At 39.3% G+C, this 144,179-nt stretch overlaps 3 protein-coding genes and 1 long non-coding RNA gene across 15 annotated transcripts in view; 2 read left to right on the top strand and 2 right to left on the bottom strand.

Moving 5' to 3' along the window:
- Positions 1-51,596, bottom strand: part of AGTPBP1 (ATP/GTP binding carboxypeptidase 1) — a 69,961-nt gene extending 18,365 nt beyond the window's left edge. Inside the window, exons 1-27 of one of the 7 annotated variants that reach the window (XR_009968826.1) lie at positions 51,363-51,596; positions 40,640-40,774; positions 39,550-39,617; positions 33,874-34,004; positions 33,277-33,344; positions 32,813-32,876; positions 32,302-32,448; positions 31,903-32,034; positions 29,957-30,050; positions 28,413-28,450; positions 26,797-27,005; positions 26,174-26,351; positions 23,842-23,936; positions 22,735-22,851; positions 21,424-22,133; positions 17,920-18,003; positions 17,550-17,636; positions 17,313-17,461; positions 15,712-15,799; positions 14,949-15,093; positions 12,469-12,622; positions 11,579-11,759; positions 10,064-10,193; positions 9,589-9,720; positions 7,825-8,001; positions 4,059-4,201; positions 2,491-2,619 (exon numbers count right to left, since the gene is read on the bottom strand). Coding sequence is in view for 6 of the 7 variants with exons in the window: in XM_062640182.1 (XP_062496166.1) it covers positions 2,459-2,619; positions 7,825-8,001; positions 9,589-9,720; positions 10,064-10,193; positions 11,579-11,759; positions 12,469-12,622; positions 14,949-15,093; positions 15,712-15,799; positions 17,313-17,461; positions 17,550-17,636; positions 17,920-18,003; positions 21,424-22,133; positions 22,735-22,851; positions 23,842-23,936; positions 26,174-26,351; positions 26,797-27,005; positions 28,413-28,450; positions 29,957-30,050; positions 31,903-32,034; positions 32,302-32,448; positions 32,813-32,876; positions 33,277-33,344; positions 33,874-34,004; positions 39,550-39,578 (3,500 nt within the window). In the remaining variant the exon portion in view is untranslated. Of the gene's footprint in view, positions 1-2,458; positions 2,620-4,058; positions 4,202-7,824; positions 8,002-9,588; positions 9,721-10,063; positions 10,194-11,578; positions 11,760-12,468; positions 12,623-14,948; positions 15,094-15,711; positions 15,800-17,312; positions 17,462-17,549; positions 17,637-17,919; positions 18,004-21,423; positions 22,134-22,734; positions 22,852-23,841; positions 23,937-26,173; positions 26,352-26,796; positions 27,006-28,412; positions 28,451-29,956; positions 30,051-31,902; positions 32,035-32,301; positions 32,449-32,812; positions 32,877-33,276; positions 33,345-33,873; positions 34,005-37,253; positions 37,295-39,549; positions 39,636-40,639; positions 40,775-51,091; positions 51,150-51,362 lie in introns of those variants that run through there. The other 6 variants (XM_062640201.1, XM_062640182.1, XM_062640191.1 and 3 more) reach the window with 6 other exon arrangements.
- Positions 51,597-60,449: 8,853 nt separating this feature from the next.
- NAA35 (N-alpha-acetyltransferase 35, NatC auxiliary subunit) lies at positions 60,450-86,528 on the top strand. 5 transcript variants are annotated; one of them, XM_062640304.1, is made up of 23 exons: positions 60,450-60,564; positions 61,697-61,830; positions 62,619-62,652; positions 65,034-65,148; positions 66,261-66,335; positions 67,579-67,746; positions 68,558-68,624; positions 69,292-69,335; positions 69,909-69,959; positions 70,761-70,844; positions 72,657-72,771; positions 73,284-73,462; positions 74,356-74,415; positions 75,559-75,665; positions 75,898-75,964; positions 77,207-77,305; positions 78,582-78,760; positions 80,417-80,553; positions 81,894-81,961; positions 82,211-82,351; positions 83,993-84,115; positions 85,184-85,264; positions 85,895-86,528. In XM_062640304.1, the coding sequence occupies exons 2-23, from the start codon at positions 61,707-61,709 to the stop codon at positions 85,952-85,954; spliced, it is 2,178 nt and encodes a 725-aa protein (XP_062496288.1). In that variant the 5' UTR covers positions 60,450-60,564; positions 61,697-61,706; the 3' UTR covers positions 85,955-86,528. The 5 variants fall into 5 exon arrangements, with proteins under 5 accessions (XP_062496288.1, XP_062496281.1, XP_062496275.1 ...); XM_062640291.1 differs by having other exon boundaries at positions 60,472-60,745; XM_062640313.1 differs by lacking the exon at positions 60,450-60,564 and adding an exon at positions 60,785-60,988.
- Positions 86,529-87,766: 1,238 nt separating this feature from the next.
- On the bottom strand, positions 87,767-123,329 carry GOLM1 (golgi membrane protein 1). Of its 2 annotated transcripts, none has more exons than XM_062640342.1 (10): positions 123,046-123,329; positions 115,669-115,848; positions 114,343-114,522; positions 106,293-106,347; positions 105,143-105,245; positions 98,731-98,869; positions 93,708-93,837; positions 92,243-92,524; positions 90,105-90,218; positions 87,767-89,770 (listed from the first exon to the last, which is right to left on the bottom strand). In XM_062640342.1, the coding sequence occupies exons 2-10, from the start codon at positions 115,795-115,797 to the stop codon at positions 89,706-89,708; spliced, it is 1,197 nt and encodes a 398-aa protein (XP_062496326.1). In that variant the 5' UTR covers positions 115,798-115,848; positions 123,046-123,329; the 3' UTR covers positions 87,767-89,705. The 2 variants fall into 2 exon arrangements, with proteins under 2 accessions (XP_062496326.1, XP_062496318.1); XM_062640334.1 differs by having other exon boundaries at positions 115,669-115,841; positions 123,046-123,328.
- Positions 123,330-128,036: 4,707 nt separating this feature from the next.
- Positions 128,037-132,151, top strand: LOC134174839 (uncharacterized). Its single transcript, XR_009968808.1, has 3 exons — positions 128,037-129,105; positions 129,680-129,818; positions 131,450-132,151. It is a non-coding gene; the product is annotated as an uncharacterized LOC134174839 (long non-coding RNA).
- Positions 132,152-144,179: the final 12,028 nt, after the last annotated feature.

The following is a 144,179-nucleotide window of genomic DNA, read 5'->3' as shown; positions in this document are numbered from 1 at the left end:
TTTGGGTCCAGAAGCTGTCATCAATATCATCAATCCAGGGACATTCTGGATTGTTTATGCTTTGCTGTGACCGTCTTCCAGCAGATGCTGTGGTAGTTGAAGTCCGCCAAGCGGACAAGGGCTTGCAAACAAGAGGCTGCTTCTAGCTGTCCACAGAAGGCCTGACCCATTTTTCATATTTCTGTACTATTCTTCATATCCTGTAGAGACTCGCAACTTCCCCAGATGACTATTTCTGAACTTCATTTTTTCTTGCCATATAGAATTTTTACCTGAAGTCTAGACTGACTTTTCCATGTAATTTAAGGCCATTAATCCTGGTCCTGCTTGCCCTAGAGAGAACGGACTCTTTGCATCTGTTTTTCTGTATTTGAAGGCAGCTATCATAGCTATCATGTTTTCCCCTCCTTCTCCATTGCGTAGTTTTCCTTTTTTTCTTTTTCTTTTTGATAACGGTCTTATGAGAAAAACTGTAACCAAAATGATTGACTTTATTTGCCATAGTAGGACTTCCTCTATCATAAAGATGGAATTTCATCTGGTGATTTCTCTCAAGAGCTTTAAAGCATAAAATATTGCCCCTTGCTCTTCACCTTTATGTCAAGGAATATATCTACCTGAGGTGCATTGTACAACTTTTTAAAACATCTATACACTTCCTTAGCAGTTACATTCTTCACTTCTCAAATTTTGGCCTCTTCTGTCAACACTTACATCTCATCCCAAAGAACAACTGAAATGTCTGACAGACAGTAAGCCTCTCATATATATAAGAATCCTAACCAATTACCTTCAGACAATACATATTCAGAATCCCTGACAACATATATAAAGCAATACATAAGAAATTGATCTTTTTTCCTCCTTGAGCTGATCCCTGTCCATGAGACAAAACTCCCTGTATCTATGTTTTCCTGTTTCAGGAGTTTAGGGCAAGACAGCTGCCTTCCACAGTTACCTGATGATCTTAACCCCTGGCATAACTGGGTGGAATCAGATTTTCTGTGCTAATCTCTCACTCTGTAGTGCTTCCCATTAAACTAGTATGCTACAGAAATGGAAAATTAGTAGACCAGTTTCTAAAGCAAAGCATGTAATTACATTAATTTATTCTAGTTGACAACCAATGCAAGGAATAAAAGAATTAAAGACCATTAGCAACAACTAAAAACATTGGTGTTATCAGCACTGTTCACAGGCTGAGAGTCAAAACCTCAGCAATGCACCAGCCACAAAGGATTAAGAATGACTACTGCAGCTGAACCCAGGACAACAGCTTAACCCCCCTCAGTTCCCCCCTGCCTTTCTTTTTTTTAAACTCACTACAGAGAGAGTAGAATGTAGAAGAGAAGGGAGTGCAGGAGGCCTGGTCAGTATTAAACCCCACTCCCTGCAAAGGGGCAAAGGGGGCAGGAGACCTGCATGGAGGAGCAGAAAGTTCCTAGTAAATCTTAAACTCAAGAAAGAAATGTATGGGATGTGGAAAAGGCACAGATTGAGTGGGAGCACTACAGGAACATCATCAGGGTGTGCAGGGATGTGACAAAGAAGGCCAAGGCCCACTTGGAATTGAGCCTGGCAAAGGACATCCAGGACAACAAGGAGGGCTTCTACAAGTGTATCAGCCGCATAAGGAAGATTAGGGAAAATGTGGAGTCGCTGCTGTATCAGATGGGTGTCTTGGTAACAGAGGACATAGAGAAGGTAGAATGACTGAATGCCTTCTTTGCCTCAGTCTTTACTGCCGTGGATGGCTCTCAGGAATTCCAGAGTGCAGAGGTAAGAGAAGAAGGCTGGAGAAAGGAACACCTCCCACGGGTTGTAGAGGGCTGTGTTAAAGATCAGCTAGACAGACTCAAACACCCATAAGTTCATGAGCCATGATGTGATGCATCCACAGGTGCTAAGGGAGCTGGCAGGTGTTAATCTGCCACTCTCTATTATCTTTGAAAAGTCATGGAGAGCAGGAGAGGTGCCCTGTGACTGGAGGAATGCCAGCGTTACTCTCATCTTCAAAAAGGGCAAGAAGGACTACCCAGAAAACTACCTGCCAGTCAGCCTTGCCACCATCCCTGGAAAGGTGACAGAACAGGTCATTCTGGAAGTCATCACCAAGCATGTAGAAGAGAAGATCTGACAGTAAAATCTGGACATTACAAGCATGCTAATCCTGTACTAGTGAGTAAATGATACTGGGGGATCCAGCCATCACTGAGTAGTAGATATCTATACATCACAACTGCTCTTTATACACTTTTAACCACTTAAGACACTCTTTTATTGTTACTCCTATTATTATCACCATTTAGATTAGACTTCACTTTTCATTGCTACCTGTAAATACCAAGCATGAACACAAGCTCTAGTCTTTCTTAGTTCTCCACATTCCAATCAAGGGTAATTTTCCCTTGGGGGGAAAAAAAAAGAAGGAGTAGTAAGTATAATAAATGTGTGTTACCTTGTCACTTTACAGCTTGACTCCATCAGCTCATTTTCAATATCCAACAGACTAGAAGGCAGACTGTATTCCAAAGGTGAGGACATTCTTTTTAAACGCAGTAAGCCAACACAGAACTTTGCTCCCATCTCCTCCAGTTCTCTTGTCCCTATCTGCAATCCCTAATTTAAAAATAAGATTTAAAAATACAAAATAGGTATATACAGAGGGACCCACACATACTGCAGAATTACTATGGAAAACACACAGTTATTTTATTTAATACACTTGTTCTAGAGACAAAACAAATAAGAATTGTAGAGTAAACACTTTCAAAAGTATCAGAGAAAACTCAGACAATAACTGCAGGATTCCTCTAAGGCTGAGCAGACATTTCTGGACACATCCACATTTCTTTGGAGCTTTCTAGTGTACACATTAATATTAACAGGATTTTACCCAGTGACACTGGAAGAGAGACTGAGATCATATGCAAGTTTAAAAGTATAAATTGTAAAAATCTGAGACACATCTTATAAAAAGGAATTTCAAATACAAGATTGCTCAACAGAGGCTCCACCAGAATGAAGATGAGTAAATTCATACTGTAGCTGTAATCAAATTCATTGCTAAGTTGGACACAAATAAGACTATTTAAGGCAACAAAGTTACTCCTTGACACAAACATCCCTTGCCTCCTGTAATGTAGAGGCTACATGCGTTAATTCTGAAAGTGTTCTTTCACACATTTAGTAATTAAAAACAACAAACATGAACTATCAAGAGCCATAGCTATTTTCTAACCTGAATATTACACCAAGGCATTTTCCTCTGCAAAGAGTGTTTAGGAAATAGAACTTATATGATATTCTCCAAGTTTCCATATGTGATAAACCCTTCCTTCAGATAAATCTGTATTTCTAATTTAGCCAGCAGTGCAGTATGGAGAGACAGATTCTCTAACCTCAACTACCATTATGAAGAGAGAATGATATACTAGATTGACCCTCAACAGTTACAGAATTGGCTAGTACTGACTGCATATACACTAAAATTCAACGCCACAACTGAACCCAAACTTCCTCTTTACAACTTCTGTATCTCAGGAGAATTTGAAAGGAATTTAGTTTGGATATTCTAAGCCTCTTAATGTAAAGGATAGCTAAAAAGGAGCTTTAACAAAACAAGCAGGAAAGCAGGAGAACCAGTAATTGGTAGTAAGCTAAGTCATCAAAGCAGGAAAATATGTAAAGCAAAAAGAATGGAGTAGGATTTTTTTTACTATAAGCTAAAAAATGGGCACACAAGCTGCCACACTAACACTGTATTTTAAAATGCAAGATTTAAAAGGAAGTGTTATGTTCTTCCAGAAATGGTACAGTTCGTACATTCTTTGTGCAGTTCTGTTTTGCACAGTAAGTGGAAAGTTTGACTTTATTGCTCTTGTGAGTTTTTTCCTTAGTAGTCTTCATAAACAAAGTGTTTTTCAGCAACAAGAATGCTAAAGCTATATCCACTATACTAAACAGGGCCATCCTGCAGCCAAAATGGTACAGAAACCTGTTAGCAGTGAACAAGAGTTGGATATTTGATTATTATTGTTAACAGTAATACTACTTACCTCTGTTATAATGCTTTTGTGCTGTAGGTTTCAAAGCACTTTATTAATAAAGGAAGAATTATCCTCACTTTACTGATGGAGAAATGGAGGCACAGAGGGTTGAAGCGATTTGCACAGTGTCTCACAGCATGTCACTGACCCCGCTGGGAACAGAAATCAGTTCTCCTCACTCTCAGTGCAGTACCTTATCCACAGAAGCCAATTTTATGTTTTTGTTTTGTATTTGTTTGCACGTCAGAAACATTCGAAGACCCCAATCATAGCTGGGGCTCCACTATGCTAATCACAGGAAGACACAGTCCCTGGCCCAAAAAGATTAAAATAACATTAAGGACAAGAGGCAACAAGTATGCAGAAGAGGAAGAAGGGTAACAGTAATCTCACTGTTACGCAGATTACTAATGTGTAGAAGTTGATGGTTCAGAAACTTTCCCAATCATTTACTTCACCTGCTGTTGAAGAAGTTATCATTAATTGGCAGTTCCTTATAGACAATATAATGGAAGTGTATCTAAGTCAAAAACGGACAAGGGTACAGTATGACAGTGCAAAGACAATTGTTAGAAAGATAAATAGCGTGTGCATGTTCTGTGGCTGCTATTTTCAGCAGAGCAGAAAGAGGATATAACTAATGAGAGACCTAAATGCATCCAACTGGAAGTGGATAACTGTGAAACTTCTGGACAATAAAAGTTTGAACTTGCTATACTGAAAGGCCTACATACTTGCAGTAAAAGCCCATGCCAAAACAGATCTGCTTCTGTTATTTCTTTATATCATAATGGAGAATGTAATGCCACACATCTGAGAAATACTGAATTTCTTAATCCACTGGTATTCTTCCACCAGCCAAATCCCTTCATTTCCATGAAAAAACAGACCCAAATTCCGTTTCAGGAAATCATAATAAACAGTTGCCCTAAGGGACCTGAAGTAAAGTTCACTGAAGCCTTCATTAGGCTCCTCTTCTTGATCTCCCAATCACCTTCAGTTGTTATTTCAGTACCTTTAACTGTGGCCTATTGAAGTCCCTTAACTGTCACAAGCATTGTTTAGAAGCACAAAGCATATGGAAGTTGCTGGTTTTTGGTTCATTTGTTTTGTTTTGTTTTTTAACATGCACCGAATTTCATTCCTTTTTCTTTACATTTTATACAACTGTCTTTTTTCTAGACTAACATTTCAGATGTCCAGTTCAAGTCTTCCTTACTAACCACATCATGAAAATACATAGAGTGTCTCAGGATGAACTTTGCTTCCTGAAAGCAAAGATGCAAAACAAAGGCACAACAGACTGCAACCTCAAATTGAGGTGAATTTTCCTGTCATATTATTTCATAAATTTAAAAAAGCCATACAAAGATTTGGAGAAGCTAGTTGGACAGTGAAACATCATCTTCTTGTTCTGCTTTCTTATTTGGCAAAGGCCACAAAGATATGGTAGTTTCTGAGAACTCAAAATCTAGAGATTGAAGAAGCACAGTAACGGACAAAGTCTGTTGACTGAATCATTGTCTCCTCACATCTTCTCTCCATGTGCGTCATATAATTGCCACATAATCTTTTCAATTAACTTAATTAAGCAATGTTCCCACTGATTTCAGCTTTCAGGTTGTTTGAATTATTGAAGAAATTGTTCTTTTGTCTGGCATCTTAATTATCCTCCATAGGAGATCTTGGCGCATCTTTTCATCTGAACGCTTGCCTTTCAATATCTTGAATTGCAGATGACTAACCAGTATTTGCAGCACTAATTTTCAATGCACTACAAAGACCCCATGCAAGCACTTTAAACAAGACTGCTTCCAGAAGTAAAATGAAAGAATGAAAAGAAAAATTGATGTTCTGATATTATCCAGCTCTGGCAAAGACTCAGCATTATTTTCACATAGGATGGTACCATTGAGTAATCCTCTTTGTGATACTAACAAAATTCAGTGATAATGCAAACCAGAAGACAGGGAAAGCGCTTCAGATCTTTACGCAAAACACACAGTCCAGTCCCTCAAATCTGAAGAGTCATATCCTCTGTGGTGGGAAATCGGAGGGGAGGGAGTTGCTACAGTTTAACTCCTATCTGTGTTTTGAAATAACGCATTGTGAAATGTGTCATCTAATTTATACTACAAGTTTACCCAGAGTTGCTGGCTCCACACCCTCTACAAAAAAAAGAAAAAAAAGACTGCACTGTTTCATCTCTTTGACCTTCTCACTGGAGAAACATTGCTCTTTTCTCATTCTGCCTACTCATCTTGGCCTTTTAGATACACTTTCTTAGTAAGTCCGAGCTTCACCACAATGAGGGAAAAATAAAGAATTTTCCGGTATGTTCAAAGGATGACTAAGACCTCACAAATTGTTTTATTTGAAATAAAATAAATGACAGAACCAAAATCTGATGTCAACAGGTAGTTTATATTATATAGAAGAATGCTCTTCCCTTTTAAGTAAACAATTTTCCCACAGAATTCAGCCATTTTTTCCCTCCCTTACTGAAGAAGGGCATTTGCAGGCTAAGCATCTTGAAAGTTTGTCCACAAAGTATCTTCAATTCACCTTTCTGAAGAACTTTCTGTAGCAACACTGTTAAAGCCATGAAGGTTCATGTTTAAGAATATTCTGGAAGTTTCAAGAAGCAAGTTGGTGAGTTATTATTTTGAAAGCTCCATAATTATGTCAATCTGAGGAATAATGGAATATTCTTACGAAAGCAGGAATGCTTCTGTTGTCAAAATTAACTCCTTTAGTAGTTACAGACCTACTGAAATGCCTGCCAAAGTACCTGTCTTCCTTCTGTCCAGGGAGTTAAGGATGGGTACTTGAGTATACATTAATACATTAAATACACCTTGTTCTAACTGTTTGGTATTGTTTTTTTTTGTTCCTGCTCTGCTCCCTGCCGTCTCTTGGTTCTAGCCTTCTGACCCTCTTTTTACCAAGCACCTTATTTGACCATGTGGTCATTGGCTTGATTAGCATTCCTAAACTATTTTCAAGCAGAGGAAACAGGGCCTTCTTCAACAAATGTTAATTTTGAAAACTTGCTTCAATATCCAGTGACAGAAGTTAAAGATCAGATATTAGGGTGGTGGTTCTCCTTTTTTCCCCTACAAATATTTTCTTTGAAATAACTTTTCTACTAGTGACAAACTGTAAGCAAGGTCACCTTCTGTTTTCAAATATTCAGGACTGTTAACACTTGAGAAGGAGACAAACTGAAAATAAGTTTTAAGTCAAGAAGTCAAACAACTGTGATGAGTTCAAATATGCATAACTTGTAGTCCTGGTAACCTGGTACGAAAATATTTTGATTTATAAACCTGTTTCTGCAACTACACAGGAAAATTCTGCAAGGGACACTACTAAATATCTGCTGAAGAACCATGAACAGCCATTTGTCATGTGTAAAGGAAATCTTTATTCTAGTATTGGCATTACTAAGCAATTTAATAATCTACTGGCAAGAACTGTTCAGATTTTTTTAACTACATGCATACTTACGTGTTACAAGCCATAATTAATATTATTCTTGTTAAAACAGCCAATAAGCACAACATATGGGGTCGAGGATGGTTATGTGACAGATGAAGACTATTATGCAATGTGTAATATTATACATGATGTCATTTCATTCCAACATTAGAGTATACAGATCTTAGAAGAGCTTTAGAAGCTTAAAGCAAGCAAGCAGGGTTACAGAACAAGATAACCAACCCAAATGGAAGAAATTATAAAGCAAGATCAATGTGACTGATATATTTCTTACCTTATATTTGCCCTGGTCACATCCACATAAAGTGCTTTCCATTGTGTAGCTCCTTTGTACTCCTATCTCTCTCCAGACAACAACTCGTGCTGTTGATTCCTTGGACTTTTCCACTACAAAGCTGCAGCTGCCCATGCAGAAAGCTGGAGCAGTTTGACTCAGGATCTTGGGGAGTACCTGCAGGACAGCAATTTGAAATATACAGCAATTTTTTTATTCCACTTATGAAAGCAGGGGTGAGGGTAATACGCAATCACAAACTGTTATCAGAAAATTTTGCTGCAATTTGAATTAAGAAAACAAGAATAAAAACATTTCTCCATCTGAAGTTTTCAAAGCCCCATGTGTTCAAGTGACAACAGGTCTGCCACTTCCTACTTACTAAAAACAATCTTTTTCAGACTCAGTCACTGAAATTTACTGTTAGTCATGCGGGTAACAATCAGGATATAAAACAATTCTTCAGGTGATAACCATCTCCTCAAAATTCACTGAGCTAACTTCTTTTCCAAATTAAGTGTACTTCATATTCCATATAATTAATTAAATTAAGTTTTAGACTGCTTCAACAATCCAATTTGCAGATCTAAGACAGGCAGTATGTTATTAATACATAAAATTCATTCATATTTAGCAAAGGACTAGGTGCATATTTAACTTCCAAGAATGTGAATGAAAGTTCAATGTAACAAATGCAGCTTTGGAAAAATATAAGAAACAGTTAAGCACATGTAGGTATGTATGTAATGCTAAATTATTTCATTCTTTCCAGCTCTTATATGTATCAGTTAAGCCAAAGCACATGGCTACTTTGAATTTTCTATTTCAGTAGCATATTATCAGCATAAGCTTGCCCAAACATTTCAATATGCGTTTTTGAAACCCAAAAGGCTTTTTCTCAGAAGTCTTACTGACTATTGTCTTCTGTATGCTATGGTAGTGCAGGCTGAAGTGTTGAGAAGCAGAATAGCAACAGACTCAGCACCCAGGAAATCACACACAAAAAAATGAAGAACAATAGATTTTACGTTTTAACGTGTATTTTCACACTTTTCAAGCTTAACTTTGGATCTTCCCAAAAAAAGGATTTGGACGCATTAGGTTTTACAATTAGGACGCACAGGTTTACAATTGCCACAAGGCGGCAGCGGAGTTCCACGGGACAGAAGACAGCGGTAACACATTCTTTAAATTTTGGAATTTTTTGAAGCTTAAACAATGTAGTGGATGTTGTTCGTGCAAGTTTATTACGTATATGTATTAGGGGTACACGCCTTAATTACACCTATTTATAAGAGCAACTTCCCTGTTTCCATTTACAAAATTAAGTCTTTCTCAGAGCAATCCAGTATTTTATTTTCCTGTTGCTAGTATATTGTTTGACATGCATAAATGATCTTCTCATCGAGTAGTTATAAATACACGGAAGCATATTTTCCATAGATTTAGTATAATGGTAACACTGAACATAAAAAAAAAATAAATTCCTCCACATACTGGTACAAATAACCCCCAAAAATCGAAAATGAAGCACTCTACTCATATTAAATCCCTAGTTATGGCAATATACAATGTTTAAAACTCTCAAAATACTTCCAAGTACACTTATGAGCTAAAAAGAGATCATTCTAAGTAAGTCTGCTTATGCTATAAAGTCGCTATGTGCACACAATAATATTGGGAAATTATTTGTAAATACAAGTTATTTGTAAAGCGTATTCCAAATTCATGCCAAGTGAAAAAAGATACAAATGTCAAACTTACCCTGTAACAAGGATCTTCCATCAGGTCACAAGCAGCAGCATTAACATTAGTGTGCCACATTGTCTCTTTGATACTGCAGCCATACATAAATACATTCTTCTTACGAGAGTGACCATGATAATCACAATAGACCTAGAATAAATCATTTAGCAAAATAAAGACAAGGCATTTGGAATTACTATTTTATAAAAGCAAGAGAAGAACAAATAAAAAAGTTATTTATACTATAACACAGCTCCTTATATAATTAACTGTGCATTAAGACAAAAACTATAGGATTCATTGAAGGAAGGTTTAACCTTCTATCCTAGCAAAAGGAAATAGACCTAGATCTACAGATTTGCAGAAGACCAGGTCTCCAACACAAGTTTGAGTGTGACGCAGCTTACAAGACTATATTAAAATATTTAGTTTACAGACTAGCTACATAAACAAGGTTAAAGAGATTCAGAATTGTTTACACACACATACTCACCAAAGGTAAACGTTTTATAGCAGCCAGATATTGAAGTAACCCTTTAGCATGGTAAATAGTGGGATGCAGATCTGGATTTGGATTTTGCCACTGTCTGTTTAAATCTTCTCCACTTAAAGAGCAACGGTGGCTATTGTGGGGGGGTGGAAAAACGCATGATGTAGTCTGCATTATCATACTTTTAAATAAGCCTCCCCCCACCTCAAGTTTTCCTTGTCACCACTGCTTCTTTGGAAGAGTCTGGTAAGAAACAAACCAGTTTTCTAACATGCCAAATAATGTAAGTGTTTGGGTTTTTTTAAGTTATGTCATAAAAAAAAAACCTAAAAATAAATTAGAAGTAGCTTCTTATATGAAGTCAATTGTAATGTTTTTGAATCGCTGTTGAAACTCGACTTCTGATTCTATTCAAATGCTAGTTCAAAATCAGTAATTTCAAATATATAGTATCTTTACAGTTCTGGTGTTTTGATTTCTGTAATATAAACACTAATGTCAACCAGAAATGTAAGACTTGAAACATGAAGTTGTTAAGAGAGAAGTAGCTGTAAGAAAAACAAACAAACAAAAAAAGAAAAAAAAACAACCCAACCAAACAAAAAACCCAGCAAGCAAAAAAACATCATCTCTTCATTTAGTCAACAATCAGCAAGAAATTTTAAAGTTGCAGAAATTTATGTTCAGGCAGTCATCTTCAGTACATTTGTCTTAAGACTGTATGTGCTGGATTTAATTTTCCCTGTATGAAAAAATTTCACTTGCATGCTGAATGATTTAATTCCAGGTGTTATGTTATATACATGTTTTTTACATATTTAAATACATGGTTGTACTAAAATCTATTAATTGGTTTTTTATTTTATTTTGTTCAGAAAACGTTTTAGAAGACTATCCATAACTAGGTGAGAAGGAACTCACAGTGGTATCAAAAAGTTCTGAAATATCCCTTGAGTACATTAAGAAAGGTCAAAGAATTACTATTAATAACTTTAAAGCAGGATACTCTTACCCTTTCCCTTGTACACCTATTAACTTTCCCCCTTTTAATAACATTTGACAACAGCTATTTCTGTAACAGCCTTCTAAATACTAAAATTTAAAAAAGCAAAATTACATAAAAAGCTCAGATACAAGAACTATTATTTTTCATGAGAACCATGAACTTGTTTTGCTTTTCCTAAAAGCAGCTGTGCTCTCATGTAACACTCTACACATAAAGATTGTAATTCAGAGACAATTAAAATTTTATGTAAAATCACACAGAAATTATTATCGTCCATGAACAACTGAAAATACCTTTTATAAAACTGAAATTCATTGAGCAATGCATCTGCCTTTAAAAAGACAAAAAACTGAAAAGTCCTAGCAATTTTGTAAGCATAGACTTTTCCATATTAAGTATTTTATTTGTGTGTTTCTGGGATTAGGTTGGATTTTTTTTTATTTACTTTTTTTAATAACAGATGCAAAGACTTAGTAGTACACATATATATTTGTGAGTAAACTTATGCTTACTTTCCATTGATGACACCATCTGGATTGAGCATAGGAATAATTTTGAAAATATAAGATTCTCGTAAACATTGGGCACTTGGATTATTGCTCATAAGATATTCCAGGGTTCCCTTCATAACCCAGCTTGCATTAGTCTCTCCAGGATGTACACGAGCAGACAGGAAAATGTAAGGACGATTCCCTAAAAGAAGTACGCATAGACATTGCACAAAAATATTCAGCCGTTTATTTGAAAAAAGAGGCAATAGTCAGTTTCACTTATTACAATGCAAAATACAGTATTTGGCAGTTGAGTATTATTAAGAATCAGTATTATTGATAGAGCTTGCCAGAATATTGTTATACGGTCTGCTAATCACAGAACTTTCACAATGGGATTTTAAATTCAATCATACAATCATATAGCTACAACTAGTCTGAGCTGGCAATTATGATATAATGACTTTGATCACTTTTTTCCAATAGCCAACAAAAATACTGGGCTGAAGGAACAAAGCAGTAACACTGTCATAACTGAAGCTTACTTAAAAATGCAGTAGCTTAGATACTGGCTTTGTGAAAGATTTTTTGACAAGCAAATAACCTGAGCATCTGGAGAAAAAAAAGTTACTCAGAAATCAGTATTTTTTTCCAAGAAGTGTTGTCTGCCAAATGTAGCAATTGATTTAAAATGTACGAATATATATATTCTTTAATATCCAGATATAAATATCCTTGACTACCACAAATAAATATTAAATACAAAGCAAATCCTGAATATTAACACCTCTAAATTTAATGTAATTCATTAAACTTATTTTATGATGCACAACAGTTAATACTAATTTTCTTTTCATACAGAGCTAGTTTTAGATTATTTTCAGTTGATGAGAAATAAGAATCATACTTACTGAACTGACAGATATGTTCATAGTAATTAGACTCTGGCATGGCTGTAATAGTGACTAAGGGACAACTGTTGCCAGCCAGAGTCTCACAGAGAACATCTTGTCGAAAATATATCTGTTGCGGGTTGTGCATAGATTCCAGCTTCTGAAGATGCATCTTCATCCCAAAAATAATGAAAAAATACTTGAAATCCTTTGCAGTCACATATCACAACATATTCCACTAATCTTTCTTTTTGTTGTTCTAAAGTTTGATCATAATTTTGACTACAAAATATCATTCTCTCCACCTCTTGTCTCTATAAGGTCTATTTCTCCAACTGCTTTGAGGAAGATAAAGGCACAGAGGGTGCTTTATTTTCTACCAAATGATACTGTAAGGGTATGTGGGAGGTAAGAACCTCTGCTTCATTAAGGTTATCTGGTCAGGGACTTTTCAGTTCTGCACTGAAATAATAAGTATAATAATGGGAGAAGCAACAAACAGGAACAGAAACAATCCTGGTAGACAAGACATAACAGAAACAACAGCAAAGACCAAAGTCTCAAGTCTCTAACTGAAGGCCCATTAAGAATCTACAGGCAAACTTTGAAGAGAGACACATAAGGGAAAAAGAGGAAACAAGAACATAAGGACTGGAGATATTCAAGGGAGGCCTGTGGGACTACACAAAAACTTACGCACGTGATCCCTGCAGTCTGCCCTTGGTTATCTCTCTGTGCAGCCTCACTCTATCCTGTGCATGCAAGTGCTAAGAGGACTAGGTGCAACTAACAAGACAGGTGTGAGCGGGTTTTGGATTAGCAACTGGAGTCAGCAAATGTCTCAGCACCAGTAGCTGGAGAAGCCACGCCTATTGGGAGCATCTCTGTGAGAAACACAGACTTTGTGTCCAAAGTTCCAGCTACTTTTGGCAAGCACAGTTGGTGCCAGCAGCTGAAGCTGTAGGCCATGTAGGCATCCTTCAGTCTGCAGTGTCAGCAAAAGCATGATGGTGCCTCAATGCCAAGTACTGTAGTGGGTAAGGATCTTGGTGTCCAGCCACTGCGGCAAGAACAGTGTGTCCCCCAAAAATCAGCTACTAGGGTGAGAAGCACAAGTGAAACAAGGGAAGTGTCTCAGTGCTCTCCTCAGAGTAAGGACATAGGTTACAAGCCAGCGCGCCTGGTGCCAGCTGCTGGGGACAGAAGCAATCATATGTGCCTTCCCCAAACCTACTGTGCAAAAGGGCTGCATGTGCAATTTGCTAGCAAACTTCAAGGTGGACTATGATTATGAGGCCACAGGTGGAGGCAGGGGTATCAAGTGGGCAGACAGTCCATGCTGGCATCTGAGGGGAACCACAAGTGTGAAGTCCATACGAGATGAGTGTGCAAGTACAGACATCTGTCTGACACTGAGCATCAGGCTAGACTAGCCTGCCAGCTGGAGGCCTGTGCAGCAGGTTGAGATGGAATTTAGGCAGGGATTTGGCACGGATGAGCCACGCCGGTCATCCACAAATGTGCCTGTGTTGTGATTCTAGAGAGAGGGTGTGTTTGTACTTCTAGTAGCAAACAGCAATCAGTACCAGCTGGAGAGATGAAAAGGGACTTGAGTGTCTGCAATTATCTTTCAAGCAAGCCCTGGTAGTGTTACACACAGGTGCAGTTGAAGGCAGCACTTTGTCTGTGCCAGTTTGTGTAGCCAGCCATGCTGGAGGCTGAGAGAAGTGCAAGTGTGTGTGTGTCTGTCTCTCTCAATTTGGGACACACAGATCCACTAGTGGTTGAACTTACAAGCAAACAGGAAAGCAGCAGCTGTGTCTACCAGCCTGGGACAGAGACCCCCAGGTCCCTTGGCTGGGCTCCACCAACCAGGCAGAAGGAACTGCCAAGCCTCAGAGCTGCTGAAGGCAGCAGCCTTTTGTAACATCTCTTAACAGGTACCACTTCCAAGAGCAAGCATGGTCTAGTAAAAACCTTTATTCAGTGCTCTTGCACACTGGCCTCTGAATTACCAAGTTCACTTTTACTGCTGCAACAGAAAGAACCCAACAGATACTCAAGCCAAAAGTTTTGCTTAGTACCAAAAGCTTCAAAACTCTTCGCCAATTCATTATCCTAAAAATGTCTCTAATTGTCTTAAATATAGAAACTTGAATAGGTCAGTTATGAAGAGGTATGTGTAGAACAGCAGGATATGAGTCATTTGACCAAAACATAAATGCTTTACCCAATTAGCACTGTTTCCAGTCAATTATGAATTACAATTCCCAGAAAGCCCATTTAGCCTACAAGTATCAATTTTATTTTTCCGAGGACTGTTCTTTAAAATAACCTATACTCTTCACCAGTGTAAACACTCTCATTTTATGAAAATTCTCCATTTTAAAGAGCATTTTGACCTTTATAAAAATAAATAATTCACTCATGAATGTTTACGTTTCACATTGCCCGAAAGTACAAATATTTTTCTATGTTACAGATCATAAACTTCTTACCTTTAAAGTTGAGTATGTATATGGATAATGGTAAGCAAAGTAGCAGACATCATCTTTATGTTGGAAAGTCACTGTGAATGTAATCGTGTAGTAAGATTTTCCTTTCTGACCTCCAGCAGCAATAGAACTTCTTGAAAAGTGATTCCTAAGAGTAAAATGAAGGTAACAAACACGTCAGAATATTTTCATATTAGCAATTCTTCCTGAATACACGTTTTAAGAGCCAGGAATGTCTTCAGTGATTGTGTTTTTCTTCTATGTACATCCAGGTTAAAAACACTGGCTACCACTCTTTGTAAAGATACTTTATTATGACACACATTCATTCATACTGACCAAGAAGGGTAATGCATGCATATGCTATACTATCTCATCCTGTGCTCCAGGATTGGTGTACAATGACTGCACCACAGAATGTAGAAGTCTAATCATAAGCATGTGATCCGTATTACTGGAAGTCACTATTAAGATTCCAAGTAAGCATGCACGTATACATTCTCTTAAAAGCTTCTCTAAACACTACGCAATCTCTAACAGAAGTATAAAAGATGATCAGCTTAAATATTAGCATTATGCTAACAAAGTAAGACCCTATGTATTTTGATCACTTCTGTTGTTCTCAATAGTAATTCAGGAAGAAAACTCCACTCTCAACAGAACTACTAAAACAGGATTATCAATCTCGGAAGCAAGCATTTCTCCTTAAAAATTGTCCCTCATATTAATCTTCAGTGCTTGCTGCATGTTTGATTGGTGTACTTACTTATAGTAACAAATATCTGTCCCAACACGAGTCCAACATGGTCGAGAATTTAATGCTTCTTGAACAGAATACATGAGGGGCTGCATACCTTGAAAAATTACATCTCACTTTAATATATAACATTAAACATCAAGATCTTGGCAGTAGTAGACCACATCAACACTGTCAGTTTCCAAACTACCTATACTGATTTACTCACTATCATAGAGTATAGTTCATGAATGACTGGGCATTATACATGCTTTCAATCAGCTGACAAAATATTCTTCCCCCCTCTTCCCTCATAACATCTTAATTTTCAGAAAATAATAAATTAAAGGAAGAAAAAAGACCCACAGCAGATAAAAATTAAATGTTTAAATGAAAGCTGTATTTAGCATGAATAGTAATCTACAAGAAGCCTTGGGTCCCACTCCATCCATCGCACCATTACCAAAAAATTTCAAAGAGAATATAAAAAGTTGATACTATCCATTCACCTGGATAGCTGGAAAATAACTGATGTTTCAGGACAATTATGTTTTTTTTTAAAATTAACTCTTTGAAGTTTGCATTTTTTTTGAGAATATATTTAAAGTGAATTATTAATATGAAGTTAGAGTAGGAAATAACACATATTAATTGAGCATTATTTACTAGTTAGTCAAATCCATTTACTGATTCTGTGTACTTAAACAAAAGTAACTATCAAGTAAGTTTACGCAACATATGAATGAGGATCTAAGTGATAAAAATTAATCAATAATGTAAAAGCATCTTATTACTCGCCAAACTGCCTGGTATACTTGGATTTTATCAATGTGAATTGCACAGTTGTGAGAAAGAAGAACATGGCGTTCCTCTGTTCCAATAGTTTGAGACTGGGGTGGAGAGAGGGGAGCTTTTCCTCCTCCTTCTTAAGAACAAATACCAGAAAATCCAGGGGGAAACAAAAAAAAAAACAAAACAAAAAAAAACCAAAACACCACAAACCAAATGGTTTTAAGCTGAATGACACACACACCCCCCAGACAAAGTAGAAGACTAGCATATTCACTAAGACAGTACTTTTGCATGAGTTACAAGCAGCAAGCACTACTCGCTGGAGAGTGCAAGGGTCACATACGATGCCCAGCATTTCAAAGGAGACTTGCTTTCCCTTCTCAAATAATGTGCCTCTCTTCCAATCAATGAGACAATACAGTTTGAGAATGTCTCCACTTACTTTCACATCTGAAAATATACGTTTATTCAGAAAGGGATTAATGATGACAGCTGTCATTCTTGTGCCTGTGTGGATCAACAGGCTTTGGTATCTACTCCGCTCTCCCCCACCACTCAATGAATGGTCTTAGAACAAATTTTAGCTGCAGCCACCAGGAATTTTCTTCTGCTTTTGCCTCCCTTACAAGAAAACTTCATTTTGAAAACAGAGAGCCATTGTTTTAAGATACTTCTTTTCAACTGAAACTTGTTGAAACATTTTCTAGTAATGCTTTAAAAAAGAATTTGATCTGACAACATGAATATACTGCTGATCTCAGGGCAGAGGGAAAGAAACAGCTGAGCTGTCTAACACGTTTCTGCGTATTTCTTCTCAAAGTATGGGAAATGTATCTTACCGTAGTTAAACTGACTGTTTGACTTTTCACAGTTGACGATGTTAAACCGGTAACCAATGCCAGTTTTCATTCCACTGACTTCAAAGTAAAACCACTGATGATAATGATTGCTATTTATATCCGAGTTCAGAATTAGATCATATTCGTTTCTAAAGATTAACAAAACCAAATACATCTTTTTTTAAGAAGCAGAAATAAAAGGCCTTCTGTGTGGAAAAAAAATTTGAAATATCTTACTTTCTGATCTGAATAACTTTGCGCAGGTTTCCAGATTCAAATTTGGAATTAAACTTCAAAACATCTGCTTCCTCTGGTACCAAACAACTGTAAGTAAAAAAAGGGACCAAAATGAACAAACTTAAATAAAAAAACAGAAAAAAATTAAAAAACCCCAAACTCATTATTTTAGCCCTCACTAGATGATTCAGAAATTATTTTGAACCCTCCTCCAAGTACAGCCTGGATAGCAGAAACACTGTTACATTAAACATTCATTGAAGGCCATCATAATAGTACTGCTTTAAATATTACAAATCATACCACAGAGAAAGTAGAATAGGCTTAGCGTATTCACTGAATATTGTTTTCAGAATGGTAAAAAACTTACCTCAAATTATCAAGGTCATAAACAACTCTGTCTATAATGTCATTTTGATGAATCAGTCTTTCAATATCTTGAGATATTTTTGTCCTACAATATCAAGCAGAGTGCTCATTTAAATTGTTTAATACTGTTTCCAAATAAAAAAGAGGAATTGCCGCATACAACGATGAAAACTACAAAGTTGATATGAAAATAGTGAGACAGATTTTCAGAGAGATCGCAGCATCACCCCCCTTATGTGCACAAACTGTAAGTGTTCGTAAGTTTAAACACCTGCATTCACAGCTGACTGAGTCCAATATTTGCATGTGTGGGAACTGAGTTCTCATGCACACAATGGGTTTTATCTTATGCAGAAAAATGCACCACTTCATACTTTATCGTAGAAACACAAATTACTCAAACATTATTTATGTTAATGCTTTAATCAAGGACAGCACTTTATAACATTAGTAACTTAAATGAGTCCTACCATAACTAAAATTAAAGAGTTTTACAGAGTAGGTTGTACAGTGAGTGTGTTAGTGCACTAGCTTTTCACCTCTGGAGATCTAGGTTCATTTATCAACTAGGTAACAAGTAAGAGTGAATTTGGAGATGTCAGCCAAATGTCAGGTGTATGTTTATCCAGATCATAAAAACATTGCACAACTGGCAGTATCTAGGTCCTGGTCTGGAAAAGTAAGAATGTGTTGCAGTTCAAGAATGAAATATAGTGGCAGAGCTGTGTCGAAAAGCTTGCACAGCACCTGCAATAAGAAGAAAAGGAGGCAGATTAACAATGAATAATACAGGAACAGAGCAGTAAAGTACATTCAGGCTGAAAATTCTCCATTTAATTAAAATAAACATTGTTAACAAATGACAAAAAGAAGGTAACTGCATAACTCCAGTGCCTCTTATTAAATTAAAACTGGAAAACAAGTCACAAGTCTAATGTATTGACAAAATTGTAGAGGCTGACTCACCACAATCTATCTGATCAGGTTCCGCTCAGGGCAGAACTAAAGATTTTTGATCTTGCACTTGCTCTTACAGAACTCTGTAGATCACAGTGTGCCTCAGCTCTAAGGGGTCATAATACTTCCTATCATCCCAAGAGTTTTGCCAAGACAAAATCCATTAATATGAGGCATTCAAAACCCATAGTAACAATCAGTGTAGACAAAAGAAATGGTATTCAAGATGCACATGAAAAGCAGTAGCTGACATTTTCAGGTTCCAAAAATCAAGATGAAAGAGAAGCTATTTAAGATAATTAAGTAAAAGAAAAAAAAAAAACAAAACCAAAAACACCCACTGGTTTTGATGTGGAGCTCTCTGTTTATAGATTAGTCCTCTGTGGATCCTGATTTAACTGGTAATGACTTCTAAGTGTGAGATAATTAGAAAAAATTAAAGTGTAGAGCAAAAAACAACCTAAAACTTCAGGAATAGAAAAAAAGTAGAAATTTAAACCCAAACTTATAATTTTCTTCCCTAAAAGGCTGAATAATATGAAACACTTCAGTCATTCTCGATGATGTTTTTCCAAACGATAATAATCGGGTGACACATTTTGTGAAAATTACATGTTCCTAAATGTAAATGAAAAAACAAAGGCACTCCAAAGAACAAATTCAAAAACATTGCAGCTCCAAGCGTATCGGAAGACTAAAAAAAAAAATAAAATAAAATAAAATATCCCGCATCACATCTGTCTAACAGAAGTATAAAGAAAACCCACAAATGTCCCACCTCAGCCCTCCTCAACATTTTTTTAAATTACAAGGACGTATTAAGACAACTGTTTGTTTTCTAAAGTTTTCTAAGACTTAGCTGAAAAACTGTTTAGGTTAAAGAGAACACAAATCCCACTGAATGCCAAAAGTTCAGACACAGCTTTGTAGAAGACTGAAAAACTTCTGCATGTCTCCTACCAAATTAATTTTCACCATCTTCCTATAAACTATAAATTCCTAAAAAAAATAGGCCCTTTATAAACAGGTTCCATTCTCAGAAATTTCTCATATTGCAGTAATGAGACTGAGTCACTTGTAGAAAAATGAATTCTTGGAATAGCATAACTTAAAAAGGTGATGCAGGATTTTTTATTCAAGTTTAGCAATATTACCTGATATTTCATTCTTGTTTCACGCAAGGTCTAAAAAAGTTACTTTCAATACAGAAGATACAACAAAAATAAGAGATTTTTGAGTTAAAATAAAATATACTCCAGAATCACCTTCATGGTATAGAAATCAGCTTTATGTATAAACACTCGTGCGTTTGTGGTTAAAAGTGAGAATTAATACAGTGCTTTACATCTAAGAAGAACGAGCATCTGAATGCCAAATTCTATCTGTCTTCACTCAGTTTTACTCAGAAAGATTCAGAATTACTAAGTACTACAAAACCATCATGACAATTTGCAAGATTTTCTTAAAATGCAGTTCTTAGGTGATTTCTGTTTCAAGGCTATCTCTTGTCTTTATCAGAATCTTTCTAAAAAAATAAGCTTATAGGGAGGACTCTTCTCTGACAACACTGGTGCTTTCTAGTAATGTTATATTTATTATATCACTAATGTTTCATCATTTGGTCATTTCAATAGAATGATCCTTTTTTATGACACATGTGAAACACCTGGAGGATTCTAACTAGACAACCTAAAGACACTTCATCTCTTAATCACTTTAATACTAAACATAAATATGAAGAATCCAATAAAATTGGTTAAATTTATAAAGCTGAAGGTATTCAATCTAATAATTAAGCAAGTGGCCAAGTCTCATAACTACTCAAACATATTCTGCCAACATGTTAATCTTTTTTTAGAACTTACTGCGCATACCAGCCAGCTCTTTATACTATCTCTGCAAAAAGAGTCACATCACCCTCCACCATCTTCTATTATCTCTTAGTGAAGAAAGAAGTGTGTTGATGCGTTGTTTTTTGTGGTTTATTTTTCATTCTGTATTTTTTGTGTGTCATTCTGCAGGACCTAACCCAAACTGCACCCTCATCCTTTGTTACCTCTAAAATTTGTTATACTGCAAACACTAAAAACAAACATGTAAGTGTATTTATTTCCTAATTTTTCCCACTACATTTTTTCTGAAAGACAGCTTTGTTAGCAAAGAAAAGAGCTAAAATATCTTAAACTATTAACTGTCCTATCTGTGTTAAGACCTGAAGAGAGCATTCAGGTAGGTTATTTTGGGGGTTGTTTTGTTCTTTTACATACTGCAAAACTTAAATGGGCACAATGAGAAGGCAGAAAGGGAGACTATAAATTAAATTTGGTATTGAAACTGAATTACAGAATTAACAATTACAGAATCAGATTGTGCTCTTGTTTATGGCTCTGCACTGACCAATGCGTACCCACCCACCTCCAAACTGCTTTTCACTGAAAGTAAATTTAGATGCCAAAGTAAACATTATATATGTGCCTGTTAATCTTAACCTAAAACTCGTTTCTCAAACAAATGAAAAAAACAACAGAAAATGAGTGCGGTAACTCACCTCTGCACCCCATATAGCCTTTCCAGAATAGGCTCTTTAAATGGGGGTGGAATATGGCCAAAATAATCTGGATAGGCCACTTCTGAATATTCAGGAATAGACTTTGTGGTTTTTACCATTTCAATATAAAGATCACAGTCATGAACTGGTGATACATCAGAAACTTCAAGCATGACTTGTTCCCCTGATGAACTAGATCTGGAATCCTCCCCCTCTGAATCCACTCCAGTGCAGCAGAGTTTTCCCAGGTGGACAGATGATCCTTCAAAGAGGCTACTTCCACAGGGTGAAACATGTTCACATGGGTTACTACAGGCAAGTGTGGTAAGGCTAGTTTTGCTTTCCTTCGTTATTACGCATGCTGTACTGTAATACTGATCATTTTTTGCACTGCTCTGCAAACTCATTCTGTCTAAGCCTTTCACAATTTCTTGGCTTAGACACTGGCAGGATAGAGATATGTTTCTTTGATCATTTTGCTGATGTAAACTGCTGTCTTTGATGCTATCTTTCTTTGGTAGTTCCAGAAAGGCTGGCCTGCTATTGTATTCCTCTATCAATACAGGATTGCCCTCCTTCAAAGCAACTCCTTTTGTTGACTGTATTGTTTCAGCAGAGTACTCCTCTCCGGCTGTAGGAACAACAATAGGTCCACTCAGATTTGCACCAGGTATAAAAGGCTTTGGTTCCTTGGAAACTAAGTCACATTCCTTGAAAAATAAAAGAGAAAAAAAATAAAACTATTAAAAAAAAAGAAGTAAACCATTCCTAAAGTTTCATTTATATCAGAAACCTCTTTCATAATTTCTGAGATATGCTTTACAATAGTCCAAATAAGTGTAATTTAAGAAATGACAGTTATTATATTTTAAACGTACAAAATCATAGCAATAAAGTTTCAACTTTTACAAGAAGATAGTGTCAAAGTGACAAACAAGTAGTTAATCAATATCAAATTATCAACTCAATGCAATTCTACAGATATTTTAACCAACTACTTTAAAGAGGTGCACAGCATTTATGGAAATACCTAATACAATGAATCTCTGTCAAAATCCTATGTTCTTTGTTACTTTCTGCTGTATGCCATAATTAGACATCAGAAAAGTTTTCCTATGTATGTGCCCACAGTCCCCTTATCACTCAAATTAAAGTAACCAGTAACATTTAACTAAACAACTTTTTAGCACTCTCATATGCAGACTCTTATTTTTTGGCTACAGGAACTTTCCACCCAAAAAAAGAACATCAAAGTGTATTCCAGAGACAACCCATCATGATGAGGAATGTCCTGGGAATCATATACTTTACCTGAAAGTTTTCTGAAAGTTCTGGAAAGAATCGTTCATACATTTTCAGTTCTTCTAAGGGTCTTCCCAATTCCTGTCTAGGTTTCAGTTTATTAATATCAGACTCAATATCGTCATTCTGAAAGAGCAGCGGAACAAATGAATCTTGCATCCAGAATTAATAAACTTCTAAAATAATTATATTTACTTTTACTTCTTACATAGCTATGCTTTAGAAGTTGAGTATCACTCTTTTAAAACTAGCTGAACTGCACTTTTCATCATGAAGGTTTAAGCAGCTCAGTTTTATTAGCATGTCAAAGCTTCTATTTCAACAGAACTGTTACAAACATCTCCATTTTCTTGCTGGTATCCAAATGTATTATACACGGGCATCAAACTACATGATAATCCGACTCCTGCAGTTTCAAATGTGGAGATTTCATCTGACTGCAGTGTCAAAGGAGTAAGTGCTTCTGTAGAAGATATTCCCTTCACAAGGGCTCATGACAGCCTTGAATATAATTTGCTATTCCAGTCCATGGACAGACAATCCAATTAACTCCTGACTGTATGCACCATAAAAATACAGAATAAGGTAGTTCTGACCAAATGCCCTTTGATGTCCTGACCAGCAGCAAAGACTTTCCAAAGTGATACAACAGTGCAAGGTCTGGTCTCTACCTCTACAGTTGGATGAACTTCAATATTACCTTGCTAAAACACTTACCTAGTCAATCCCAGTACAGACTGATGGAAAAAGTTAGAGCAGCTACTACATACTGAGCAGCTCAGGTGGGAAGAGCAGGCTGAGAGAAATATAAGTCATAAAAAGAATACTGCTAAGAGTTTGCAGTTCTGTTCCACTGTACTCCAGTCATACTAAGTGTGAAGCAAAGTGGTTTTGATAAAAATCTTGAAACAATCTGAGCAATAAATGCTGGTATTTTCAAGAAACATACACCTTTCTTAAGTTTCAGGAACTTTTTTAATTTTAGAAGCTGCCCTGAAAACTTCCTGAAAGTCATTTTAACACTGCAAACATAGCTGTATGCATGATTCAAGCAATTTAAAAAAAATAAAAACTGTTATGCCTGATTTTTGCCTGTTAATTTTTTCTCATACCAACCTTGAAATGTCGGTCCTTATCATCATTTTCAGTTTCCATTTCTGATTCTGTTTCTGCATCATCGTTATCATCACTTTCATCTACTACATCATCCACTGTGACAGAAAAAGTTTCAAGGCAGATTATACACTTAATCCCATACATATGTTTAAAAAAATTTCTATCTTCTGGGTTTATTTTCTTTTTTTTTTATTTACCGCTTAAAAAAAAATGTGAAAAACAATGAGTAAATATTAATTACTATTACCAGATTTACAAAAAAAACCTCGCTTGTTTGACAATAGTGCAGACTCAATTTATTACATTTCCATATAGTTTTCAGTCAAAACAAAGATCTCTGGTTTAAACAAGCAAAACAAAAACCAAAAAACATCCAACACCCAAAAAAAAAAACAACACCTCAGCAAGTCAGGATATAGCCATTAGAAATACTTTACAGTGTGGATGTGCCAACAATATCTCAGTATGTCTTGAGGACAGCACAGAATGAGATAGCTCTCACATCTTTTCCCAAAGGTAGTAATAATGACCACATCCAAAAATAATTGATGTCTTCGCAGCTTTTAACCATACTAGCTGGTATTGACCTAGTATCAGGGAACAGTGGGACAAAGCACCCTCTTCACCTTTTTTTTCTTGCTTAAATGGGCCCTACTAACGAAAACACTCAAGGAGAGTCCTCACTACAGCTGCTTAGTATAACCTGTTGGGAACCAAATTTTACCTCCAAAACATACAGCAAGATGTTATTTTTTTATACATGTGAAACTATTTGCACACTAATTACTAATTTCTACTTGAGTTAGAGACCAAGTACATTGAAGGACCCAGGATTTCCTCTTTAACAAAAAAGAAAAAAAAAAACAAGAAGCAAACTCACTGTTTACATGACTGATGAAAATTGAACAACCCAATATGTGAAAGTGGGCATTAACTGGTTGTTCTGGCAGATATTCTGCTTACTAGTGGCAGATTTTATCTTTTTCTAGAAAGCCCATGCAGTTTGAATGCTGGGCTTTTTATGTTTTCTGAGACTGTTTTTCATGCAGGAAATTTGCTGGTTGTCAGTAAAAGGCTCACTTGGATGTTCACAAATTATACTGATTTTCTAGTGTATTCACAATGATTACACATATTGTTTTTAGAATGCTGATTATATAGTATTATACTTTTAATAAACTCCGAGCAGCACCCATCCCAACATACTACATGTCTTCTGGTACATGAGTTTTCCCTAAAAACAAAATCCTACATATCCCATTTCCTTAGGTTTTTCATTTCTTTTTTGATAGATAACAAACGTATCAAAAAAACCCCAAACTATCAGTAGTCTACTTCAAAATAGATACTATAGAATATAAAAAAATACTGTACTAAGTAGAGGCTTAATTTCCATTCGATTTTGGAACAAACTTCTAAATCCATTTTCTACTTTGAAGACAAAATATACTCTAAATTCCTGTAATTTGAGTCTGACCCATTTGAATTGAGGCAGACTCAGTCAGAAAGTTGTCTTCTTTCAGACTTACCTACATTTGTTTCAGGAGATATTGTGAATAAGAAAATATCAGAAGTCTGACTTTGCCTCTTTATTTTAGAGTAACTTTCTGACAGCAACTTCATCAGTTGCTTACCCAGATACCAAGCTGTTTCACCATATCTGAAAATGCACTAAACATTAATTATCCAAAAATACTGAAAGGTGCCCAAAAAAATGGATGAATCTATTCCATACAAAGCAGCATACAAATGTTTTGCAGACAAGCGTTGCCTAAGAGGCTGCAACCATCCAAGAAAGCAGCTCTACCTTCTTCATCATACAAATGAAGGAATAACCAAAATGACCCAAAAAATAATGCTTCAAAACAGCACGTTAATCAAAACTCACCACATCCAATTTATCAGACTAACAGAAAGAAATCAAGGATGCCTTAGAAAGAAATCAACATGCCTTAAAATTGGAATGTACACTACATTACAGACCACATGGGAGAACGGGTAAGATAAGAAAGTTAAAAAGAGAGCCCATTTAAGTCTGTAGGCTAGTATTTACAACCTACACTTCAGAGTTTGATGAAAATTGCATTTTTGTTCCTGTTTTCATTTTTGTCTCTCAGAAACACAACTACACATGTGTGGACAAAATTTTCATCTGTTAAAACTTAACATTAGAAATTGGCACTCCACACTAACAGCCACAGACCCCTTGCTGTTTGAGAAGAGTCTCAGAGTCCAAGTTTTAGTGGAAAACACCAATAACTGTGATTGATTCCACCTTACATAAAGCAATGTTAGACATACTCAAAGACAAAACATTACAAAATTACCATACCATCAGGAGGCAAATTGTACAGCTGAGCCACAGGACCACTGGCAGGAATAACTGGGAGTTGGAAACGGAAAGCACTTTTAATAGTTGGTAATGGAAGACGATTTTTAGGAAAACATTTTCTCATTATTAGGCTGGATGTGTTCACAAGGGGATCAAGAGTTCTTACTGCAAGGCACTCCTATTAACAGGAAAATAATGAAGAAAAGAGAAAAGAATCTCTCAAACTAATAGCGAAACTACATTTGTTTTACACATATCTAGAATTCACTTACGGCATTTTGTTTACAATAATTTTTACTAATGTCTTCTTTGAAGGCCAAAAGAATTTCAATCAGCTCAAATTCATATTTTTAAAATCTTAACTTCAAACTTAAAAGACTTTTTAAAAATTGAGATTGACAGCCCCTCTCAGAGATAGTCACAGCCAAATAATATCAAATATTAATCTAATTCTCTACTCTTTCATTCCACTTTAGTCAAGTACAGAAAATAATCCTTTACCCCATAATCAGCTATGACCATTAATACAATAAAAGAACTATGGCACATGCGAGGTAAGGATCTGTTTCTTAAGTCAAGGAGGCAAAAACAATACCATAAAAATCCAACCGAGATGAACTTACTTGTGAAGTGTTATAAAGAATTTTCATCCCATTGGCATCAATGAATGCTTTTCTTCCCAATTTGATGTTTGTAACAGTTTTAATGCACTGTAAAACACCTTTACGTATCAGCATATATCTGTGTCGACTATCATGACGGTGCCAATCAACATAAATCGTTAAAAGCACCTGCACATATCCTCTGTCTACTGCTCTCCTGGCATTTGTTTCTTTATTAAAAAGAAAAAGAGTTAGGAAAGAAAATTAAAAATTGCTTAATGACTTCAATATTACTTTCAAATAAAATCAAAATTCAAATCAAAATTATTATTTTTACCCAAGTAACTGAATTGTTTCATTTAAAGTAGTATTTTAGTCATGTTTAGCAGTTTTACATCTACCTAAATAGCAATTACTGAATAAATGAGGTCAATAGTCTACCCTACATCCCTCAGAATAACATATTTTCTTAACATACCTGTCCACACAGACGGTGTAGATACAAGATTTGAAACAAATGTCTTACCACTTATAATTCAAACAGTTTTACAGCAACTATCATTCATATTTGGTAAAATCAAAATACCTCTACCCAAAATACTGCGTAACCAGTATGACAACTGGTTCTCTCACACCAGAGGTTAGTGGTTTGATGAAAAGATTTACTTATATAAAGTGCAGGAAGTTGCAATGTCAAAATCCCTCAGGACTGAGTAAGACCTCACAATAAATTTATTTTCTTTCCTTAACGTTAAAATTTAACTGCCAATTCACAGAACAGAATACTGACAATAATTAGGACATATTTCTTTCCCTAAATTTCCCAAGGAGACAGTCCAAAATTAGTGAATACATAAATCTGTAAAACCAAGGTAACACACTGACCAAACATGAGAAAACTCAGCACTCTGTAATAATCAGTACAGAATTTTACTGTCATTTGTCTGAAATGGCTTTCTGCAAATCTGATCACACATCAGTTTTTACCCACTAAAAGTAGGAATGCTCTAGCTCTTATACAACTGTTTGGCGAGAAAGATATTTTAATCCCTGACAGTTACAATGCTGGTACAAAATCTGCCGAGATGACATTTGTCAGGATCCCTTGCTGCCAGCTGAGACAGGTAATGTCTGGGAAAAGACTGTTGCTCTGTTACCCTTAGTTCTACTTCATGAGCATCACTGACAGACTTGTCATTAGGACCCAAGACCTAAGTACTCAGAAAGGTACCTGAAGAAACCCTGTATTTTCCCCTGCCATCCAACAGATATTTTCAGACATACAAAGATGATGCACAGGAGTTTAGCTATAGATAACTATTAATGAAGAGCACTGAAGAGGTCAGTGACTGTAAAAGGCTACTTCTCCACCTTATATCCAGAGCAGTTCTGCAGAATCAGCACTGGCTTTCTGCTGCATAACTGAAGAAACAGTAACTGATTTTTAAACATATGTGTATATAACACACAAATTATAGAGCACCAGGGACTGCAGATAAAATTGTAGCCTTATTTCTAAATTTCATAGCCTTGATTTTCTTTTGGCCACAGATTTAATATTAGTTTTGCTCTGCATATACATATATAAATACATACACATATGTATCTCAACTAGACAGTTTCTTGTATTCACTTACTTGATTTTAGCAATGCAGCAAGTGTGTCTAAAGCAACCCTGTCAACATAAAAAGAAAAGTCAAAACAGCAACCAACCAGTAAGCTTAATCAGCAACACTGTAAAGCTATACAAAATATTTACTTCTAATATATTTATTTAGCACCTATCCTCATGTTTTCCGGGTTGCACTGTATCACAGACTTTGCTTTTAAAACTTGATTTTAAAATATTTAAAATGATATTTAAAATAAAATATCATGCATTTCTGCTATTACTGAAATTCAGTGGTGAAATTTCAAAATATCAATGCAATGGCTGTACAAGCTTTGAGCCCTTGCAAAAAAATACCATGACAATGTAATGTTTATGAACAATACTCAGTAGATGAGATACTTCTGAAAATCATGTCTTTACACAGCAGCAGAACAAGTACTTCCACACAGCAAAGGACATTATTTTTGAAAACCGTAGGTGAAAACTGGCACTGCGTGAATATATTAAAGATTAACTAATGCTCATCAGTCTGTACTACAATACAAGATTGTCAGTATAAGATTTTTCTTGTGCACAAAGATCCTGCCTCAATTAAATCAAGTTGTACAACTCAAAAACATATATACTTATTTTTACCCCCTTTGCATAGATAGTCTGAAATCAGATGTGCAAAGCCTGTAAACAAGGATATCATGATTACTCACATCATGGAATAATAAGTTCATATGCCTAATTTTAGCTGGAGCTTAAAGGCACAGGGCATTTTTTTAAAAAAGACACTCCAGTGATCACAAATACCAGATTCAGGTAACATAGCACTAAGTTTTATTTGTACTGAAGTTAGAACATGAACCATGTGAGAGTATTATTTTGCTAACAAGATGAAAAATTCCAATTACGTAATTCAAAAACGTTGTAGTATATAAAGAAAGGGCTATCCACTTATTTATTTTTACCTTAAATTCTTAAAAAAATAAACCAACCCAACAAAAAAAAAACACCAAAATGGGGGAGGGGGCAGGGGAAATTAAAATCACCACATTAAGTTACAAAATGATTTTTTAGTTTTGGGGTTTTTTTTTTTAAACACAATAGCCAACTGACAGATACTGTAGATATTCCTATTCTGTTTTATGGTTTTGCTCTGAGAGTCTAGAATTGCTTTGAAGTAAAACAAAAGGAAAATTCTATGACAAAATAAAATAGACAGCGTCACTCTAAAAACACAAAGGAGATGGGGCAGCCAATTCAACAAATTGAAAAATGATGGGACTATCTTGACCCGTTTGTCCTGATCTGGGGATTACTATTATACAATTTCCATGCAGGAACATTATGGACAAAAAGTAACATTTATACTATTTTACCAGTACTGTAACTAGAAATTAAAATACTTTGTGTTACTCTACCAGGTAAAGTTAAACTATTAGATTTGTAGTTCTCCCTCTAAACTCCCTTTAACTTTCAAACACACGTGAAATTTGATTTCTCTATTATTATTTTTCATTTACAAGTTTTGAAACGTATCTAATATTTTTCTATATATTATATTAAAGAGACCTTACTTACTTCATAAGGCTAGTGTTCTTTTTACTAAAAGGGCCAATGATTTTAAACATCAGTTCTACAACTCCATTTTTTCCCAAGGACACTGCATTTACAGCTGGAAGAGTTAAAAACAATCCATTTTAAGACAGTATAAGAAAGGCAAAAGGAAAAATCCATCTACTTAAACTAAAATACATGTGAGTTAATTCTGAAGCACAAAAATGTTAGACATGTTTGTGCTTGAAGGCATATCATGACAAGCAGACACTACTCTGAACATAATTAGTGTGACAATCCAATCCTGATAAAACTTGGAAAGGAAGAAAAAAATTATTACTTTACACATAAAATTACGTACATATTTCAGCTCACACTTCTGCTTTAAGATATATCATAAAAAGAATTTTCTTCCAAAATATCTCACAGTTTATCAAGACAGCGGGGTTTCTTCAATTTCAAGTCTTGAGTTTTATGACTTGCTATGAACCTTCTGTACAGTCATAGACAGCTATGTCCACCTGGATTTGAAAGCCAATTGTTTGCTGTAAAATTTAGAAATGGCAATATATACAAGACTTCCTGAGCTGCATGTTATGCATATATGTTAACAGGAAAAAAAAAACAAAACAATGAACCAAAACCTATGCTCAAGAAATGGACACTGGATGTTCGTATGGCTGAAGCCAAATGCTCACTGAAATTACAAACTGCTGAAACAGGCACAGAAATTCAGTTCCCAACTGAAATCAGGAATATGCACTCCTAACGAAACAGAGAGAGAGCAACTAAAAATTGACTTCAACATAACACAAATGTTGTTTTACTGTAGAATTTACTACTTGAACACAAGTAGGAATTTCTTCACCATAACCAGCATCACACCACTGATACCTAAGAAAAGTTAGAACTCTATTCTGGTAGTACCTGCACACAAAATTTTAAACAAAATTTAAACAAAATATACATCAGAATGTAATAAATGCCTGCTTTTTTCTGTTTAGAATGAGTGGGAAACACAGAAACATACAACTGATCTAAGCAGAATCTAAATTAGAGACTCAGTTCAATCTCCTGTTTTCAGGATGAAGTAAATTTTCAGTTAAGCTATGTAACTATCAGTCTTAAACTCTTAAATTTTGAACCATATTAGCTCACTATCTGACAGCCCAACAGAATTAAGTCTTTCACGTTTTGAAAGTATTTGGACTTTATGAATTATAGGTGCTTATATGAATGTTCTGAAAACATAACTTACAGATCATCAAATCACATCTCTTGGAGCAATGCGGTTATGTTTTCAATTTCTCACAATTTTTAGGAGGTTTAACAGCCATTTGGAACTCAAAGGAAAACTGAGAATCTGACGGTAGAGATACAGCAAGAACCACACATTTTCATCAACTTCCTACTGCCTGCCCAGACAATGAATTAGGCTCTTGTGGAAGAATATCAGCCCACTAGTAGGGCACTTCAACACAAGGAATAAAGGAAACATTAAATAAAGAAGTATTTCCTGTTTTAATTTAGCAGTAATTCCTATTTCAATTCAGCAATCAAGAATGAAATAATGAAAAGCAAAACAACCATGAGCATGTATAATAAAGAGAACAATTATTTAATTTGAAGTGTTTTTGCAAGCACAATGTTAGCATTTCTAGTTTAGGTCTTAAAGCATCACCATTTATGCAAATTAGATGACTCAATTCCACACATCCAATACCACTGTTAACCCTGCCAACTATATAAACTATATATACACACATAAACTGAACAAAAAGATGTACAAACATGCTTCACAGCTTTTATTAGAATTTAAGCAATTTGATGATAAAAAATGCAAATTCTCAGATAAAAAAAAATATTAAAACATCTAACATTAAACAACATTTAGATCCAATATTTTAACCATATCTAGATAAAAAATTTTATATCATGTGGGAAAGAAAATAATTATCTGCAATACTTACAGCTGGTTGAGTAAACTCTTAATACTTGAAGACATGGCAATATTAGTCTGTGGTTCTGCAAATTCTGCTTCACTAAATTCAATGATATGTTTAGGGCACCATTAATTCTTGCTTTCATGCCAATCTTTTTGTCTGACATCAAAGAAACACAAGATCAATCACATTAATTTTGATTATAAAGAAATGAAAGCTAAATGAACTGTGAATTCCTTCTACTGATAATGCCAAGGCTGGGTAACTATTTTTCACCACTCTTTCCTCCCCTCTTTACTCCTATTGCTCTCCTCTACTAATTCTGAGTAGGTGATGCTTATACCATAATAGAAAGAAAATTTTCTGAAGTGTCAATACTAAAACTGTAAAGTATTAAGCCATATTATATAAGTGTATTATTATCACCTTTCGGACCAATTTTTGCAAGAAGAGTATGAAGAAGCACCATTAATTCTTCATTTGGTGGGGAGTCTTTGCTGGCAGTCAGAAGCAGCTGCAATAAGATCTGCGTCCCTCCTTTAGTGACCAAGATGTTTGCCCTCCGACCACCACCTAGGAATTAAAACTTAGCTGATATTTCTGAAGCCAAAGAACAATTAAGTATCTAAGTTAAAGTTATCATAAAGGAAGTCTTTAAAATAGCAATATTTTCTTCGTATGTGAGTACACTGTGCAAGAACATGCTGGATTTAGGCTTACAGAAACATAAATTATTTGTCTGCTTGTTTGAAAGGTGACTTCAGTTTTTATGCACTTTTTATTCTACATACAAATCAGCTTTAGCAAATATCAGGGGAAAAAAAAAAAAAAATCAAAAGACAACAAAACCAACCAAAAAACAAACACAAAAACTTAAAAAAAAAAGTCTACAGAATACAGGAAAATAATCACAAATTATCACTTAATGAAAACTTACCAACTGAAATTACCTCTATGAGAATATTCAGTATATTTAGAATAGTTTGAGGATCTTTTGTATTCTGCAATAAAAACACAGAGATTTCTTTGCTTAACATAGAAGTGTAATACAGTGGTTTAGATACTTAAAGAAATTGCCACCACTAAATCAAACAACTTATAATGTAACCACCCAGCTAACCATCCCACTATGCAGCCTGAATTAATGACAAAACCAATTAAAATCTGGTTTGTATTATGGAGTATTAATTAGAACTGATAGTTGACAAATAATTTCTTAGAATATTTATATTATTTCTTACAATATTTATACATAAGAAAGAGTACTTAAAGACTGTATCTAATCATTACAATCCCATTTTGAAGACTATCTAGGATAACAACATATTTAATAATATGAAAACCAGTGGTAAAATGAAAACTTCCTATGTACCCATAACCACACAGATTAAAAGGATTTACCTCTAGAGTTGACAGCATAACTTCTATTCCAGTGGAGCCCTTAGAAGTCATCTCCTTCCTGGTTTTTTCTGCCAGTGAGAAAAAGACCATTTTTCTTTTAATATACTAGCTTGAAGTGTGTGTGGGGGGAAATCATATACAGATTGATCGGAAACCTGCACTGTGCAAATAACAATGCCTACTGAAAACTGCATATATGTATATAAAATTGAAATAAGTAAAAGACTTAAGTAATTTTAAAACTGATTTTTTCTTTCAGTTATTCAATAATCTTGTCATGCCCTAAGGAAAAACAAAAAAAAAATACACCAACTGTAAACAAAAGAAAATGTAAGAAATCTCTCTTCCAGACAATTCTACTTCTCATACGTATGAATTATTATTTAAATTATAGCTGTTTGAGAACAATTTGTAACCAATACTTTACCAGATGGCATTTAAACATGTCCTTAAACGGGCACTTCGAACTATCAGTGACAAAAACAGGATAACGAAGTTTACCAAACAGAAACGGAAATCGAAAGTCCCGCAACAAAGAAATACAAGAAGAAAGGCTCAAAAGGAAAAGTACTAAAACCACACAACTTGGATACTTACCTTGACTCTGAACCAGATGAAGGATCTTTGAGGTAACATATCTGGCATTGTCTGCTTCTCCTAATACAGAGCCCAAATTGATCTTCTCCAGCTGTGACAGCAGAGACATAGTCCGAGAACTAGTAGAAACACTACAAGACAGATTTTTATGTTCATTTTTCCATTTAGATTACAAAAAAAAAAAAAAAGATTAAAACCAGAAATCCCTTGTCAGAGTAAGAGGAACAGCTAATCCACCTTCGTATTCTCTATTGGAAACCAGTCTTAATTCTCCTTAATTCTGGCAAATTTAAAGATTTTGCAAAGCCTACATTGCAGTTGACTGAATTTATACAACAACAAATTTATACAACACCACTTCCATAAGCAACTGCAAATGGGGAAATTGATTGCAGTGTGTAACAAACAGATATAGGTAAAATGTTGTTTACCTATGTCAATTAGAGTAACTTGTATTTTATAAAGTTTACCTTAAGTGCCAGGCTACTGTATCAAATTTGCTATTCAAAGGAAAATTGACTACAAACAGTGCCCAGGATTGTTTTTCTTCAGTCCAGTGTTTTAGAAGAAAAGATTATTGCTCATGAAGTGAGCAAAACAACACCTACCAGTTGAAGAAAAAGAACACCATTTTGAAGAAAAAAAGACTTCGGAACATGTCCAAAGCTATCATCAGAGTTTGGATTCACTTTGAACATAAGGGTATTTTGGCCTAATCTCATAATATTCCCTAGAAAATGTATTTTAGTATAAGAAGCAGTTTTAAATCAGACATCCACATAGATAGGTAGATTACAAACAATGAATAGTCAGCCTAGAATCATTTTATTTGTTCTTTAGTTTTAGATCATCACAATAATTATGAATAGTTTTGAGATTCACATTCCTACGAGAAAGTAATTTTTAGACAAACATTTAACATTTCAATTACAGCCATGTCATTAACTACAGGAAATCATGATTTCCAAGGATTAACTACGTTGACTTTTCAGTTTTGTAACATTAGTGTCCTGCAATAATCTACAATAATTCATTTTTACACATACACTGTTCTGACTATCTGCAATAAAACTAAAGTATATAGCAACTTTATAAATATTGTCAGTTTTGTTTATAGCAATGAGGCATTATTTCTCCCTGATTTGTATTTTAGATCTGTGAAAAGCTTTCACACTTACAGTTAACTCTACTAATAATTACTTTAGATTTGGACAAAAATGTTAAAAATCAAGAAAAAAAGGCAGGTGATGGCAAAGGCTGGACAGCTGTGAAAGCAAACTGATAAAACAGCTGCTGAGGAATCTGCTTCCACTGCTTTCATTTTTCCACACTGACATCTAAATGAGAAGCATAACCAGAAAACAATTACAGATTAAAGATGATACTTACAAACTGTTAGCATCAGTAATAAGCAATGGTTACAGGAATTCTAGATCTTAAATAAAATTAAATTTTATATTGTAAAATAAGCGTACCACCTTCTCAGTTATTTGTCTTTGATTTAAAAGTTGTTTTTGATCTAAAATAAATCTGTCTTGGTTGCTGAAATATTATTTTCCTTGTATAAGTGCAGCATAATCCCTCTAATCCTTTTTTATAATCCAAAATAATAAACAATAAAGCCATTATTATTTGCATAAGCTTTGTTTTGTTTATTTCCACTTCTTTATTTATCCACTGAACTTGAAATACTCCAAAATAAACCCAAGGTTTTAATGAAATCTACAAGCTCTGTTGATCTGGTATACAAACTGACTAATTTCCAAAGGATACTTCACCAGCTCCACAATCAAAACAAGCGAGAGTTCAACCAGCCCACCTATAAGCCAAGGTATAAGAGAACTGCTGCTTCAATTTGTATGTGTGTGTGTCAATATATACACATATAATTTCCACTGTGGTATATCACTGCTTTTGAAATAAATGTTGTTTCAAAGCTGGAAGCAACTCAACAAAACAAAAATGATCCTTAGGAACAAATAAGTTTTTGTAAAGACAAAATTTGTTTACAGGCATCAAAATTTCAGAGCTAACCTCAATTTTGACTGCTGCAGCCTGCAAAATTCAAGCTACACTGACATATGGAAGTAATATACCATGTACGGAAAGTTAGCATCTAATGTAATTTTTCCATACTTACTAAAAGCTCTAAAAGGTTTAGAAAGGGTAAATTATTCTCTGCACTGGCGAATACAACATTTTAAACTCTAAAGATTTAGAGGTACAATCTCCTCCTGGGGCCAGAGTCTCTATCAAGAGCAATGAGCACTGATTGAAGCATTTAAAGAGATATCTTTAGAACGGTTTTAGGTTATTCGTTTTGGATGAAGTCTTCCAACAGAAATATAGTATATGAACTTCACGTCTTCAGCATACCCGATAAAGTGTTCTTGAAAATAACATAAGCCCAGAGCCTATGTTGAAATGTAAATTAAAGTCCTTATTTCCTCTTAACTATAACAGAGTATTCTTTTTGAAACAAGAATTTTGTTCTTATTTATTAATATTCTACACTAATATACACAGTGGTTATAATATTACGACAGCTTTCCATGCCTGCATGGTAAATCAAAAAAGCTGTAGGACAGGAATTACAGCAGCCAGACTGACTGACTCTGATCCCGCGGGTGATACTGCTGTGTGAGCCCATTTGATCTAAGAATAAAATGGGAGCCCAATGTGCAATGGGATTCTTTTTAATATTTGTAATATAAGCACATACTTTTGACCAACAAACCATTCAGGATCCAAATCTAGAAAATAGCTCTCCAAAACAGAGAAGCACCATGGAATTCAGTATTTTTTTATCTAACAGCTAGGTGAACCAAGGAAAGAGTCAGAATGGCAGAATAAAAACTGTGTCCTCTCAGAGCTAAATCTCCTCCTACGCTGCTGACGTTGCAGAACCTCACATGAACACCCTGAACACTGTGTCCAGCCTTTCGTACAAGACTTGTTTTCCCACAACATGAAGAACTCATTACTAAAACAGATTATTTTTCACCCCACCCATTCTAAAGCATTCCCATAAAACACTCTGTAGTCACCAAGTGTCTAAAATTTTTAGTTACAAAAATCATGACAAGGGGGCACAAGAAGAACCTTCATAAGGGCCATATAAACTATTCTCTTCAGAGTTGGATGAACACCACAGATGCTCTTCGTGACAGACCTATGACCAGCCAGTCCGTAACTGCCTGCAAAAATGGTGATTAAATAACCAAAGCACTTTCCTTAGCTTCCTGATGGCAGCCAGATGCAATGGTTATGTCAGTAAAGCTTTAAGCACGTATGTGGTATTTTAATGTCACTTTCTCACTCATGGGACCTGTTACTCCCTCACACATGAAAAATCAGATGTATTTAAGAACTCAAACTACCTTTGGCTCTTTGAAGCTTCACCCATTTGGATAGTTCTTCCAGGATCCTTCTGTACAAAGAAGAGAAGATGGCTGATCTACTGCTACTCAGTTTCTCCTCCCCGACTCCCACAGACACAGCCACTAGAGGTTTGCCATTTATGTCTTTCACTACTTAACCCAAACTTCATGAGTTCTGAAGACAATGGACAATTATTATTCTGGGATGAATTTAGTCTTTCTTTAAGCACCCCAAGAAGTTTACCACACTTACTTAATCCTGAACGCTTCATGCCTCAACACACAGGAAAACTGTTTGTCTACCCCACATTCAAATGCCACAGTTCAAAACACCCCTCACACCATCACCTTATTTGCAAAAAGGAAGCATGAACAACCTTGCCATCATCTCAACTGTTGCCAAAGCATACAGCATGACTCTAGCTAACCAAAGAGCCTTGTGTATTTCCTTTTCTGGTTAGGAAAGCTATGAGTAGATAGAGAGGAAGCAACTGCTCAGACATTGAGGAACACAAGACATAGGGGTTCATGTTTGAGAGAACTCACTCAAAAAGAAAGTATCTTCTCAAAGAAAATGTCTTCATTTCAGAGACATTTCTTCCAGTCTCACCAACTATAAAAAAGTTTCAAGCATTTTTACTCTGTGTATGAAGAAATGCTAGATTCACAACTCTCCATTACTCACTGTATACTACCTTTGCTATGCAAATGCTACACCTTTCTAAGCATCTGCTCACAATAAGAAAGAACTCTACTGGCTGTCATGGCAGCTTGTAAAAATTCCATTCTCTTAGAATGGTTTTAAGCTATTCATTTTTCAAGAAGCCTTGCAAAAGGTAACAGTCAAATTAAAGAAGTCATCACAAACTTTCAGTTTCCCAGCTGTACCCTCCTTCCTCTGCAACTTCTGTCTGCAGTCAGTCAGCACATTGACATATCAGGGAGTGTGCTCTTCTCCCACAGCAAACAGATCTTCTGTGTTTCAGCACATTAAAAAAAACTATTTTAAAGTAGGCAGGCATCTCATGAGTTTGTTTTCATTTTATTCTAATGCAATCCATTTCTTTCTTTTTCTTTTCCCTCAACCACCTCCACAGTTACCAATCTTTAGAGAGCTGGTACCTCTGATTACTTCACAGCTAACTCTGTACGATGAATTCACCATAATTTATTCACAACTTAGAGAACAACTGAATTGCAGGGATGGAAACCTTAATTTCGATTCAGTAACTAAAGAAGAACACAAGACACTTAAGTTGCCACTCCACAAAAATCTAACATTCTTTGTATACTTTATGTATTATAACTGGCAGTATTTCCAAGAATACCCATTGCTGATTAAGAGTTTGACTTTGCTTATTGGAATACCTAAGGAACTAATATACCCTAAGTAGAAAATGTAAGAGTTTTTTTATAGTTCTTTTGATCCATCTCTCACACAAACAGGAACACAGACTCTGATATCAAGCCATTCCACTCTGAGTCAGCAAAAGCAAACATGGTTCTACATGCAAGCATTAAAATTAAAGTTTGAAATTCATCCCAAAATATAAAATTAATCCATGGTAGGGCATGTCCTTCATGCAAATTCATCCACTCATTTAGAAAATAAACAGTACTTCGAAGAACTAAGACTGAAGCCAGAATTCCCTATTTTGCTGCCTTTAGGTATTTTTTTTTTTAATCTGATAGATGGTTTAACCTTTGCTAGTTTAAGAGAAGAGCAGGACTGAAAGTCTGTCAACAGTTTTCTGATGCTTAATAGACATGGCGTTTTCCATAGAAAATCTCTTAACTTTTTCCACATATTTGCTAGAACAAGTTATCATGAAAATAACACACAACTTTTCAACTCTTGAAATATTCTGTAATCTCATTCTTGTTTATCCTAGCTGTGTGTTGGATTGCAGGATTATTGGAGAACTATACACATACTATGCCAAATTCATGGCTTGTTATAAACTTGCCTTTGATTCCTTCAGTAAGATTTTTTTATGTTTTTCCCATATTTGCATAAAATAAATTACCTGATAATTGTTTCAATGAAATTTAATGTAGACTTTATATTTGAATGTGTCTAACACTAACTGAAAATTTTAAATTTAGAAAGTTAAATATTAAATGTATATAATTTATGTTAACTAATATTGACTCCCGCAGTTTTTCAGTACATCAATGTACACATTCTGACTAAGCACCCATAATGTATTATTTATCTTATTATTAAGATAAAAACTGCTTTTTCACAAATCTCAAATAACTTGATGTTGAGAAGTCACTACAGTTTTAAATTTACCTTTTTTCAGATGTTCTTATTTTGTTCATATTGGAAACTTGATTCTTCAAATCACCATCTCTGATAAACTGGAAGATATTAAACAGCTACAAGTTATCAGTATCTTTTGTTCTTTAATGATGAAATGTTACCACCATATTGGATGTCTTTACACTAGAAATGTTTAGTAAGTTAATTCACATTGATTGTGCTTCTCCCAAACTATCACAAGCTCTTGTCTTAAATCTATTTGATCCAGCTTTTAAAATAAACTATTGCAAAAGAAGTACAGAGTATGATCCTGCATTGTAACTGAGTCCCACCAAGAGAGTCTGATTATAATAAAAGAAAAATTTATCTAAGTTACTTAACAGACAGTATTTTATGCCTGTGACAGAATTTCATTGCACAAATTTCACTGAACAAAGTTTTTGCTGAAGCCAGTAAACACCCTTCTTTAAACTTACTTGACAATGTTGTGTGATGCCACAACCCACTTATTTCTGACTGCCATTTCATGTATCTCTGGGATAACCAGAACTAAAACCACAGAGAGAAACATGGAGTGATTGGTGCTCTTATTTTAAGCAAGACCTGAATACATTTCTTGGACACAAACCATATCGTGTGAAGAACTCGACTTTCCTATCCTTTTAAGGACATAGTCTCCTCAGGCTACACCGCTTCCTCAAATGGTGGCTCCAAGCAATTAAGGTTGAAGTCTACAGGACCATTAACTGAACCTCTCTACTTCCATTTGAGATCCAGTATGAGTGACAAATATGCCTACTGTGAGAAAAACAATAACGTCTTTAAAGGGCACAGTGGTTAGAATTTACTGGTTAGAAGACAGTAAAGGGAAAAAGGATATTCAAAAATGTGGGTGAGAATGGAGAAGACAAAGCACTTGTTCTTTTGGGGAAAGCAGGCGAGAAACTCAGCCAAGCACACACACACAAACACAATCTCCCCCAAGAGAGATTTGTAACTCCTCTCAAAAATCCTCGTTGTTCAACACATAACGAGGCTTTTATTACCAGTAAATTTCACTCTGCAATTGCTAAAATCTTACAGCAGACAAAGTATGATGGAAGCTTATTTCCAGACTTACCTGAAAGCAGGATGTTCTCCCAGCAGCCAAGACAAGCAAGTGTTCAGCTTTTCACAAGATTTCACAGCTTGAGTCAAGTAAACAGGCGTCCTAGATTTGTCCAAGTACTCTTCAAGTGTAAACTACCTTGACTTCCTTTAAAAACAATGAACAGTTAGAATCACAGAATCATAAACCAGTTAGGGTTGGAAAGGACCTTAAGATCATCTAGTTCCAACCACCTGCCATGGGCAAGGACACCTCCCACTAAACCATCTCACCCAAGGCTCTGTCCAAGCTGTCCTTGAACACTGCCAGGGATGGAGCATTCACAGCTTCCCTAGACAACCCATTCCAGTGCCTCCCCACCCTCATAGTAAAGAACTTCCTCCTTATATCCAATCCAAACTTCCCCTGTGTAAGTTTTAACCCGTTACCCCTTGTCCTATCACTGAAGCCCCTAATGAAGAGAACCTTCCCAGCATCCCTATAGGCCCCCTTCAGATACTGCAAGGCTGCTATGAGGTCTCCCAGCAGCCTTCTTTTCTCCAGGATGAACAGCCCCAACTTTCTCAGCCTGTCTTCATACAGGAGGTGCTCCAGTCCCCTGATCATCCTCGTGGCCCTTCTCTGGACTTGTTCCAACAGTTCCATGTCCTTTTTATGTTGAGGACACCAGAACTGCACACAATACTCCAAGTGAGGTCTCACAAGAGCAGAGTAGAGGGGCAGGATCACCTCCTTTGACCTGCTGGTCACGCTCCTTTTGATGCAGCCCAGGATATGGTTGGCTTTCTGGGCTGCGAGGGCACACTGAACCCACCTCATGCTCATTTTCTCAGCAACCAACATCCCCAAGTCCTTCTCTGCAGGGCTGCTCTGAATCTCTTCTCTGCCCAACCTGTAGCTGCGCCTGGGATTGACCCAACACAGGTGTAGGACCTTGCACTTGGCACGATTAAACTTCATAAGGTTGGCATCAGCCCACCTCACAAGCGTGTCAAGGTCCCTCTGGATGGCATTCCTTCCGGCGTATCAACCAAACCACACAGTTTGGCGTCATCGGCAAACTTGCTGAGGGCGCACTCAATCCCACTGTCCATGTCAGCGACAAAGATGTTGAACAAGACCGGTCCCAACACCGATCCCTGAGGGACACCACTCGTTACTGGTCTCCAGCTGGACATTGAGCCATTGACCACAACTCTGTGCGTGCGGCCATCCAGCCAGTTCTTTATCCACATAGTGGTCCACCTATCAAATTGATGACTCTCCAATTTAGAGACAAGGATGTCGTGCGGGACAGCTTCAAAAGCTCTGCACAATTCCAGGTAGATGATGTCAACTGCTCTGCCCCTGTCCATCAGTTCTGTAGCCCCATCATAGAAGGCCACCAAATTGGTCAGGCAGGACTTCCCCTTAGTGAAGCCATGCTGGCTGTCACCAAGCACCTTGCTGTTTTTCATGTGCCTTAGCATGTCAGGCACAGAGGTGAGACTGACTGGTCTGTGGTTCTCTGGGTCATCCATTTTCCCCTTCTTGAAAATGGGGGTTATATTTCCCTTTTTTCCAGTTGTCAGGAACTTCACCTGACTGCCATGATTTTTCAAATATGATGGAGAGTGGCTTAGCAACTTCATCTGCCAACTCCTTCAGGACCCGCAGATGGATTCCATCAGGTCCCATGGACTTGTGCACGTTCAGGTTCTTGAGATGGTCTCACACCAGATCCTCTCCTACAGTGGGCCCAAGGTCTTCATTCTCACAGTCCCTGCATCTGCCTTCCAAAACTTGAGTGGTGTGGTCAGAGCATTTGCCAGTGAAGAGTGAGGCAAAGAAGTCATAAAGAACCTCAGCCTTCTCCAAATCCAGGGTACCCAGTTCTCCTGATAGCTTCCCTAGTCTGTCTTTTATTTGCAATGTAACTATAGAATCCCTTCCTGTTATCCTTAACATCCTTAGCGAAGTTTAATTCTAACTGGGCCTTAGCTTTCCTAACCTGGTCCCTAGCTTCCTGGACAACATCCATGTATTCTTCCCAGGCCACCTGTCTTTGCTTCCACCTTTTGCAAGCCTCTTTTTTCCCCTTGAAGTTTCCTCAGCAGCTCCTTATTCATCCAAGGAGGTCTCCTGGCCCTCCTGCTGCACTTCCTTCTAGTCAGGACACAACACTCCTGAGCTTGTAGCAGGTGATCCTTGAATATCAACCAACAGAATAGCTGTGTCCACCACAATGCAGACAATTTCACAGATTATAAAGTCTGTACAAGTGGAGCTAGCTACAGAGCTGAACTACCTTGAACTGCAAGGTCTTAACTTGTTTCACTCCAAATTTATCACAAAGTATTTCAATCAGCATGAATGTGCAAATGCTGCAGGTCAAAGTGAAACGACAAGTAGGTCTTTTCACACTGTCTGTGGAACATTATTCCATCTATACTTCTACCCTCACAGGGGAAACAGGGAGCATCTTCATAGAAAACTTCTCCAGACAGGTAAAGTTCCAAATCAGAAAGCTGCACTTACTATAGTAATGCTACCAACACTAAGATATACTAAATGGACTATAAGAAGTTTCATATTATTTTTACATTTTCCTTTCTCTCCATAAAAGCAAAGACAAGCATTATGTGACTGACATGTATTTGCCACCCTCCTATGTGAATTCTTTGTCACTGAGCCACTGACTCACCTTCTCCACTGATCAATTATTTTCAGCCCTGTGAAACGTAGCCACTCACTGGCAAAGCTCATGCAAAAGAGCAGAGGATATCCCCCCTATATTTACATGTAAGTTTTGGCATGTGCTGAAATGTAACGGAGTAACATGGAACCCAGAATCCTACTTCTTGGATAAATACCCTGACTACAAAGATCCTGTGCAAAATGGTAAGCACTATCACAAAGCGACTGTCTTTTGCTCAAAACAATGGATAAAGAAATGAACTGGCACCATTTCGTTCAGGCATGTCTATTAGGTGTTACTGCAAGTGCCTGTTAGACTACAGAGACTTGTAAGGACACAGCCTTCCTGAATATTGATTTATACGCATTAGGAGAACACCAAGATGCTCAGCCTCTCCAAGCCAGCAATAATTTACTGACACAAGTTAGGGAGTGACCTGCAGGGAAGTGAAAGGTGAATTAGTAATTCTGATAGTTAATGCTCCATGCTAATACCATTCTGCTAGCATAGGTGACGGGACCTCAGTTTATATACTGGGCATGACGTGCTGTAGTACTGAATACCTCTATGACTAGTTCAGGTCAGGTGCCCTGTCTCTGCTCCCTCCCAGCTTCTTTTGCCCCTCTTCACTGGCGGAGTGTGAGACTGAAAAGTCCTTGTTCAGGATAAGAGCTACTGAGCAACAACTAAAACATCCATGTGTTATCAGCATTATTCTCAGACTAAAGCCAAAACACAGCACTGCATCAGCTACTAGTAAGGAAAAAAAACAAGCCTGTTACAGCTGAACCCAAGGTGTCACTAAAAACAACAAACAAAACCTTTTTTTTTTAGACCTCACCTATCTGATGCAGTCTGAACTGGCTCCTGATTCTTCCAGAAAGCAGTGTCTCATTCTCATTTTAGGCATTCATTTACTAAATCCACTGTTTTAGCGAAAGAGAAACCTAAAATGCCGTCTGTTTCAAAAAAATAAGCAAATAATAAAAGTCTCCTTCTCTTACATCATGCCAGTGCCTGCCCACTTGTGTTTGTCTTCTCTCTTAGAGGAATCCTTTGTCATCAAGCAAATATCAAGAATTTCATACCACCACAGAAAGTCACCTAATCACCAAATCCATCATCTACCTAATAATGGAAAGAGATAATTCAAAAAAAGTAAATGCTACTAACCAAATGCTTTGCATGCACTATCACATAGCTCTTCTTGAATCTTCTTTATGATGCTGTTACTTAAACTGATGCATGTATTTCAGGGAAAAGTGAGTACACCCATTACCTATTGCAAGCCATTGAGGTGGAATTTCTATATGCCCCAAACAGCCACCTTTAAATAAAACTGATGTAATTAAATCAAATTCAGTACAGTAATGCATGGCTCAACTGCACCAGAACCTGCAGTTAAGTGTAGTCATTGTAAATTGTTTTCCTTTTAATCACTAATAGACAGTAAAGAAGGCCGACATGAAACTGAACTCCACCCTTACTCTAACTTACAATCATAATAAGAAAAAAAAATAAAGTGCATAGTCACCATTACAATATGTCAGCACTCAGCACTTTCGTAAGTGTTTTGATAACATCACATCAGAAAGAGACTGTCATATGTTAAATACAGTAAGCTCACATCTGAGGCTCAAACCCTTTATTTTAGCCAACAGCAACTCTGCTTTCATGGTTCTTTTTTCCTCTTTTTTCTTGTTCACTGAAACTGAAGGACTTTTAAATACATGTTTAAAAAACATGTCTGTATTTTGGAGTCATACCAGACTTCTTGCCATCAAGCCCATTTTCTTGCAAGGGCAAATCTCCCCAAAAAGTTTTAAACAACTCCCATGGAAGACAAATCTACCAGTATCTGGCAAGGTAATGGCAAGAAAAATGAGCAGTGCTAGTTCAACAGGACAAAATGATTCTGCCACAAAAATCAGACATGCTCAGAAACAATGTGCACAAATAAAGCCTATCTCTCTAGACCATGGAGACAAAAAAAAAAAAAAAAAAAATCTCAGTTTACATGTTACAATACTTCTATTGGAAATCTCTTAGGGAAAACAAAGCTAATCTTACTGCTACTGAAAATGGAAGACATTCTGAGTTTACATAACAGAGTTCACATGCTTCAACTAACCAAAATACTTTAACATGGACAGGCATGTCTTGGAAGAATAAATGTAACTAAAAAATGTAAACTATCTTTGTATTTTATTTTCTTAAACCCCTCTCCCACTCAAAAAAACTTCACACCAAACACACACATCCCCCCCTTCCAAGAAAACAAAACAAAACAACAACAAAACCCACCACATGGGGTTTTAGAAGGACAGAGACCTCTGAAATTTGAAATTTACCTGGATAACGCTAGGAGTTTGCAGGGAAGTACTTTGTAAGTACAGGACAAAGAAGTCAGCTATTTTTAGCAAGTGAAACTAAAAAAGTCAAAACAAAGTATCAATACGCACAGTTTACTGATACTACTAAATCTGCTCTACTTGCAGTATATTCTATTTTCTGTGGTTTTATTTTACAGAAACCTGTTTTCTTAAAATAATACACTTTATTCAGAAAGGCCTATTTTATGAGTCTTTGCACTATATATTAAAAGATGTTTTATTATCATGAACAAATGAATTGCAAAAACCATATATAAAATCATATTCATGAAGAGACAAAACAAAGCTTCAGTTTTACTGTATATATCTACCCTAATAAGTCTGCAAAAACCTGAGTGTTCTTCTATATATATTTTCCTGTTTTGATTTGTATCCAAAGCTAGGACCAAGTTATTTTCAAAGCCAGAGCTCAGTCTTCACTTATACTCATCATGGAGTTATTCCATTTGAAAGGTTAACAAAAGAAAAATTAACAAGTGCATAGCAAATAAGTAATTTCTTTACTGTGTACTTATTTATCAGATAGTGGAAACAAGTAGATGAGAAAATCTTTGTAAATCCTACATACAAAATAGTCTGAAAAGAAAGGAAGGAACACCAAAGTTCAGGGCACAGAACTGTGTTAAAAAAAAAAAAAAACACAACAAAAAAAACACCACTGAACTAAAAATGAAAGAGAGAAAACCCTGGGTATGAACTGAGAAAACATATAATGATTTAAAATTTCATAAATGCTAGGCAGAAAAAAAAAGTAAAATCAAAACCCTCCATGAGATCAGGTGATTGCATTCTGGGGTATGCTTTCAAAAGACACTTCTACCTCTCAGAAGTATATGTGGAGTCTCCCAGAACACACCAGAAACAAACTGGCCTTTGATAGCAAATCATTTCACATGCTCTGAAATCTCAGAAGCTGTCCATAAGTTGAAATATTCTTTTTCAAGACACCAAAAAGGTCTGTTTGAATACAGCTATATAAAATGATTACTGCATTCTTTCTGCTCTAGGTAACCTTAATTCCAAAATAAGGTTTCTGGTTTACTTTTTTAAACATAGAAGTAAATTGTTCGCAGAAACAGACTATTTACCTAAATTTACACTTCTAGGAATAGGTATGTTCAAAATTTAGGATGAGCAACCAAAACCCACAAATATCTCTGCACAATATGGAAAACTGCAGTATGTGACTTGAGACTACACAAGAAACATTTGCCAGGGCAGCACAATGCTCTTCCTTCGGCCAGCAGTAAGAAGTGGCCACTGTTATTAATACAGTCATGTTGCCTCCACCATCCCATCTTGTACCATAAGGAGGACTGTGCCTTTCAAAATGGCTTAGAAATTATACCTTAAACAACCCCTCTGACCATTTAATCATTTACTCTTTCACGCATGACATATTGTTTTCCAATTCAGTGCCCCAAGAGACAACTTCCATGAGTATTTTTAAATGTTTTTTGACAGAAAACATTTTAGAGCTATACAGAGTAGCAAAGTTACTGGATGTGAACAATCGCCTTAAAAAAAAACATGAGGCCTCATGTTAGATTAAAATTTTCACAGACTATTTTGAGATGCCGCAGTTACAGGCACAACCTGCTTTGTATCCTGAAAGCTCAATCCATAGTACAAAATAACCAAAACTTTCATGCATCTATAACCCAGTTTAAAACTCTAGTGACTGACAATCAGGGGAAATCCTTCAAACTTCACAACTAAGTTTCAAGTTGGCAAATCCTACACTGTATTCTACCACAACTAGAGATACTTTTCTTCCAGATGTAAGACTTTATATGGAAATGGCAGAAAATAACCCCTTAATAACTAAATCTAACCAGCTCCTCTAAGTAGGGAAGAAAAAAAAAAAAAAAAAAATCAATCTTAAGTTTTTGGTGGAAAATAATCTTCAAATTCGAAGTAAAATGAAAAAGCTAGTCAAAGAAAACACTTCTGAAAATCACCTACTGTCTTTTCCTTGTACCCTTTGCTATAAATATTTATTGCTATAAATATTTTTAGTAAAAACAAAAAAAGTCAGCTGATTAATTTACCCATTGCTGCATTATAGCAAAGTGCTGACTTTTTGACATAACTAGATAAACTGCAGTACATAGTCAGACATTCAAAAGGACATACATAAAGCTTCACAAAAGACTGAAACACCAAATCCCCGTACAACAGCTTGCCAACTATGCAATGCATCTGATTACCACCAGTTCACTTAGCTGTCAAAAAAAAAAAGTCTGATACATGTCACTAACAGTACTTCATTTCTTGCCTGGAAAGAAGCTTCTAGAAAGTTACAGATATGGCAAGCATAAAGTTACCCCTCAAAATGCTACAAATTTGCCATTTCCAGGCTCACAGAGTATCACATTCAAAACTTGTGTGATTTAAGTTGACATAAATACTGCAGAAGTCAGCTACTTGTTGCCCAGCTAGCATAACACTTTCATCAGGTAGAAGGTCAACAGCACAGAGAGGGACAGGAGTGCAATAAAAAAAGCCAGGAGGGAAAGGACATTCATGGCAGAAACTAAACATTCCCCTACACCAAAAACTGAACAAGAACTGGAAATCCAGTAACTTTCCCCCCAGCACTTGGAAATGCTTCACTGACACAGTGCTAAATGTCAGAGATGCTTTCCAACACCTAATCCAGTGAGTCCTCCTTTGGCTTATACCATCTTGATGGCTAAGGTCAGTCTGGAAAGAAATCAACCCAAGCATCTAACCTTGCCTTTCATCAGTTGAGTTAAAGCAAATCTTCAAGTCTGGTTTTAAGCCAATAGAAATAAACAAACAACAAATAAAAATATTCGGCTCCCTGTTGCAGATTTATCTACTCAAATACACTTCGAGCCATGCTACCTCATTAGTATGGAGTAACACAATCATCTCACAATCCAAAAAACTCTCAATAACAACTCTCTTTCAAAACCTTGATTTGTACCATTCAGCTTATGAAATACACCTGAAGCAATTAAAAAGTATTACCTCCCTCTGGTACACAAAACCCTGCACATCCTGCTTCTCATAAATTGTAAGGAGTTTTTTTAAAGATGTAGTGAAAAAAATTATGTGCCCTGTAATGTGTTAAGGTTTCACGGTGACAGTTGCAGGACGGCCACCTCTGCACTTGTTGCAAAAGGAAGGAAGGATGTTTGGGTGCTCCCTCCCCCCCCCCCCCATTTAACTGTTACAAAACTGTATTTCCAAATGTAAACCACACTGAATCATATTCAGGAAAAACAATGAGCAGCTCATAATCTTCTTGATGCTTAACACAGGATACTGGACACCTAAGCTGTGGATAGTGCATGGCTTGAAAACACACCCATAGATACACTGCCATTACAAATCCCCTTTAAGTGCCCATACAAGCAGCTGCCTTGTTCAGTACTCTCACACTTGGTCGAACAACCATGACTTCCCTCTAAGTTGATTAAGGAGTTAAACACTTCAATTACTGCAGCTATACTCCAGGCCCAGGGTGACTTCAGCAGCATTCAGATCTTTTGGACATTAGCAATTCATGTTGCAGGAGCAATCTCCTAAAAGCAAGCAGCTTGCAGGTACTGGAATTCAAGAAGTTTCAAGTAACACATTGGGAGCCAAAAAACAGGTGGTTCCCAGATACGTCCAGCAGAGTATCTCATGAATTTTAAAGACTGCAAAGTCTCTAATCATAAGATACACTGCTGACAAGTTGCTGAGTGACAAGATGAATGTTTTTCCTAGACTAAAACCTAAACATGAGGTGAAATAGCAAGCTCCTTCTGTAAGCCAAGAGGACTTCATAACGCCTTCTCACAGGTTTTCCCTTGCTAACTGTAGCTTCTCACACATAATTTCAGGGAATTTGCTCCTAGCAGCAGTAAGCTAACCAGTATAAACCAGTGTTTTACCATCTACTACCAAAACAACTGACTATTTTTCAAGTTCAAAAGCTTCCATTTGAAAGACAATCTGTGACTTTCCGGAATATGAAAACTTAATTATGAACACTGCCATCTTCAAAACTTGAACTGAAAGCTAAGCCTGAGATCAGATGTCACTTCACACAAACATAGATAAGGTATCACTTCACACACTAAGACTACTCCTGGCTCTGGGATTCTCTCCTTCCTCTTCAAAAAGAAAAAAAAATAAAAACCACACCACAGACAAAAACCAAATTATTTTTTAAAGCCTGGGGGGGCTGGGAAGCGATACTTCCTTTAATTTATGTTGGCATTAAAAACAAAAAAACATAATTAATTGAGACATCAGAGACTAACAATAAAAAATTGTTCTGCTGAAACAGGGGTATGGGATAAAATTATCTTGACCTTAAATAGGAAGGTCTCCAGAAAAGGAGATTATCCTGCCACTCCCCAGACAAAAAAAAAAAAAAAAAAATACATCCCGACACAGCCTTGCACTTGCATCCACAATGCTCGTCATAGGGTATAATTTCCAGAAAAACTCTTAGGTCACGAGTATGATTTCACTGAAGGATTAGCCAGAAGGTGGGGCTATCCCATCAGCAGCATCCTGTCACCCATCATTACACGCAGCAATGAAACACACACTGAAAGCTACCTGCAAAACTGAGAAGCCTTTTCATTAAGTATAACCCGTGAAAGTAGTTGCAGATGTATTTTTCTAACAGAACATTACCCGTGAGAATACACTCGCTGGACAGCTAATTCCCTCATGATGCAAAAATAGACACAAAAATTCATACCACAAGGCTATCCAGAAGTTTCATGGGTTTATACCATACAGGTACACAAATTCTCACCTCTGCCTATAACAAACCGCAGACAGCTTACAGCTGCAAGTGTACATAACTGAAGTTCACCCAGGTCAGGATACCTAAGCATCTGACAAAGCCCAGTGCCTGAAAACAGTTTATAATGAAAAGAAACACCACACCACTCCCCGATCCACAGCCCATTTCTCAGATTCTCTCTGTCACACACTTGAACCGACACCTAGAGAAGCATTTGCTGTGCTAGATTTCCACAACTGCAGTAGGAGGCAGGAAAATTAAAACACACCCAAATATTAATAAAGGCCTCCCCAGAGAACGTTAAGTTCAGCGGCCATTCAGCAGAAGCCATCCCGGCCGCCGTGTTTTCCACGCACTGCCTATGACAGGTTACGCGGTCGGGCCGGGCAAGAGCCACACAGCTACAGCCTCACCGAGAGCAGCGGGACAGGGATCACCCTTAGCCTTTCCGCTTCGCGGAACGTAAAAGTTGTGTTGTAACGTCGACTCGGTGTAACGCCGAGAAGAGCCTCTGAGCGGGCCGCGCACCGAACCGTGAAGTGCGAAGAGCAAACGTCCCTCCTGCCGCGGGCAGACCCGACACCCCATCCAGGCCCCACGCCAGGCAGTGCTCCTACCGTAGGGCTGGTACCACCTCCAGGGTGCGGATCCCGGAGACAGCAGCCGTGGCCCCGTGTCCCCACGTACACTCGCCGTTCCCCGGGACGGATGCACAGCCACCCGGCACGGGGTGAATCCGTAGGAGGTAGGCCGGGCGCCGGGTAGGACCCCGCCTCGGTCCCGGCCCCGGTCCCTCCCCGCTGGCGCCTAGTCTTGCCCCGCCCTGCCCTGCGCCCACTGCAGCTCGGCCCGCACTAGGGAGGACGATGCGTGCTCGCGGGGTTTCACCTCTGAGGCCCCCGCCGTCTCGAGGGCCGGGGTTGCCCCGCAGCCCTCCTGAGGGGCGGGTGAGGCTGCAGGAGGGGTGCCCCTCACCCGCGGCGCTCAGGCGAGGCCGCCCAGCCGCGCCGGCCCGGCGGCTCCACGCTGCATCCCAGCCGCCTTCACGCGAGCGGCGGCAGGAACCTGCCTTCACCGCAACGCGTCACGGCCTCTCCTGCCGCGCCTCGGCCGTGCGCAGGCGCCGTCGCCGCCACCGGGGGGAGCACGTTGCTAGGCCTGTGCGACACCTGTGCCGGCCCGCGAGGGACGGAGCGGAGGCAAGCTGGCGGGCGGAGGGGGAGGTGGGAAAGATTTTCACCTGGCCGCGAGCTGCTTTCTCCCGGTTCGCCTCAGGCGCAGTGCTGCTGCGGGCCTACCCCGCGGCACGGAGTTGCCAGGCCTGTGTCGAGGAAGGGCGCGGGCTGCCTCAGGCTGCAAGAACTGGGGGTGTGTGGGAATGCGATGGTTGCAGGACTAGCATGACTACTCGAGTGAACCTGCCTTGCCGGGTCACCTGTCACACCGTCCGCGCGCACCCGGGCTTCCTTCTTCCACTTGCGCGGTACGATGCCCCTCGCCTGGGGGAACTGTCACACCCTTTATTCACGGCAGGTAAGTACTCGCAACAGCAGTGAAGCCACGGATCATAGAATCATAGAAGGTTTGGGTTGGAAAGGGCCATAAGATCATCTAGTTCCAACCCCCTGCCGTGGTCAAAGACACCTCACACTAGCTCCGTTGCCCAATGCTCTGTCCAGTCTGGCCTTGAACGCTGCCAGGGATGGAGCATTTACGTCTTCTTGGGCAACCTGTTCAGTGCCTCACCACCCTCACAGTCACAGGGTCCTTGCTGCCTTGGGCACCGAGGGAGCTCTGGAGCAAGTAAGAAAACTCATTAGTGATTTGTAAAAACCAAAGGCTTCATTTTCTCCCTCTCTTCTTCCCTTCCTCTCAAAGTCTTTGCAAAAGAGAAATACTTTATATGTTTAAACTTCTGCATGCCCAGGTTTGAGCTACTCAGTATCACTGCAGACTTCTGGAAGTGAGCAATTTAATTCTCACTCCTTGACACTTGTTTATCTGTAACAACCAAGGAGTGATATTTCCTTCTTCATTAAGTTCCTCAAACGAAAAAAGGAAACTGCTTAGAATTCTGAGGCCATGTGTATACAAAGGAGAAGCAGCCCTTTAGCGAAAGCTGGTAAACTGAAATTCAGTTCAAATCTCATTTCTACCAATAATACCTAATGATAAAAGCACAATCCCCAATAGAAATGTGCAAGGTTCTTTTCCCAATAACTATCTGCAGCCATGGAGTTACCTGTTCTTACTCAGCAAAAAGCAGATTTCAGGTCCTTTACATTGTCGACATTTTTATTTATCTTGTCTTTCAAAATACATACACCTGGCTACAGAACTTGCAAATACTGTCTTACACACTACAATTTATTTCACTCGAAAGGAACGAAGATATCCAAAGCAAGTAGATGTGCATTTTGGGTGACAGTTGGCAGCTCTTCCTTAGGCCTGATTCACCTGAATTTTACAGTTACTGCTGTTACTCGTTCAACACAGATGGTGTTTTAGTGTTAGAAAGGTAAGTTCTGTTTGTACCATCCATGCAAATGTTCACAGATAACCTGTGCATGAGTGTCCTGGGTTCAGCAGTAGCAGTCATGTTTTTTTTCTTTGTGGTAGCTGGTGCAGTGCTGTTTTGACTTCCAGCCTGAGAACAGTGTTGGTGAAGCCGATGTTTTCAGTTGTTGCTAAGTGATGTTTACCCTGACCAAGGACTTTGTGAGCCTCCTGCTCTGCCAGGGAGGAGGGGAAGCCGAGAGGAAGCAGAGACAGGACACCTGACCCAAACTGAGCAAAGAGGTATTCCATACCACAGCACGTCATGCCCAGGATGTAACTGGGAGTTAGCTGGAAGGGCTGGGAGACTGCAGGGTTGGAGGAGGTATCGGTCGGTGCTTGGTCGGGGCTGGGGGGGGCAAGTTATCGGTCAGCTGGTGGTGAGGTGTTGTTTAGAGAAAGCAAGACAAAGAACAGCTGCTACACTAGCAGGCACTCTTGGGGGTTAATGCTCCAAACTCTTTACTCCTCCTTGCTGTAGGATAGGACAAACCCTGGTTCAACTCCAGGTGCCCCCTCCAAGTAAAAGCAAACTGTGGCCTGCACTCTGTTGCCAAAGGAATTGAGAAAAATGCATTGGCAATATCAATCGTGGCATTCCATTTGGGTGCTGCCTCCCCATCCTCCCAGAACTGATGTGGGGGGCCAGGCAGCCAAGTGGTATGCCACGATTGATATTGCCAATGCATTTTTCTCAATTCCTTTGGCAGCAGAGTGCAGGCCACAGTTTGATTTTACTTGTGAAGGGCACTGTTTCCCTCCCCTGCTTGGTGGGAAGTGTGGGTCTGTTCAGCTGCTTCACTCCCCAGCCTCACCCCAACACTCTAACAGCCAACGTAATGTTGACAGAGTGGTACTGTGCTCAGGTAAAACAAATAGGAGCAGGAACCTGCAAGCTCCAGCATCCAGGGTCCTTTGGCCAACTCCTCCCTCAGTTCTAGTGCTGCGCACACCTCATGCTCCTTCCTGAGCTCATCTCTCACGCTGGAATTCATTGGCATTTGTATCTCCAGCCCTTACCTCAGCCATGGGGAAAGAGTGCAAATCTGTCAGCTGCTGGCTCTTGCTCCCTCCCACTCCTGGTGACCGACACAAGCACTGACTCTTCCAAACATATTTCCACCACATTTTCATCCTGACCTCATGCTTAGGGTTGTCTAAATAGCACACTGTATGTGCGTGCGTGCACTCATTTGAACACCCTTTCCTGTTGTACAACAGTTATCCTGGGAGCTAATGTAAGGCATCCAGATATTCCAATGCAAGCTCTCCATCTCCCCCCTACGGAGGTTGTGTTCGTGCTGGCACGCGGTGCAGATGGGGAGGTGTCGTGGTTTATATCCAACTATACATAACAAAGACACTTTACTGGCAAGTAAGCAGAAACTGCACAAGCTGGGGGCAGGGGACTACTTTTGAGTATCTATTACAGACAGGAGACACCAGTCCTCCTACCTGGGCCTGGTTAAATACAGTGTGACCTATAGCCAATCAGCATCAGCCACTTTCTACCCATTAGATCAGGAAACTCAACTAGAGTTCTGGTGGAATTAATTCAAGTTTGAAGTGGTATAACGGTTTCTTTAGTCCATTACAATAAAATTCATGCATAAACAATTACATATATTAAGTTCACTTCCCACCATATTAATATGAATGAATATGAGTGATTAAGGTATCATCCTTGATTTGATTAGTCTCTTGATCTTTCTCCAGCAAACAACTGAATGTTGCTAGAAACTCTAAACCTGTGGGTTACAATCAGAAAATACACATGTATTTGGAAGGAGATTCCTCGCTCACCTGCCGTTCAGATTTCTCCAGTCATCTAAGTCTGAACAAGAAGAATGCAGATAATCAGAATGTGGGAATTTACCAGTACACTGGCAACAGGTGGGGCCAATCTTGCTTCTTCTGTAACACTAGTCAGGCTGGATGACAATTAAGAGAGAATACTTACAACAGCAAACAGTACAGCTACAAGTTTTCTGTGAAGTTCTATTCATGGAATTATTTTAAATGCATAACTTTGTTTAAAGCCAAGAAGAAGACATGGAATCACCTCAAGTATGACTCAGGCAAAGACAAAAATAGTTTCATGCAGGCTCTGGCAAGTAAAGGGATGTAGATAAAAATATCTCAAATTTTTCAAAGTTGAAGTCAAAGTCAGTTTACTTAAGTCAGTTAAGAAAATAATGTTTTTAAATAGCTCTGTATGTGTCCTGGTACACTACAAAAATCAGCTCAAAATATGGTAATTCTGCACTAAAAAAAGAGGACACAATAGCATATCCAAATTAAGACTGGCAAAAAGCGTAACTTCATTTCAGAAAAAAACAAGTGATAGTAACATGCCTAATGCAGCTACTTCTCTTGTGAAACCCATTAATTTTACTCATCGTTAATGTAAACAAAAAATACAGAAGATACACTTCTTAACAGGACAATCCAAACACCTATGTCAATCTACACACAATGTGGAAAGGCAAGGACATCAGTGGTGTCCAGTGTCATAAACATATAAGCTGCCTTTTTAGTTTACACAAATCACATTGCATTCATGTAGTATTTTTGACAAGGTAATACAAGCAATGAATCAAGCAACACTGCTGACGTTTATTCAGATGCAAGTTTTCAAACAAAGACAAGCTCCCCACTCCCGACTGCATGTTTATAATCCATTAAATCAACATTTGCTACTATGTAAGCAGTAGAGTATGACTTCCAGGATCAGACCATACAGCTAAAATAATCACAAATAATGTTAAAAGTTAATGATTATCCCCTCTGGGAGCACGAAAAAGCAAGGAGAATGAGAAAAAGCTCTTCAAAATACTGTAATGGGTAGCAATGCCTAAGTGTTATTGAATTCTGTCTTCCTCCTCTGTAGTTATCACCTGCTTACTCATTGTTTCCTATTAAATCTTAAGCTGCACTAAGTGTACCTCACCACTTTCCATACCTCTATGTACTGAACATATCCAGTCAGTTCAAGATAATGAACAAAGCTACCAGCTCTCCTTAACGCTGTAAAACAACCACTCCCTCATTTGAAAGCAAATACTTGTCTCCACATATACACTAGATAATTTGTTGTGGCTCTTTAGATATGCCATCCCTTCCTAATCATTAGAACACTTGGTACTTCTCCAGCTTCTGTTCTTTTTCACCTCTGAGAAGATCTTTTGTGCTCTGTTACATGTATATTTCAATGTATACAAAAGCATTTCAGTTCAGCTTCACATCTGTGGTTCATTCATCTACTCTTGCTTTTGTAATATTACAAATGAAATAATAAATCAATATTCTTTGCACAATGTAATTAAGAACATACGTATTTGTACCCTGGTGCGTATTTTTGTAAAAGTGTTCTGGAGTTTGGGGGTGGGAAGGACAGGGTGTTGTTTTTGAAGGAAGGAAGGGGACAAATGTCTAAAGCGATACACGTGTTTTGAAAGCTCGAACCAAATCATATGCCTATTAACAATCACATTTAATTTACATATGCAGGACATTAACACACCCTGACCAAAACCCAGAGCAAATCTCATGTGCTTCAGTCAAACAAGAACCTTCACACTCACAGTTAAAATAAAAATTCATGCATGTCATTTCATTTGTGCACTGAGGGCAATATGTTGCTGCTTCTTCATACCCTATTATTTTTAGTTAAATCAATGCACCAGGTTCTGACAGCTTATATTAGGACAAAGCTGTCAGCTAAGCTGTGAACCTTCAAACTGTGGCAGCTTTTTAGGTTTTTTGGTTCTGTTTTAAAACAGATCCTTAATTTGAAACAATCTGAATCTTCTTGTAATTTTTTTAATATACAGGCACATTAAAGAACAGCAAGACTTAAAATAAACTTTGGCCCAGCTGAAAGAAATATTGTTTGTGAAAGTATTTGCATACTTTCATATGCCTCCATTTTCCTTTTCTCCCTGCACCAGTTATTTCTGTTAATAAGGGCATCCAAATCAATGGTAAGCTCCTGAAAAATCAGCGGTGCTTTAACTAGTGTAAAAGATAAAAAATAATCTTCAAAAACGTCTGATTCCTACTTCTGGGGGTAAAGCTAACTGACAGTAACTTGCAGTAGGTGACCTCTCTTCCCACAATGGACTGAAGATGTTTCTGGAGGGACAGGGAAGGTTCTCTGTGTTGTTCAGAAAAGTATAAACAAATGATGTAATTTTGTACAAACAGGTCAGTTTGGGACTGTCTTAAGATTTGTGATTTTTAGAGTAAACAAGATTTAACTATTTAACCTGCTTCCATTTATTTAGCACATTTTAAGTACAGCATGCACAGCATGAGAATACATTATAAAAAGACAAAACTTATTAGTAAATTGTGTTTTCCATTTTATTTCACTGACCTTTGTGCACACAGTACTTCAAAGACTGCCTTTTTGCTTATGCCAGTCAAAGCTCCTTTTACAGGATTTTTTTTTCTTAAAACTGAACAGCAAAGGACAAGTTTCCTCATTTTTCCTCTTAAGTATCCTTAAGAAATTCATCATGCTTTAGTACGAGTTTCTGCAGTGTAAAAATAGGCACTCTGTATTACAGACTCATACAAAATACATCAGTACCTTCAAAATTAATGTAACATCACTTTGAAAAGACAAAAATAGCAGGTAGTCAACTGATTACACCATAAACTAGTATATTGTTAGCTGAAGCTTTCTTAAATTAAGCAGCCTATTCAAGTATATGATGATGATGATGTGTTCTTACTGTATTATAAGAACAAAGATATTTAATTAATGTTGAAGCGAGTTCCTCATAACTCTTACATTTTATGTACTCTCACTTCAAGAAGGAAGCACACGTTTTAGACACAACCACAAAGAATTATCTAGTTGCTTTTCTGTTTTGCTGAACACTGAGGCCTGCCTTAAGGATCCTACACGTATGTTCTTGGCTAAGGAAAACAAGGATACTTTTGCATTAAACACCAAGCCATTTTAAATACTAGCAACTTGTCATCTATAAAAAAAAAAAAAAATAATTCTGTGTGTGGAACCTAAAAATCAGTAAAAAGCAATTTTATTTCTCTGGATGTTCCCATGTGAGTATCAGAAGTACCAGAACTTAGATCAGTCCTTTGCAGCGCTCTATCAACATGCTTCATTGTATCATATCAAAGTGCTTTGATATTCTCAAAGTTATCTCAGTTTAGCAGTTACTGCAGTGAACCTGTGTTAACTTTTAAACTGCTACAGTCATTTGACACACACATAACCAACTTGCTGTTCATTTTTGATGCTTGGTATTTTTGCAAGAGAAGTGGTAGTTACTTACAGTTAGTTATGAGGCATCCATTCATTGGTTTGTTAAGAATTGGACTGAGATCTCCACAATTACTTCACAAAAGCCAGCTCATAATTGTCACCATTCAGCCTGTGCACTAACACAAACATGTATTTGCTAATGAAAGCATCTGTGACAAGCTTTAAACATACCACCTTTTCAGAAACTAATTTTCATTATATATGGGGGGGAGGGTTGTTAATTTCATGGTTAAATGATTATTACAGATTATTATATGGGCTATAGTCCTATTCTCTTGAATATAAGAATGGAATTCCCCAGAAAATCAACAGTCTTTCTACAGAACAGAGTGCTGGTCCAGGCATCACCGTTTTCTGCATTAAAGATACAACTAGTTTTCATTTACAGATGTTTTAACCACTATCAGGTTTAACAATAATGATCTGCTCTTTGCTGCCATAACCTTGAGATCATTACAAGATGGAGTTACATATATGGGGAACAGAAGGCTGCATTAAGTCCTCATAGCAGCCTTCCAATATTTGAAGGGGGCCTACAAGGATGCTGGAGAGGAATTCTTTATCAGGAACTGCAGCAGTAAGACAACGGGTAGTGGGTTTAAACTTACACAGGAAAGATTTAGGTTAGATATGAGGAAGAAGTTCTTAACTATGAGGCTGGTGAGGCACTGGCACAGGTTGCCCAAAGAAGTTGTGGATGCCTCACTCCTGGCAGTGTTCAAGACTAGGCTGGACAGGGCTTTGAGCAACCTGACCTAGTGTGAGGTGTCCCTGACCATGGCAGAGGGCTGGGACCAGATGATTTTAAGGTCCTTTCCAACCCAAACCATTCTAGGATTCTGTGATTATCCAAAAAATTAAATGTAAGTACAGTGCAACTATGAATCATCAGGCATTTCCAACAGCCACTGAACTAAATGCAATTCTGACATATGAAGTAGGTGCTGTCATTGGTTTAACAGTTCATACTGAGCTTTCTCCTGTTACTTTCCTCCACATACAAATGCTCTGTACTTTGAGCACACGATGAATAGAAAGGGTGATGGGAGAAGTTAATGTTTTCATTTTAAAATCTAGCTACTTCCTCATAACCTCAAAGGTAAAACCTGCTTAAGCTAGCCCCTATCTGGTTAGTAAATTAGATTAGCCGCTGTCTTTTGATGGCGATCTTTGCTAGAAACACTGGAAGCATTCGGTTTATGCATTTTCAAAAGAAAAATAAAACATCCAACCCACTGTAAAACCGGCTCTGAAATGTAGTTCCCTTAGACATCTTTTGTCCGCTGGTTCCCCCCTGACAAAAGAGATAATCAGCATATGCCAGTGCACTCTGCAGAGCAACAGTTACGTAATCTCTATCAGATCTGCTTCATTAAATCAGAGAGGACAAAAGGAAGAAGAGGAAATGTCTGACACGGGAGAAAAATAAGAAAAAAAAAATCGCCTCAAGTCTTCTTCCAAATTCGGCAGTGCAAATTCGGCACACTGCCAGAAGGACCGCATAGCTGACCCACCCGCCCCGCTCACTCACGACTCCCAGAACACCGCAGTCAGCACTGCGTCTTCAGCAAGCTCCGATTCGCAGCGAGGGGCGATCAGCCGGCGAGAAGCCAGCAACCGGACCGAGAACGGGCACCGCGGATGCCTGCAGAGCCGCGAGCTGCCAGCGGCAGCGCTCGCCAGCACCATCTGATCTGGGTCACATCTATACACGCACACCCTGCGCTCTAGCTCAGGAAGGGCATCCCACCCGCTCGCACCGCCGTCAGGCATCAGGTCCTTTCTCAGTGTTCTCCCAGACCAAGCCGAGCGTTCCCAGCTCCCTGGTCTACGGAGAAAGGCTCCCTCTCCCCTTCTCCCCCACCCCCGCGCCGCTCCCCCACAACGGGTGGCTCAGGGCACCCTCCCCAGCACCGAGCTCGGCAGACCCACGGCTTCCGCGTACAGACTGGCCCCAGCCCACCCCTCCGTGGAACTCCCACCTGCCCGCCTCACCCCTGACAACCACCCGGCCGCCGCAGCCACCCCCCCCCCACCACCCGCTAGACCGCTGCCGGTTGTTGGCGCACGCGCGCACGAGCCCACGCTGGAGGCGAAACGCGCTTGCGCCGGAAACACCAAAGATAGGTTCGCGGGCTGGCAGCGGGGTGCGCGTGCGCGGGTCTCGGGTTCGCTCTGAGAGAAGGAGGGAGCGGGCGGGCGGTGCCGGTGAGCGAGGGACTGAGAGCGGCTGAGACGGTGAGTTGGGCTGGGCCCCTGCCCCGCGCGGTGGCGGGCCGCCGCCTCATCCGCTTGGGGTAGAGCCACCGCTTAGCGTCTTGCCAGGCAAAAACACCCAAGGAGGGAGCATGGAGCGAGCCAGCGGCACTTGTGACCCGCAGCGGTTTTGCCCCGCGGCGGGGCAGGAGGGCCCCAGAGGGTGCCTATCCGTGGTGGGGTAGGGGAGACCCGGCATGATTCAGGCTGGCTGCCGCCTCTGTGCCTCGGCAGGGCCCGGGGAGCGACCGGGCAGCCGGGGACGAGACAGTGCCGGGCGTGGGGACGCGTGACATGTGGGAAGAGGAGCGCCGGGAGGGTCTGAGTAAAGCGGCCGTGACGGCTTTGGAGGGGCTGTTTAGAGCTTGCCGAGCTCGAAGGTGACCCTTGGAAGATCTCCGACCAGGTAAGGGGAAATTTAGCGCTGCTGGTATCGATCGCAAAGACAGACTGACCGGCAGAACGTACAATCTTTCGAAGCTCCCCGGCGTATCGCAAGATTGCAAAAGCACAATACCCGTTTGAGATAAGTAGTCGGTGGAAGTTTGGAAATTATATGCCATCTTGAAGTTGCTTAACATTCCTGTGGTAATTCTGATACTACTTTCTGCTGAAGTCTGGGGAAATACGCCTGTTTTCACAAACTTGTTTAGGTACACTTTGTGCAAATAACAAACATGTCAGTTTTACAGTTCCCTCTTTGATTCCTTGTGTCTTTCTGATAGTGTGAAACAACAGAAAGATTGTGATATCTACATCAAGAGGATTAGATACTGTTGCCCATTTGACTTCTGATTTGATAAAACACTTTGTAATGGCTCTGTTAAGGACACTAAAACTGCTAGAGTTCTGGTGTCTTTAGTGGCAGAGGTTTCATAGCCTACAGGGTACTTGCAGAGAAGTAGTGACCAAGAAAACTTTAAAATAATTTTGATTCTTTTTTTATTTTTTTTTTTTTTTGCTGGTATTATGTAATCTTACTTTTTAACTGAAATCAGGTTAGTTAGCCTCCCTTTCTCACCTGATTCTTCCTAAGAGGGAAAAAATATAAAGCCTCATAAGCGCTTTCTCTAGTTTGTAGCTAATGAGCGTTGTCTCTGATATGGATTTAAAGGTGCAGTATCATGGTTATGAAAACGACAGTAGAAGATGATGATTCAGGATGGGAACTTGGTATGCCTGACAAGATGGAAAAAAGTAATTCAAGCTGGATAGATATAACACAGGATTTTGAAGAAGCTTGTAGAGGTGAGTTGTACTGCTGTGTTCTGAGAAGACTTGGCATTGTCCTTTGGAGGACTAAGTATAGTTTTTTGAGGTGTTTTAAGCAATAGTTTGGCTCAGGTTCAAGCTCCAGATGAACAGAGTACATTGATTCTGTGTTTCCGTAGAACTTCCTGTGTAAGTTAACTGTGAGGTTGAAAATATCAGAAGAACGTCACCTTGCTTACTCTTCCAGATTACATAAGTATCTTTTTCAAGTTGTTTTTTCATCTTATGTACTTTTGCACCTGTTTTTATCTTTGATTTTTTTTTTCCAATCTCTTCTGTCTAACAGAAACCTCATTCATCCATGCATAAACAACACTGTTTTCTCCTGTACATTTTTTGATCTAGTGATCTGCTGTTTGTGTACCTACAAAATACATCTAAAGGCTTCATTAAAAGTAAAGAGGAAAAGCAAGTCTTTCAGTAAGCTTCCCTGGAAAAAAATCTGTCTTCTGCATGAAGAAGCACAGAAAATTGTTGTTCTGTGTTCCAGGCTTTTCAGATGCTACTAGGTAATTCTAAAACCCCTTTAACTGTTGGAATAGTAGAGAGTGATGAGGAAAGACTGAGCAACTGGGCTTCTTAGACTTGCAGTCTTGAAAGAGCTTTTTAGTGAAAGTAAATGAAGGCAGAGTAACAATACTTGGTCTGTGTCCCACACCTTGCTCTCTATTGGCATAAGACAGTTTGGGAGTGACAGGTATATCCTGGAAGATTTGCACTAAAAGGATGACTTTAATTGCTTATCCTGTTCTCTTTCTTTGTAGAACTGAAATTAGGAGAACTGCTTCATGACAAGCTGTAAGTATGCCTGTGGGATAGTTCTGATTTTTAGATAGGGTTCGTGCCAGTATTTAAATATTTACTAATAAATCATGCAGTATCAACTAAGCTTTTTAAAACTTTTACCTTAAGTAAAACAGTTGAAGTATTTATAATATCATCTGTCTTCAGCAGTAGGTACACAGTGCACCTGTTAACATGCTGAACATTTCTTATTGTGCCAGTATTATATTTTCAGTTAATCAATGTAGTTTAGAAGTTGGTAACACATATTATGATCAGTGGTGTTGACACTTACAAGCTATTTTATTTGGACATACTTTAAAAAAAAAAAAGCCAGAAAGACTTTAAGATTTTAAATCTGATTGCTTTAAATGTCACTAACAAGTTTAGGATAAAAATCAGTATGCTTTAAAATAACTCTTAAATGACATGCTAAAATCAAAATGGAGAGCTCTACAGATTAAGAAAAATATATATAAAAAAAAGCATGTGATAAAGTCTTTCTGAATTCATTAAAACATGATGCAAAATTAACATACCTTAAAGATAAAACTGTTTAGCCACATGAGTCTGATGAATAAGAAAAAAGTGCTTATTTAGTCGAATGGTTGGAATTGGAAGGGACCTTAAAGATCATTCATTTCCCACCTCCCTGCCATGGGCAAGGACACCTTACCCGTGCAGGGACACACCTTCCACTACACCAGGTTACTCAAAACCCTGTTCGGCCTGGTCTTGATCACTGCAAGGGATCTGTCAGCCATAACTTCTCTGGGCAACCTGTGCCAGTTTTAGGAATAATAGATCAGTAAACAGAATCACACTGTTAAAATACTACAAATTAATAATTACATTGTTAAATTACAAGGTGAAGTACAAGATCCTGTACCTGTTTCGGGGCAATCCCAAGCACAACTACAGGCTGGGCAGAGAAGGGATTGCAAACAACCCTGAGGAAGGACTTAAGGGTGTTGAGCCAGCAGTGTGTGCTTGCAACCCAGAAAGCCAGCTGTGTCCTGAGCTGCATCAAAAGGAGTGTGATCAGCAGGTTGAGGGAGGTGATCCTGCCCCTCTGCTCTGGTGAGACCCCACCTGCAGTACTGCGCTCAGCTGTGGGGCCCTCAACACAGGAGGGACATGGACCTGCTTGAGCAAGTCCAGAAGTGGGCTACGAAGATGCTCAGAGGGCTGGAGCACCTCTGCTATGGAGACAGGCTGAGAGAGCTGGGCTTGTTCAGCCTGCAGGAGAGACCTTAGAGCAGCTTTTGCATACCTAAAGGGCGCCTGCAGGAAATCTGAGAAGGCACTTTTTACAAGGATCTGTAGTGACAGGACAATGGGGAATGGCTTTAAACTGAAAGAGGGCAGGTTTAGATTTGATAACAGGAAGAAGCTTTTTACTGTGAGGGTGGTGAGGCACTGGCACAGGCTGCCTAGAGAAGTTGTTACTGCCCCATCCCTGGAAGTGTTCAAGGCCAGGTTGGATAGGGCTTTGAGCAACCTGGTCTAAAGAAAGGTGTCCCTGCCCATGGCAGGAGGGTTGGAACTAGATGATCTTTAATAACCCTTCCAACCAAAACCATTCTATGAAATGCAAGCCTGCTTAAAGATGTGTGCAACAATGTCACCAAGTAGTTACTTAGTAAAATCAAATGAGAATTTTGAGGTATAATTTTATACATAAGAGTATTTCAGAGCAAATATGCTTTTCTGAATTAGAATTCATGCATGCACAATAACATTTTCATAATAAATGCTCATGTAGCAGTTTGGATCAATATCATATATACCAAAAGCATATGGTTTGCATCTATATCCTTTCCTTCTGTAGGCCAGTCTTTTGTGTGGTTCTCCTGCAAGCTTTAATGCCATTACTGCAAGTGATCAATTGTCACATGCTGAGTTTTTTTTCTATCAGTTTCTTAACATGCCCATTTTAAACAAAGCTGGTATATTCAATGTATCTTATTGTCAGTCTATGTTATCATTAGTTTGTGGGGACATACCTTGCTTGAGTTTATGGATGTAGTATAATAAAAACCAGCTTGTCTGGATAGTACCAGTTTGTTATGTTAAGTGATCTTTAAAAAGATTGTTGCGTCATTGAGGTGTATAGAAACAGGTGCACATAGCTTTAGTAGTGGGATATTTGGCTCAGGACTGTTCTTCAGTTTGCTTGTTAGCCATCTGTTCTTTTTCACTCGTGGAGAGATCCTCAAATTCATGAAAACCATGATCTCTGAAGATCAGTAGTGATGTTCAGATACCTTTCTTTATTGTCTGTAGTGAGGATACAGTGTGCTCAGTTTGTTGACATAGGTTCTTTTACACTGTTTTATAAAGACTGTCTTGTATACAGTAACTTCATTCAGAACATATTTTTATTGGTGTTTTAGTTTTGGTCTTTTTGAAGCCATGTCTGCCATAGAAATGATGGATCCCAAGATGGATGCTGGTATGATTGGAAACCAAGTGAATAGGAAGGTTCTTAACTTTGAGCAAGCTATTAAGGTTTGTGTGACTTCCCTGGGTTTGATTATGCTATCTGTAAAAGTGTGATACAGTTTTGTTAAATGGCAGTTAAGCACAATTCAGCATAATTAGTGTTTCCAATCTTTACTTAAAATTTGTTTTTTCTTCTTTAATTTAGATAGCTAAGTAAGAGATAGCTTGTGATATTTACCTCTTTTCTCACTCACATTATCATAATGATGCTAACTCCTCCAGTGAAAAGTACTGTGAAATTGGGTGGTATTAATAGCTCAGATAAATACACTTCAGAAATGTTTTTTTCAGGTTACCTTCTGCCTCCCCAAATGTGTCTTTTTTTATGAAGATGTGTCAGTTAATTCCTCTTTCAGCTGGAGGAAAAAGAGCTTCCTTACAGAAGCTGGAAATTTACGCTTTATGAGACATACTGGTTCATTAACCTTGAAGAGAACCTGGCTAATTTAGTAACATTGTTAGTAATGCTTAACTATTGATGCACAGTCAAGATAAATTGGTGGAAGGATGCTGAAAGACTCTGTTATTTTGGAAAAAATAATGCATTCACAAAAGGAAAAATATTTTTTATTGCTGATCTTATTTTGAATGGACTAAGAGAACTTTGTCTAAAATATTGGCCATCTAAGGCATAAGAATGCATGCAGAGTTGCAAACGCTGGACAGATTAAATGAAAGCAATAGGATTGCTGCTGTCTCGGTCCATACCTTGAAGGCAATAAATCTACAAATATCTGCAGTATAAAACACAGTCTTAAAAGAATGGGTCCTATATATTATTATTTGTTCAATCTTTATTATGATTATACATACTGTTTTGTAATTTAAGTGTTGACCATTAACTAGCTTTGAACTTTTATTTGCTACTTACAAATCAAGAATTTTTATCTTAGCTTTCTCTTTGGATATCTTTATATTTGGTCAGTGTTCAACACGGTGGGAAAGCAAAGTTTTTTCAGAATTTGAGGTACATTATGAAGCTGATCAGTAAAGATAATGGTATACAGATCTTAAGTCTGAACAGAATTGTAAAGTCATTTTTGGCTTTACAAATAATAGCTTGTATTTTGCCTATAAACTTCTATAGTCTTAAGGGTTTTTTTTCTTTGTTTTCTAAGGATGGCACCATTAAAATAAAGGATCTCACTTCACCTGAGCTGATAGGAATAATGGATACATGTTTTTGCTGTTTGGTAAGCATTTCCAGCTCTTAACATTAGATGATTTTCCTTACAAAATATAATCCTTTAATCCAGTGTAAAAACTGAAACAAAGTAGAACTCAACAAAAAAAGATTGACCGAGCAGAAAATACATACTTAGTATTTTAATTGCCCTGTAGATATTTACATTGGCTGTTATAAGATGCATAATTTTAGTTTGGGGGTTTTCTATTACAAGAAATCATTACAGAAAAGAACTGGTAGCGTTTTTAATTCTGTAAAAAAGTTTTACAATATGTGGGTTTTAAATGTATGCTGACTGCCTGCTGCATATTTGTGTTTGAATGTGTTGGAAAGTGAGTGTGCAGTAATCTACAGCACTCTTGCTCGTTTCTGTGCAGCCAGTATTGACTGAGCTTACAGAGGCATTTTGAAGAAAAAAAGAAAATACCTAAATCCATTCAGAAAAGAAATAAGCAAATTAGCAGTTATTTGTTAATTGTGATTGTTTCTATGTATGTCTTAATTTCCTCCAGCAAATTATACAGATTATTTTCAATTACTGTTTAAAATCACATCAATAAAATTACTTTAAAAAAAGAAAAAAACCCAATATTTAAAATTAGTTTAGTCCAAAAAGGTATATAAAGGTATATAAAGGTCACTGTATATTCGATATGGTGTAACATTTGTCTTCTCCCCCACTGCCCCATACTGACCCGTTTGAAACAGATCAGTGGTCATGAAAAATCTGATCCTGCCATGGTTTATGCTGTTTCAAGGTAGAAATAATTGTTTAAATTACTGAAGCTTTTCTTGTAGCTTAAAGCAGCATTGAAAATAAGAGAGGATCATGAAAAGAAGCTACAAGTTGTAGAAGAGAACATGCAGAATGTTCCTGAGTTGCATTTTTCTGCCAGTTGCATTTTTCATTCTGTATTTGTATAGAAGCAGCTTATAATTCTGTAGATTTTTTTTTTTAGTATCATGTCTAAGTCACTGAGATTAGACCTGAACTGTGTGAAAGAGGTTCATCCAGCACAGAATTTCATACTGTCGGAAGGTTTAGTAACTTACTGCCTGCCACAGCTAGCAGATGGACAAAGGTTGAGAGACTTTTTCTTGCCCATTTTTTTGCTAGGTGGAAGGTTGCCATGTTGGGGACTTCCTTAATGACTTACTGAAGTACAGTAAGATGGGAAAAGAATGGCGATACAACAATGAGGACTTGGCTTTCATGAGTAAAGCATTTAATTTCATTTTCTTTTCCCTAGATAACCTGGTTAGAGGGACATTCCTTGGCACAGACAGTATTCACTTGCCTTTATATCCATAATCCAGACTTCATAGAAGATCCTGCTATGAAGGCTTTTGCTCTAGGGATCCTAAAAATCTGTGACATTGCCAGAGAAAAAGTTAACAAAGCAGCTGTTTTTGAGGAGGTATGTGTTACAGTGGTTAAATATGTAATGTTATACATAGCTCCATAATGCAAATAAAACAGTATATTAGAGAAATTTGTTGCAATTTGATTGAGTACTCTAGGGGCAGCAGTACATCTTCCTAAAAGTATTAGACTTATCTCTTTGAAATGCAGCCTTTTTCAGTGAAGGTGTTTCATAATCTTTCCTGTAATTCACTTGAATAATGGAGTCACAAATATTTTACTCAAGAAGCGATGCAAGTCTTGTGGCTAACCATTTGAAATCAGTGTTACTTGTGGTTTTCTTCCTGTTTATTTTCTTATTTTCCTACTTTAGGTAGTCACGATTGACTTTTGTCTGAAATGTTCATCCAGCAGTGGAATTAGAGTCTGGGTTTCTGTGCTTAGAGCAATTTTTGTTTCTTGTGATCTTGGACAAGTCAGTTCTTACTGACTGTATGTAATATTGTTTAAAAGCTATTTCGCATCCATAGTTCTTGTAACATTTTGATAGGGTGGCACTTGATGAAAATGTGAAGGGCATACTGGTATTGAGAATTTATTTAGAAAATAATTACCCCAAGCTGGGTTTGAACAGGAAAGTCACCCAAACCACGGATATACTTAGTTGTGCAGAAGAAAACCAAACTTTTGTACTTGGTGCAGTTAAACAAAAACACTTGAAACAAATCAAACAAAAACACAACAAGAACACAACTCCCTCAGAAAACTAAACCAAACAAAAAGAAATCCCCAAATCCCAACTTGAAAATGTAAGTACTACTGTTTATATTTCACTACATATTGCTGCTTTGGTTTTTATTTTTCAGGAAGATTTTCAGTCAATGACTTATGGATTTAAAATGGCCAACAGTGTAACAGATCTTAGAGTTACAGGTACAGTTTGTGCTTTCTGTGTATCTGTCTCTCTCTTTTGAATGTGTTGGTTATGCTCACCCAAACCTAGTGAATTATTAGAAATCTGATCTTAACGTTTTTTATTAGTCTTGTGAAAATTGGTGGTTTAGTCAAAAGACATGTCAGTTATTTTTCCTTGAAGAAAATGTTCAGTTGTTTTTGTTAAATGCCCAAAAAGTGGAAGGAGTGCTTTTAGATGTGCCCACCAGTTGGCTGGGCATGAGCTCATCCAGGACTGAGGGAGACATGCACCACTGAGAAAGTACGTTGCTTAAATTCTTGTCTGCCTTGCTATTTGTTTTGATCTAAACAGATGGCTTTTGAGGGAAAAGCAATCTAATAGTTCTAAAGCTATGAATATGTATGTTGTTAGGTGCATATGTAAGTGTATATGTTGACCTTTTGTTGCACTGTTTTTAATAAATGAGCTTTTTACTGAATTATTTTTAGAAAATTTGTGAACACTTTAGCTTTGGATCAGTCAGTCCAAAGTAAGTGTTCTGATTTGTCTATTGTTGTAAGATATCCCTACCATTCCTCACAAGAATTTTTTTTTGTCTTGTCTTTGGGTAATGGGTATGCAAAGTACTAAAACTTGATTTCCCTTGCATACTTTTCTCACCTAATTGTGCTGTGACTTTTACAGGTATGCTAAAAGATGTAGAAGATGACATGCAAAGACGAGTGAAGGTATTTTTCTCTTGTTCACTTAGTCAGTTACACTTCAAGTATATTTAACATAGGGAGTTGGGTTATGAAGAATGGGGCAGGTTTGTGTCACTAAATGGTGGGGTTTTGTTGAAGAAATTCCATAATGCTGGTAGTTTGCCTTCTAGCTGAAAATGCTGAAGTTTTCACACCTTGCTAAACTCTTTAATAGTTGCTTCACCTACTAGTAGGTGAAATCATGGTGTAGAATATAACACTGGGCTGGGCACAGAAAGTATGTATTTCACTTCTGGCTATTATGCAAGTATGCTGTGTGATGTTAAAGTCACTTAATCTACTTTTACCACAATTGACAATATAAAATGTTCATACAATTTCGTTGTCTATTTGCAGAGTGGGCTGAGATAGGTCTCATTACTCTATAAGAATCTTGGATCATTCAAGAACCTAGATTATATGTTAAGAGGTCTTGAACTTCAGAACTGATTTTTAGCATTATTTAAGAGATGAAATGTTCTGAAGTGGGTAAAGGGATTTTCAGTAGCTTCCCTTTGCAATTTTTAAAAAAATATTTGAAATTCCTTTACCTTCTAGAGCACTCGAAGTCGACAAGGAGAAGAGAGAGATCCAGAAGTTGAACTTGAAGTAATTAACTGTTTACCTTTCTTATGGATTTCATGGATTAGTCCATCATTGCCTTTAATCAGTAACAGCTTGTGAGAATATGTCACCAGTGCTGCTGCATTAAACATGGCCCTGAACAAATCCTAGGCTAGCTGATAGGCTTTTATGCTTTGAAGAGGTACAGTTCTGGGTTTATTCTAAGGGCAGAATAGTGATGCTGCTGCAAATTTGCCATTCATGCACCTACCTCTCAAGAAAAAGCCATTAGCAAAGTACGTGGTCTTAGCTGTCCTGTACCTTCTTCCCTCTGTCTCTTCCCAGCAGCTTTTACTGCTGCTGGCAGAGTCCCTATCAAGAGGAAGGTAGGAAAAGTGAGTGAAAGCAGTATCAACAACTTACAGAAAAAGTGGTAATTGATGGAGTTGATGTGGCTGATTTAGAGGGATGTAGATTTCCTTTCCCAGTAATGTCATTTTCTTCAGAAGTTACTTTTAACAGATCCTCGGGGAAAAAGGAGAGAAAATCAGTTTAATAATTTGTGGTTGTTCACCTAAGATGAGATTTGAATGGCATTTGCATATGAGGTAGCTGTACAGCCAATGGCTGTGCTTTACCTAAAGTATCTTAGTGTTTTTTGTGTTAGGGCTTTTCTGACAGCAGTAGAGGTTTCTTCTATAAGTTATATAACTTTTCTTTAGAATTATACTAGATGCCATGCTTTTAAGATGAGAGAGCATGCTTAAGTAAATCTGTAGGTTTTTTTAATAACTTTCAAGATTTAATGTGTACTGCTTAATAATTTGCAGTATATTTTTATTACAGCATCAACAGTGCTTAGCTGTGTTCAGCAGAGTCAAATTTACCCGGGTACTACTGACTGTTCTAATAGCATTTACCAAAAAAGAGGTATGTTAATTTGGTCTTTGTTCACATTGTGATCGTGTGAAATACACATATTTCATTCTCTATGATCAAGCAATTATTCTGTAGATTCTGTAGATCTGAATTGATGTTGCTGTAAGTAAAGCATTACAGTGGCAACCATGCAGTCTTAGTTCATTTTTTTTTAAGAACAGGGAAGGCTAGTTGCTGACATTATTGTGGCATTGCAGAGAAATAGAATATTTATTCTAGAACACTGATAGAAAAAAATTTGAGTTTTGGATTACTGTTTTCACACACATGAGCAAACCTTTTCTTTCTTGAGTTCAGTCCTTTTCTGTGGGGTTACTTGACATGGGGCAGTGTTTTGTCCAAGTCTAGAGAATTGTTAGCTTTTCCTTCTGATGTGGTATCGAATTCATATCTAGACCTCTTTGGTCTGAGGAGCAGAATATAACAGCTTTCCAAGCAGGCAATTTCCCTGCCTTTTTGCATATAAGGTTTCCCATTTGTTGAGCGGGAAGGAAGGAACTGCATGTTTTAGGGCAAAGGGGTGGAATCACACATCACATAAGACAAAGCTTTTTGTTTGAATAGCTTTGTCTTCATACAAGGATAAATATATGTCTGTTGCTTGTTGTTGTTTCCATTTTCATAGGGAAATAAGTTTCTTAAGTGACATGGGTTTTTCTCCCATATTTTGCTGTTGGAGCAGTTGCACACTGTACAGTTTAAAAGGCCTTGATTAAAGTGAAGGATTTTGCAAGTATTTGTCATTGATAAACATCAGTGTTGAGGAAAAAGTGATTGATTGAAAGTAGTTGCATTCTGCACTAGTTATATCATAAATCAAACTGACATAGAAGTGATCTACATTGATGTACAATCAAATTCTGTGCTATCAGTTAATTATCTGTGCCAAAATCAGATTATCTCAGTATCACTGAAGTGTGATTACTTATACTTTAAGTTATTTAAATCACAGATTATGTTGATTTGAATTAGATATGCTTAGCAGCTTATTCTTTTGGTAGATTTGTGGATGCTATAGTATGTGAACATATATTATGCAGAGCTACAGATTTTGTTCAGCTTCTATGAGATCTTCAGAGGGTTTTAAAAATTTTTTTTTTCTCAAGTCAAGCTTCAGTTTGACTTGAGATTTCAAATATTTGAATTTCCATCAGGCATTTTTAGTCCAGTATCTTTAAAACAAGATTTTAAATTTTATAGAGAGCTACTTTAAATGATACATAGTTTGCTAACAGATTTGGATTCGTAGGATGCCAGGAGATAACAGCAGAACATGAATAAAGTTTGCTGATGGACATCTGGTATATTCTAATATTATAGTGATTTAACTTCAGTTGATAGGCTGTATTATGTCTATATTCTCAAGAATTCTGTCTTTTCTAATGATAGGTGTTTGGTGTTTTTTTTTTCCTCTCTGCAGCTTGGACTTCTGTCTTACCTGACAGAAGGGTTACGTGGATTTGGCTTTTTTTACACTCCCCCCCACATCAAAAGTAGAGGACTTGCGTGTAGTATATACTGCACTTCCAGCTGTAATTCTTGTTAAGGCTTATCTTACGTAGTGAAAAATACAGTGTTAAATATATGTATAGATAGGTAAAATGTCAAGAACATATTATTGCACAAAAATCTGTTTTGGTCATTGGTTTGGGTTTTGGTGGTGTATTTTGTTTTGTTTTTTTTCCAGACCTGGTTGTGCACAAACATTAAAATCCTAATACTGTTTTTGTTTTTCCTCATTCTACCATTAATTATATACTCAATATATATAGATTCATAATATAAATGTTACTTGCCTTTCAGACGACTGCAGTTGCAGAAGCTCAGAAACTAATGACTCAGGCAGCAGACTTGCTTTCTGCCATCCAGAATTCATTGCATCATGGTATCCAGGCACAGAATGATACCACTAAAGGAGGTACATATCAAATATTACCTTTTATTTTTCTTTCTTAAATATGTTGTTTTGATAAACTTTCAGTATCTGTGTGTATTTTAAAACAATTATCATTACTCACTTTGAACTAATAATACTTGTTATACAACCTGTTAGATTTGCATTGTTTGATCTTAATTTTATTTCACTAAATGATGGTTCTCATGAAAATAATACTGTCACTTCAAAGCCAGAGATAATGTGAACTTTAGATTACATACATTGCACTTGGATCATTACATACACCATTTTAAAATAGGAAACACCACCTCATTGGCTGTACAGGTATACCATGAGGTGGTGAAGGCTGGGGTTTTTTTAGATATTAATCATTGTCTTGGTTGGGTAGTTCGTGTCTCTGGGAAGTTAACTGTCAGCTAAAAAGTTCCTTCTTGCTGTTTAATTTATATTACACTTTCAAGTTTTAAGTGAGTTCTGCAAACAGCTTATCTGGAGAATTCTCTCTCATTTTTTCTCCCTTCGTCCTTCAATAGATCATCCTATTATGATGGGCTTTGAGCCACTTGTTAATCAGAGACTGCTGCCACCAACTTTTCCACGATATGCAAAAATAATTAAAAGGGAAGAAATGGTCCACTATTTCTCCAAATTAATAGACCGAATAAAAGCTGTATGTGAAGTAGTCAACCTGACTAATTTGCACTGTATACTGGTAAGCATGAATATTTCTCACTTATAGCAAAAAATAAGATCTCAAAGTGTAACTTGTAAAAAAGTCTTTCCATAGATACATGCTGTTTCTCATTGGAGAAAAAAGTGGGCTGTATGTATATATCTTTTGGTTATTCTCATTTTTGTGTGCAATTTTATTTTTTTTCCAGATTAAGCAATAATCTGCATATGTACCTATTACACAAGATAACGCTTCATACATATTTAAGTATGAAATCCTTGAATAAGCATAAAGTTAAGCACCTGCTAATGTTTTTTTCCTTAAGTGATGTTATTCTCAATTACTGCCTACATTTATAAAAAGACACTTAAGTGCTTGAAATACTCTTTACCATGCAAACATTCCCTGACTAAAAGCCAGTTACATCAGAAGATCAACTAAAATCTTTTGCTTTCCTATTTCCTGTTAAATTAGTGTTAGCTTGAAGCTTCCGGTACCAGATAAATATAGAAGTTCTGTTACATACCTGTTCCAGTTACACCGTGATATTAACAGTGTCTTTTTTCTATATTATCCTTCTAAATGCTGCATCTGAAGAAGAAAGTTCAGAAGCTTTTTGTGCTGTTAAATAACAAGTAGTTTAAGAAAAAACAGATTTTAGCTACAAAGCATGTTCTTATTTGTTCAAATTATTCATGCTTATTTTCTCGCAAGTTGTATAAGCTATGTTATCTGTGTGTATACGTGTTTGTGTATACAAAATACAGATGTATTTCATAATTGCATATATATAGAAAATGCAAATGCATATCCATGCATTTGCATTTTCAGTCCATCCATTATTAGATGTATAATAACATAAATACGTGTGTATATATAAAAAATTTGGCATATTAACATGAATTGTCTTTTTTTCTCCCTAAATGAATTAGGACTTTTTCTGTGAGTTCAGTGAGCAATCACCATGTGTTCTTTCAAGATCCTTGTTACAGGCAAGTCCTAAAATATGTCTTTGGGTAAAATACTTCTACATCTGTTATAAATATGGCTTCATCTTATCTTTTCAAATATTATCTGCATATCAGTAATATATCTCCAGAAAATTATTTACTATATGTAAATATTAGGTATCTGGAGCCTTATGTTCCGATGTATTTTTTAAGCACTTTTAAATACTGTTGTTTATCTAAAGTTAATACATGCGAATTAAATCAAAAGGTGCTAAAAGTTTTTTTTTCTGCCATAAGCTTGTACATGCATTTTTATGCTGTTCTCTATATGCTGTCTCAGTTTGGGGCTGGGCATCTTCCCCGTTTCGACTGAATTTCATGTATAGACTGCTTCTATTGCTGTAATAGTAAAATTGATGGCTAGAGCAGAACAGGTTGCTACTTTTCTTCTCACTGCTTTGCTTAACTTTGAAACCACGTTGTATATTCCTGAACTCAGAATAAATACCTCCCTGTAGGAGATTTTTATTTGACTAGGGTGTCCCAGGATGTCAGAACTTCTTTACATTTGATCCCAATTAAACCACATATGAAGCCAGTTAAATTTACTTGCCAGTAGTTAAAATGTTTTCACTCTTTGTGTGGTCTGGCTTTCCACTGGATGTGTTTGTGCAGTCCCTTTTGGGTGCATGACAGCAGAGCTTCTTTTCCAGCTGCTGAAAAAACATGTAAGAAAGGGACATGGCACTTCCGGAGAAAAGTGGAATGAGCATCAAACATAACCAATGAAAGTAGTAGTATATGCAGGGGTAAGAAAACGTCTACATTAGTCTGACGATCTACCTTTATCTGCCTCCAGGGAAACCACATAACTTAGTTTATCTTCAGAAACATCTGTCTGATAAATAATCTTTAAAGTCCAAAAAAAATAAAATCTTTTCACCTGCACTATCTTATGCAAATAATAGAGCTGTATTTTGTCATGGGAACACCAGAGAAGTGACAGATCTTAATATGCCTCTGTTTCTGTGTGTGGCTTTGTACCTACCTGAGCCATTTTAATTCTTAAAGCAATGTTACAGGTTTCTGATAGAATACAGGTGCCATAAGAGCTTTCTATGTGTAATTCCTAAAGCACTGCTTTTAACTTTAAGCATGTTTCTAAAAACACATTTCCATTTTCAGACAACTTTTCTGGTGGATAACAAGAAGGTGTTTGGCACACATCTCATGCAAGACATGGTAAAAGATGCTTTAAGATCTTTTGTCAGTCCTCCTGTACTTTCTCCAAAGTAAGTGGTTCTTGAGTTTAGTTGCATGTGTTTACATGTCTGAAAAAATATTTCTGCTGACAAAAGCAAGGACAGACATACAAAAAGCATATATGTTTTGTACTTAGTGTGTATGTATGTATTAGTCCTTGCAATTTGATGTTGCTGCACTCATGTTTCTTTTTTAATTTCATGCTATGTAGACTGGTGACATTTGTGAACATGTCTGTGTATGTGGATGTTTTCCTTTTAGGTGTTGTCTTTATAATAATCACCAGGCGAAGGACTACATTGATTCCTTTGTGGCACATTGCGTTCGGGTAAGCATTCATTCCAATTGCAGCATGTTTATGCGTATATGAGAACTTCCAAGGTTTATTTGTTTGAAAATGAGACTAATTTCTTTAGACACCTGAAATGAAGGCAAAATTATAGAAATTGGCTATCATAGAATGGTAATGCTTTGTGTAAGTCAGTGTAATTTTTGTTGTTTCTTTCCTGTACTATGCTTTCAGACTTTTCACTAACATTAGAAACCTGCTTCATTAAAAATCTGCACTGACTACCTCTCTACAGGGTAGTTTCATGTCACAAAACAAATGCAAAGGACTAGTAAAAACAAAATTATTTTTACACTCCAGTTTAAGAAATTTTAAAGTTGGTTTAGAAGATTCAGTTATTAAATAACACAATGAAAATGTAAGGGAATCATAGAACTATTTAGGTTCAAGAGACCCTTAAGATCATCAAGTCCAACCATTAACCTAGCACTGCCAACCTCACCTCTAAACCATATCCCTAAGCACCACATCTACAGTCTTCTAAGTACTATCAGGGTTGGTGACTCAACCACTTCCTTGGGCAGCCTGTTCCAATGATTGACAACCCTTTCAGTGAAGAAATATTTCCTGATAACCAGTCTAAATCTCCGCTGGCACAGCCTGAGGCCATGACCTCTTGTCCTATCACTTGTAACTTTGGAAAAGAGACCAGAAACTTCCTGGCTCCATCCTCTTTTCAGGTAGTTGCAGAGAGCGGTAAGGTCCCTCTCTGAGCCTTCTCTTCTTCAGGCTAAAAAACCCCAGTTCCCTCAGCCGTTCCTCACAGGACTTGTGCTCCAGACCCTTTACCAGCTTCACTGCTCTTCTCTGGACCTACTCCAGCGCCTCAATGTCTCTCTTGTAGTGAGGGGCCCAGAACCGAATACAGGATTTGAGGTGCAGCCTTACTGATGCGGAGTAGTCCTGCTGGCTGATATAGGCCACTTGGGCACATGGACTTAGGCATAAGAAATCTCTCTCTCACTGCAGCCATTCTCTTCTGAATTAGATTACTAAAGGATGCTCTTTCAATCTTGTTTACTTGTGTACAGGGAAATGGATACTTCTTATATCACTCCAGAGATCTTGCTTGCCTGCTAGCTTGCACTCCTTAGGGAGCCTTAAGGAACCTACCTCCTTATATGGATGTATAAAACAGATGTCTAAATAGACATCATAGTACTCCTCCTGCAGTTTCAAAGTTGTAATGAAAATTTAAAACTATCCTTTCTTTTCTTTCAGCCATTCTGTAGTCTGATTCAAATCCATGGACACAACAGAGCTCGTCAGAGAGATAAACTAGGTCACATTCTTGAGGAATTTGCTACCCTTCAGGATGAGGTAATGTCCCAGGCAGCAGGCCAGCAAAATTTTCTTTCCAGGTATATTCCTACCAGAGTGGAGCATGTGGTAGTAGATTCTAGATGAATGAAACAACTCCTTGATCTTAAAATCTTTAGGACAAGGATTCCTAAAATGCAGCCCAGGAAGTCTGTAAGTTGCATTCAAAGACTTTTTAGGTCTCTTGGACAAATGAATTACATTTTTAAGATTAATTTCATGTAATTCCACTGCTTGTAGTCTCTATCCTGTTTATAACTGTCAGTCTGCAAGATGTAACCAGGGTGAGATGGATGAACTGTGTTTATTTTATTTACCTTTGAAAATTCAGTCTTGCAGCTATGTAAGATGTAAACTTGAAAAATTTTGTAACTGTTTCAAAATATATGTATAAAATAATAATTCAAAAATGTGCTCTGATTCTGAAGGTTTCTCAAGAATGGGGAGTGAAAGATTCTAGGGAAAGGTATATTTTCACTTCCTGGAAATGTATTTCTTCAGCAGTGAGAGGCATGAAATAATTAAGTATTTTCCAAGGTGTGTGTGCTAAGGAGAACAGTGAAGGAACTTGGAGGATGGGGGATGAGGTGTTTTGTGCTTCAGCTTCTCTCAAGGGGATTTTATTGAGAGTTTGTTGCAGTCCTGCAGCTGAGACACACAGTTTTTTCACTTTGTAGCAGGTTATATGGATTGATTTGTTCAGGGGTACTGATAACCTTTCAACTGGGAGACTTAATGTCTTCCATAAAACTACTTTTGAAGGCTGAACTGGTCTTACCAATGGTGGGCCACTGTGTGTCTTGCATGTTAAGCTCATAAATTCATTTTTTCAATGCAGGTAGTTTTGTTTTGAGTTTGGTTTTTGTTATTTTTCTTCAGGTAATTATTGCTGGTATAGTAAAATGAATAAAAGCTTGAAGTAGAGTTTCAGTGTTAATGTGACTGCTAACAATTTGTATGTAAATACTTTTTAAAAAATGAAATTTAAAAAAGCCTGTTATTACTGTGATATTATTATGCAGAGTGGCCTTTTTATTTCTCTGTGCAGCAGAATGTACGTATGTGAATAGCTTTCCTGTTCTCTGACAGCTCCAGACCATAGTGGTGGCAATACCTGTAAAAACATATTTCTGTCTCATAATAGGGAGTGTGGCTTCACTGACCCAATTTGTATTCAGATTTTTATTTCTGGCAGAACTTGGATGCTGTTTCAGTTAAATGCACTTCCTCCTCTGTCTCTTACTTTGCTTTTTTTTTTTTTTTTTTTTTTTTTTAGGCAGAGAAAGTAGATGCAGCGCTTCATAGTATGCTGCTGAAGCAGGAACCACAAAGGCAACATTTGGCTTGCTTGGGCACCTGGGTCCTATATCATAACCTTCGTATTATGATACAGTATCTTCTGAGTGGCTTTGAGTTGGAACTTTACAGTATGCATGAATATTACTACATATATTGGTAAGAGGATGATTTATTTGACAGCTGTTGGAGGAGAGATGTTCCCACAGAGCTGCAGATACTGAAAGGAGAGACTTCAACTGTGATTTCTTTTAATCTTGCTCTACACAGTATTTAGTTTACTTATTCATAAAATTACAAGTGGAGGAAAAAAATATCTGATGGTCTCTTTTCTAGACTTACTAAGTAGTGTACCTGTTTTCTTCCCTGAAAGAGTAACTCGCTGTCATGTAGTTTTTTATAATTGTCTTCTAATGACAGTGAATGAAAAGTACAGTGATTTTTGTCAGACAAGAAAATGCAGGATGAAAGCAATTCCCTTTATTCTTTTCTGGTTTTGCAGTACAAAGATCAATAGTCTTGTTGCTCTCTAGTATTTTGAAAAGGATCTTCTGAGTTGTGACTTTAATCTGAAGGTTGACTACATAAAACCAACATTTTTATCCTGTGAGCAGATTTGAGGAGACATCTGCCTGTAGTGAAAATGACTGCACTATGTGGATTCAAAATACTCTTTATTTTTCCACTTCCGTTCACATTACTTTCGTAGTTGATGACTTGATCCGAAAGATAAGTGGTGGTTCATGTCTGATTCAGCATTAAAAATTTGAGGTTGAACTTTCCTGTGTTAAGGATTCTGTACTTTGCTGGTTTTGGTTTTTGGCTGTGTTTTTTTCTGTAAAGCTACCAGTAAGCTCTTACTGCATAAGCTGTAAGTGTTCTTTCTGAGAGATTAGACTGGTTCAGATGACTTGAGCTTCAGTGCATTTCATTGTGTTTCTATGCTGTTTCATTAGTGGATTTGCCATTAAATGAGAAAATGAGTACTCTAGATAGTTACCAAATGATGGCAATGTTTTTTAGGTATACCTCAGTAACTAATACCAAATTCTCTGTAAGACAGTATTTTTTACCTGCCTCTATTTCCCCCCACCATTTTAATAAAAGCACTGTTAACGGGAGCAGTCATGTCAACTGCTTTATCTCCTTACTCTGAGAGAACAGAAGAAGGACAAATAGAAAAAAAGAGGAAATTTCTGACAGGGAATGTGCAAATGAGATTCACTATTATTTCACAGCAATTTTCATTCTGAATTGACTTCTTATTACGTATTATTTCTTCATGTGCTCCAGATCTGTAATTTGTAATTTTTTTATAATTTTTTTCTATTCCTTTTGATTTGAAGTCAGTCAAGAGACTGGACCCTCTTCTGCTCACTAAGAAATTGCTTTTAAACAATTCTTAAAGATTTGTTTTAAGTCTTAAGGAATTGCATGGGTTCCTCAAAAAAGTAGTTCCTAACAAAATTAGAAAAGGTATGAACATAGTACTTTTTTAAAAATGCTTCATTTGCTAGCAGAAGGAAGAATTCTAGAAAAAATTGGTCTTATACAGGTTTTGAAATAATAAAAAGCTTAGATTTCACTTAGTAAATTTATAAGAAACTTGCACACCTTGAGCTGTGTCTGTGAAATCTGTGTAATGTCTTATTTGAAAAGCGAACAACAGATCACAGACTAACCTGTTGATTTCAGGCATGCAGAACAGTTGTAAGTGCCCTAAAAGGTGTCCTTCACTATTACTTCTTTGAGTACATGACATGGCATTCAGTGAGCGTGTGTAGTATGTAACACTACGTACTATTTTTACTGTAGGTATCTATCAGAGTTCCTCTATGCATGGTTGATGTCAACACTGAGCCGTGCTGACAGCTCTCAAATGGCAGAGGAGAGAATAATGGAGGAACAACAGAAAGGCCGTAGTAGTAAGAAAACAAAGAAGAAGAAAAAAGGTATCTGTGCGTAGAGTGTAACTTAGACTCATTTTTCCTCTGCCTGAATTAAAATGATTTAAAATGAATTAAAATTCATCATTTAAAGAGTCAACACTGATGTGGTTATGAAAAATGTCATGAAGTTTATGAAGGCTGAATGTAAAACTTTTTTAGTTAAGTCGGTGGCTGTGTAAGAGTTTCCCAGTTATGTATTTACTTACTTTTAACTATGTCTTTCAGAAAAACCCAGGCTTATATATAGTCATAGCTTCACCAGTTGTGTTATATGTTTGATCCTGTGAGATGTAATTAACAAGTCCAGAGCAATTCTACCTTTCCACAGTCTGTAATTTCTGCGGAATTGTTTTGGGTTTTTTCTGTGACTGTAGCTAGATTCAAAGACTAAACTTTCTGTGTATTTCTGTAATTTCTCTGGTTTCAGAAGGTATTAAAGCTGGTATTACCATGCCCTGTATTAATTCAGTGGCAGTACTGATTTGCAAAGCTCCTTTAGAAATTCACACTTTCTCTGGTGTACATGCATAAGAGGAGATGAGAATTTCCCTTCCTATGCCATAGCAGTCTCTGTGATCGGAAATGTAAGCCTGCTACCTAAAAAGTGCACTCAAACCTTTTTGATACAGATTTAATGCAGATTTGCCATACCTAAGCGGCTACTAAGATTGTAGTATGTTGGAGTTAGCATTAACATTGCAGATAAACACCATGCAGAAGCTTGCTTCTATTCTTTGCTCTTCCTTCTTTGTGTGTTTATCCTTATCCCCTTTTCAAGGGGAACAAACAATTAGATGTGAATACTTCAAGGTCATGTCAACTAAATTCCCTTGTATCTCAAAATTTAAAAATTACTACTGTATTTTACACTTTTTAAAAAGATGCCAAGTGTGGGGCAGTTTGGCACTAGTTAAATGCTGGAAGGTAAAGGACGGTTTATTATCAGGATAAAAATCCTTTCTTATTAGGATAAAAATGCTTTAACCTTTTAGTCATCAAAGATTAAAAAACAATCCATGAACTAAGGAAACAGGCCTCTCAACTACAGTCTTTAAATTCTAGATTATTAAGTGTTGTATAATAACACTAACTGTCTAGGCCAGTTTATTTCATGGATGTCAGTGTTGTGTTCATGTGACTCTTAAGTATGTCTTAAGATTCAGTGTAATCAGGAGCTAAGTGAGCAGAAATGCACATCCATGCATTTTATGCTTCAGTTGTCTTTATTTTGAAATCTGAGAATTTTATAATTTTCAGAAAATTTTAAATAATTGTTTCCATCTGAAATTAGTGTATGTACTTATGTTGAATTAAAAAAAAGAATTTTTGTGTGAAATTTTCAGTTCGCCCTCTCAGCAGAGAGATCACCATGAGTCAAGCATACCAAAATATGTGTGCCGGGATGTACAAGGTAATATGTTTGTGCTTGGTGAACACTGGCTTCAGTTTTTTTTTTCTCTGTAATAAGTATCAAGCAGATGCTGTATGCCTTTTTTGGTTTTACTGGGAATGGAAATTAAGTTCAGTTTTACAGTATGATATGATAAATTTTCTACTATTTTTCTATCTTACCAGTTACAGCTAAATCAACTTTCATTTTGTTCACAGAAAAATACAACATAAAGTTAACACTTCTTTATATTTATCCTTTCCTTTTTAGACAATGATTGCATTTGACATGGATGGCAAAGTAAGGAAACCTAAGTTTGAACTAGATAGTGAACAAGTTCGATATGAACACAGGTTTGCTCCATTCAACAGTGTTATAACACCACCACCAGTCCACTACTTGCAGTTTAAAGTGAGTACTCTTAAAATGTGGTGCCACTCACACTTTTGTAAGTAAGTCATTTACTCACCTGCTTTAGACATTGTTGTCAGTGTAAAAGGAACCTTTAGTATCTTAAAGTTCGTACTGAAGCATAAGTAAAAATGGCAAGAAGTTCTAGCTTTAGTTGTATGCAAGAAAAAAATATTTCTTTGAATTCTTAAGAAAATTAGACTCAGGTATTTAAAAATTGGTCTGGTGGTTTGAGATGCTTGTGTTGGTTTGCATGAAAATATAATCTCTTGGAAGTCTAGTCAGACTTTTTAGCTGCGTGTTTCTATTACTACAGCAAGCAAACAGGAAAAGGAAACTAAAGTAATTTTGAGTATTAAATAACATAAATGTTGGTTGGAAAGGACCATTAGAGGCTTGTCTTGTCCACTCTTGTCCTTGAAGTAGCATTATAGATCACATCAGCTGTGTCTTTGTCTAGCCAAGTCTGAAAAGAATCAAAGGATGGAGATTCTCCAACCCCTTTGGTTAACCTGATCCAGTTACTTTTTCTTGTCCATTTAGTCTGTGGATAACCAGATTGAGGGCTACATTACTTGCCTGTTTTCCAAATATCCAGTCTGAATTACCTAAGCTGCAATTTATGGCCTGTCCCCCGATGTTCTGTTGCCTGCTGTTAACAAGAAGCATTTGTCTTCTCACAGCTCTGTAACTGTCTTTCAAGTAGTGGTCTGCTATTAAGATTACCTATCAGCATTCTGGGCCATTGACCTCTCCTTGTGGGTCATGTGCTCTAGACTCCCAGCCATCTCTGCATCTCAGCATCTTTCTTATCCTGAGCAGATCCAACACTGGATGCAGTATTTTGGATGTTACAGCACAAATATGGAGTATAGAATAATAACCTTCCTTGATCTGCTGGTCATACTCCTCCTTCATAGTCCCATATGAGGCTTGTAGTTAGAACACCTTGTTAGGTTGTGTTCAGTTTGGTGTTCACAGTAACCCTGCTACTCATCCAGCTGGTTATTAGCCTCTACTGATTTGTGGGGTTATTCTGCCTCACGTGCAGAAATTCGGGTGTTTCTTGTTGAATTTAAGATTTCTGGTGGCCAGACTTTTGTTTTTACAGGTCTGTCTGATTAAATTGTGCTATTTTATATGCCAGTCACTTTCCCTAATTTAGTGCTACAAACACTGGGGAAATTAAGACAATCATGACTTTCTTGTGGTCACTGAGGGTTTTTTTATCCCTAAAGAAAAAAAAGTTGGAAGTATCAAAATTGTATAAAATTAACCGTTCATTTGAACAGTTGTATTATCTTACTTGCTATAAACTGAGTAAATAGTATCATATACTTTTTATTTCTCCTGTTTTTTTCCTGTAATTTCATACCCTGATGCATGGCACTATTAAAGCAAATTAACAAGTTCTTCAGGAGATAGATTGTTTTACAAAGAATATGGGAAGTTTATTATATTTTGTGGTACTATAATTAAGTACCGTATTGCTGCTTGGTTTTTGCCATTTTAAATGTTTTCAACTGAGTATTCTTAAAATATTATTTAGTTAACTGAACTCTTCAATATCCTTAAGTATATATGTTAAATTTGTTGGCAACTGATTTTAATACACATACATATATTTCTGCAACGTGCTAGGAAATGTCTGATTTAAATAAGTACAGCCCACCTCCTCAGTCATCGGATCTGTACATGGCAGCTAGCAAACACTTCCAGCAAGCTAAAATGATTCTTGAGAATATTCCTAATCCAGACTATGAGGTAAGACTGAAATATTGCAATTTATGCTCATAGTAGAATAAATATTTGTTTTCAGCTGGATCTGCTTGGGATCCAAAATATACTTTGTCAAAATGCTGAGCAAAGCTGGGTGCGTTGATTAAGCAGTAGAGAGAGGATAGTGATGGTGTCTTATGCAATGGTCTGTTTCAGGTACATTAGATAATGTAATCAAGGTTGTGCTCACTGTTCCAAAACCTCTCCCTGCTAAGTATCTTAAATAGTAGATAGCAACTTAGTTCCATCTTGCATGTTTCCTTCTGGTCCTGTTGTAAAAGTGCATCAGTTTTATCAGGAAGGTGACATATGCCTCCCTCACTTACTTGGAATCTGGTAATTCAGATGTATTCCTGAGAGGTGGGAAAAATAGGTTTAAATGTCATCAGGCTGAAAAGAAGATTTTGTCTGGCACTTGTTTCCTGGAGCACTGGGCTGTAAACATAGGTAGGAATTTCCCTCTTTGTCCATCGCTTAAAAACTAGGTGTCTGTGATTGTATTTTGGAATAAAGAGGATGTTCATTCTATTGCATCTCGGAGGGTTAAAAAACAGTTATGGGATTAGGTTCTCCTGAGAATGTAGGAATCCCTGCCTCATCCCTGGATCCTAGTTGCATTCACACACAACTCATCTGATTGAGGCTAACCAGGGTACTTAAAATAAGTTTGAGTGTGCCCAGAGCACTTCCAGGCAAAAAGCCACCAGTCTGATACTTGAGTTTCCCCTGCTCACTGTGTCATAGTGTTGGGAGTCGGTGCCTAAAGGCTAAACCTTTATTTGGATGAGTGCCTTAGAACTTGCCATAGCATGGGGAGCAATCATTTCTATGATCTGTTGAATTAAAAAATAGAGTATTAAAATAAGCATTCCCTTTATTAAATTTCATTAATCCAGCTTTTATACTTGAAAGCAAATCCAAAACACCTCTGATCTCTGTTAACTCATTCTGTAAGAGGACTGTTGTAAAGTATGTAAACATTTGAATATTATCTCTGAAATACTTCTGAGGTCACATCTTTCACTTGTAAACTTATTGCTGTCTTGTGTTTAGGTCAACAGAATCCTGAAAGTTGCTAAACCCAATATTGTGGTCATGAAGCTTCTGGCAGGAGGCCACAAAAAGGACTCCAAGGTAAGAAAGTTGAGTTGAATGTGAAATTTAGTATTACACACAATGCTACCACAGGTCTCTTACAGCTGAATGAACAGATTCAGGCCACAGTTACTCTGACTCTTAAAAGAGCTGGGAAAGTAACAATCCATTTTTCCCTTGGAAATAGTTTCTTGCAGTTATTTAAATATGGAATACTCTCATTTCTAAACGTTTGGAAAAAAATTGGGAAGTGCATGTGAGAGGACATGTGTGAATATGGGCATTCCTCAAGAGCGGGGAAGAACACAGTGGGGAGAGTGGTGAACACAGTGGGGAGAGTGCTGGTTATCAGGATTAGCAGGTGCCATGTGGGTCAGAGGGAAGAGAGGGCCTTCAGACTTCCTGCAGAAGGCTAAGCATAGAAGAATGAAGGAGCATACTGAAGAGGCACACCCACCAATCTACAGCTGTGTGCCCATTACTGCTGGAGAGTGATTGCCATACCCACAGCTGGGCTGGAATATTTTCCAGGCATTAAAGAGCCAGGATTATTTTTTTCCCATTTTTTTGTGGTTTATTTTTTTTTCTTCTAGTTGCAGGGTATCCCTCATTTAGAGCATTAAATTCAGTAGTACTACTGTGTGATGTTTTTAAATATCTTATTTCTAGGTTCCTCCAGAATTTGACTTCTCCCCTCATAAATATTTTCCTGTTGTGAAGCTTGTTTGAAAGACAAGAGGGTAGGATACCTACTACCAGAGAGCAGGGTATCTGACCGTAATCTGTGTATCAGTTAACATCTGCAAGATGAAATATCTAGTACCGTATCCAGACTGAGGGGGATCTCCAGGATAGAAGTACTTTACATGGAATATCTATACTCATCTTTTGTGTTATCTATCTGAATAATAACTGCTGTTTAAAGTGGTTTGTATGAAGTTTTATAGGTGGAGCTGATTTTAATCAAATGCATTGTTGAAGAATGTTATTTTAATTGATTTTATTACAGATTTATTCTTTTTAATTTTTTAATGAGCACTGACAAAGTGGTTGTTTAGGAATTTAGTAACATTTGGGACAGAGTAAAAATAATGCAGTAGAGCCTCATGTCTAATAGGAACAGCAGAGCTACTGAAATTCTGCTTTGAACCAAACCACTTAGAGAGATTGTGAGGTTCCATTATTTTTGCTAAATGGCATCAAATTGCCTCACTTTGCAAGTAGGAAGACTGGGTTCTTTTCTTGCAAAGTCCTTTAAAAAGGACAAACTTTATAGAAATTAAGAGCAGACAAAACCTAATAATTTAGCTTGTAGTGTGCTGAATTCAGTAGTTTTTGTTTTACTAGAGTAAATTGTGTAGGAGGTATATTGTCTCAAATGTAGAAGTTGTCCTTGAAGACAGTGAGAAATGGAGTAAGTCACTCCTAGTTGCAGTTTGTTCCTTTGTCTTTAATTGTAATGGTACTGATGAATCTGCATAGCTGAACACTGTGATAGTCACTAGCAACATAGGAACACAAGACATGAGGACTGTATTTTTATTACTCTGTGATTTTTTTTATTTTTTTATCCTTCTGTTACTTTGTCATTGCGAAAGAGGAATCACTAATTAGTTCCATTGCTCAGTCAGCTCTTGCATGACCTTCATTTTCTTGCTCTGACTGCAATGCTGCTGCTGGATCCTACTACCTTCTGTAATGGTTGGTATAGATAGAAATCCCAAACAAGAAGAGCCCCAAAACTACCCTTTTCTTCCTGGAACAGGTCATTCTCCTGCGTGAAATAATGAAGGCATAATAAAGAGCTGACTTGCTCTTTGATAAACCAAACTACCCAGTCTTATCTGAGCAGTACAAGGAGTCCTGGTCTGACTGTTTTGGACAGGGCAATGCTTCATTTTGGTGCAAAATTACTCTTTCCATAGTGATGGGCTTTAACTCCTCCTTGACAGTGCAAGACCTTTGTTCTTTTTTCCTAACATACAGTTGTAATGTGGAGTGATACCATTTCAGCTCCATCATCTGAGCAGCAGCACTGCTGAGCTAGAGCTGGAAAGCGTTGAAGATACTCAGAAGTGGAACACCTGCTTGCCTGCCAGCAACTGGCAGCTTGAAATTGAAATAAGCAGCAGTACTGCCCTGAACATGTTTTTCCTGATTTCTCTGCAAATGAGGTCGTATACCATTTTAGATGTTTGCTTATGATTAACATACTTCTGTATTGCTATGAAAGTAATCAAAATCGTGGAAAATGTGGCTGTAAAGTTGGCAAACTGGCTCTAGTGCAGGCATTGAGAATTCATCTGGCTTTTACTGCCTTTCAGTAAAGGCAGTCTTAACTGTCTTAAACATCACCAGTCTTAACTGTCTTAAAAATGTTGATCTACATGACAGCAGCTCAGGGGTAGCCTTTAGCATTTCTCCAAAGGAAGCAGAAAGTAGAAGAGAAACCAAGTTCCACTTAATTTACAAAACTAAGGAAAAAATTACACCTTTCTAATTTTCATGAACATTAAAAGTATATAAACTGTGCAGAATAAGGTGAGTACACAGCAGCAAAGACTATTTTTTATTTTAAAATGCTTATCTAAAATGAAATTTAAAAAAAACCCAGCAACAACTAGTGTTATTTAACCCCAAGACGATTACAGCAAAGATCTTTCCCTGCCTTAGGCAACTAAAATCTTTAGTGATAGGAAACATTATGTAAATCACAGTTCCAAGTGAATCTATTGTTTCGTTCAGCTAAAACTCCTTTAATTTAAAATTGTATGTAGCAGACATACCTCCTTTTCTCTCCAGATTACAAGGATTTGTTTTCCCTGCTACACTGGCACTAGTAGCCTAGAACCATGAAGTCTGACTTAAATAGTGAAAAAACGAGCAACAAAGAATTCAGTAATGGCAGTTAATCCTCTTCTTACAAGAATTCAAGTTACATGTAGCAAGACTATCAGTGAACTGTTTATGTATTTAGGCTTAATAGGCACCATTTGACTTGAGCTCTGCATTTCATCTGTGACAACTCATATTCTTCATATACAAATGAACCAACCTTCCACGTCCATATTTAGGCAGCTTAAGTAAGGTACAGGAGTTGTAAACTAATACATTAAGGAATGACACCCCACAGAAACAGTTACACAATGAAGAGGGAAAGCCAAGAGCCAGTTGTGGGGTTTTTGAATTCATGGTTAGGAAGCTCCCATGCTGCCTTGACAGCAGTTGGTTCATATTCACAAAGGTTGCTCCAAATACAGGTGCCAGGCTTGAGAACTTCCAACAAGCTGGCTACACACTGCAGGTACCAGAAGGTATTTCTAGGTTATCACAAATAAACTAGTTTCCAGTTTACATTCAACAAGTTACAGAAATGACAAAGGCTACAGAATATTAGCAATAAGATATACTATACATAACATAAGACTTCACAGAACTGCAGCTCCACCTGTGAGAAACATTGAGGTGTCTCGTAAATGCATTGTCTAATTTACCTTTGTCAGAAGTCCAGCAGAGAATATTAGTCACTGAACAGCTGAGATGATTGCTGTACTACAAGGCAAGCATTTGCCTTTTTGCTTTTTAGCAGAGGATAGTAGCTGGTTGGAGTAAAGGGTAGTTGTAGCACATCATTTCAGATAGCTTCTGTCAAGAAAAGTTCAGGAGATGAAATTTTTACTCTCTATACACTTGTGCAAGTTAGTGGTAACTGAACCATACTGTGGCACACATCTTGTGAACAGAGGCCTAAACCGGCTTTCTCCCTGGCTCCTCTCTTAATGAGAGGACACTATTGTCCAAGTCTTTCTTTCCTTAACCTAAAAGCTAAGAACACAACCAGGTTCTTGTAGGCGCTTCAGCTGCTTACAGTGTAAACCAGTAATTTCTCTTCAGAGGCCCAGGAAAATATATCGTACTGGAAAGTATCCAAGGATTACGATCATGCTTTTGAAGTCTTCCCACATTTCAATAAAATGTGGCAGAACAGGCACAACAGTGGTAAACAGCAGCCTGGGTCATTTTTCATCCTTCCCATGTTATGTCAAGTTATCTGCTCTTAACCTCCTTTGAAAACTAGGCTGGAATTTCTCTACTGCACTGCTCAGGGGAAAGATCTGTCCTCAGCAGAGGACTCTCATCTACCACCAATGCACAGATACTGTTTCTGTAGTATGGCTATACAAGTTAGCCGACTTCAAAGTTACTACGCTTACTGCTAGCTGGTTTCAAATCTATAATCAGTAGGAAGGAGTTATTGCAGAGGTCAGGCTGCTTTTAAACAAGCCTCCAGAGATTTAAGATATTTTTTTTTTTTTTTACCACTGAAACAGTACTAAAACTTCACAAGAAAACACTACTTCATTTAGGCTCTTACTGAAGCCTTGAGAACATAATGAAAAGATTCTCAGATCAATTTGCTCTCATCCTTGCTGCATTTATATGAAGAAGTGACTTAAGCTGCATCCTGAACTTCCTGTGTTCACAACCTCTGTCGTTCTTCGCTATGCTCAGATAAGTGGCTCCTCGTTTCTTCAGGGTTTTGAACTAATTAGGAAAAAAAAAAATGGTATATAAATCTCTTTGAGAGGTAGAAGTGATAGTTCTTCATGTGGAAAATAATCTAGAACACAGCAGGAGAAATTCTGAATGGACTGTTAAGTACCATACAATAAAGGTGCAGATACAGTCCCTTCCCAGTGCATGTTAAACAGTAACTTAGTGATGCTAGACAGAAAGTAGGTCACACTGTCCACATGAGGGAAAGTTCAAAGAAGAAATACAAAATAGCTACCTGTATCTGCTACAGGATAATGTTCAAAATATTATCTCAAACTTTTCAGCATGTAGTACTTGGGTTAAAACTTTTTTTCTTTTTTACCATTTTCAGTCCCTGCAAGTGCTGCTTGCTTGTCCATTTCTGATTCAGCTTCATTCTCATGTAAGTTGTAATCAACTTCCCTATCTTGTTTCAGTGCTTCATGTTCCTGTTTGTCTGGAAAAATATTAAAATTAATTAGGTTCATGCTATACCATGAAGTCACCTGCACAAGAGACAGTTAGTTACTGTAATAAACTTCCAGAGAATTTGCTTTGCTGATGACTGAATGGCTGTTTACAATAGGTTTTTATATTATTTTTCCTTTTAAACTGTTAAATTTCAGAGCAGCTTTTCCTGTAAACCTTGTCTAAAGAACTAGGGAAAAAGAATCTTTTGGGATTTAGGAAGTGTAATAAGACTCAGCCAGCACTCAGGTGGACAGAAAGCAAAAGCATTAAACAATTTCAGAATATATTAAGGGACAGCCTAAGTAAAAGTAAAACCTGACGCCAATGCTGAGAACTTGACTGTGGTGTTGCTTTGAAATGTGTTGCCACCACCACTAAAACTTGACTCAGTTTTCTGCCTGCCTTTAGTTTATCCACCAAGCAGAAAGATGTGATTATGGCATAAAAAAAAAGTAATGATGTGCTAACTTGACACACAGTGCTTTTACAGTGAAGATTTTCTTCAGTCTGCCTTTAATTCATCTCAAGTAACTTTTATTGACTATTTTAAGAATTATTTATATAAAGAACTCAGAAGTAAATGGAAACATTATTTCTGATTGCCAAACTACTCAAACTACTACCCTTATTTTTCAGTTAACCAGACAGAAAAAAACCCATACCCTAGAAAGAGAGACAGGAGTCTGGTTCTGAATGTTCTTAAGCCAAGCCTTCTAATTAGTAACTGGCTTAGAAACAGGCTTGAAAAAATTTTAGCCTTAAGTTGTCCATGTTCAGACAACCATATCAAATAGATGTTTACAGTTAGAGACCTAAAGGTCTCAAACTTTTTAAAAGATTTTATTGGAAGAGAAAGGATGTTCAGAGAATGTAGCAGAAATCTTTTTATACATTTGTCTACAGGGAACCTATGCAGTAAACTGTGGCATTTTTGTTAATAATCAAGGCTGAAGAACACCCTGCTAGTCTTCCTAGCTCATGCTGACATTTCACAGGCTACATGGCAGAGCTTTTTCTTGCACCAATTATCAGATGGGGTTTTTTTTAACCTAATCTTTCTGGTACCTTTTTCTGTTAAAATGGAAGCAGTTTACATAACTTCTATTCACATCTCTTTCGGGGACAGAACAGCCTGCGCTGGCCAGCATCTTTTCAGAGCAGTTGGAAAAATACTGCTTTAACAATGCAGATAAGGTTATTTATCCCTGCCAAGTTATCAACAGCATTAACGTCGTTACTCGTGATTCTATGATTGTGTTTACTAGAAAAGCACAAGCAGCATTTTTTGTGGACATCAGTTCCTGCTCTGACTGCTGTAAGTCTTCCTCGTGATTACTCTGGACTACTAAGTCCACCTGAGACCAAGTTCCTCAAGACAGAGAGATGTCCAGATCCTGGTCAGCTTTAGGAACAACATCAGTACTCTGCTATAGAGACACATGGTTCAGGGTCATATATGGCAGATGCCAGAAACTGGCACCTTTGCAATATTTGATCTCCAGTTTGCAAACTCACAACAGTAAACTGTAGATACCTGAAGCCTTAGGTAGAGTTGTATGCATGCTAGCTTATTTTGAAATAGGGATAGCTAGCATTTATACAACACTATAAGAAGACTATATGCAAAACATTATTACATAGTCTCTCTCTTCTCCATCAATGCTTTGGATGGTCAATATCCTTCTCAAATGCATCATTCTTAAGAAGCCTCAATACCAGTTTTGGGACTGATTTCCCCAAATGCCTTGTACAGCTAATGGAGGTAGACAGGAAGGCTACTATAGTGATGCAGAAGAATGCATCCTGGTTAGCTCCATGTTGTACAAACAGAAGCTTCCATCTTTATACACAGACTGTAGAACACTGCTGGAGGCTAACCGTTTACATCTCATATTAACCTTTGAGGAACCTATACTGAGTCTGGCCAGCTGCCACCACTGCTGCAGAAATCGTGCCCTATTCCACACTTTCATGTCTTTACTGCTTAACAATATGTGGCATGCTACATACCAGCCTTTATGGGGGGCAAGTCCAGCTTAGCATCATAATTCAGGAGCTGCTCCCTCTCAGCTTCTTCACTGGCAGCCTGCTCTGCAGCCAGCTGTAACACATCTTGCCCAGCTGCTTGTTTTTCATCTTCAGGATTCAGCTCCTTCTCTGACTGAGGCAGCATCTCTTCATGACCAGCAGCAGCTTTGAGTGGATCCCGCAGGTCTTCCACTTGACTAGAGAGCTTCTCCTCTTCTGCCTTAGGCTCCTGTTTTCTGATGTCAGCTAGGCCATTTATTCTTTCTATAAACAATAAAAATGATTCTGAGTTAAAAAATTTAATGCCTTTCAGTGGTGGCACAAGTTAAAAATCTTTAATAAATACTGCTTCATCTTTCTCAGTCCATTCTTGTTCTTCCTCTGAAAGAAATCTTCCAACCACATCGGGTAAAGGATGAGCCATTGTTTGTTGTCAACAGTTTCATACTTCTACCTACTTAAATTTTTTATATGTGCAGTTAATAAACAGGGCAGGTGAAACAAACACTTTAAATAAAGATTGCAGTGTGCTATATAAGTGTGAGGTTCCTGTCGCATTTACTTACCAACAGTAAAACCGATTTGGTGTTCAAAAGTAGCTTAAGACAAAGCAGTCACATGGGCAGATTTGCAAATAAATCAAGGCTGCTCTAATTTTTAATGGAGGAAGTGCAGGAGGGATGTTACTTTTAGCAGGCATGACCATACTTTTTTTCCCTGTGTATCTGTATTTTTAACGAGGAAAAAAAAAAAAATCTTGCCTGAAGAAACCATGTATAGATGTTGTCTTCAGTTGCTAGTTGTCTAAAATGAAAGTTGCATGCTCCCCAGATTGTTAATTTAAGATAGCATATAAGAATAATTAAATAATAAATTGAATTTCTATCACACACAGTACTGTGCGAGACTAACGCATGAGAATACATCTATTCAAATTAATAAGTTTCTGCAAGTTTTGTATCACAAGCAACATTAGGTTAACTAACCTGATTTCCTGTGTATCATTTTCCTTACTTGCATTTTGCTCATTGACAACCCAGGGGAAGCATGGAGGTGTGTTTTTTTTAAAGCCTAACTTTCAGCTATTCCACAGGGAGGAGTAGCAGGCTAGATGTGTCAAACTTATTAAGAAAGCAAGTCTTTTAAATGTGAAAATCATTGCTTCCAACAGCAATTTCTCCATATTAAATGAGGATGACTTCAGAGTTGTAAATATCTGTATTTTCCTTTACATGCAACTTGTCAATTAAACAAAACTGAACCATAGAAATGTTAGTAATAAAAATGCTTGAACAAATATTATACCTCTCCACAGCTGGAAAATTGCTTAAAGTTCAGTCTACTGGTGGTGTTTTTTTATCTTGTGTACAAAAATGTTTTTTAAATGTTCAATTAAATTACAAATGTTCTTAACCAACTGATTGCCAGATCGTGATTTCCATCTCACCTTTAGCCTCCAGCAGGTCTGTATTTTTTACCGTAGGTACTGCTTTAGGTCCATCTTCATTGGGTTTCTGGTGTTCCAAGTCAGCCTGCTTGAACTCAGTTTGCTCCAAGGTTGACAGTTGAATACTGGCCTATAACATGAATGTGCACAAATAAGCATTGGTTTATATAGCTGTTCCTAACTATTTGGAAAGAGAAGTGGAAGCTAGATAAGGATTCAGGAGAAAAAAAAAAAAATCCTAGCACACTCAAATACTTGACTGAAGATATACTTGGACTGAAGTTTTTGTTGGTGATGGAAGTACCATATGATTTTTAACACGCAAGGATATTTCTATATAACAGCACAACATACGGTGAGAATTTAACGCACCTTCTTTCATCTAATTGCAGATAATTATGAGGTTACTGTTCTTGGTTAGTGTTTCACAAGGAACACTACCTGTTATACTCCGAGGGTCACAGAACGGTAACGGCACACATTTCTCCACTGTTGCCCTGCTACCATGTCAAGGTCAGCAGAGCAAAAAAGCCAGATGGCATTAACTACTGTTAGTGATCTACAGGAACAGGTAAACTCAGTTTCAGCATAATGAAACTTCAGTTAAGCAAGCCTTTACAGAACTGGAGTTAAGCTACGTTGAATGTAGGATTAAGAGAAGAAAAACTTAACCAGCTAGACAACAGTATCCGTTTAATGTGATGGAGCTTACTTAGAATGTATTAAATACTGGTACTAGATTGCTCTCAGCATCTGACCTATTTAAAGATTAAGGGCTAAGATGTACACCACCTTGAAGATACTCCAATATAGCAATTAAAATTCTGTTTTACTTATATTGGCACTTAATTGGCTGAGAGCTATGTCAATTCAGTCACACCAACACTGAGCACGAAATGTGCCTGGAGCTGTGCTGCACTGTACCAGCTTCAGTGCAGACAAACAACTTGTTCTGAAAGTGTTCTAAGGCTTCCTTTTTTTTTTTTCCCCTGGGATTTTGTTTTGATTAAAAAAAACCCAAAAAGATGTTGAGAAAGAACAAGCACACAGACATTAGAGACATGAACCTTTTTTATACCTGATACTGTACAAATAAATAGGAAACCTTATGGTTCTTTTATGGGAGAAAGTAATACAGTTGAAGTTTTCTGTTACGGTTGTTGGTAAGACTGTAGCTACCCATTTTTCTACATAGATTAATAAAACACCAGGTTGTTCACACAGTCATTCAGAAATATGTCTGTGGAAAGAAATGGTTAAATAGCTATGAAAACCAAAGCTGCAGACGATTTATAGGATATTACTTGGCTGTTTTGAAAATGTTTAAGCTTAAAGCCAGGCAGAACTTGTGTCAACACTTTGAAGTCCAATGTCAGCAACAAATAAGCATTAACTTTTATGAAAGCATGAGCAGCAAGTATCACCACAGAGTATCTGATTACTGCAGTAAGGATATTCAGAAGAACTCCACCTTCCTTCAATCATGAAAACAAAAATGTTGTGTTTAAAAATGCTTCTGTTTTATAAATAGTTCAACCTCTTGAGATCAATCACTATAGCAGAAATCATCAGAAACTGAACATCAGATCATTTTTCATTTTATGCAGGGCACGAATTCTGTAAAAATACTGAGCCTGCACTTAATAGCAAGAATCTACCTCTTAATTATACATGCAAAAGCCCTTAACTTAAATTTCTAGCTCAGTAATTTTTAATGATGGTAACTTAAAAGGATATATGCTGAAAATTTTTCAAGTTGAAGCGACTGAATAAAAAATAATTGGAACATGTTCTGTATTCCTCAACTGAGAAGTGTACGTCATTCTTTAAATGCAAAGCTGTAAGAAAAGCTGTGTATTTATTAACCAAGACTCCCATTTTCTTTGTTTTAACTAAACCTTTCCATTACATAAGCACATACATCTTACAAACAGGAATTATTCCAGCTAAGAACAATAGCTAAAAAAGTACACAGATTTCATCAGAGTCACCTTGCACTAACATTAAGTAGCTTTTGTACAAGCAAGAAACTGCAGTCCTTGGGCAAACAACTAAGAAAGGCACATCTTGACATAAGAAACACTGTCACAGATCCTAGGGAAGACAAGCAGGCAGAATTCCATTAGGCTGTTGCTATATTAGTGGTTATGTCATCTGGGACCATCCCATCTATAGATTAAAAGGAGAGCAAATAACGTGCCCCACCTAAAACCACTGCCTGCTTTGAATAGACTGCCTTCAGCTATGGGTCTTGTTGCAGGAGATTGAAGTTCTCCTGCAGAGAACACACTCTCAGCCACACTCCTCAGGTTCCTTCAGGGATGATTTCCCCTCCAAACTGGAAATGGTAAAAAATAAACTAAACCACAAAACAAACAAAATCTGGTACAAGTAATTGTAATGAAGTCTGCTGCAAGCAACAAAAGTTGACCACCTATCTACTGTGCTCTTCCCCACATCACCTTTTGAAATAGCATTTTACACCTTGACATTAAGTCCCCTCAAAATTGGCTTTTTGTTTACTTATACCATATATTCACTATTACTATTATTACTTTATTTACATATTTGATGCGTGATGAAAATTATTGACAAGAGCTTTCACCTTTTTTTTCTGTAGCATTTCCTGTTTCTAATGCTTCATCCATCTTTCAGCTCTCACACAATGTAGGTTTCCAGGATCAAGCTTCAGCAGTTTTCCACCATTTTACATACAGGACTGGACACAAACTGGAACCATTACCTGAGCACCTAGGGGTCTCTGGACAGATGCTGCAGCCATTTTCCCCCACCCATTTCCAGCTATGTGCAAAACCCAGCTTCAATCCTTGTTGCATTACCCTTTCCACTTCTCAAGCCACCAAATGCTTTCTTCTAGTAGCCTTTTCCTAGCCAAGAGAAAAGGGTATATACAACCAAACCCCCACCGTATATTGCAATAAGAGTTGCCCACCAAGGTGTGGGGGAAGGCCCCACTGCAAACAAGTAAACTTTGTGACTAGCCCTTACAGTGCTGAAGGAAGGGCTGCTTTGGTGCATAGAAATAAATTAGCTGCCTTCAAACCCAGGAGCTTCACTGCATGTGTCCAGGGCTGTCTGTATCAATGCGGGGAATCAACAAATGGTTACCGGTGCCACAACCAGGGGTTTGGCTACTTCGACCATGGAACTCACTTTGAGAAACATGCTCTACTGGGGGCTGATGGGGTCCACCTTTGGAGAAAGGGAAGAGTGTCTTCAGTCACAGGCTTGCCAGGCTGCTGGAAGTGGCTTTCAACTAAAGTTGCTGGGGGAAGGGAACCTCACTTCACCTCACTCCTACCAGTCTGATTCTGGTGCCAATAGGAGATGCCTAGAGCCTGGAGAGGGATCACAGGTCAGCAAAGGAGCACCTGAAGAGCAGTACAAAGGAATACCCGTCACTCCAGCCAGTAAGTAAGCCAGCTTCATCAGGGGCCCAACTGAAATGCCTCTAAGGCAATGGGCATAGCATGGGGAAAAGCAAGAGGAGTTAGGGAGGTGGACCAATGCCAACCTCGTGAAGTTCAACATGGCCAAGTGCAAGGTCCTACGCCTGGATCGGGGCAATCCCAGGCACAGCTACAGGTTGGGCAGAAAATGGACCGAGAGCAGCCCTGCAGAGAAGGACTTGGGGCTGTTGGTTGATGAGAAGCTCAACGTGAGCCAGCTTCAGTGTGCGCTCGCAGCCCAGAAAGCCAACCGTATCCAGGGCTGTATCAAAAGAAGCGTGACCAGCAGGTCGAAGGAGGTGATCCTGCCCCTCTCCTCTGCTCTTGTGAGACTCCACCTGTAGTGCTGTGTTCAGATCTGGGGACCCCAACACAGAGGGGCATGGACCTGCTTGAGTGACTCCAGAGGAGACCATGAAGATGATCAGAGGGCTGGAGCACCTCTCCTAAGGAGACAGGCTGAGGGAGTTGGCCTTGTTCAGCCTGGAGAAGACAAGGCTCCAAGAAGAACCTAGGGCAGCCTTCCAGTACTAAGGGGGCCAAAAAGAAAATTGAAGAGGAACTTTTACGAGGGCACGTAGTGACGGGACAAGGGGGAATGGCTTTAAACTGAGAGAGGGGAGATTCAGATTAGACATTAGGAGGGTGGTGTGGCACTGGCACAGGCTGCTCAGAACAGTTGTGGGTGCCCCATCCCTGGCAGTGTTCAAGGTCAGGCTGGACGGGGGTTTGAGGAACCTCACCTACTAGAAGGTGCCCCTGCCCACGGCAGAGGGGTTGGAACCGGGTGATCTTAAGGTCCTTTCCAACCCTAAGTGTTCTATGATTCTATAGCCAGTCAAGTCCTATCCTTCACTGAAGAAACATCAATAATTCACATGCCAAGGCAACGGCATGATCTGAAATTTCCTTCTCAGGACTGCCCCTGACCTCTCTACTCCAGGAAGAAAGAGTCAGCTGCCATGCAGTCACTCTATGTGGCAAGCCTGCCCTACCCTAATGAGCCTTCCCGTGTCACATGGTCCTTTGACTCAGAATATCCAAAAGCAAATACCTGAGACATTTGATCTTCCCCTTGTCCCCACACTAAAAGGCTGACATTACGATTCCTGTGAAAATTTATAGCCAATGCACCTCAAAGACCTTTGGACTACAGTATCTTACAGCTCGTTGCTACTCTGAAGTGTTAAAAATTAATCCTCATCTTTAACACACATCTGCAACATACAAAGCAACTAAGTCCTTTACAAAGTCAAAGGGAGCTGTCAGCCAAAGCTCAGCAGCGTAAATATTCTTTAAGAGGCTCCACACCACTCCTAACATCACCTCTCAAATTCTGCCCCTCTCAGAGATACAGATTTGAAGTCTCCTGCAGAACCTTTTGCCTGTTCTGTCCTTGCAATCACTCCGTTTCTCATCGATCCCAAATATCCAACAAATGTGAAGGAAATCAGTGCAAAACTTACTGAGGTTGGCTAAGGTTAGCTGGAGATAGTGGAAAACTGCCCAGGAATTACAAACGAAAATATTTTTAAGAAATTACCCAACCATACCTGGCTATTTTTTTTCAAATCTTCTGATACGTCTTTGTTTTCTTTGATTTGTGGAACATCAGTAACCTTTTTTGTAAGCTCATCTATCCTTTCTTCACATTGTTCTTTTAATTCTTTCATCTGGTTGATGCATTGTGACCTGGAGAAAACAAAAAGGTAAGCAGCTGTCAACTGTCATCCACACTCTTCTAAAATGTCAAAATATTCTTTTCTAAAATGATCTTTTTTATTATTATTTTATTACTTTTTTTTAGTCCTACTAGCTGTGCTTATATTTGAGAAGTCAGAAGTAAGAAATGGGATGTTAATCTAAGTCCTAGGGACAAACATGTTGTGAAGATGGTGAAGTTCCTTCCACTGAAAGAAATTTATTTAAACTGCTTTTGTTAGACCAGCTCAACAAGCTACATGAATTTTCTTGTCTTCCACTAACCTGTCAATTTCAACAAGTCAGGATCAATTTTCATCCTTGAAGCATTTCTAGGCAACAGAAATGAGTATTTGGAGTTTAGCTAGGAAGGGGAAACAGCAAGGTACTGGCCGAAATAAAACATTGATGTAAGCCACTGCTAGCAAAGACAACACCCTTTCGCAGTATTTCACTGAAGTGCAGTGCTGGAAGACTTAACAGAGCATACATTACAGAAACGGAGTTAACCAGTAGTTCCAAAAGCATTTCCTAAAGATACAAGTATCCTATATCTTTTACATACTTTCAGTAGTTACACAATGCCATTAGTGCCTTAACCTGTGTGACACCAGAGGTCTTGTGTTTGCAGCTCTGCAGTCTGCCTGCCCCCCACAGCTCCATAACCTCCAGGTAAGCCCTAGGCTGTTGCAGAAGGGTTTTTCCTGAATCTGCCAGGGCAGTGTTTTCCCCTTTGTGCCTGTGCAAACCCCAGGTCAAGCTGGGTTTTTCAGAGTAAATGGCTGCCATTAGGAAAAAAAAATCACCTCTTCTCCCCCACTCTCTTCATAACCTGTTTGGAACTTTCTGTTTATATTAGCAGAAGAACAAAACCCAGTGGATAACAAAGCAGGTAAGCATTACACCATAACAGACATGCAGAAGGCTGAGAAACCAGTCCTCACAGGACCCCAAGTATGCTTTTGATCCCATTGTGAACAGTAACAAGCAATAGTGTGTTTGAGTGGGGATGAAAAGTGTATCACGCTAGGACAAAACGTGGTGAAAAACCTTTTCTGTCAGCACCCACTGCTCTGGAAAGCATGCCCAAGGAAGAGGCTTGGCTGGAGACCATGCTGTTTCACTAACAGTGGCAGAGGAGTTTGTTGTGGTTTTTTAAACTTCTTTTCCTTTCTCTCATTTTTTTCCCCTCTGAGATAACTTTGAGTTCTATGTATACCATCAGTTACAGACTCTGCAAATACATCGTTCTGCATGCAAAACCTTTCTTGGCATCCCTTGTGCAACAGTATGGTCAATATACTGCAAATTTTACCTCCCCTTCCCTAAGAGAGAACGGAGATGAGTATCTTCTGAGGCTAGTTCTGGCAGTGTTAGTACCTCTATTGTGGCAGCAGTTGGTCCAGATGCGCATATTCCATTTCTCACGTTGCAAGTAAGCTACTGCCTAATCCAAAGGAATTCTCAGGCCATGCGCCCTCTACAACAGCAAGTCATTCTTACTGCACTTTCATCCTTCTCCACCCTGCTTTTTAACAGCAAACTACCTGTTCTGTAGCTCACATCCAACAAGGAAGGAGACTGGCAGATAGGCACGCTATGAACTGGCAAATTAATTACCTTTATTGCCTCCTCTTTTTGACTAGACATTACTCTAAAGTCTTATTTTGATAATGCTAATACATGAAGGAGTCACCAGAGTAAGTAGTCCTTCCTAAGTCAGTGAACATCAGAGACAATAAAACAACACAGGCTGGACTTAAGCACACGTTCACTAATTTCTAGGAAATAAAAGAGCATCAGAATACCTGCACCTCAGTCTGCAAGCTTGAGAAAGCTGCCGTATACAGACAACCTGAAGCTGGAGATAGTGCAACCTCTCACAAATGCCTTTTCATCCCACAACACACATGAAAATAAAGTTCATTTAACATCTGTGGCAAATCCTCACCCTTTTAAATTTATTATCTGTGAAGGCTTGTAAAAGGGGTTTCTGGAGACTGGAATGCTCTACCCATGCATACAACAACTTCTGAAGCACAAGAACAGCACTAGTTTCTCTAATTCATCCTACCAATATGACGCAGTTCAAATTGCAAACCCAGCACTTTAAATTCAGACTCTTTAACATGTTTTCTTCTCTAGAGTTAATTTCTGTGATAAACAGCTCACCTGTGCACACACGAAGGAGATAAGTCAATACCCTGCCCCCACCCCCGCCCAGCTGCTCTCAGGCCCATCACAGCAACCATCAGCCCAACCGAGGCCCACTTCCGAGAGCCCAAAAGAGCACAGAGGCATAAGGGCAGTGGGGAGCCTAAGATACAGACTCAGACATCCTGTCCAGACCATCCCACAGGCCCAGGGCTGACTCCAGTCAGCCTCAGCCCTTGTGCCAGTGTGAAACCCACCAAGATGAGTCAACAGGACCAAGGCATGTCCTGCCCAGGGTAGGGGACACAGAATGGGTGCAAGGGCAGAACATGTCAGGATCACACAAGACATATTATGGGACCATAAGCAGCGGAAGTGATGGATCTCTGACAGGAACAAACACGCAAAAAGAGAGAGAAGGCGATAAACATGAACTGCACGTAAACACATTGCTGGTCGGTGTGCTTGGCTGGCCTTGCCCTGCACCTGATCAGGACAGGCTGTGCCACTTTTTATTAAATGCCTTTTTAATTCTTCCCTGTTTAGTGTGTGTGCGAATGTATGAAGGCACGAGGGCAGCAAGCGGAGTCAGATCAAGGTGGGAGGACGATGCCTGGATGGTGCCAGCCAGTACGTATGCACGTGAGCACGGTTTGCACTAGCAGACCCCTCCTTAGAGCAGGGTGACGGTACTGGTGGTGTTCATGCTCATGTGCTGCATGTGTCCATGTTAACCTGCATACCTGACCATGTACAGGCATGCTCTGCATGCACAGGAACACATGCGCAGTCTCTCCCCTCCAGGAGCTTTCTTCATTCCTGCCTTTCTACTCTGCTGGTGCCCTCAACATAAGAAGGACATGGAAGGGTTGGAACAAGTCCAGAGGAGGGCCATGAGGATGATCAGGGGACTGGAGCACCTCCTGTATGAAGACAGGCTGAGAAAATTGGGGCTGCTCAGCCTAGAGAAGAGAAGGCTGCGTGGAGACCTCATAGCAGCCTTCCAGTATCTGAAGGGGGCCTATAGGGATGCTGGAGAGGGACTCTTCCTTAGGGACTGTAGTGATAGGACAAGGGGGAATGGCTTCAAACTTAAACAGGAGAAGTTTAGCTTGGATATAAGGAAGAAATTTTTTCCTGTTGGGGTGGTGAGGCACTGGAATGGGTTGCCCAAGGAAGTTGTGACTGCTCCATCCCTGGCAGTGTTCAAGGCCAGGTTGGACAGAGTATGGGGCAACATGTCTAGTGTGTGGTGTCCCTGCCCATGGCAGGGAGGTTGGAATTAGATGATTTTAAGGTCCTTTCCAACCCTAACCATCCTATGATTCTATGATTCTTGGAGGTATCAGAAAGACCCCATAAAGCACAGACACATGACACTGGGCTCAGAATACCTAAAAACGTACGCGTCAAACAGTTATATGTCACGTCACCCCTTGGAAACACTGTGCTCCCACGCTTCAGAACACTCTTTCGCATAGATTAACTCTCCTGGTTTAGTTGTCCGGGAGTTCAAGTAAAACCAGATGTACTATATCCATAGCATCGACTGCAAAGTACTTTGTAGTTTGGCTCTTTTCTCTTTAGGGACATTTTAACGTCTATCAAAACCTACCACAGTTTCTGTTCAGAGTCCTAGAAACAACCAAACAAAAAGCTAAGATGAAACTTCAACACTCAGGTATGAGAAAAAAAACAACTAGTTTTGTGCCTTCCAAGTTAAAAAATTGTATTATTACGCATTCCACACGCACAACCGATTTTATCACTGTCTTCTACAGTGCAATATCCAACTCTATAAAAAAAAAAGTGATTATACCACCATATACCACAATACCACTTCTTCCTTTTTCCACTGGGCAAAGTGTACATGATACTTAAGTTGCAAAACCTGCACCCCTACAACCTGAAATCAAAGGAAGAAATACTGGTATAACAGAAAAGCAGGTCTAATGCCCCCTCCTGCCAAGCTTTACTGAAGACAAACAGACAAACAGATATTGGTTTACTCCTAATACTGAGGGGAAGAAGTAAGACAACTTAAAAGTAACATTTTGAGTCTATTACTTGCTTTTTTAGGCCCATAATCACATAGGGAAAAGGTTGTTCGTAAGCAATCAAAATGACAGTATTAATGAAGCATTTAGAGGCAGCAGAGGACTGTATGTAACCAAGTACAGTCAGATGTCTGCTTCTATAACTAACAGAACACAGTGCATAGTAATGTAACTTACTACAACAGTGAAATATTAATATTCCAGCATCCCCCCTAAAAGTACATAACAAACAACATTTTTAAAATTTAATTATATGTTCCTGCTAAAATTTTGTGAATGCTGCAGGGTGCCCAAGCTATAAATCATTCCATGAAAATTTGAGTGCAAAGTTCGTTTCCCTCAATTGCATAGCTACAAAAATATCCAGAAACAGAAAATGAACACTTTGGAGTTTTTCAGCAAAGCTAATGAAGAAAGCACAATCCCTTGACTGAGATAATTGCTTTTATGGACTCCTATGAAGAGACTGCAGGAAACAGTGCACCTGCCTCATGACCAACTGGAAACAGACTGGAGGCAGACCAGCTAGCAGAATCCCTGTTCAAGCCAGTACATGGCTGAATTATCACGCCTGTCTCTACATCTACCCAGACACAAGCAAACTCATCTTCATCACTGTAACTTGGTTAGCTTTCCACTTTGAGCCAGCCCTGACCCTAAAGCTGTATGCTCAGAATCCAACCTTCTTCTGCTAAATGAAGAGGGATTCTGTACCATACACTCCCACAAGCAGGGACACTCTGCCAATGATTCCCTCAATAGAGCTATACTTGAAAACATTTTGCCAGACATGGACATAAGTTTTCACAAACCAGATTGACTACATTTGCCTTGTATCACTTCCCTGCAAGTATCAATCCAGTGCTTCAAAGGATGTACCTCTCATGGACAGAGCAACTGTACAGCATGTATATGTGACTACAGATTCATTTATTCGTGCTGATCTCAGCCTTACAAGGAAGATGCTGGCAAACAGAGACTCTAAATAGCAAAGAACTATGAACAGAGGTAGAGGAGTCCTGGCCCTGCCATTTAACTAAACAGCAAAGAGATAGTGCTTAACTGTGGTACACAACAAACAAAACTCCACTAAGACCATACATCTGGGTCATCTTTACTAAATGAGTAACGATGCCTGAGGTGGTGGGGAAGTACACAACCATCTAATAATTGGTAACTTGTAAGTATCCCAAAACCACCAATATTAATCCTTAATTCTTATATGGAGCAGGAGGAAGAGGGAGAAGGAAGGAAAGAAAAAAGGTATTTCAAGTTTGGCCTGCAGATTTCAAATTCTTTGACTGCCATGTTAAACTTTTAGTTGCAATTCCTACTAAATTTGGCTACACAATGGCTGCTGGAAAAATACCTGTCACTACAGAAATTATATTCTTGATGGAAAATAATTATGAGAACATGCAAACAGCAAATTCTGGGCTTTTTTTTGTATCTGTGCACCAGAGGGAAGATATAATAGGATGTGAAAACAGGTGGAGGGAACAAGAACGTTATTGACAGAAAGAACACAGGAGAAATTCCTAGTGTATTTCCGGTAAGAACTGATAAGAAAACTGATAAGAATTTCTGTTCAGTTACCCACACCTTATAATTCAACGGTAAATCTATAACAAAAAAGATTACTAGCTATGAACTGAAATGCAGAACACATGGCCCTGACCATAACTGAACCAGAAATTCTCCCAAACTTCTGGTAGCATAATGGGGTACAGCTTCTCATCAGGTATCCCCATACCTTAGTTCTTAAACTTCTTCAGAGTTCAGCATCTTTGTGTTCCAATTTCCTCACCCCACTCTTAAATGTGAATATTGTTACCTTTCTCCTGCAATGGAAGGAACATCAAGAAATGTGGGAGAAGCATCTGGATATCAAGATGCCAAGCACTGCAAGGTCAATGCTTTTCTCCAAGATCAACTGTGAGCAATTTTACAACATGTGTCATGTTACTTGATCATTAAAAATGTACGTTTACTAACAGTGCTATCACAAGTCACCTACAACTCCAGAAGCCATTTTTATAAAGAACATACTTACAGGTCATATGAGAACTTCCTCTGAAGGTTAGTCTGGTTCTTCTGAAACCAATAAACATTCAGCTGTAGCTTTCCATATTCTGTCTGTAACTCTTTCAAGTGTTCTGACCAAAACAGAATTAAAATATACATTAAAATACATACAAACATATATATTTACATATACTACAACAGAAGTATCAAACAACAGACCAATAGTAAGCACAGTAACTCCATCCATAATGCTCACTACATTTTGTGTACAAATGCACAGATACTTATTAAATTTATTAATCACAGATGTACAAGATAGAGTAAGAAGAGCCTTTCAGCCTAACACAGTAACAAAAATGGTGCAACAAAGATTTCTGACATGCATTTCTTCATAAGAAATACTGTCATTTGTTTACAAACACTTGCTTTGATAGATTTCAGCCCAGGAAATCTTTAGGTCTATGAAATACTAATCAGAACATAGTATGAAATGGCATTCATGTTTATTAGCTTACAATAAAGACAAGCTTCCAGTGCTTCCCTGAATAATACACAATTTACAGTTACGTTTCTCAAAAACAGTGGAATCTATGATTTACAGTTTTCTTTCTGATAAAAAGCTCTGTGTGAGAACACAAGAAGAAGGCATCACATCACATTTACCTGCTCCTCGAACTTAGGATCATTCCCTGGACTTCCTGAGGAATAAATTGCTAACAATAATTTTGAAGCACCAACATGAACAGAAACTAATTAGACCGAGTTTTTCTTATTTAATATAGGAGTCTGTGAATTCCCCCCGTGCTAAAATGCATGACCCAAACACCTCAGGGAGGAATGTAAGAATACGCTGCAAAAAGTAGCATGAAGAATAAATATATAAACAATGCACATAGAGGCTAGTTTTATTCCCTATTATTCTATATCATATGGGTCAGAAGTCCTACAACAAGCACTACATGGACAAATCTTTCTACTACTGAGGTAGATTACCCTGACACTTCACTGAACTGGAACTATGCAGATGCAGGATCTAAGTCACCACAGCTCCAGCACCATCCCCATGACTTGAAGAAAGGCAGGATTCTCAGAAGAAAAAAAAAATAAAACAGAAGTCTTAAAAACAGGGGGCTAAAAAGCGTATATGAAAACGATGTAAAGGGGTATGATGTATATACCTCGTAGGCTTTGGATCAATCGGTCATTTACTGTGATGTTACTCATCAGCACTGCCTGGAAGGAATGAAACAGAAACCACTGTTTTAATTGCAAAGGACCTGCATTACCATTAGTATTATAAACGACATCAACCAAAGCACTTGTAACAAGATCTTTTATTTCTGCAGTGCTGGGTTACAGCCAAACACAAAACCTTCTAGCTGCTCTAAAGGTTTAGTAGATTATGAACACTCATTTTTACCCAGATATCCCAGTAAAGAGCAGGGGAGAGATAACACTCCACTTTAAAAACAGGAGGAATTTAAAGAGTCCAGCCCTAAAATTGCTTGCTGCTTTATTCTGGTTTAATCTCACGCTTGCTTAATCTCACAGTCAGATTTACTGTATTTATCCTTGAAGGAAGAATACAGGATAGCACAGCTTGCCATCAACAACCTTCTCACCAGGGAATCAATACACCTGCATTAAGGCATGTAAGAATGAACTATGAAAGCATTAATCATTCAGCATAAAAGAACTCTACAAAAGCAACATGAAGCCCTTGCATTATACTACTTTTCCTCTCCCTCTTTGATGACAAAGTGCTGGAGTGACCTTTCATTCCCTCGCTTTGTTCTCTCATTCTGAAGCTGCAGTCAACATATGAACATTTGGACCAGTCTTTCACCAAGCCTTTTCTACCAACCCATACATACACATGCCCCAAAACACCTGAATATTGACAGAATTAAGGCAAGCCTAAATGAAAATAATTCCTGTGAGCCAGAGGTCAGGATAATTCAGATTCATATTTAACATTCAGAAAGTCTGGTGTACAAGAGTCTGCTTAAGACTACAAAGAGATGAGATTCACTGACCCTTCAGAAACAATCCATTTCAATCTTAGGAGCACTTTCTTGTACTTCACTGCCAGTTTCCTCATTATCCCCCTCCCAGGAAAACCCAGTGTTCTGCAGGGGTCCCAGATCAGGGTATACCAAGTCCCCAGCTTCTGCTCAGGTACTGATGTGTGTACATATGTCCACACCACTTTAATGCAAAGAAGTAACTGCATCCATTTTGCCTGCCCAAGTCACTCTGAAACACCCTGAAATGCTGTCAGTGCCTTTTTTTCACAAACACTACAGTAATAAGTGCCAGTTGATTAGAAAAAGCTAAGCATTCAATCAATCTGAGTGAGACAGCACATAGGAGAGGGCTAGATTTGTCTTTTACTGACCCTTTAAAGAGTCCCGGTTCAGAGGCAGTCATTCATGTACTGATGAACAGGCAACCTTTTTCAACCCTAGGAAAAAAATATTCCCATGCCATTCTATAGATACAGCTGGTCCATGCATACCACTGTGAAACCTCAAGAGCAAAGGCTTTGCTGCTTTGTTGAAAAGGAAAAAACAGTAATAACAACGTGAGTAACAACATATACTTAGGGTTGTTTAATACCTCTCCCTCTCCTTTCTCCTAGGACAAAGAGTATTCTTATTTGTTTTCACTGGTTTACTGGGGAAATGAAATTACTGTTTCAGTGGAAATGACAAGTTTTGCTAATACATGAGCAACATAATCAAGTTGTTCCATGATTATCACACCTTCAGGGTTTCCAGCATTAGCCATTTCCACAAACTGTCAATGGACCAGAAAAACCAGTGTGACGTGGCAATTTTATGTTCTTACAGCTTGTTCTGCCTTGGTTTTGGTTGGCTGGTTGGTTGTTCCCCTCTTAATACAAAACTCCAAAATACCGGGACCACTTATTTGGTAGTAAAACTGACAAGTATTGAACATTTTGTACATTAGGGCAAGTATAACTATAATTAGCTGAACTGAATAAAATTATGTGCCATATGAAAAAGGTTCCTTATATTACAATGGGAAGAAAAAGGAAAAAGCATGCTTCGGCCCGTACGAGTTACATATAACACTGTCCCATGGCAATGCCACACCCACCTCCCTGAGTCTGTGGCTAAGAGTCTGGGGAAAAAAGGTCATGTTTAAAAATCTTGTTAGCCGTTAAACCTGAAATACTGCTTCATAATTTACAGGGCAGTGCTCTGACTGTCAGTTTCCAATCCAATTGTATCCATAATGTCAGGCTTTCCATGACTCCTCCTGCCATCCAAGAGTCAACTAATCTTCACCTCATGCCTGTGAATTTGGCAGACATTATTTTCTTTTGGGTTTTATGCACACCTAAAAGCAACCTGCTGGGAAGTACTAGCAAACACATGCCAAAACACAGTTCTAGGAAGAAACTGGCATTTTAAACTTCATTCCGCCCACAAGACAACACCTATGATCCCTAGAAGCGAGAATCCAGCACTATTATCACAGTATCAAAATGTTACCTTCTGTGACAAAGCAACTCTGTAACTCAGAGCCAGCTTATTTTATTTGCAAACCAGTCTTGCAGAGAAATCCTTCTGATCATCACAGAGGAAAATTCAGTTTCCAATCCGGAGTCAATGCTGCAGGCAGCAGATCTCCAGAAACCAAAAATAAAGCCACACTGCCACCAACAGTGATGGAAAAATCTTGCTCCAGCTGGCTATAAATTTTTTTTAATGACAACCACCAGAGATACATTTTTCTTACTCTTTACAGACCATGTCTATTTAAGTCACACTCTACTTGAGAAACAAAATTTAAAGTTATTGTTTAAACAAAACCCAAAACGTAGGTGCAGAATTACTTGTGAAGAAACCATTTCAAAGCGTATGTTTTGAACACACACATACCATTTGATCTGATTAATGCCTTACACCGTAGTGTCCTTAAAACATTTCTTGGAGCCATTATTGCAATAATGGCAACTTTCAGCATTTGCCGCCCTCAAAAACCAGCTAACCCAAGCACATTGAGTTCATGTTTGTGTTTTCTAACAATGACTGTACATGCTGTATATAAAAGCATAAGATACTGCAACAGGAAAAAGGAATAAAATGATAAACAACTTGATGAGAGTAAACACTGGCTTCAGAACTAAAACCTAAGAAAAAGGGGTATGCATTCACAAATATAGCTGTCACACAGAGAAAAAGATGAGCTACAGGAACAGTAAATCAGCTGGTAAGAACAAAACCAAGCAGGAACAGAGCAAGCTGAGAGATAAGATCTATACATCCAGAAAACAGCAGAAACAAGCATTTATAATTAATCAGGGAGAAAAAGGGTACCTATTTAATGATTAACTATTTAACTCAAACTGACCTAAGTCCTTACTGCAAAAAAAAAGGAGCTGTTCTGCTTTGCACGCTCCTGCTCTCCACCACCATTCTGGCCATGTAGCACAAGCCACACTTTGATTATCTGTTGTTCATTTCTTAATTGTATCTGGAGACTTCCACCCCACTTCTCTATTTTTGAAAGCACACCTCCCCACACACACACTTGCCTAGTAACACATATCATCAATTGTTTTCTTTGTACTCTTCTTCACCATTTTGAAATAAAGAAACCATTTATAACAACCACAAAAAAGCTTTTTCATTCTAGGACACAAGATTAATGGCTAACTACATACTAGCAGCTGGGGAAAAAGTTCATAAATAAGATCTCAAAGGAAATATTTCTCTTTTAGGTTGGCCTTTGTACTGCACACTCACGTATACTTCAGTGAAGGTACGCCAATTGAAGCATGGCCAAAACAAATTTCAAGCCCAAAATGGAGGAGACATTTTTCATTTAACAGTACTTCTCACTGAACTCCATTCAGAAATTACAGACTTTTTCTCACCCTCAACAAAGGGGGGGGGGGGAGGGGGAGGAGGGAAATTAACCGATAAAACCAACCAAACCTCCCAAAACCCCAACCGACTCTCTTCGTAAAGAGTGATCCTGGCAAAGATTAGGGACGCTATCTGGACTCTATTACACCCTCTGCTAAAAGCAATCTAGACTCTCTTTTTCCATGATGAGGGACCATGCACCATGATGTGGGGCAAGTCAGCTCTCTAAAACTGCAGAAACCATCAAAACAGTAAAGTTGACAATTTCTTACACTCTCAGCAGAAGAAAGAGGAATTTGACACATATGAGTAAGAAATTACTTTTACAAGTGCAGGGCAACAGCAGGCCAATTGGAGAAAATAAGACCTGTACAGCTACAGGACTTCCATGTCATTGTTATATTCCATTAAAACCAAAATAATAAGCAGTGTAAATAGAACAGAATCCTGTTACATGAGAATCTTGATAGAAATCTGTACAGGTATACATAATGTACCTTCTGCTTTCCTTTTTGTCCATTCATTTTGCTATAAAAGGGGTAGAAACGTGCCAGTAGTTAACTCTTAAGCTACACATACTCTGAATTTCCACACCTAGGATGCCTACAGTTCAGATAGACCCAGGCCATCCATTTTTTTTTAATTTACCATGAGAAAATGTATTTTAAACAGAGGTAGTGTTCTAAACCTGTGCTGTAGCAGTTACGATAAGCAGACTGATCTCTCTTGTTAAATTAGTAACATCATGCTATGGCAAGTTGAGCAGGGGACAAAGCAGCACTTGCTTTTCCTTAAAGCTTTTTGAAAACTAGAAGATGCAACATTGGTTTATAAAATAAAAACAAAACACACATAAGCACCTTCTTCTTTTCACAGCAGGCTTTCTTCTCTCTCTCCCTCCCTGCCACTGTCATCTCTTTTGAGTGGAGCCAACTCTCTGCATACTGATAGGTATTTTGTTTCAGAAGCTGTGCTGGGAATTTAAATCTTCCCAGAGGGAGGGGATCCGAGAGCAGCTGTGGCCAGTGTTAAAAGACACTGAGCAACAGGATAGTGACGTGCTTCACATATAATGCACAAAGCTCGGCCCCTCTCCTCAGCGAAACAAGATGTGGGCTGGAGAAGAATTACATAAAACCAAAGAAAATTACAAAAGTATACTCTAGCTGTTAAAAACAAGAGAGACGACACATATTGTTCTCCTATTACACTCTTCAAAATGACTATCACGGCTGTGCATATCCCAGAAACTACGAGTCCTGAATAACAAACATACAGAATATTGCTCTTTAGAAAATCACTTATGGATTACAAACAGCCCTTTGCACTCCTCATTACTTATCTGTTGTGACTAAGAGTTCATGTAAGCTCTCTTGATCTCTTTAGTCTATCTCTGTATGGATTTCCACAAGCCATTTGCTGAACCTGTATCAGTCCTTAAAAATTCAAGCAGATTTTTTAAAAGCAAACTGGTGACTGAAGTGTTTCATACGTACTCAGACCTAAGAGAATAATAATTACAACAGCAGCTTCCCAGGATTACACTGGTTCAGGGAATGGTGAGCCCAAGGGGTATTTCAGGCTCTGATTTCCTCCTACCTTCTATGTCCTCATCCTTTAAGTAGCACAGAGACAGTTCTACTGGAAAAGAAGGCAAATTTAACTCAAAATGGTTGTTCCTATATAGATTTTTTCTATAATCAGCAGAACTGTATTTTTATCCTGAAACAGATGGGTTTTCAAGACAGACCATTCACTCTTACACATCAGCTGAAAGCATTTTCATTTTTAAGAACATCTAGAACTAAACAAAATCACGTTTATCACTCAAAGATCTGTCTAGTTAGTTAAACAGTTTGCATTATTTTTAAGGCAAGTTGAGAGACTTGTGATTTGGACTTGCATTCATTCTCTGTGACTAGGTAAATATTTGCTACTAATCCCCATGGAGTAAACAAAGTTCAGTTCAACCACCAAGTTTCCAATAACTAGAAATGATGAATTCATTACTTGCCTCTCAGGAATCCTGGATTCCACTGAAATCCATGAAGCCAAAAAAAAAAAAAGATATGTCTGCTCATGTGTGTATATGTATGCACACATTAACATACAACACACACTTACATACCAATATAGATACACAAAAAAAGGACTCAGAAATAGTCTTTTCTTACATCCTACATCCCTCTGTAGAATAACTTCTGATCCTGGACAAATTCTTCAGATCAGGATCCTTAGCACAAAGAACTAAGTTTTCCCTCTCTTCCCTGTCTTCATATCACCAGCATTCCTAAATGAGAAGGGGGGGAATCCATGCCAACTTGGCTAATGGCATCTTTTGACAAATACACAGGTTCCCAGTAAAACAACTCTCCCTACTCTTTAATCAGTGCTGGAAAACAAACTACTACTGTGCAGGACACTTGCTCATGTGTTACAAGAGCAACAAAAGCTAAGTTTGAATTTGCCACAAAGTGGTGCACAGGCACACACATACTCGTCACTTGAGGCTCCTGAGACATGCTCTTCTCCAGTCGCAAAAAGCAGAAGACAGGAAATGAGTACACCGTACCCCGTTCACCTAATGCTTCCTATAGCATCAGCTTCTGCGGTTTCAACAGCAAGCTTCATAGACTACGCCATTAATGAACAATTGCATTTTAGGATGATGGAGGAAAAAACACTTAAGAGAATGTAAGAGCTATCGACCCCAAAATCCACCTTGCCCAGCACCCTGGATGCCAAATAAACACCAAGGCAGCTACAGTATTTGCCAAACAGCAGCTATTTCTGGCTGAGGAACATCTGGAGCCAGACTTGAATGCCTTTGTATTGGGCAGTGGCACAGATGTTTGTCCAAGGTTAACCAGTCACTTTTTAACCCACACAGACCCACTGCAACTGGGAATTATGGATGTCACACATTTGCAGCTTCACTATCTATTGCATGAAGAGCATTTCTGCTCAGTCTGAACTACAACTTGCTGACTGCATTTGAAGCCCAACAGTGGATGGAGAACAACCATTCCTTGCCTCTCCCAGCCATGAGCACTTTCCGCACAATTCATGATCCTAGATATGTCCACAACAGCTCTACTCAGCTGGCTCTGGTCCAGCCTGGAATCTACACTGTGGATTCCTGCAGAGAAACTCTGCACAGCTTTGGTCACCCTCCTCACTCTTCTCTGCGTGGCTTTCCCACAATCCAAAACTCCACCAGTGGCCTCCCCACAGCACAACAACTAATCCAGTTTATTTTTAAGATGCCTTGTAACTTTTTTCTGTAACTTTTGTCTTATCATTCACCCCTGTGATAACAGTCTCACCAACATGGCTGCATAATTTCTCTACAAGCAATTTATGTATTTCCCTTTGCATTTCCAGGTGTGAATGCATTCATTAATCTCCCTCATCCCTGTCACCGACTCTTTCAGAAGGAAACGCCAGGAGACTTCAGAAGCAACGTCTCCTTTTCCAAAAACCACTTTGACTCTTTCCCAGACTACCACATCCACCCACACATCCAACAGCAGTTTTGGTTTTGTAAAATACTTTCCAACTCTTTTCCTGGCACAGATGCCAGGTTTAATGGACAACAGCTCCTTCATGTCCTATAGACTCAAAACCACCACAACAACAAGGTGGATCATGTGATGTCAGCTACATTTGTCTAGTACCACAGTAGTTTGAAGCAGAAAGGTAGCACACCATAGACTGGCAGAAACATTTCATCCACCAAGCTTCGTTAAAATGCCTGGGTGAGCACCTGTCAGCACCTCTCAACATCCACCCTATGCTGTGAACTCTGGCCAGCATGTCCAGTTAGCTGACTCCTAACACTTTTGACTAAAGGAAAATCTGCTTATAAAAACAAAACTTAAACCATATTTCCCTCGTAAAAGAGACTGTAAATTAAGCAAAAATTAAGCAAATACTTAGTTCTGTTTGCCCTCTCCTTACCTTTTGCTTGTTTCTTCGTTCTGTTTAACTCGTGAATGTGCTTTTACTCCTTGCAGGAGAGAATTGGAATGTAAAAAGACGCCAAAACAGATGGTGAGTTTCACCAACATGTGAACTGGGGGAGAGTTTTTATTCCAGTGTTGCTACTTGTAACTTCTAACATTTCATGTGTTATACAATGAAAGCTATAATGTTCATTCAACATGCAATAGCAGACAATGACACATAAATGTTTTGCCACACCAACACAGACCGTATGCCCATCAGCTGGAACATTTGAGCAACCTTATTCTGTTGCAGAGAGTGTATTGGTAAACCACAGTCTCACAGAAAACTGTGACCAGGTATAAACACCTCTGGGCCCTACCTTCTCTTCCTGGTGTAGCTTGTTGGCATTTTCCATCTGAAAGCTGTGCAAGGACTGGATTTTGTCAATCTGCTGCCGCTGTTTCTCTAGCTCCCCTTGGAATTCATTCTTCTTGAGTTCCACGGCACCCCTCTCTGCTGCCGCACGGCGGACTTTACCTTCCAGATCCATGATCCGACCCTGAGAAAGAGCAAATTTGCCCAAGCAAATAGAAATTACTATTCTCCAATGAAAAGTGACTATTCTCAATAGACTCTTCTCCAATACAAAGAATATCAATTTCACAGAACTAACAATTCTAATGTCATCAAAGTGTTGTGTTGGCCAGGGGCTCCTGCCACACACATAGACATACTCTCCCCAGTTTAAATAAATTAACAGTACAGTATATTCTGCAGAGACTATAAAAATTTCAGTTAAAGATAAAAGAATTTAATCCAAACAATTCTGACATCACTGCACTTTTCAGCGATGGTCTTAAACTAACTCAGAGGGAAAATTCATCTCTCAAATCAGTATGTTTTCCCGGAAGACTAGGAAAAAAGCAGGAGGAAGACAACACTACCTAACTCGCACAAACAAGTGACATATAGCTGTTACACAGAGACACATATGAGAAGGACTCATTTATTAGCAAAAGATCACCCTTCTTCTTGACTGGTCGAAGAGCAGCAACAAGCAGAGGAGAACTGGGCCTGGAGAAGACTCCACGGAGACCTTATTGTGACCTTTCAGTGCTTAAAAGGGGCCTATAAGGCTTCTTAGCAGGGGCTGTTAAGACAGGACAAGGGGTGATGGGTTTAAACCAAAAGAGGGGAGAATCAGGTTGGGCGTGAGGAAAATATTCTTTACAACAAGGGTGGTAAAACACTGGCAAAAGTTGCCCGGAGAGATGGTGGACACGCCATCCCTAGAGACATTCAAGGCCAAGGCTGGATATGGTTCTGGGCAACCGGATCTAGTTGAAGATGTCCATGCTCATTGTAGGAGGGCTAGACCACATGGCCTTTGAAGGTCCCTTCCAAACCAAACTATTCTATGATTCTAGGAATGGAGAGTTAGAAAGATAGCTGAATGCTTTGCGTGAGCATAAGTAACAAGTACCACATATGCAGGCTTTCAAGTTCTGGGTTTCCCTCACCTAAAAATCAGAATTCCTTTTACCACCCCAGCTCCCACTACTGATAAGCAGCTGTAGTATTTATGAGAACTCCTACAACACGCTGAAGCTCCTTGCCCACCACATGTAGGAGAAGCATCCTTCTTCCGGACTATATTTTTAACCACACAAGTACACAACGACATGCAGAGTAACAGGCAAGTTACCTGCAGATCCACGCTGCGAGAACTTGCAACCCAGTAATTGAAGCCCAAAACAATGATGCACGCCACGAGCGCAGCCACAAGCAGAGGTGGAGACTTCATCCCTCGGCAGCTGTTTCCTAGTCCTACCATTTCAGGAAAAGCACAAACCCAAATAACCGCAACAGTGTGGAAACCTGCAAATTAAAATATGCACATTAGATTGCATCCTCCACTACAGCTACTTTATACATGCAATGAAACTTACTGCAGTAACAAAACTGCTCTCTGCTGAAGGGACTACATCCAGGCAGGAAGGCACACTGTCTAGATACTTCCATCTGAAAGACTAAGAAAGGCCATCTTGTGCCATCACCTTGTACATAAAGCTTCACATGGACTTGAGGGGGAAGCCTTGAATATTCCTAGCAATATAATGAAAATCTGCAATGAACAGAACAAACCAGTCATGCTTTTATCATATATTACACCCAGACGTGGTCAGGTAACACTGGTCTACAGACAGAGGATAAATTCCTTGTTATCTCTTTTAGTCAGAAAATAAGCCTAGTCTCACTGTTTCAGGAGCAATTTGCACTTTGCTTCCAAAACTCAGGCAATTTCAACTTACTCCCTCTGACAATATTAACTTGTGCTTCCAGGTTTATAAATAAATAAATTAGATTGAACCAAATTACTTTAAGGATAATACAAATAAATAAATAAATAAAAATAATTAGCATTCACTCCATGAATACCATGGTAAATTACATTAAATGATGCTGGTTTTGATCCTCAGCTGCTGTCTCTGATCCTAACAAAAAACAAATAACCTTGCTTTAACGAATGAGCAGCACCAAGGGTACTACTGGTTGCTATGACACTTGGGCTGCTTCTGCAAAACAGCCCATCTTGATATAAAAGTGTGAGCAAAGGGCAGTCACAATTCTGTTTGAAATAGGCTATGTTCATCCTGTGACATGATAAAATCTGCTCGTAATGAGAGTAATAGCAGGTAGCTCAATGAATCCTCAAACTCCACTGGGAACCTTGGGCACAGTTCATAATAGATTGCTCTCTTGTACACTGAGATCAATGTTTCCTCTTTTTGTACTCCTGCAGACAAAAGCCCATGAAGATGAGCACAGAAGATGAATCAGATAGCAAGCATAGACAGATACGTCAAAAGGCATTAACTAAATCTGAAATGGGTACATTTACTACTAATATCTTATACAGCCTCTCAAGGTACATTCTTTTAAATAAACTGACTTTTTCCCTACAGATGCAATTCAGAGGTTGTCATATACTTAAAAATTAATACATCATAGCAACTCTCAAAGGGTTTCACATGCACATAGACTGTAATCACAGGGGAAGAAGGTGATGCCAGAAGTAGCAGGTACCAGAAATTCTGATTCTACTTATGGCCAGCACTTTAGTCTTTTAACAGCTCACCTGTACCTAGGTCTGCACATGCACCCTCCACAAAATCCCCTTTGCATTCAGTTTAAAATATAACCCATGTTCTTTCCTCAGCAGGGAGTACACAATACTGTCAGACTGGTGAAAATCTCAAATCTATGTGTCCTCTGAAAAGTCTGTGAATGTGTTTGTATTTGGGAATGGGGTACATATGGACCCTAAGAGTAAAACATGGATTCCTGAAAATGCTGCCTCTTTGTGTACATGCACACACACACATATACAAAAAAAAAACCAACAAACAAACAATGAAACAACACAAACATCAAACCCACAGAAAACCCCAAAGCAAACCAAAACAAGCGTGCATGACTGCACAGGTCCAACACTTGAGATTCTTGCTTAAGGAAACCTCAGCTACTTGAGCAAACTGACACATGCAGTAGAGCTCCAGTGGACACCCATGGGGCCATGTGCAGCTGAAGTAAGGATCAACAGAAAAAGCAAAGGCATGAGGAGGGACCATGCACTTTTGTTGTTTAACAAAAAAAAATCAAGATGCAGTAGACTAAGACACACAGAGATATGCACAAATTTCCAATACAAATCCAGGAACTGCAGAAATACGTACATATTGCACAGACTATTCTCCTGCTTTGCCATCCTAAGAGGAGCACCTGAGAAGTACAGACCTGCCTTACTTTACACAGATCCACTGAAAACCAAGAATCACAGATCTCCAGAGTGGCAAAAATGAGAGGGGAAAATGGGGAAGATCAGCACTGCCACATGAGCTAAGAACAAGATACTTAATTTACTTTCGTTTACTGGAATAAAATACTACATTTCAAATAATGTGTATTGGAACCTGCCATGAAGTCATTTGTATCCTGTTCTTCACTGTAAGAATATTAGCTGATACACTTGAAAACATGGAAAGATACTAAACATAGCACTGCAAGATATAGTGAGTCATTCCAAGTGTTACTTGAATAAAATAATTGGCATTTTCCTCCTAGTGGTCAGAAATAGAGAAAGTCATCTATATTATCAGCAGTAACAACTTGCACTGGAATTTAATACTGGTAAATGTGTGGGAGTAGCTATTTAGCTCAATCTTCAGAGCTAAAAGCAAACTATATTGTTCAAAGGAAGAACAATTAGTTCAACATGTAGGTTAAAGCACAAGTGCAAAACCATGTTAAAGGAATGCTGATATACCTACTGAGTACGCAAATCCCGCAGTCTCAGGAACTCTTCCACTGTTTTCAGCTATTAAAAACAAGCAGGCAAGAAAGCATTGATTTCCTGATGGAATGTTTGACTGCGATACATTGCTCTCTCTAGAAAATCCAGTGTTGTTTGTCCTTAAGTAATTTATGTTCATTGAGAATATATTTTTATACTCAACAGGAGGAAAGGCAAAATGTAGAAGAAAGAGATGAAACCCGAAGAAAGATCTTCTATCCAAATAGAGCAGACCCAAAACATTACCTCAGTTGCAAAACTGATATTCCCTTTCTCATCAGTTTAAAAATTAAAACTTTTTAACTTTGTATCATGGATATACACACATGTATCCTGGAGCAGCCTGGAGAAGAGAAGGCTGGGTGGAGACCTCATAGAGCCCTCCAGTATCTGAAGGGGGCCTATCAAGATGCTGGGGAGGGACTCTTCATTAGGGCCTGTAGTCATAGCACAAGGGGGAATATCAAACTTAAACAGGAGAAGTTCAGGTTAGATTAGGAATTTAGGAAGTTAGGAATTTAGGGAGTTAGAATTTAGGAACCAGAATTTAGGAGGAAGTACTTTACTGTAAGGTTGGTGAGGCACTGGAATGGGTTGCCCAGGGAAGTTGTGAATGCTCCATCCCTGGCAGTGTTCAAATCCAGGTTGGAGAGAGCCTTGGGTGATACGGCTTAGTGTGAGGCGTCCCTGCTCATGGCAAGGGCGCTGGAACTAGATGATCTTAAGGTCCTTTCCAACCCTAACTATTCTATGATTCTGTTCTATGATCCTATGTATTTTGGAGGACAGATAAGCAAATCAGCTCAGTAAGCACATTTACATGGGAATTATTTGTACATGCTGTTTTCCAGGAAACATCTGGTTTGGCACAGTTATCAGAGTTGAAAATAAAATACATTTATGATTTTATGGGTAAGAAAATTATTTTACTCAACATGAAGGAATATATCATTCATGAATGTTTACTACAGATGTGAAAATGAGATGCTGTATCTTGTGCATAATGCTCTACATTTGGTAAAGCATAAAATTCCAGAATTTTGAACAGCAGATTTCATTCTTCTGTTTTGCCAACTTACTAATGCTTCATCAAGAGGGAGATATTTTAGCCTCTGAAATATTCAAGCAAATTAACACACAGCACACTTTTATTTCCCATATTAATACATTATCAGTCTGTCTGATCAATTCCTTCTTTTATTATACTCACCTGAAGTAGGATAGCTAATATTCAGTGATCTTCCACTACAGATAACTAACAACCACGCTGACAAAGTCTGAAGACTAAGACATTCAAGGCAAAGACAGAGCAAAACGATTTTTGCATTTCAGATTTCCAGAAGGAAAACCAAGTCCCTCTGTTCGCAAGATCCAGCTCTGCGTATCTGCACAACACCTGCCAGGCAGGAATAAGCAGAACAGATAAAAATTCCATCAAAGCAGCATGTAGACAGAGTGGGAAGCAAAAGGTGTCCCTTAACCCCTGCCTGCATAGCTGCCTACCCACTGTCTCCTTCACCACCTAGCTTGCATAAGCCAGAGCAGCACATGAAGGCCATGTACAGATGGAGCAGCCACTGAAAAATGAAGGCACATCTTCCTTGGAGGTCTGCTGCTTGGATTATGGACAGAGCCTTAGTAAACCCCCTTTGGAAAGGCAGGGCCATAACCTGAGGCAAAAGGGACTGAAAAAACAACAAGGACCCGAGGGGTACCAGACAGCACTGAGAGGATCCACAACCCCATCCAACCAGACCTGCTAACAGGCAACCACTCTGTCCAGGCTGAGGAAATCTCCTCCAATCCAGGGACTGCTGCAGACAGACTATAGGGCTATTCCCACCTTTTGCAGATTCATCCCAAATTTCTCAACAAGACTCTGGAAGAAATCATCTGTCCTATGGCAGAGAGGGTTGGAACTAGATGATCCGTAAGGTGTCCTCCGATCCAAACCATTCTATGTTTCTATGAAAATTCTTATGTCTGACTGTTTGAATAAAAGTATACTAGCTTTACCAAGCAAGCTAATCAAAACCTCTTCCCCTTACAACAGTTAGCTAGTTATACCCAGACATGACTAAATCAGACTAAAAGATAGCAGAAATTGGATTTTATTTAAATAATAATTAATCAAAGCTTTTAAAAACGTAATTCTTAGGAAAGTGAATCAGACATAGAGCAAATATTTGTGCACCCAGTCTTCAAAACAAGGTGATATTTTGGGCGTGGGTTGAAATGGAGAGGTTATAAAAATAAGTCAAAACCTTTTATTTTCAGTTTTATATATGGTTAACATGCAGTAGTGATCATCCCTGAGAGAGAAATCCAGTTGTTGGGTCTCACTCACAGTTGGATGTTACCCAAAGTATCACCATTCACAGTCCCACAGCAACCTTCAGGCTTTCAAGGGTGCCCTGACTGCTTTACAGGGGTCAGAGACAAAACACAGTAGGTTTCTCATCATCCTCTGCAGCAACACTAGGGATGTTTTTTTTCGAGTTAGCAAGTCAGAAAAGGTCAGACAAATGCTCTTCCAATGGAGATTTGAAGTTTGTATAATGAACTCAAGCGTGCTGACCACAGACTTTCTAAATACCATGCACAGGAATCCACAAACTGCAGGCTCAAACATCCAAACAAATTAAAAAAAAAAAAAACACCCAACCACCAAACAAACCAAAAAACACAAAACCAAAACCAAACAAATCGACAAAACCTCCTGGAACACTCAGCTCCAGCCACTTTTCAAACTTCTGTTCTTTGAACGACTGGCTCACTTCAAAGCAGCAACCACCCCCAGAAAAAATCAAACACGGATGCCACAGGATGTCATTGAGTCACTATTTGTTCAAATTACCAAGTTACTTTTCACAGGAAGGGGAGAAGCATTTGCAGCACAACACACTGAGCAGCTGCACTCTCGCCCTTCTCAGGAATAACCGTCATTAGACACTCAGCTCAGAAAAGGTCTTCCTTTTCTAATGCATTTTCAACTAGAAGTAACAGAGCAGAAAAATATGAAGATACTGAAGAAGCATTATCTTTTCAGGGGGAGGATGACTGTTACCACTCGTCCATTAATTATTTTTCAGCTCAGGAAGTATCTCATCTTTCAAATGACTACAAGAAACTATAACCAACACCCACAATGTCCTGATCTTTATCTGATTAAAGAGATATCCCCAAAGAGGTGTGTAGCTAACCAGATGCTAGAGATTTAAGGCAGGTATTGATTCTGATTAAGGAAGTTAGTTGACCAAAGTTAACTTGAGAAAATCTTCTAAAATACCCATATCTGAAGTTTCTGGACATGCTGTCTAGGTGTAATTGTTGACAATACTATAACTGCCTGAAAATACTGTGCATGAAAACAAACTCACACAAGCAGCTCATATACCAGAATGATCTCATCATTTCTTCAAAGCGTTCCATTTATTTTAAGGAAAATATTCTGTTGCCAGTATTTTTCCCATAGAACATGAACTATCTTGTTAGGATCACCATTAATAGGACACCCTCTTGATCTTAAAAACCCCACCAACATTAGGAAATGGAGTATAGTACATCTAAGTATGTGGTGAGAAAACCACTATGCTCCTGTCCTCCCACCTCTGTAACACTACATGTATGGTTTCGTTGTAAAACACATAAACCTCCCCCTAGAAAAGTAAAAAATAAAGATTGCAAATAGCTCTTCATGAGCAAAGTTCTATCAAGATGTAACATGAGGCGTCATCTTAAAGGAGTCAACACAGGGGCCAGGTTAATTACAAACATGACCAGTTACATCTGGAAGGTGACAAGGGAATCCAACAAAGCAAAGTGAGGTTAGCCTCCAGGGTGCCTTAAACAAACACAGTGTTTGCTGTCTAACCAGCAGCTGAACGAAAATTTCTGAGGAGGTGGGTGAAACACTTCGCCAAGCATAAATGGGAACGGCTCTGGAGGCACGAACTTGTTAACAGCCACCAGCCATCCCAGCGGGAGTGAGAACCCCACAGCTCTGCCTACTGGGGAGGAAAAGAAGGGAGCCGCTTAAGCAAAACTGGCTCAGAAGAAAGAGGTAGAAGGGGGTGAACAGTTTCAGGTCACAGCCCTGGTTGGAAGGCACCCGGAAAGGCCATCTGGTCCCACCTCTACCGTTGAGCCTGGAGGAGATTACCTCACGCCCTACCTTGTTACGGCCCTTTCTGATTTCTAACATCATCGTTTCTACCTCCACTGTGGAGGTCTGTCTACCTCCATTTCTACCTACCAGAACTGTTCAGGGCTAAACACGCCTCTCTCTACGTTAAAGACCCAAAAAGGGAAGACTGACTGAACAAAGAACGACAAAGTACTGCAATAAAGCGCCGTTAGTGCCAGGTATGCTCGCAGGCGAAGCCCAGACGAACCTGCCATCCACCTACGGCGAGCGGCGAGCTCCCGCGGGACGGGGCCCGCCCTGGCCGCATCTCGCCGGCCGCCTCGCACACCCCGCGCCGGCGCCGCCGCTCGCCACCCGCCGCTGCTGGACCCGGCCGAGCCCAGCCCGGCGGGCAGCGCCAGCCAAAGGACGGGCGGCAGGCCGCGGCCCGGGGTCCCTCACGCCCCGCCGCCAGTCCCCGCCGGCCGCCTGCCCCAGCCGCGGCACAGGCCGCCGTGCGGGGAACGGGACTCCAGGCAGGCCCGGCCGCAGCAGCCCCCAGCCCAGCCCAACAGGCAACGGCGGGGACCGCGGCCGCTCACCTCAACTTCCCGAGCCGCCGCGTCGAGCAGGAAGGCGGCGGCCGGTGGCGTGCCCCCCGCAATCCCCGGCGCCCGCTGCCAGAGAGAGCGGAGGTCGGAGGCACCGCGGGCAGTGACGGGAGGGCTCGCCTCGGCACAGCAGGGCAGCGCTGGCAGGAAGTGTGGGACGAAGAGGAAGCCTGCTGGCCTCACGGGCAGCGGGAGCTCCCGGGCAGCCCTCGCCCAGCCCCGCCCCGGCCCGCCGCCTACCCCTGCCCGAGGCACCCGAGGCCAGGGGCCGCCTCGCGGCTGCCACCAGCGCCGCGTCCCGCTGGCGCCTGCCGCCGAGGGGACACCAGCGCTGTGCTGCGGGGTAGGGGCAGTGTCAGAGCCGTGCGGTGAACTGCCGGGCAACGGCGGCATGTGCGGTCCTCCCGCCAGCCGCGATTCCCGTACGGGTAGCTCAGGCAGAGCCCTTGGCCAGCGCTTTAGCTGGGGTCCGAATTCCCAGTCCTCATCATAGGCGTTTGGGTTTCTGGAAAGAGACGAGTGGGGAAAGCTGTGTGTCCGAAATCGGGGACGAATGAAATAAAGCTCAGGAAGGTTGTTTTAGTACTTACTTTTGACAGTCAAATGGATGAAGTGTGTATTTTCTTTGTTCAAAACGTCAACGCCAAAAAAAAAAGCAAACAAAAAGGAAGGGTGGTAGGAAAGGAGCAAAGGCAGTTGTAGGCTAAGAAATGGAGGAGAATTTATTAATCTATGGGAGAAGCTACTGCTTCTAGATCAGTTTCCTTAATGACATGACATGGTAGAACAAACAAAAAATAGAAATTTCTAACTTAACAAAAATCACAAACTTAACAAAAATGATCTACCATGTCAGAAGATAGTGCTGAGTGTGAAATGAGCCTCTCTTCCGGTCCTTGAAGACTATTCAAAAATTGATCAGTGTAACACCTGAATTTTAGCTTTTTCATGGGAAAGAACAGGTTTGGTTTGGTTTGGTTTGGTTTGGTTTTTTTTAACAACATGTACAGTAGCTTTGTCTAGCTCAGAAACAGACATATTTATTGCAAGTTCAAAGCCACGGGATCACATACCCCTGGTTAGACAGTTGTGTGATTTCCCAAGTGGGAGCTTTTTTCCTCCTGTTTCAGTTTTTAAGGAAAAGTGGATCCTTGTTTAGTAGCCCAGTATATTCAAGGTCTAGAATTACAATTTGACTAAAAAGTGTTTCAGATGTTTAGGGAACTGAACTGTTTGTTGATATTCATAAAACACACTGAGACTCAGAAAACAGCTCATTCATCATAATAAGACATTAAAAATAAACGCCAATAAAAATACTCATTAAGAAGAATTGCAAGCAGAAAAAAAAATGAGGACTGTCTGCAGCCTCAGGCAATCAGGGACCACTGACTGAATAATTTTGCCCTGCTTGCTTACAGGCATCTAAAATTCTAGAGGCATAACCCCATGTTTTTCCCTGTCACATGAGGTTGTCTTGAGGTAAGACAATCTTCTGGTTCTGTCCAGAGGATTGTGGAGGAGATCATTTAGAAACAGAAATGGCCAACAAATCTCAAAACCTTATTGACTGTAAAGCCTAACTCATTAAATAGGGAGAGTGTCTGCAGTATGGATCCAATGAGAAGAAATTCACTTAACTGAGTAAAAAAAAATACATCACTTTGTAGTTTGCCAAGAGCAATTAGAAGAATGTTTAAACACATTCAGGGTGACAGAACCAGTTCAAAATATTTATCGGCAGTCATCACGTAACAGTGTTTCAGAAAATACCAGCTGAGAAAGGTTCAGATGCTGCAACGGTTCTTGCATAAAAACCCCAACTGCTCTATTTAATTTTCACAGCCATCATTTATTTCCCTACTAATTAATACTTCAAACTACAACTATGTTATCTTGCACAAAAATTAGTAGAATGTGCAAATTAATGAAAATATCTCTTCAGTTAAAAAATTTATCACCATATATTTTAACAGAGAACTAACAAAAATGCAGGTTTTGTCTTTAAATGCAAATGTGGTAAAGCAAAGAATTTTGGTTTATGGATGGCATATAGTATCCAGGCCACTCAGCATGGTTTCCTATTTACTATATATTCACAATCCTATGATGGTCTTTCAGAACTACGTTCTAGCACTGCTTTGAAGCCAATAGGAATCACACCTCTATACCTTACACAGCAGAAAAGTTGACGGTCAGCAAGATCTCTTGGGACCAATGCTAGAATCAATACACTTGATAAGAGATTCCTTACATGGGCTTCACAGGACAGGGCTTCACAACCCAGAACAGAGCTGACCTTAAGAAGGAAGACAGATTTGTACTTGAAAGCTCTTCATACTAGGACTTGCCACTGCCAAAATACTGTGCGTGAATAGCACAGTCTGGAAGTAAAGCAATTTGCAGAAGGCTGCTGCAGGTTGATTGCCTGAGTAATTGGAAACTGTTCCAGAGGCAGTTTTGAAAATCAAAACTACTGTTTAAAGTGAAGTAAGAAAATCAAATGTGTTTTGAGAAGGAAGGATTAAAAGCACCCAAACCTGTATAACACTAGCTATTTATCATTAGATTAACTGGAAACGCAGCAGTAGATGTGTGATTATTGACATATGCATATGGCAGAGCACTGAAATGAGGGTGCATTCATGTGCCAAAATTGTAAGTCAGCAAATTAATCAATGGTGAAAGAAAAAACATAGTTTTATCTGTGTCAGAAATATTAAAACTGATGGTAGTACCTATTTTTTTAAAAATTGAGTGTTACTCCATGAAAGGTAACACTATTCAGCATGCCTTTATTATACCAGTTTTGTTTGGTTGTTTCTAGGACTCTGAACAGAAACTGTGGTAGGTTTTGATAGACGTTAAAATGTCCCTAAAGAGAAAAGAGCCAAACTACAAAGTACTTTGCAGTCGATGCTATGGATATAGTACATCTGGTTTTACTTGAACTCCCGGACAAATAAACCAGGAGAGTTAATCTATGCGAAAGAGTGTTCTGAAGCGTGGGAGCACAGTGTTTCCAAGGGGTGACGTGACATATAACTGTTTGACGCGTACGTTTTTAGGTATTCTGAGCCCAGTGTCATGTGTCTGTGCTTTATGGGGTCTTTCTGATACCTCCAAGAATCATAGAATCATAGGATGGTTAGGGTTGGAAAGGACCTTAAAATCATCTAATTCCAAACTCCCTGCCATGGGCAGGGACACCACACACTAGACATGTTGCCCCATGCTCTGTCCAACCTGGCCTTGAACACTGCCAGGGATGGAGCAGTCACAACTTCCTTGGGCAACCCATTCCAGTGCCTCACCACCCCAACAGGAAAAAATTTCTTCCTTATATCCAAGCTAAACTTCTCCTGTTTAAGTTTGAAGCCATTCCCCCTTGTCCTATCACTACAGTCCCTAAGGAAGAGTCCCTCTCCAGCATCCCTATAGGCCCCCTTCAGATACTGGAAGGCTGCTATGAGGTCTCCACGCAGCCTTCTCTTCTCTAGGCTGAGCAGCCCCAATTTTCTCAGCCTGTCTTCATACAGGAGGTGCTCCAGTGCCCTGATCATCCTCATGGCCCTCCTCTGGACTTGTTCCAACCCTTCCATGTCCTTCTTATGTTGAGGGCACCAGCAGAGTAGAAAGGCAGGAATGAAGAAAGCTCCTGGAGGGGAGAGACTGCGCATGTGTTCCTGTGCATGCAGAGCACGCCTGTACATGGTCAGGTATGCAGGTTAACATGGACACATGCAGCACATGAGCATGAACACCACCAGTACCGTCACCCTGCTCTAAGGAGGGGTCTGCTAGTGCAAACCGTGCTCACGTGCATACGTACTGGCTGGCACCATCCAGGCATCGTCCTCCCACCTTGATCTGACTCCGCTTGCTGCCCTCGTGCCTTCATACATTCGCACACACACTAAACAGGGAAGAATTAAAAAGGCATTTAATAAAAAGTGGCACAGCCTGTCCTGATCAGGTGCAGGGCAAGGCCAGCCAAGCACACCGACCAGCAATGTGTTTACGTGCAGTTCATGTTTATCGCCTTCTCTCTCTTTTTGCGTGTTTGTTCCTGTCAGAGATCCATCACTTCCGCTGCTTATGGTCCCATAATATGTCTTGTGTGATCCTGACATGTTCTGCCCTTGCACCCATTCTGTGTCCCCTACCCTGGGCAGGACATGCCTTGGTCCTGTTGACTCATCTTGGTGGGTTTCACACTGGCACAAGGGCTGAGGCTGACTGGAGTCAGCCCTGGGCCTGTGGGATGGTCTGGACAGGATGTCTGAGTCTGTATCTTAGGCTCCCCACTGCCCTTATGCCTCTGTGCTCTTTTGGGCTCTCGGAAGTGGGCCTCGGTTGGGCTGATGGTTGCTGTGATGGGCCTGAGAGCAGCTGGGCGGGGGTGGGGGCAGGGTATTGACTTATCTCCTTCGTGTGTGCACAGGTGAGCTGTTTATCACAGAAATTAACTCTAGAGAAGAAAACATGTTAAAGAGTCTGAATTTAAAGTGCTGGGTTTGCAATTTGAACTGCGTCATATTGGTAGGATGAATTGGAGAAACTAGTGCTGTTCTTGTGCTTCAGAAGTTGTTGTATGCATGGGTAGAGCATTCCAGTCTCCAGAAACCCCTTTTACAAGCCTTCACAGATAATAAATTTAAAAGGGTGAGGATTTGCCACAGACGTTAAATGAACTTTATTTTCATGTGTGTTGTGGGATGAAAAGGCATTTGCGAGAGGTTGCACTATCTCCAGCTTCAGGTTGTCTGTATACGGCAGCTTTCTCAAGCTTGCAGACTGAGGTGCAGGTATTCTGATGCTCTTTTATTTCCTAGAAATTAGTGAACGTGTGCTTAAGTCCAGCCTGTGTTGTTTTATTGTCTCTGATGTTCACTGGCTTAGGAAGGACTACTTACTCTGGTGACTCCTTCATGTATTAGCATTATCAAAATAAGACTTTAGAGTAATGTCTAGTCAAAAAGAGGAGGCAATAAAGGTAATTAATTTGCCAGTTCATAGCGTGCCTATCTGCCAGTCTCCTTCCTTGTTGGATGTGAGCTACAGAACAGGTAGTTTGCTGTTAAAAAGCAGGGTGGAGAAGGATGAAAGTGCAGTAAGAATGACTTGCTGTTGTAGAGGGCGCATGGCCTGAGAATTCCTTTGGATTAGGCAGTAGCTTACTTGCAACGTGAGAAATGGAATATGCGCATCTGGACCAACTGCTGCCACAATAGAGGTACTAACACTGCCAGAACTAGCCTCAGAAGATACTCATCTCCGTTCTCTCTTAGGGAAGGGGAGGTAAAATTTGCAGTATATTGACCATACTGTTGCACAAGGGATGCCAAGAAAGGTTTTGCATGCAGAACGATGTATTTGCAGAGTCTGTAACTGATGGTATACATAGAACTCAAAGTTATCTCAGAGGGGAAAAAAATGAGAGAAAGGAAAAGAAGTTTAAAAAACCACAACAAACTCCTCTGCCACTGTTAGTGAAACAGCATGGTCTCCAGCCAAGCCTCTTCCTTGGGCATGCTTTCCAGAGCAGTGGGTGCTGACAGAAAAGGTTTTTCACCACGTTTTGTCCTAGCGTGATACACTTTTCATCCCCACTCAAACACACTATTGCTTGTTACTGTTCACAATGGGATCAAAAGCATACTTGGGGTCCTGTGAGGACTGGTTTCTCAGCCTTCTGCATGTCTGTTATGGTGTAATGCTTACCTGCTTTGTTATCCACTGGGTTTTGTTCTTCTGCTAATATAAACAGAAAGTTCCAAACAGGTTATGAAGAGAGTGGGGGAGAAGAGGTGATTTTTTTTTCCTAATGGCAGCCATTTACTCTGAAAAACCCAGCTTGACCTGGGGTTTGCACAGGCACAAAGGGGAAAACACTGCCCTGGCAGATTCAGGAAAAACCCTTCTGCAACAGCCTAGGGCTTACCTGGAGGTTATGGAGCTGTGGGGGGCAGGCAGACTGCAGAGCTGCAAACACAAGACCTCTGGTGTCACACAGGTTAAGGCACTAATGGCATTGTGTAACTACTGAAAGTATGTAAAAGATATAGGATACTTGCATCTTTAGGAAATGCTTTTGGAACTACTGGTTAACTCCGTTTCTGTAATGTATGCTCTGTTAAGTCTTCCAGCACTGCACTTCAGTGAAATACTGAGAAAGGGTGTTGTCTTTGCTAGCAGTGGCTTACATCAATGTTTTATTTCGGCCAGTACCTTGCTGTTTCCCCTTCCTAGCTAAACTCCAAATACTCATTTCTGTTGCCTAGAAATGCTTCAAGGATGAAAATTGATCCTGACTTGTTGAAATTGACAGGTTAGTGGAAGACAAGAAAATTCATGTAGCTTGTTGAGCTGGTCTAACAAAAGCAGTTTAAATAAATTTCTTTCAGTGGAAGGAACTTCACCATCTTCACAACATGTTTGTCCCTAGGACTTAGATTAACATCCCATTTCTTACTTCTGACTTCTCAAATATAAGCACAGCTAGTAGGACTAAAAAAAAGTAATAAAATAATAATAAAAAAGATCATTTTAGAAAAGAATATTTTGACATTTTAGAAGAGTGTGGATGACAGTTGACAGCTGCTTACCTTTTTGTTTTCTCCAGGTCACAATGCATCAACCAGATGAAAGAATTAAAAGAACAATGTGAAGAAAGGATAGATGAGCTTACAAAAAAGGTTACTGATGTTCCACAAATCAAAGAAAACAAAGACGTATCAGAAGATTTGAAAAAAAATAGCCAGGTATGGTTGGGTAATTTCTTAAAAATATTTTCGTTTGTAATTCCTGGGCAGTTTTCCACTATCTCCAGCTAACCTTAGCCAACCTCAGTAAGTTTTGCACTGATTTCCTTCACATTTGTTGGATATTTGGGATCGATGAGAAACGGAGTGATTGCAAGGACAGAACAGGCAAAAGGTTCTGCAGGAGACTTCAAATCTGTATCTCTGAGAGGGGCAGAATTTGAGAGGTGATGTTAGGAGTGGTGTGGAGCCTCTTAAAGAATATTTACGCTGCTGAGCTTTGGCTGACAGCTCCCTTTGACTTTGTAAAGGACTTAGTTGCTTTGTATGTTGCAGATGTGTGTTAAAGATGAGGATTAATTTTTAACACTTCAGAGTAGCAACGAGCTGTAAGATACTGTAGTCCAAAGGTCTTTGAGGTGCATTGGCTATAAATTTTCACAGGAATCGTAATGTCAGCCTTTTAGTGTGGGGACAAGGGGAAGATCAAATGTCTCAGGTATTTGCTTTTGGATATTCTGAGTCAAAGGACCATGTGACACGAGAAGGCTCATTAGGGTAGGGCAGGCTTGCCACATAGAGTGACTGCATGGCAGCTGACTCTTTCTTCCTGGAGTAGAGAGGTCAGGGGCAGTCCTGAGAAGGAAATTTCAGATCATGCCGTTGCCTTGGCATGTGAATTATTGATGTTTCTTCAGTGAAGGATAGGACTTGACTGGCTATAGAATCATAGAACACTTAGGGTTGGAAAGGACCTTAAGATCACCCGGTTCCAACCCCTCTGCCGTGGGCAGGGGCACCTTCTAGTAGGTGAGGTTCCTCAAACCCCTGTCCAGCCTGACCTTGAACACTGCCAGGGATGGGGCACCCACAACTGTTCTGAGCAGCCTGTGCCAGTGCCACACCACCCTCCTAATGTCTAATCTGAATCTCCCCTCTCTCAGTTTAAAGCCATTCCCCCTTGTCCCGTCACTACGTGCCCTCGTAAAAGTTCCTCTTCAATTTTCTTTTTGGCCCCCTTAGTACTGGAAGGCTGCCCTAGGTTCTTCTTGGAGCCTTGTCTTCTCCAGGCTGAACAAGGCCAACTCCCTCAGCCTGTCTCCTTAGGAGAGGTGCTCCAGCCCTCTGATCATCTTCATGGTCTCCTCTGGAGTCACTCAAGCAGGTCCATGCCCCTCTGTGTTGGGGTCCCCAGATCTGAACACAGCACTACAGGTGGAGTCTCACAAGAGCAGAGGAGAGGGGCAGGATCACCTCCTTCGACCTGCTGGTCACGCTTCTTTTGATACAGCCCTGGATACGGTTGGCTTTCTGGGCTGCGAGCGCACACTGAAGCTGGCTCACGTTGAGCTTCTCATCAACCAACAGCCCCAAGTCCTTCTCTACAGGGCTGCTCTCGGTCCATTTTCTGCCCAACCTGTAGCTGTGCCTGGGATTGCCCCGATCCAGGCGTAGGACCTTGCACTTGGCCATGTTGAACTTCACGAGGTTGGCATTGGTCCACCTCCCTAACTCCTCTTGCTTTTCCCCATGCTATGCCCATTGCCTTAGAGGCATTTCAGTTGGGCCCCTGATGAAGCTGGCTTACTTACTGGCTGGAGTGACGGGTATTCCTTTGTACTGCTCTTCAGGTGCTCCTTTGCTGACCTGTGATCCCTCTCCAGGCTCTAGGCATCTCCTATTGGCACCAGAATCAGACTGGTAGGAGTGAGATGAAGTGAGGTTCCCTTCCCCCAGCAACTTTAGTTGAAAGCCACTTCCAGCAGCCTGGCAAGCCTGTGGCTGAAGACACTCTTCCCTTTCTCCAAAGGTGGACCCCATCAGCCCCCAGTAGAGCATGTTTCTCAAAGTGAGTTCCATGGTCGAAGTAGCCAAACCCCTGGTTGTGGCACCGGTAACCATTTGTTGATTCCCCGCATTGATACAGACAGCCCTGGACACATGCAGTGAAGCTCCTGGGTTTGAAGGCAGCTAATTTATTTCTATGCACCAAAGCAGCCCTTCCTTCAGCACTGTAAGGGCTAGTCACAAAGTTTACTTGTTTGCAGTGGGGCCTTTCCCCCACACCTTGGTGGGCAACTCTTATTGCAATATACGGTGGGGGTTTGGTTGTATATACCCTTTTCTCTTGGCTAGGAAAAGGCTACTAGAAGAAAGCATTTGGTGGCTTGAGAAGTGGAAAGGGTAATGCAACAAGGATTGAAGCTGGGTTTTGCAAATAGCTGGAAATGGGTGGGGGAAAATGGCTGCAGCATCTGTCCAGAGACCCCTAGGTGCTCAGGTAATGGTTCCAGTTTGTGTCCAGTCCTGTATGTAAAATGGTGGAAGAGAAAACTCCTTGTAGCCTTCTATTCTCCAGGCTAAGCAGCCCCAACTTCCTCAGCCTGTCTTCATACGGGAGGTGCTCCAGCAGTCCCCTGATCATCCTCGTGGCCCTCCTCTGGACTTGTTCCAACAGTTCCATGTCCTTCTTATGTTGAGGGCACCAGCAGAGTAGAAAGGCAGGAATGAATAAAGCTAATGCTAAACCTTCCCCCCCCCCTTTCTCTTTTCTATTGTAAACATTATTTTATGATTCTGAATTGTGCTTTTCTCATTAACAGAAGTACAAGTATGCTCATTACTTACCTTTCTAACATCTGGGGAAAAAGCTGGAACGTTTTTGTGTGCCATGTTCTGGCTATTAAGAAGAGATAGGTCAGGCCCTGCTAAATAATCTCTGCTTGATTATTTCAGGTCCTTTTGAAAGTTTATTAGTTAATTAAGATTTATTATCTCAGCTGCTTGGGTGTAGAGTACATCTGTAAGACAGAAAGAGCTTTCTTTTTCTTGATTCCATGCAATCTCGTATGTTGCCTGAATTCCCGAGTGCCTGTAAAATGGATTGTAACTGTAATTGTAAATCAGTTGATCATGCAAGCAGCTGATCTGCTCTTTGATCTGCACTGTTCAAACACATGTGTTAGAGATGTGGATATAGCCTTTACTTCAAATTCCAAATTTTTCTGCCTTTGTCTTGTGAGAAAGGGAATTACAGTCAGAAGAAAAAAAATAAATATCTCGCTACTCTTTGCAAAGCAAGCAGTTTAATGATCTTGATCCTGAAGAGTTCACCCACAAATTTGTCAGTTTTTTTTTCCTTCTCTATGGTTATTTGCACATACATACAAATGCACAGGTAATGCATAACTGCTGTAACCAAATTTTCCCATGTACACTAAAGCATTCCTATCCAAACACATATATTCCCAAAGATTGTTAGATATGAGCTCCACAAATATTCAGACTAGTCAAGAAGGCATTAGCCATGTCTTGGTAGGAGTAAGGTCAACTGCTTTAGTATACTATTACTCCTAAAGATCCTAAGCAATCTAGGTCTAACTCCCCAGAACATCCAGTGAAGTTAAAGGCTTGACACATTCTCTTTTTAACATAGTGTCCTGGGTTCAGCTGTAGCAGTCATGTTTCTCCTTCGTGGTAGCTGGTGCAGTGCTGTGTTTTGACTTCCAGCCTGGGAACAGTGCTGGTGATACCGATGTTTTCGGTTGTTGCTAAGTGATGTTTACCCTGACCAAGGACTTTGTGAGGCTCATGCTCTGCCAGGGAGGAGGGGAAGCCAGGAGGAAGCAGAGATGGGGCGCCTGACCCGGGCTAGCCAAGGAGGTATTCCATACCACAGCACGTCATGCCCGGAGTGGGGGGTAACCGGGAGTTACCCAGAAGGACGCGGGCTTCCAGGTGGGACTCGTTTCTTGGCCAGTGGTATTGTATTCCCTTCCCTTGTTATTTTCTCTTATCGTTGTTGGTGGTGGTGGTAGCGGTGGTGATTTGTGTTGTACATTGGTTGCTGGACTGTTCTTGTCTCAACCTGTGGGAGTTGCACTCTTTTGATCCTCCTCCCCATTCCTTCGGGAGCGGGGAAGGAGAGAGCCCCGGGGGGGGGCCTCGATTGCTTTCAGCCTGGCACCACTCACTGGGAGTGAGTGAACAAGCTGTCTGGCTAGGGTTTAAACCATGACAGTTCTTTTGGCGCCCAACATGGGGCACAAGGGGTTGAGATAACGACAGATCTGACCGGATTAATAGTCACTCGTCACAATGCTGATTTATTGGCTCTCAAGGTTGTTCCTCTTGATCTCACAGTTTCAGTATATCGTATCTTACGTCCATCTGGTATTTGCTGTATTAGTGTTTTTCAAGTGTGGGGCTTGGGCTAAGGTTTTTGTCTCATTGTACTTTATGGTAATGACTTGTAATACAATAGAATCATTGATCATGAAACTGTTCTGGCTTATGTTCCCAGTGTGGTCACCACCTTTATACTTTGGGAGGTATATAATAGAAGTGCTTAGCAATTACACATCTTTTTTCTCCTCCTCAGGTGCTCAACCTGTGAAGGAGTCATTCTTTTACCCTCCCAGTCCTCCCCCCAGACCATTTACATTTGAGAGTTTTGAAGTTTTTGAATGGCCTTTTAATGCTGTTGAGACTTGTTTGCTGATCGTGATGGGAATCACCATGCTAGCACGCATACAGAGTGTGTTTTGCCCACGACTGATTTCAAGAGTTAAGCAGAGTCAGGTTTGGGTCTTGTCTGGGGTCAAATGACGATGTAGGAGGACCAAGAGATTTTCCCAGAGGCTGGACAGCCATGAGTGGCAGGGTGTGTGGGATAGTATGGGCAAGTATCTAGGTCAGTGGGCCCCTCCAGTACTTTGGAATTTCACCACCGAACAACTGCAAAATCTAGAAGAATTAGTAAAACACTTCAATGAGGTGTGTGGTCATTCTGGCCATACCAGAGATGGACAAATCACGGCAACGTGCTGGGGCTTGGCCTATGCTTACAGGGCCTTGTGCAACACTATCCAGCACCTTCAAAAGGAAAAGAATGTCGGTGGATCTGAGGGCAAAGCAACAGTCAGCGCAGCTACTCCAGCTCCAGGCACAGCAGCTTCACCACCCCTAACCACTAACCTAACTTGACAGACATCTCTCTCTACTCTTGACAATCAGTGCAATGTCATACATTGTAGAGATTGAGGATCCTACCTTTGAAGGTGTGATCTAACCAGAAGCAATGAAATTTTGTAGTCTTAGCATCCAAAACATTTATAGAATTACTAAAACGAATTAACATGAAAGCACAACAGGGTCTCATTTTATGTTTTAAATTTCATTAAGTCAGGGCTATACACTGAAACCAGAAAGGGCTGAGATGCTGAAGCTAGCTGCTGGGAGATGAATTATCTCCCCTACCTCATCTCACGCTTTCAAGGGAGAGCTTCTTAAATCCACATTTTGTGCTTCAGAGGTGAGACGTACATTACAGGATATGAAAGACTGTATTTGCAACACATTTCTCAATAGCAGACAAAAAGTAATATGAACTGTATCTTTTCTTCTGCACGATACGTGTGCATATGTATTTTTTGTAAGTGCATACTGACTTAAATGCACATTCAGGATCTGATATTTTACCAAACAAGCTTATGGGCTGTCCAGTCGCCATTCTGTGGCCTGCGTTTTAAGATGTGCAACTTAATGATGTCATTTGGCATTTAAAATATATATCCTATGAGTCTTAAATTAAAATGGGTAGAGGCTGAAACACTGAATAAAATTTAATCCTTTCACAAACCAATGAATCTACATAAACTTTGAAATTCACTTATGAAGTGAGAATTTTCTAGTACATATACTGCAAAAATGGACATTACTATTTACTACTTACGTCAAGCAGCATGCCTAATGTTATGTATGTTTTAATTCTCTTAACTCTTTAACTGAATTTATGCACAGTGCTTTGTACTGAGCTGAATGCAGCTGCTATTTGGAAATGGGAGTAATAATGTGCTTACATAGGAATTAGTATTAGGTGGTATTTTCTACTTCCATTTTAAAAGAAATCCTTCTGAGAGGATTCCAACTCATCTGTGCATTTGCAGAGATAGAAACCTTTTATTTAGGTAATCTTGTTGTCATGTTAAATTAAAATAAGTCACTCGCAAACAAACAAGCAACAAATAGGAAGCAGGGAAGAGTTCATTTGTCTATACAATGGTTCTCAGCTGAAATCTGCAGCTTGCATTACCAAAGCACAGACATGTTATCACAGCTCAATGATAAGGGGTTTTCTTTGCCTTTCCCAGCTTTTGTATGCTCTCTCTGAGTAACCCCAGTTGCTTGCCCTGACATGGCTTCCCTAAATTGTGGCATCATTCTGGCTTCTTCAGCTCTGCAGTCATTGTCTCAGAGTATCATCTCTTGCTTTACTGCACAGCCTTATTTAGAGAAAATACCCAATATGCTCTGATGTGAGAACATACAGCTTCATGGGAAACTCATGCTGACTGTAAGAATTACAGTTAGGAACACTGGTCTTGCTAGAAAAAAATCAACATCTACCTATCATCTGCAAAGGTAGTAAAATGTCAATTTAGCCAAAGAGGCGTTGAAGAGCTGGCTATCCCTGTCCAGGATCCTTGCCAGATTAACTGTCAGGTTCACTGTGTGACTTGTCTCCTTTCACCTTACTTCTGTGTCTTTGATATGTTGACAGATCCCTAGTCCTGCTCTGGGAAACAGATTTTTCATTCACAGGATATGAAGGTGACTTCAGAAGGTTCATTGATTTATGTTACTCTTCAGTACTGGTTGCTGCCATTTTCTCAGGAAAAGCAGTATCTGCCAGCAATGGCTGTATTCACTCTCAATGGTTCACCATGGATACCTGTGTAGCGAGAATTAACTCATTCTTTTCTCTTCCAAAGCAATATATAAAAGACTAAATCCCTTATTTTCAGCCTTTTCAGCTTCAGTATGTGTAAACCAGTAAGAGGAATACGACGTATTTTTTCCCATAGATATTACACCGATGGACAGATTCCTATGATACCAATTGCATATGCAATAAAGGATGCCAGCTTTGCAAGCATTTGCTGCAACCTTGTGCATAAGTATGAAGTCACACACAGGTCACGGGCTGAACCTGTTTTTCCTAGAACATGGGCTGCCACTTGCAAAACTTAGGTCTATTTTACTGAAATTCAGAAAGTGCAGGTTCTAGCCTGACCTGTGCACAGTTGAAGTCAAAGTCAATCTTCTCTATTCCTCAACAAATCAGAACAATAATGATTTTTCCACCTAATGAGGGCACTGAGAGGCATAATCTATTAGGGTCAGCACATGGCTAGTCCAATATAGATACATAAAACAGGGTGAAGATTACAAAAGCTCTCTCCAGATCTTGAATGTCCACCCAGGAAACAATGATCTTAGTTTGTATTTTCTAGAAAAACTGTCAGTGACACAAGGCTGCAATTCTGCAGGGATTGATGGCTTGGCTTCACAAGCGAAGATTTGGGAAGGGCTTTAACCATGCTTACTACAAGCACGATGACCAAGGACAAGCGGGATGTCCAGATGTAGTTGGAAAAAAGGCTACTTAGGCAATCAGGAAGTGTCAGACCATGACTGTCAACTCCTGAGCTAACTTGTGCTACCCATGAGCTGGTCTGCCCACGTGCAGCGTTGGATCTGCAGCTTCCCATGCACCTTGTCACCTACCGTTTTGGCCCTGTCCTGTCCATACAGATAAGTGAGAGTGAGCCCTTCCAGCCTGCTCAGTGGATTTTTTAGGTGGAGCGCAGCTTGCACAGAACTGGCCCCACCCTTTACACCTGAGGTTTAACTGCCACGACCTAATTAGCTAGGATGGTGACAGCAAAGACCACAGGTCGTAGGTTCTGTAAGAGTGACCTTCTCTTTAATGGAAGACCATACAAGGCTAGACAAGCTCCATCAGCCCGGGTTTGAAGATAGGAGTTTTCCTTCTCCTGTGAAGAAGGCCTGTCTTTGCTAACGAAAATTCGGAAAGACCTTTACCCATGCATTCTGAGCAAGACCGTCATCTCCTGGGTCAGTCACAAGCGACCGATGGTGCAATAACACAACATCAAGCGTCTAGGCGGGTTCTTAGGGCGTTCAGACATAAGCCCGCAGATGGTAGCCTCGCGCCAGTGGCTCCTCAGCCAAGCGAACGCACCAAGGGTCTGAACCTGTGGTTCCTCTCGTACTGAGCAGGATTACTATTGCAACAACATGTCATCAGTAGGGTAAAACTAACCTGTCTCACGACGGTCTAAGGGCAGTGGTAACTAACATGATAACTAAGTCCAGTTTTAGCTAACTTGCCTTACTTCAGCTTTTAGGAAGCTAGAACATACAGGGATCATTTTATCCCTTCCTTCTGTGGACTGTGACAGGGATTGCAGTAAGCAGTGGAATAAGGTAATATCTGTGTAATTATCTGTCAGCCACAAGACTGAATTCTGATGGTGCATCTAGGTGCTGGGGTCTGGTGTCTATAAAGTATAGACTGATTTTTTCCTCTCTACATGAATTCTTTTTACCTTGTACACAATACGTGTACTACATCAGCAGGTACAATGCAAAAAGAGAAACAAGGACAGAGCTCATGTGAGAACTGCTAGAAGTACTTTGGAAATGCAGGTGGGAAACTGAGGATTACCCAGCAAGGCAGGGCATCTACAAATGCACGAGTAGTAGCAAGACAAAACAAAAAGTGTTTTCTGTTGAATTTACAGAGGTTCAAAGCACAAGATTCAGAAAGCAGTATTCATTTCTGGAAGGCAATGCTGTGTTTTCTGAGACAGTTATCTGTGTGTAAACCTGATTTGCCATCTCATGAGTCACAACAAGTGAGATAATAGAGAATGACAGCCTTACCAGTGCTTTAGCACCAAGACAAAGCAAAGCACTTCCATTAGGACTGCTAGCTGATTGTCTGCACTTGAGCTGAGACTGCTGCCACCCTTAACTCACTGCTGCATGAGTCAAATATTTGCTATCAGCAGTTCAAAGATGGTATGTGCGGGATGCCACTGAAGTTGAGCAAATGGTGTTTCTACACTCACAACAGAGCAGCAGGAATAAGAATGTGTCACATAAAGAGGATTTTGAGCTTTTGCACTGTAAAAAAATGGGTACCGTAGCAAAGTCTGAAGGTTCAGGTTAGACACAGCCCCTGACAGTTTGTTGCTTCTGCAAACCTGCAAGAATTGATACCACACTACAGGCACATTAAAAAAAAAAATCATTAATTTGAAGAGACAGACATAATTAGCAAATAAAAATGCAGTGTATGGAGAGAGCCACGAGACGGTAGCAACCCCATAGTATGGGTGTCTATTGAATTTTCTCAATTATGCTGTATTTCTTGAAGCCATCCATGAACAGTCAGAATGTGTTTATAAATGTGAGCTGGACAGGCTAATATGTAAAAAAATTGCATAAATTTTGAACAACAACTCAAGCTATGTCAAAGAACACCAATGAGACACATCCTCCACAGTCGTTTTGTTACAGCTGGCAGAACACATCCTTTATGTTCCTTCTGACAAATAGATGAGACCAAATTAGGATGTTCACAAAAATCAGCACTATGGTTGACAGTAGTCTTCAGTTAACCGGTTCTCACACTGTCAAATTTGATTCTCAATCTAATGTCAAGAAGTCTCTGGTGCTTACTAAACTCTTTTTCCTAATAGTTTCTGCATAAAGGTTGTAAAAATGATAGTGTGCAATGGAAGAACCTTTTTCAAGATACTCATCCACTTCTCCATGAGAATATCTGCTCACCAAAGCTATAGTGAGACCCTGGCTTCTAGACTGTTCTAGGCAAACATAAAAGTCCACATAGAGAAGTAAGTACAGAGCTCTGTATATCGCACCTGTCTTCTTCTCTTCACCAGTGACTACAGAGAAGAGATATTGCTTAGCATTATGTTCCATCTTTCCCCCAAAATATTGAAATATTTTGTGGGGACTACTGATACAGACAGAAGCAGTGGTGGAAAGTATAATAATGCTGGCAGTGCTAATCCTATCATTGAGTTTGTATAGGAAACAGCCTATACAAACTTCTCCCTATTTGGGAGCAGCAGTGATGAGATTATTATGCATGGCACAGACATGTGAACCTGCTGCTGTTACCTTGGAAAAGGAAGCTGTGCAACAGTTGGGGGTCTGCTACCTTTTGCCAGCTTTTGGCATGCTAAGGCTAACTCCTGAGGTCAGTTCAGCACTCCTTTGCAAAACCTTAGTTCCAGCAATAAACTGCACATAAGCACCTTTCATGAGCTAACTTGCCCTGCAGGACAGAAAAGCACAGCTGCCCCAAAATAGTCCAGGACCTCATTAGATCTGCATGTCACCTAGTGCACTACCCTGAATAGCAATTTGTGGCCACCACTTTTATAAGTGCAGTCAAAGCTGGCCCTGATCCAGTATCTATGGGCCTTCACAGCTTTGAAGGCTCTAAAAATAATGCACTTGAAATAATATACTCAAAGCAAGAATGTGACAGCCCACTGAAGCACAGCTCACCCCATACTTCACCCCATACTCATCCTCTCCTGGTGCCTGAGGAGCAGTAAGCAGGGAGTAATTGTATTGATCTTTTCCCTCACTGTATGGACATGATTTTTAAGAACCTGGGATCAGCTGCAAGTACAAGCAATTACAGACTGGAGAACCAATTCCCAAGGTGCTGCTGCCAGCAGAGTTGTGCCTGCCCCAGAATGCTCCAGGGCATTTTGCAATGCAAAATGCAAACACGTCCTACTATTTTTGCAATGGCTGCTCAGCAGTGCTCCAAGTGTCCAGACCTACGTTTGGGCATGACCTGTGTGCCACTCACCCTGTCATCATTATTATTCTCCCATCCTGGAAGGAAGGAACTTCTCAATTTATTTGCTTACACAAAACAACCGTAGCACGAAAAAAAAAAAAATATCCTAAAATCCCCAAACATTACAGAAAACAGTGATTTCCTAGCTAGGTCTGTGACACTTTCCTATGTCTGCTTTCTGAGTGATTGCCATTCCAGGTGGGAAAGAGTGTTCAGGCTGACTTGAGGTGTCTCCATTCAAATTTAATTATCCCCCTTTTCTATACAGAAGGCAATGCCATGAAGCAATTGGGGGAAGAGCCTAGCAGCTGTCCTGTTGTGAATCGCAGTGTGTCTGCTGTGATTTGTGCCACATTTCTGACTCTTGCCATGGTTCAGGCCCTAGCATTTTATTTTATTTTTTTTAATTTTTCAAAACCCTGCAGCCTCTTACTCTATTGTTTGCAGTCCCTTAAGAAACCACAGACAGGGTCTTGCACCTGTGCTACAAACAATTTATAACTGTCATTTACAAATTCTGTGAATTGTTTACATTTTCATGCTACTCTGGCAATGCACAGGGACATCTGCAATCAAGAGAAACATAATTTACATTTGCTTTGGGGCAGTACATGATTTGCAAGGCATAATGAAAGAGGCTAAAGAGAATAGCTCTTCAATATTATTTCCAGATGTGATACTTTGTGTGACCTTGGGAGAGCAGGCTCTGTGTTTTCCATTCATGTGTGTGCTCCTAAGAGTGGCTCTAATGCTTTTTAGCTGGTGAGTTCAGTAGTTGTCCAGTGTGTGTATGTGCATACAACACAACAGAAATGTTAAACTATAACAACATACAAAACAAGTGTATTACCAAGCTGCAACTTAGAAGACAGGAATATTTACTTGTACACGGGGAAAACAAAACAGAACAGAACAAAACAAAACCCAACAAAAAAAGCATATTACCTTGAAAAGGTTTTTGAGACTTTCTTTCGAACTGCCCTGTTCATACTCACAGCTTGACTCACCAAATGCCTGTTTCTGAGTGCCTGGGGACAGACAGAGAAATCCCCACTGAGATTGCTAAGTAGGTGCATGAATTCAGGAGAACACTCTCAGTGTCAAGCATTACTAAAAAAAACCAAAACAATCACACAAAGTAAAAGCAGCAGAAACTTGTTACCTGTTAGACCAAATTGTTGCATATTCTAATTTGATTAATACTACAGCAGACCTGCACAAAGCAAATAGTTATTCCACTGTATAACAGAGAGAAACTTCTGCTGTATCATGCCACCACTGGATGTTACTCTTGACACATAATGATAAAGAAAAATTTCTCTGAGGATTATGAAATTCTGATGAAGTTTGAGCACTTCTTTCCAATGTAAAGAATGTCCCTGGTTCTTAGTGTTTTACATATAATTCACAAAACAGCCTGGAATTCTGTTCCCTCTAAAGTATAATTGTATGGCGAACCTGTGCTGTAGATCTGAGAAAAAACAACTCACTGTGACGTTGCCATTCCTAAGTGTGCAAGCTGTTACAGTACTGATCACAGAGCAAACAAAACTGGTGTTGCAGCATTGTTAGATCAGAGACAAAGGCAGCCTTAAAATGACAAGAATACCCTTTTATGTATACTATTTATTGCATGGGAGCCCACACCAGGTTTGTAAGCCAGACAGCTAAAGAAAACTTGACTTGAGCAACTTAGGGGAAAAGAGGGAAGAGAGGGGAGAGTTTTAAAATCAGCTTTAAAGATGTCATTTCTAATCTTGCTGCACAGCAGAATTCAAAGACCCACATTAGACAGCAAGGTTTCCCCTGCAGTGTGTAGGCAGAGAGTGGTGAGCCAGCTCCAGCACCCTGCATGGAATACAACACTTCAGAACTAAACATCCAATGTCACAACCATCATTTTGCTGAGGAAAATTCAAATGAAAAAAGAGGCTTATAAAAAGTGGAAGCAAGGACAGGTGGCCTGGGAAGAATACAGGGATGTTGTCCAAGAAGCTAGGGACCAGGTTAGGAAACCTAAGGCCCGATTAGAATTAAACTTGGCTAGGGATATTAAGGATAACAGGAAGGGATTCTACAGGTACATAGCAAATAAAAAACAGACTAGGGGCCTGTAGGCCCCGTCAGCAAGCTCTCAGAAGAACTGGCTGCACAGGATTTGGAGAAGGCTGAGGTTCTGAATGACTTCTTTGCCTCGGTCTTCACTGGCAAAGGCTCTGACCAAACCACCCAAGTCTTGGAAGGTAGATGCAGGGACTGTGAGAATGAAGACCTTGGGCCCACTGTAGGAGAGGATCTGGTTCGAGACCATCTTAAAAATGTGAACGTGCACAAGTCCATGGGACCTGATGAGATCCATCCACGGGTCCTGAAGGAGCTGGTGAATGAACTTGCGAAGCCACTGGCCATCATATTTGAGAAATCATGGCAGTCAGGTGAAGTTCCCGATGACTGGAAAAAGGGAAATATAACCCCCATTTTCAAGAAGGGGAAAAGGGATGACCCAGGGAATTACAGACCAGTCAGTCTCATCACTGTGCCTGGCAAAATCTTGGAGCAGATTCTCCTGGAAGGCATGCTAAGGCACATGAAAAACAACAAGGTGCTTGGTGACAGCCAGCATGGCTTCACTAAGGGGAAATCCTGCCTGACCAATTTGGTGGCCTTCTATGATGGGGCTACAGAACTGATGGACAGGGGTAGAGCAGTTGATGTCATCTACCTGGACTTGTGTAAAGCGTTCGACACTGTCCCACACGGCATCCTTGTCTCTAAATTGGAGAGACATCAATTTCATAGATGGACTACTCAGTGGATAAAGAAGTGGCTGGATGGCTGCACAAAAAGAGTTGTGGTCAATGGCTCAATGCCCGGCTGGAGACCAGTAATGAGTGGTGTCCCGCAGGGATCGGTGTTGGGACCGGTCTTGTTCAACATCTTTGTCGCTGACATGGACAGCGGGATTGAGTGCGCCCTCAGCAAGTTTGCCAATGACACCAAGCTGTGTGGTTCGGTTGATACCCTGGAGGGAAGGAATGCCATCCAGAGGGACCTTGACACGCTTGTGAGGTGGGCTGATGCCAACCTCATGAAGTTTAACCATGCCAAGTGCAAGGTCCTACACCTGTGTTGGGTCAATCCCAGGCACAGCTACAGGTTGGGCAGAGAAGAGATTCAGAGCAGCCCTGCGGAGAAGGACTTGGGGATGCTGGTCGATGAGAAAATGAACATGAGCTGGCTTCGGTGTGCACTTGCAGCCCAGAAAGCCAACCATATCCTGGGCTGCATCAAAAGGAGGATGACCAGCAGGGCAAAGGAGGTGATCCTGCCCCTTTGCTCTACTCTTGGGCGACCTCACTTGGAGTATTGTGTGCAGTTCTGGTGTCCTCAACATAAAAAGGACATGGAACTGTTGGAACAAGTCCAGAGGAGGGCCACGAGGATGATCAGCGAACTGGAGCACCTCCTGTATGAAGACAGGCTGAGAAAGTTGGGGCTGTTCCTCCTGGAGAAGAGAAGGCTGCGTGGAGACCTCATAGCAGCCTTCCAGTAGGAAGTTTAGATTGGATATAAGGAGGAAGTTCTTTAGTGTGAGGGTGGTGAGGCACTGGAATGGGTTGCCCAGGGACGTTGTGACTGCTTCATCC

The sequence above is a fragment of the Pezoporus occidentalis genome, unplaced genomic scaffold (assembly GCF_034315485.1).
Source record: "Pezoporus occidentalis ecotype Australia unplaced genomic scaffold, CSIRO_AGI_Poc_V1 ctg117, whole genome shotgun sequence".
Taxonomy (NCBI): domain Eukaryota; kingdom Metazoa; phylum Chordata; class Aves; order Psittaciformes; family Psittacidae; genus Pezoporus; species Pezoporus occidentalis.
Note: the sequence above shows the minus strand (reverse complement) of the source record. Positions and strands in the feature narration are given on the sequence as shown.

What these genes read in the sequence shown, in the direction of transcription:
- NAA35 (XM_062640291.1), top strand. Translation starts at nt 60,675, where the DNA reads ATGGAGCGAGCCAGCGGCACTTGTGACCCGCAGCGGTTTTGCCCCGCG. An exon ending in TTTCAAGATCCTTGTTACAG is followed by an intron (nt 74,416 to 75,558) that starts GCAAGTCCTAAA and finishes TTCCATTTTCAG; the next exon opens with ACAACTTTTCTGGTGGATAA. An exon ending in CCTCCTGTACTTTCTCCAAA is followed by an intron (nt 75,666 to 75,897) that starts GTAAGTGGTTCT and finishes TTTTCCTTTTAG; the next exon opens with GTGTTGTCTTTATAATAATC.
- GOLM1 (XM_062640342.1), bottom strand. Translation starts at nt 115,797, where the DNA reads ATGGTAGGACTAGGAAACAGCTGCCGAGGGATGAAGTCTCCACCTCTG. An exon ending in AGGAAGTTCTCATATGACCT is followed by an intron (nt 98,870 to 105,142) that starts GTAAGTATGTTC and finishes TGTTTTCTCCAG; the next exon opens with GTCACAATGCATCAACCAGA. An exon ending in ATTTGAAAAAAAATAGCCAG is followed by an intron (nt 93,838 to 98,730) that starts GTATGGTTGGGT and finishes TTCATGTTATAG; the next exon opens with GCCAGTATTCAACTGTCAAC.